Source organism: Protopterus annectens, chromosome 3.part0 (assembly GCF_019279795.1).
Source record: "Protopterus annectens isolate FY-2018-M chromosome 3.part0, PAN1.0, whole genome shotgun sequence".
Classification (NCBI taxonomy): domain Eukaryota; kingdom Metazoa; phylum Chordata; order Ceratodontiformes; family Protopteridae; genus Protopterus; species Protopterus annectens.
This window is the reverse complement of record NC_056731.1, coordinates 1,736,017,371-1,736,161,549: the sequence shown is the minus strand read 5'-3', so window position 1 is coordinate 1,736,161,549 and position 144,179 is coordinate 1,736,017,371.

Below are 144,179 nucleotides of genomic sequence, written 5' to 3'. Positions count from 1 at the left end.
AAAAGACAGAGCAGGCTAAGAAGGAAAACTGGTCGGCTAATAAAGAGGCGAAGAGAGGAGTTGCAATAGCAATGAACAAGGCACCAGGGGCATTCTACCAGCGTCTGGAAAGTGACTCGGTAGATGGCACAAAGCAACTTTAACTGGTTGCAAGGCAAAGACAGAAAGATAAAGAAGATAGTCTGACACCCCTTGTAAGGGATGCCCACAGCAACCTACTCAGCAGTTCGCAGGATATCAAAGGCAGATGGAAGGAGTACTTCCAGCAGCTTCTGAAGGAAGAACACCTCGCAGAAGCTGTACTCCTTCAGACACAGCCTATGATGAAGAAAAAGGATCCCACCATAGAAAAATAGAGAACAGCCTTAAGGCAAATGAAGACAGGAAAAGCAGCAGGCTCAAATGATGCCACAGCAGATATGATCAAGTTGTTGGGTGATATAGAGAAGAAATGGCTCTCGAGGGCACTCATAACAGTATGGAGTGAAAGGCATATCCCAGATGACTGGAGAATAAACATACTAGTGCCAGTGTACAGTGTATAAGAGCAAAGGGGAAATCCACAACTGTAGAAAGTACAGAGGTGTCAAACACCTGTCACACTGCAAGAACGTTCTGGAGTGGATGACTGATAAATACACAAATAGTAGAAAGTAAGATGGGAGAAGAACAGTTTGGATTCGGATCAGGATGTGCCACAATGGACTAGATGAGAGCATAGTTGAGAAGAAGCTAGAGATGAGGAAAGAGTCCAACCGGGCATTCCTAGACTTGGAGAAACCATACGACAAGGTCCCAAAAAAGATGATTTGGGCAGTCCTGTGGCAGTCTGAAGTCTCAGAGACGTTGGTAGAATTAGTGCAGGCTTAGTACAAGGACCCAAAGACTCAATTAAGAAAAGTGTTCAGTGTCTCACAGAGGGGTTTCCAGTGGGAATGAGTGTGCATCAGGGTTCAGCTCTGACTGCACTGCTGTTCATACCGGTGATGGACTACATTACCAAACAGGTCGGAGGGAACAGATCAACAAAGCTGATGCATGTGGGCAACCTGACATCACAGGCAGACTCTGAACATGAACTTCAGTAAAGGATAGGGGAATGGAATGCAAAACAGAAGGCACGTGGGATGAAACAGAGTACAGATAAGACAGTTGTAATAACAGCAAATATGGAAAATAGAAGTTGAGAACTGAGAAAGAAGGGAAAATAGTGGAACAGGTTAACAGTTTCAAGTATCTACATGGAGTGGTTGGGGAGAATGGAAGTATGAATGAAGAGGTCAAAGCTAGAATCAGAGGCACTGCAGACAACTGGCATAGTGTCAGAGGTAGTGCATGACAGAAGAATGCCAAAGAAGCTGAAAGTGGTATGACCAGTGCTACTGTATGGTACAGAAACCTGGGCTGGGATGTCAGAGTAATTGATGAAGATACAGGTGATGGAGATGAAGTGCCCTAGTAGGATGGATGAAGACTGAAGACATTAGAGCAGAAGCTAAAATAGCTCCCATTACAGAAAAGGTCAAAACAAATCGATTATGGTCATTTAGTCACATGCAGAAAAGCATAAGACAGTTTGGTGAAGAAGATTTGGGACAGACATGAAGAAGGCAAGAGGAAATAAAGATATCCAGCAAAGAGGTGGATGGAATGTGAGAGTGAAGAGCTGTGACAGTTAGGAATGATAGCTAAAGAAAGTAAGAGTGTGTTACTGAATTGAGAAAAATGGTGACAGTTGACCCAATACCCCAGTCCCTTGTTGTAAATGGAAAAAGAGGTTGATGATGATGATGATGATGATTCTGTGGTACATGAATGGTCATTTAATCCCAAGCCACCAGTCCTGCACTTGGAAGATATGAACTTAAGTGTCAGAGTAAAAAGCAGTTGACTTTAAATGTCTGGCAGAAGGTTGTGACTATGAGCTGTTAACAAACTGCTTCCTTTAGTGCAAGGTTTGATTCTCTCAGCCTACAGTATGACTCTGAGCAAGTCACTTAACCAGACAGTATTCTAGGGTAAATTGGAAACGGGACTAGGCCATGCCTAGCAACTACCTATGAGCCTAATAGAAAAATAACCACCTTCACATTCATGAGGGACTCTGAAATTATGTCAATAGTGCAAGTATGAAACTCAGAATATTGAGAAACATGAAACTATGAAACTAACATTAACAATAAATGCCAACCAAAGGCAAAACTTCCAGCAGCACAGAGAACTCAGTCACAGGATCACAGAGAACTCAGTCTCAGGATGTGAAAACAGTCACCAATCCGAAGTAGAAAATGAAAAGATTTAATAAAATAAATTCACGAAAACCAACTTGCAGAATAAAACAGAAAATCCACAATACCAGGGTTAAGCGTTTTCATCTGGAGACCCAGACTTCATCATCTGATTTTATTAAATCTTTTCATTTTCTACTTCGGATTGGTGACTGTTTTCACATCCTGAGACTGAGTTGTCTGTGATCCTGTGACTGAGTTCTCTGTGCTGCTGGAAGTTTTGCCTTTGGTTGGCATTTATTGTTATTTTTAGTCACTGTTTGGCTGCCATTTACGGAGATGAAACTAACATTTGCAGAATGAAACACTTGCTCATAGCTGTAATTATTTTCTATGTTCTGAGGGTAAGGTTCAACATACATTCTTGAAAAGCAAATTCTAAGCAGCAGTACTAAAAATGTTCATTTGTCATTTATAGGTCAATATTACTCAATAGATGCAAATTGCATTTTAGGTCTAAACATTGTATTTTGTGAAAAAATTAATTACACGCAACATATTTTGAATAAATTATTACACAAGGAGATTACGGATAACAGTCCGAAATGTGTGACAGTTGTGAAATTTTTTTTATTTAAAATGAATTCAAGCAATTAACTGTAGAAGCTGTAAATGTGTAGGATCTATTATGCAACATACTGATATTTCCTTTGTCAGGGCTCATGGTTTTATTAGTATTTTATACATTAAATCAGCATTCAATGTCGATCATGAACTCGGCTAGTTTTTCTGTCTATGAAAATTTGCTACTCGGCCACCTAGCTAACCTTACTCAGTGCAATTGCTAGCCATCAAATAAGTAATCCCCAATGTATCAGTGTCCGAAATATCCTTATTAATCCGTTATACATCAATTTTATTTTTTTTCACACTGCTTAATCAAGCTTTCTTTAGTGAAATTATTTGTAATTCCTTGTTTTCATTTTTTCAAGGTTTTACTATGCAAATGCCATTTATGAAAATAAAGAAGAAAAGTGCTTTTGTGTATTTATTTACAAGTATCTAATATATTTTGTAAATCCTCTATTGATTGCCTTTAATACTTACAAACATTTGTTAAAAGAACCAGTGGGTAAATATGTCTCACTGTAACTGTTAGATTATTGTAATTTTGTTTGTGTCTTTCGGCTTTTCCCGGTTAGGGGTCGCCACAGTGGAACTCCGGTCTGCTAATGATTGGCAGTAGATTTTTTACGTGCTGAGTTTGCCAGCCCTGACGCACAACCTTCAACAAAGGTACGCCCATTCACGCATGTCTCCACACAGAAGACGATCTAGCTGAGAATCGAACGGCACAACGTCTTGCTGTGAGGCGACAACGCTACCGCAGCAGCACCACCGCAGTAACTGTAAAGCATTATTTGTGAAATACAATGTAATCTAAGAAACTTTTCTCTATAGGTCTCTGCCAAAAAGTAATTACACCTATATGACTATAATGGTAAATAAATGCAAGAAAGCAAATTAATTTTTTTTCAGATATTACTTGCAGTGAGACATTTTTTTTGTCTGCACAAGTCTGATATATCAGTGCTCTTGCATTGCTATTTTACATGATGTATTATTTGTGGCCATGACTAGCTAGGACTTGAGACATGGCTCAAAAAGATACTTGAAGGAATGTATTCAACTGGTTATCAGCCAGACAAACTAACACAAACACAAACAAAAGTCAGTTTCAGAACTTACATAATTCACAAGACAGGGTTATACAGATGGCAATCTAAAAATTTATGGGCAGAATTTTATGAAATGGTCACTTTCTAAAACCCCCACAGGATGCACTGAATCTGCAAGAAAACATCCCAGTGCTCTTATCACTTCAAAAGTAATTCCCAAAAAGTGCATTGTCATCCTCGGTCCATACAAGATTCTAGACCTACAAAACATGAAAAAAGATAAAGTTATTTTTTTCTTGCAAATAGTTTTTAATGATAATTTCCATTTGTCTAAATCTTTGATTTTGTTTAATGATCCCATACCCCAATGTGTTGCTAGAACAAAGTTTTCACTTTTGTGGACATTACTGGTTATAGCATACAAAACCATTACTACAAATTGGAAAAGTGAGACCTCAATCACATTTAAAGAATACAGAAACACCGTATTGAATCTATCATGAATGCAAATGAGAACCATTAGAATAAGAAAATAAATAACCACATCTTATTACAACTCACAGAAGGAAGTGAACAAAATAAAAGAGAAAGGTGACTGTAATACCTCATGAAGTGAAGTTTTACATGTACAAATGTGTAATATATTTTAAACTTAGACACTTTGTAAATAGTTTGTTTAGATTTTAGAGTTGTTGACTATATATAGTTGATAAACTGTGTAAATTATGTTTTGTATTGCAAAGTTATGAAATTGTTCATTTTGTAAAGCCAATAAAAACATATAAGTAAAACATAAAAAAAATGTAAAGGGTGGACTTGCAGTTATGGATTTGGGTGAGGATAGTAGATACTGTCAGAAGATTTCCATAATTTCAGGTTAGAGAAATTTAAACAAAAATGATAGTTTTATTTTTGTGCACAAGCACCATTGAAACAGGAAGACGCCATGGAAGAGAAATTCTAACACGTTGTACTTATCATTGCCAGGGATGGGGCATAGTCGAGATGTGGGACTTATTTAGAATGTTATAGGTGCCAGAAAAGCTTCAGAAATTAGTTTTTTTTTTTTCATTTGTCAGGAGGAAAGTACAGATATGTAAGTAAACTTACCATAACAGTAGATGTTCAAATGATCACTGCTGCAGTAGCCTTAGCTATACGGGCTTATAACCTGCCAAGGATATAACAGTAAGACAGTTTTCAAAGTTTCAAGGCACCTTCTATTTGCCCAAACTGTCAGGAAGCTGGAGCTCAGTAGACTAAAAGACAAGTTCGGCTGACAAGCCCTTCAGAGTTAGCTGAGGTAGCTGAGCCTTGAAAGGACAATGCTAGAAACAACAAAAAAATAAAAGTTGACACCCTATTATAAACACAAAAAAGCAAAAGGGATGGAGGGAGGGACAGAATAGCTACCATAGCAGTGATCATTCAAACATCTACTGTTATGGTAAGTTTGCTCGCACAACTGTACTATGTTTATCATATTGATCATTACTGCAGTAGCCTTACCTTTATGGGTAGATTACCCTAGCTTACTACATTTGAGAGGTGGAAGGAGAACAGTCCAGGAACTCAAGGAGAATGGTCCTAGCAAAACTTTATTTGGACCTCGAGAAGGACTCAAGCTTATAGTGCTTTGTAAAAGATATGTGTAAAGGACCAAGTAGCAACTTTTAGAATACTTCTAGAATCCAACCATTTCCAAAAAGTCATGGCTGAAGCCAAGAACCTAGTAGAGTGGGACTTGACCATAACTTGTTATGGTGAGTGCAACAAAAAGTAATAGCCTTAGATAACCATTTGGAAAATGCCTGTTTTGACCCAGGTTGTCTCTTCTTCCTACCCCTTACCTTCACAAGAAATGAGCAACTGATCTAAAGATCTGAAAGTTTTAGTTCCGTCATGGTAGTGTCCTTTCTCTCTCATTTTAGGTCCGGAAAAGAAAATAGGGAGATGTACAGTTTGGTTTAAAGTAAATTCAGATACCACTTTAGGCATAAAAGAAGGATTATTTCTCAAAGAAATCCTGTCCTTGAGGAAAACAAGATGGGGTTGACTCAGCATAAGAGTTTGCAATTCATTTACTCTCCTTGCAGAGGTCAGAGCAAACAGTAAAACTGTTTTACGGTTTAAGAACTTCAAGTCAGCCAGGCTAGCTGGCTCAAATGGAGCCAGTCTTATCGTTTCTAACAAAAATGAAGATCCCATGAAAGAGCCACCAGTTCACTTAGAGGTAGTTTTTGCAAATCCCCTTTCAGAATTATTTTGTCTTGAGAATGTATTGAAAGAGGAGGATCCATGGGTAGACATGTTGAAATGGCCAATTAATGAACCTTGACAGAAGAATAAGAAAGCCCATATGACAGTAACTCACATATTATAAAACCAGAGAACAACTAGCCCTGAATGGGTGCTGGTTATGTTGTTGACACCAATTATAAACCCTTTTCACTTGCTAATGTATGATTTTTTATTAGCAGACCTTCTTGCCTCCATTGTTATCTGATACACTTCCTCAATAAACAGGTACCTAAAAGGAAATATAACTCTATCATCTACACAGTCAATTGAAGTTGATTTTTGGAGTATAACAAACTTGTTCTTGTATGAATAGTTTGATTCCCTGAGGAAGCTTGTGGTAATTGCCCTTGATCATTTCCAAAAGAAGGGAGATCCATGATTGCCTGGACCAGAAGGAAGTTACAACAACAGTCTTGGGGGATTCATTTTGAATCTTCATAAGTACCCTGAATATTATTGGAAGGGGTGGAAAAGCAAACAGGAACAATCTTGTCCAAGGAAAAAAAAAGTCAGCTATTTTCAGGTCTTTTTGCATGGAGTCCTGGAACAGAATCTTGCCAGTTGATTGTTCAGGGAGGAGACAAACAGGTTTACTTGAACTCCCCACAGATGGATTAAATCTTAGGAGACCTCCTAATCTACTTTTCATTCATGAGGGTCTACCCTAGTCCTACTTAGCTTGCCAGTCACAGAATTTTTCTCAGACAGAATCTATGATACCTGTTGTGTGAGACTGTGCTGTGAAGCCATATGCCAACCTAACATGTCTAGTCCTGCCCCCTCATTTGTTAATGTACCGCGTGACTGTAGTATTGTCTGTAACAACTTTAAGAGATCCTGAGGACCACAGAGAACTCAGAGAGTTGAGTGTCTTTATCAAGACAAGCATCTCTTTGATATTTATGTGCTCGCATCTCTTCTTGGTGTCTCACACACATATCCTTCCTGAAACTGCTTCTCAAGCAAAGTCTGATGGCTCTGTTGTGACTGGCTGCTTTTGGAACAGGAAGGAAGAAAGGGAGATTTGTTGTCTCCACCAAACGATTTCTCTTCTGACAAACCCCGACAATGAGATCTGAAAAGACAAAAGGTGTTGTTGGGACCAAAAAGACCAGATATAATTGTATGCCAGGGGTATCATAATAATCTTAGAAGCCATGAGACCTCAAATCCTGAGCTATTCCTTAGCAGTGAATGAAATTTGAGTTGAAAAGCTTAGAAACAGAGCTATATATAGATCTATTTTTTTTTCCTGTGGAAAACAGGCTCTTTGAAGTGAAGTGTATTCTTAACATCCCAGCAACACAATCTTGTGTGAAGGAGTCAAGAATGTTCTTTTGAAATTCCAGCTTGCATAAGAGATTTCTCACACAAGATAGAAAGATTTCTGGCACTATAAAAAAGACTCTGCAAAGAAACAAGTTGTCTAAATATGGAAAACATGGATATCCTGTGGCCTGCAATAAGCTATACTTTCGGTGCAGCTCCAGACACCCAAACAAATTAAGAAACAACTGAAGTCTGGATGAATAGCTATGTGATGATAAGTATCGTTTATATCTAGTATTACAAGGAAACTTGAAAGAGGAAGAAGAGTGATCAGTTGTGAAATGATATAATTTTGAATTTGGATACTATCACAAACATGTTTTAGGAAAGAAAGATCTAGATCTGGTCTTCAGACATTGTCTTTCTCTGGCACAAAGAACATCCAAAAATAAAAACCCTTCCCCACTTGTAAGGAGGAGATGGTTGTTTCACTCCTTGGGAACAGCATGTGATGAAGAACTGGTGGAAACAAAAGAGCCTGATCTAGACGATGGGGAATGACCCCCTGGAAAGGATGAATTTCCTCCCACTGCCATTTGTAACCTTGATTAATGATTTTCAGACCCCATTTGTCTAAAGATACATGTTGTCAAGGGAAAAAAAGTAGAGATTCAAACTTTATGGAAGAAAAAGGCACTAGGGTAGGAGGGGGTCAAAGGTCTCTTGAATAGCCATTAAGACTTGTTGAACTGTCGTTGGTTTAGGGAGGTTTGAGGCTTCCTTTGGAACCTTCTTGCCATTTGTTCCTAAGCATTCATTTTCCTGTATTTTGTTAAGGCTGTTTATTCTGCTTTTTGTTTGTTCTTAAATATTCATTTTCCTGTATTTTTCTAAGGCTGTTTATTCTGCTTTTTGCCGCAATTAGATGAGGAGTCAGAGAATCCCTTAGAAGATTTGAAAAAGAGAGCTGAACATTTTTAGAGATTCCCTGGATCAGCTTCCCTTTCATTACACTTTTTGATCATCTCTGCAGAAGAGTAAATCGCTATCTAAAGGGGGATTTATATTCTCATTTTTAACATCATCTGGGAGATTCTGAAAATGCAAACCTTATCAAAAGAGTATCAGTGGTTATTGCCCTGGAAGAAGCATGAACAGTCATGCACACCCTGTAAACAATGAGTAGGAACCTGTGCAACAGAAGAAACTAAATTATTTAAAGCAGGTCTTTTTCATCACAAGAAGAAAGTGTAGAAAACACATTCCTTATACTTTCACAATTATGAAAATCAAACCTGCAAAAGTATCCACTTTTTCCCCATACTTCTCAATAATGTTCCCATCCATATCAGAAAGAGTAGGGTTTGAATTAACTAAGTGTTTAGCAGCAGTAGGATCAACCAAAGCTAAAGCTGCTGGGTCAGGTTTGGGTGGATAAAAACATAAAAGACTAAGGAACTTTATACATCCTCCTATATGCCTTTTTAGGGACAGCTGGCTATCAGGAAATTTGCAGGCAGTAAGACACACACCTTCTACAACAGACAGAACAGGAGAATTGGTGTAGGTTCTGAAAATTCCTTCTATAACAACTCATAATATTTTGAGGGACTGAGAAACCTCAGTTTTCTTCCACTGAAAACACTGGCACATTCTAGCAATAGTCCCAGAGAAAGAGAAACCACCCACAGGAAGGATCAGAAACTAAGCTCTCCTCTGAGTCTGAATCAAAAACCTGAGGAGAAAAACCTGTATTTGTCACTTCTCCTTCCTGTTCAGATTCAGAATCTTGAATCGCTTCAAGAAGAGAGGTATTACTCTTTCATTGACCAGGAACTACTTTACAAAATGCTCAATAGCCTGAATTAAACCCTGAGTAAGACTCAATATACTACTACTGTCTAAGAAAATTTGAGGAGTACACACATGCTTAGTTTTCTGTTTCTTTTTGACAAGAAAAATGGGGCTAAACATGTTACTAATGACAGCAGTAGCTTCCCAAGGGATGGACACATCATTCTGAAAGAACAGGAAAGCCTTCCCTGTTCCCTCTCCCAGAACCAGCATGAGTGGATCTCCCTTGCCCACTGCCCCAAGAATTGCATCCCTGGTCCATAATGACTGTAGGTGCTACACCAGAGAGATCCATGGTAAAAGACAAGTGATCTGAGGTACAACAAATGACCATAGCAGAGTCACCCACCTCTGGCTGAGATAAATTACTAGCCTGCTGGGATGGCAAAGGGTATTTGCTTAACTTTTTCTTTTCGTGGCTAGAAGGGCTGGCCATGGGACTGTTATTTTGTTTCATGGTCAAGCTGAAAACGGTTCCTCTTTCCTATAGAAGACTTAGCAGCAAAAGTCAACAAAACCTGCAAGACTTTAAAAATCACTTTTTCACAGAAAAAACATGCAAAAATCACATGAAAACAGTTTGCCAGCATCCAGAAAGTAAAATAAACTAATGTTCTCCATAAAAAATGTTTTTCAGTTAATTTATACAACTTTTAAACTGGTAGAAAGAGTCTTGTGACAGTCTTGTGACATTCCGTTAAACAAAAAACTCTTAGCTTTAAAATAACTTTCCTGAAGATGAAGCTGATGGAAATATTTAGAAAATGAAAGATGTTTTCCCCAAAGAGAACTTATCTGCCAAACCAAAGAACAGCATCAAGCAGACAATCCTCAAAAGCCTTAGAGCAGGGTAGTCTTTATCAGAAGTAAAGCCCTGAATGGCTTGGCACCCAACTTGTCTTTTAATCAGCTCAGCTCAATCTGGCTAACACTTTGGACATGTGGAAGGTGCCCTGAAAGTTTGGAAGCTGGCCTGCTGTTATATCCTTGGTAGGATATAATGCTGCACAGATAAAGCTACTCCCCCCCCTCCCCCCCAAAAGGAGAGATATCTATACCAAGCGATTGCAGCCCCCCAAACATCTCCAACGCCCAAGTGAGAACTGCTCTCTCCAAAGCAAAAAACACAGCATCCATGGGACCTGATGGTGTCCCCGGCTGTGTGCTCCACGAACTCAACGAGGAATTAAACCCACAGCTAGGACAGCTGTTTAATCATAGTCTTACCTCTGGATGCACTCCAGGAGTGGTGCACTGCAACTGTGGTCCCACTTCACAAAGGCGGTGCCTCCACCGACCCTGGAAATTACCGCCCATTAGCTTGACAAGTCTTATCTGCAAAGCCATGGAGAGGATCATAATGGACCTCATAAATAAAGACATAGGGAATTTGCAGACTTTGGATCCATCCCAGTTTGGCTTTGTCAAAGGCAGATCATGCCTTCTAAACTTGGTTGACTTTTTCGAAACAGTCACCAAAGCCATTGATGAGGGAAAGGCAGTCCATACAGCCTACTTCGATCTGGCAAAGGCCTTTGATACAATACCCCACTCGGGTATCATTGAAAAACTCATCAGCTTAAATGTTAACCCATACATCACAAGATGGGTTGCAAACTGGCTGAGTGACAGAACCCACAGGGTCAGAGTTGCTGGCGCCATGTCAGACTCAAAGCCTGTCACAAGTGGTGTACCACAGGGCTCAGTCCTGGGCCCACTCTTGTTTGGCATCTACTTTTCCGAAGTACAAGCAAACACAGGAGGGTTATGGCTGACAAAGTTTGCAGATGACTGCAAACTGGGCCATAGTAGAAAACACATCTGACACAGATATCCTTCAGAAGGGTCTCACAGAAACGGATAACTGGTGCCAGAGCCATGGCCTAAAGTTAAATGCCAAAAATGCATAGTCATACCCTTCGGGAAAAACAAGGTTACCCTAGCTACCAAATAGGTGGCAATCCACTGAGTACAGAAGAAGTTATCAGGGACCTGGGGACCCAGGTTGATAGTAGTCTGTCATTCGACACCCATGTAGCTAAAGTAGTTAGGAAGACCTTCTACATTGCCCACCTTATCATGAAGGGATTCTCATCTAGATCAAGGGAGGTCATAGTCTCCCTATACTCATCACTCATCAGACCAATGATTGAGTACAATGCCCCATTCGGAATGTATCTGACCCGACACTTGCAGCAGCTGGAGAGGCCACAAAGTTCCTCACCAAAAGGATAAAGGGCCTCAAACATCTGTCCTATGCTGCCCGACTGAAAGAACTCCAGCTCTATTCAGTCGCACGCTTGCTCAGAGGTGACCTTTGCCTAACATACAAGGCCATGTCAAACCCAGATTTGATGAATATGCTTCACCTCAAAAATCTAGATCCGTCAGAGCCACAAGGGCGGAGACTTAAACCTCGACACGGCTATTAATAGGACGTGCTGGAGGATAGATTCATCACCCAAAGACTCCCTATGCTGTGGAATAAAATCCCGGTATATGTGAGGCAGAGCACCTCGCTGGCCTTGTTCAAGAGAAATCTTGACCAATGGATGGGAGATCGCAGATATACCCCAGGGATTACCTTAGTGTCACTGCTCAACAGAGGCACAGCAAAATAATGGGTATAGTTCCCCATACTAAAGGGGTGGCGTAAGCCACAAAACTATGGGCTAGGCTTGTAAATGCCCTCGGGCAGATAGCCTAGTATGAACCTATGAACCTATGAACCTATATGATTAACATCCACTGATAGATCTGCGACCTGCCAAAATCCTGTCCTATCTAGTCTTACATGAAAATGTTGACTTTGGCGAAGGATAGCAGGAACAGTCAGGGAAGATATGAGAGGACAATAAATGCCAGCCTCATTTTTTGGATTAGAATGGCAAATATTCTAACTGTGGTATCAGGCACTGGTAAATGGGACAACTACTAGTGCTCCTAGCTTTACATGTTGAAAGTGGGTGATTGATACTTGTCGAAAGAAGACTTGAAAGGCACACACACAAAAAGGAAACTTTCTTGCAGTATTAAAGAAGCAACAATGGTTTTCATTATTTCATGCATCTGATGTAAACAGACTAGATGCAGACAACTGCTTAAAGTTGAGAACATTGGAATGAGGCAATTGGAAACCATCAGTTTTATTACAAATATGCATGAATATCTGTATGGGGAAACAGAGCTAGAAATGTGACTGGTGCTTTAAATGGATAGATTTCCAGCATTATTCAATAAAACTAGGCCTTACATTGCCAGGTCTAAGACATACAAATACCCAGTGGAATTGTTAATCAATTCATGTCAAGGCATACAACCAGAAAAACCACATTAGCAGCATAAACCAACACATTAGGCTTTTAACATATAGGAGTATCAAGATAGCTGATTAGTGTACAGAACCCTGTACTAAGTATGTCCTCATGTAGCTTTAAAATTGCAGTCTTCAAATGGCATGTTTTGTTATCAAGGTGATTAACATAATGTTCTTTTGCATGTGTATATGGGAGTATTGCAATCAGTTTGTAGGTAATAAGGTAATAGGTAGATATTTTAATGCTACGGTCAGATATTTTTCTTGTCCTTTTCAAAGAGTAGGGGTGCAGTTAACAAGAAGTCTTTATAATACTATCTAGTACTGACTAATTAAAGCTGAAAACCAAACATGTGAGTTCACAGAAGAGCAAGTATGTGCATTTCCAAATTATAATCATCTGGCTACTTACAGTCTGAACACATACAGGGAATCTGAAAACAATGAAAAAGTATAAACGCAAATATTTCTTTCAGCTTCATATCAGTGTCACATGTATCTTCATGGTTGACTTGATAATTACAAATTAGTCAAAGACTTACAGCATGTGATGCTTTTTCAAATGTTGTGGACTTGGAAATACAGTTTTGTGATTTTCTTCTTTTTCACCAATATTTTATTTTGCCATTTTAAAGGTCCTCACTGTTCCTTTTCAATTTAGTAAATCATAGCAATGCTAAAAGCAAGAAAGATAAATATCAGGCTGCTGATTTTTTTTTAATTTATATCCATTCTAGTTCCTAATACCATATTAACAGCTGCCTTTGTGGAATATGTCAGAACCATAGCAATTTAATGGACTTTTCTTGGATTGGTTTCCTCATGTTTCCACATGATGTTTCCACATATCAAAATGCATCAGGTGCATGCAAGGATATGGAGACTTCATTGATGTAAAATTGATTGAATCACAGGGTATTGCAAAATTCTGACTAAAAACCCAAAGTCCATAGCTACAATTATTCTACCCATTTGCAGTAAAGCAAAATCTACCATTAGACTTTGTGACCTGTACCTCCCACACAAACTGATACTTGTTTATTCTAGTTCATGTCTCGAAATACCATTAGTGTAAGTGAAATAGGCTCACTACTGGAATGTCAGGACACAGAATGCTGAGTCCTGACATACTGTAAAAATAGTTTGAAAGTACAGGAGAAGAGTGAATAGCAAGTATCACTTTTCTTCTTTAAAATATAAGATTGGAATTTTAGTTATTCAGTCTTTACATTCCGAGACTTGACATTATGAGTCTCAGCAATTCAAAAGGTGACCAGTGATGTTCATTTAATCCTGACATGATTAAGCTGCCAGTACTTACTCTTCTACATATCTTAGCACCCCAGAAATGCTAGTCATTGGCTAGCAGAAAGACCCTCTCCTCAACTCCAAGGTAACCAGATGACTACAAAAAGTTTAACTATCAAAACTATGGGCGGTGCAGTGGTGCAGTGATTAGCATTGTCACCTCACAGCAAAAAGTTGTCTTGTACGATTCTTGGCTGGTGTGCCTTCTGTGTGGAGTCTGCATGTATGCCATGTCCTCTTTGTGTTTATGTGGGTTTCCTCTGGTTTTCTCCCACATTCCAAAGGCATGCAGTAGGTAGATTGGACACTCTAAATTGGCTCTAAGTGTGAGTGTATGTGCGAGTGTGTGGTGTGCCCTCCGAGGAGGGTTGGGTGCCAGCTTAGCAACCTGACCCAGTAAAAAACATAAATACTACTGAAACAATGAGTGCCTGGAAAATGCTCATTGCCTGATGTGCCGATTGGCACAATGGAACTGAGAGGGAGAGAGAGAGAGAGAGAGAGAGTGAGAGAGAGAGACACATTGAGATCAAAATCATATCAATTCTTCTGTGAGATTAGTGCTATACAATATAGATATGGATTGTTTCTTAGCTACATCGTTAAATTGTACAGTGGCTGCATAACCACACAGCAGGTTTCCAACTTATCTATGTCATAAGGAGTATGTGCTCTACGGCATCACACGTGCTATTCTGCATGCTCTGCCGAGCATTTAGCATTTCATAGGTATATTTATGCATGTGAATTGCAGAGCTATAGAATTTCACCATAGTATGCAAAATTTCTGTTAATTCTCCAATAGTTTTTCTCATTATAATGTTTTTCCAGTATGTCTATTCATGATGCTTGATATCTTGGATTTGACCCAGAAATGAAAAATGCGATACTGATATGTTAGTGGAACAATTCAGATTCCAGTTTCACTATCTTTCTTTATCTGTCCTCTAAGCAATAATGACAGTCACTTGAGTCGAGCTCTTACATTAAATTTATAATTTCAGGTCTGTAGTATCCAGATTATGCATTTTGCACTTTCTTATACAGTGACAATTTTTTTAAATCTTTACAGAACTAAGGAAAAATCTTGAAACCATCCATAATTTTACATAAAATTAATGCAATGTATCTATAGATATATGCATTCAAGAGAAAGTATGTGTAGTTATTTTGTCTGTCACCTTATATGTTTTCAGATTGCACTTTTCTGTCTGTTCAAGCCTCTTATTTTTAACTGCTAATTGAAATATGTTGCCTGTTGTCATACTGGCTTGAGTAAATGTTTTAAATATCTTTAATGCCACATTTTGTGCACATCATTCTTTGGTGTACTTGGGATCTTTCCATCCTAAGCGTCATAATGCTGTCCTTCAGTAATATGTAATCAACTCATTGACCATGTTAATATCCTTAATGTATCATAGCACTTAATTGTTAATTTACAGCCTATATTATCTCTGATGTTCAGTACTACAAATCCTATATATATACTTTTGGTACATTGTATTCCTTCCATCACCACTGTTATACACTATTAATACTCCTAACTGGCCTTAATATGACAATGTTTTCCAATTATAAAACATGCATTGACATAAAACTGGACAAACAAATGATAGTGTCTGTAGCATCCTGCATGATAGATGGACAGACTGTGGGAGTGGGGGCATATTATCCTCCAGCCTTGGATTATATAATGCTTTCCATTAGTAGTATCGAACCCACGCCAGTATCAAACCTGTAAACCATATTACCATGCTGAATATTTGTACCTAACAGCTGAGACAGTATTGTATCTCCACTGGATTAAATTGTGTATGCGCTGTTTTAGTGTTAAAAACCCTTGCATCACCATATGTAATAAAACGTGATATCTTCTGCATGTCTATTGTAGTAAAAACTAAAGAAAAGCCATTTGTAAGTTGAGCAAAGCCATTACTGCAGATAGCTGTAGGACTGAATTAGTCTGGCTGTTTTAACAGGAATCTTAAATGAGAACAAGACCAAAGAAAGCAAAAGATTTTAATATTAGATTTGTATCTATTTAGCTAGGTAATATGATACTAAAGCTAAAATAGAAATGTACTTCTTCCATAATCCCCCTTACCTTTAAAGAGAAATTATCAATACACTTAATGTCATTATAACCAGTTTATTGATTAAGAACATACAATATTTATATCATGATTTAAATAATGAACATCAATCCCAAAATTTGATCAAAAGCGCATAAACCAGTATAAAACATTTACTCTCCACCAGCTGGTCTGTCCTATCCCTACTGAGTGACGTACACTCAATACCCTGTCAGCATGCCTGAGCACTGATTATATGTAACACTCTTGACAGATCACTCCTACATTCCTGAACATTAGACTGTCCTAGGAAAGGAAGGGGAATAAAAAGGAAGTGGGGGGGGGGTGTAGCAACAGCCTAAAAGGATGAATACTGGGTGGGAGGATTCTTAAGCTGCTACACTGATACTGAGAGTGAATGATCCTGAACCGGTCATTGAGACTGGTGTCATTATTAATGGCAGCACTGGGAAAAATGCATATGTGAACAAACTCCGCTCACTCCTAAAGAGAAAACATTAGGATACCTAAAGCCATTGTGACCAGTTTACTGAATAAGTACGTACAAAATTTGTATCATGAATGAAATAATCAACCTCTGCCCAACCATTTGATTACTGACTCATACACTAGCATAAAACAGTGATTCAAAAGCTTCAGAAGTCCAAAAAGACCTAAATATGAACAGCATTGCAGACAGTTCACACTGGTCAGCATGTCCCAACTAAGGTGTGTATCCTTAATGTCTCTGCAAACCTGATCACTGACCAAATACAGCATTCTTGACAGGCTCACACTGGTTAGCATGTCCCAACTAAGGTGTGTATCCTTAATGTCTCTGCAAACCTGATCACTGACCAAATGCATCATTCTTGACAGGCTCACATTGGTCAGCATGTCCCAACTAAGGTGTGTATCCTTAATGTCTCTGCAAACCTGATCATTGACCAAATGCAGCATTCCTGACAGTTTGCTCCCCAATTTCTGAACCTTAGATTGGACCATGAAAGGAAAAGAACTATAAAAATGGAGAAAGACTGCAGTGACCACACACCAGGCTACTGACCAGAGCAGGCTGGCAACCTTTTTCTTGGCCTTACAAAAACTGCCTTAAAGAATGTCTCTTACAAACTTTATTATTCAAAATATCCATCAACCTAAGGGATACTTGTACCACAGTAGGCTACCATGTGGTGCACCAAATATGCCCATACTATGAATGTCCTTAAGCCATAATACCATGAGCTATGCAAATCATATATTGTCTAGTCAGTGGCTAACAACTCTTGAAGAAAAGAAAACAGATTGAAATTGAACAGATCACAGTTCACACTGTGGAGGTGAATATTTTCCTCCAAATACTATACGGGATATTTATCTGTGTAACTGAAAAGTTCACATCACAGCAAGTCTTAACAATCCTGTGATTTATGAATTTATTAGTAACATATAATTTCATATCATATCTTCAAAACCTTTTCAAATAACATCCTATCTTCTGTGATAAAGTCCAAAATGGGAGCCTTCTTATCATTATTATTTGCCTGTTAGCTGACCAGTAAATGAATGGCCCCAAATCAAAACCTATCTTGAACTTAGAACAAAGTAGCAAATATCAATGGTGAGGAAAAATCACATAAAAAAACATAAAATGATAGCTCTTACCAAATATAATGGGCTACTTTCTTATGAAGACAATCTGCCCATTTGTTTGAATACATCCACTGATTGCCCAGTTCTAGCTAAATCTGAAGCTAGGCCTATACAGAAGGAATGGGACAAGTAACCAATGTTTGGAAGGCCTTAGGAGGCAAAGGCTTTATGAAGCAAGAAATCTGAATCCTTGGGTCTAATTAGTGCCCCACGAGGAAGGGAAAGATTAATGTATCTAAAATGCTAGATGACTCACTAACACATGCTTGGTGGAAAAGCTGCCAGAGTGTGGAGTGTGGTGTTCCAACAGAGCTAACAGACTGATGGGAAAAAGACTCTATCCAGTACCATCTGATGGTATGAACATGAATTGTTAGTTTTGGATCTAGCAACCCAAACTAAAACTGCATCATCAACATACAGACATTTTTCCACTTTAAAGACCCCAGGGGTTCCCCTATGAGGAAACCTCCATACAGACAGGTGAATACAGTGACTCAGAAGGGATTTATGTCAGATGACTGAGTTTTCAGAACTCGAAATTCATACGGATGAGAGCATATGATCGAGCATAAAAAAAAAAAGAAAACACAAAAATCTACTTTTTTTACATTTATGCAGGAGTCAAGCCCCCCTGCACACCTCCACACCCCCTGAAAATTAAATATACCAACTCTGAGGTTGCACTACAGTGAAGAAAAGGGTATATTTCCCTATCCTTGGTGTATAATGATCTACATTCAAAAGCTTCAAATTTTCAAAAACTCAATCATATGGTCTCAACCATATGAATTTCAAGTTTCTGAAAATCTGATTAACTCATAGGGATCCCTCAGAAAGCATATAAATGGTAGTGACTTGTCAAAGAATGGACTCCTTTTATGATAGCCTGGGAATGATTTTTTTTCCAGTTGGGCACCACAAATCTGAGGCTGTGGCCCAGCCTTTTAGGAAACTACCAATAAACCTGCTAAGTAGGTCAGAGTTACTACGTGTATTATGACTGTGTTGAGAGCATCTTCTTTGGACCAAAGGGAAACTAAATAGCACACTACAAGATCAGGTAACCATCTTTTCTTGTTGCAGGATCATCTAGAAAGACCAAAAAGCTCAAAGACATGCTGAATAGGCATTTTTTAGAGTTAGTGGTCTGGAAATTCAACTAAGGTAATTGGGATACTCCTTGCCAATCATCCATAAATTGTCCAGGATTCATACGGGTGAGTCATCAACATCTGGAACTAGCTGATGAATTGTGATCTGCAAATGGAAGGACTATCAGAGAGGACATTACAAGAAGCATTAACAGAAAATTACAAGTTGATGTGTAAACTATGCAGAACTAATAAGCTTAAAAGGAATTGGACCCATTTAGATCTGGAGGATTTTTTAATTAACATTCTCATCAAAGCCTCATTGTCTGGAAGGAAAATCATGTTTTTATTGCTCAGTTTGTGCTACTAAATCACTTCTGTTACTGAAATGGACATGAATTCCAAAAAGGTGATATATTTTGTCTTCTTTTGGGACCAGATTAATAGCCAAGGTGTACAAAACTACGACCCATCGAAGTACACTTCCATGCCATAGCGCCCAGATCATTAGGCTGTCAGACGAAGCAAACCAATCATCCTGCCAGGGAAATACACCATTAAAATTTGTTAAGAAAAAGGCCCAGAAATGGAGATATTCCTTTGGTCATCTTGTTTTTTTAAACAATATACATCTTTATTAAATGTACATGTATGACATAGGCAATCATAATTTATATAAATGAAAACAAACTATATTGAATTTTAGTTGCAAACATTATATATCACAAACCATGTTGACATAATTGTGGTTGCAAACATTATACATTCTTTCCAAACTATCAAGTTGTCATCAGTCAAACTTTACATAGCTCATTCAAAACCTGCCTTCTGTTAAACCTCATTCCTTCTCTGCATGTATTGTTCCCACAATTACCATTTTTACCTATGCAATTTTCTTCTACCCTTTTCTAAAGATCCCAATGGCAGTAGTTTTATCTCTGTTACTATATTCACTACTTCTAGTAAAGTTGGTTTAGACTTTGATTTCCAATTTCTAGTAATTGCTTATTTGGCAGCCATCATAATTAGACAAGGTCTTACTGTGTCTAGGCAATTCCAATTCTGTATCATAGCTCAAAAATATAATTTGTTTAGTTACACCAGTTTGCTCACCCAGTACCTCTGACAGAGCAGTCTGCGGGGAATCTTTAAGGTCTGCCAACTCATTACACTCCCAAAAAATATGTTCCGAGTTATCTCTTTCTTCCCTATCACACCTCCAACATTTGCTGTCTACCTGAGCTGAGGAAAAATTATTCGGAGTCTACTCAGGGTATCAAAATACTTACATAAACAGTTCCAAGCAAAGGTCCTGAATCTTCTAGACTTTGTTTCATATTAGGGAGACATACATATATGCCACCATTGTTCTTTGTGAATTGCTTATCTAATCTCTCTTTCCAATCCTTTCTAACCTCTTCTGATTGATTCTTACAGTTATCATGCAATATTTTGTATCTTCTACTAGTTATTCCTTTTTCTAATAGTAACTTCTGTTCTAGATTCTAATAAAAACTCAGCCAGTGTTGGTCTTTCACTTAGGATCCCCCTGTTTCTTTCTTTTTGCCTATACTCGATAGCAATCCTTGATAGGGAAGACAATCTCTATACTGCAGTCCAAATCAATTCTTGGCCTCTTCCCATTCTATTATCTTTCCGTCTCTAGTTATTTGCAATACCTTAGTTCTTTTACTAGTTTTCACCAATAAATTCCAGCCCACTCTTGCCTGTCATGTGTGTCCATAATTGCAGGCATCCAAAATGGCAGAATCTTTTTTCTCCATTCCTTTGTTGGCATAGTTCTTAGAATGCTTTCTGCTACTTTATGACTATAATATTCGGCATGGTTATTGTTATTTTCCTATGGTCATCTTTTGTTTCTAACCCTGTTCCTTTTTTGGTATCCTCCCTTTATCAAGTTAGCTAGAGATCTTATAAAAGTTGTCCAAGCAAAACTGAGATAAAGAAGCTCCCTCAGCTCCATTGACTTTTTTGTTGACAGAAACTTTATCGTTCCCCTAAGGCAGTTCAATATCCCTTGAAGTAACTTACATAAGCAGGATACCACATTCAGTTTGATGTCATTTTATTCTGGTAAGTGATACTCTTAACTCTTGTTAAGGATCTAAAAGCCTGAATAAGCCTTCATGTGAATCTCATTCACCTTTTTCACTGCTGTAAACACCAGTGTAATGCTGTACTGATATTTTCCAAAGTGACACATACCACAGCACAGCCCATGGGCAAAGCCATGTTGAAATAAAAGTAACCCTCAAATAAATGTTAACAAAGGACAATCATGTTCATGAAATGGGAATAAAACAAAAGCCAACTCAATGTCCAGCTTTAAGAGCTGTGAGTCATTTAACTGCCTAATAATTTATATAACATATTTTAGGGAAGAATATTGAACATTTTCCTCATTCTTTTTGATACAATCCTTCACAAAAGACCCTGGAGGAAATAACAGATAATGAACTAATTGCAGTTCCCCCTCCCTCTTTTAGAGACCAGGCCCAGGGAAGGAATTCAACTGATTCAAAATGGAGGAATTGAAAGGTACTCTTCTGTCACACTAACTCACACACATCCTTATCCAGCAACTGCTTCCCATTGCATGCCTTGCCCTCAACTGATCAGAGGTTCTTACAGCTTACTGCTTTTGTGCATGCATCAGATTTAATAGAAAATCCAGAGGCAAACCCCCATTAAAATTTCTGAGATAACTTCCTGTCAGGGTAGTCTTTCAAAAAAATGAGATAAAACATCCATCCATAGGTTCACAGGTTCATAGGTTCATAGGTATTTACTAGGTTAATCACCACAACAGCCTTTGTAAGACAATCCATGCATCCCAACTCTCTGACAAGTTCTAGTACCCTTGATAAGTGTAAGCAGGGGCTTGGGAGATGAAACATTTACAAGCAGGAGCCTGGGAGATGAACCATTTACAGGCTGTCTGTGTTCATTAGAAACATAGTTACCAAACCAGGGATGAATTTCCTGTTCCCTATACAATTCTCCAAATTACACTTGAATTGGGTTATGGACGGGCTGTGTATCACATGGATGAGGAGGCCGTTACAAAGAAAAGTTAGTCTTTGGGATGCATGCCTGTCTCTCCAGCAGGTCCTATTTATATCACAGGCAAGGTTTACGTTTTTAGAATGGGTAATTCTGATGCTGTTCTTTTGTAAATGCAGAAGGTCTATTCGAGTGGGATCCAACAATGCCTTGGATGCCAGGCATAGATCTCCCCTCAACAGCCTGTAGGAGACACAACACAGGCATAGGGCCATGAGGTGGTCTGCATAAGACATGTTACTTATGCCCTGCATTCTTTTAGTGAAGAACCTCTGTGGATGTTCTAGTTGTTGGGTATGACTGGTTAGGTACATACCAAAGGAGGCATTGTATTCCGTGATAGGTCTGATGAATTCTAAATACAGTGGAATAATGACTTCATTGGACCTAGATGCCACACATTTGTTTATAAGTTGTGCAACATAGAATGATTTACTCACTACTGTAGACACATGATGGTCAAAGGCTAGGTTACTGTCTATGTGTGTCCCCAAGTCCCTGACTACTGGATCAACTCTTAGGGGCGTGTTGTCAATATGATAGTTACTAGGGCTGGATGACTTTCCAAAGGATACTATTATGTACTTCTTGGCATTTAGTTTTATTCCATGGCACTGAGAATAGTTATTTGTTTGTGTCAGCCCCTCCTCGAGAACATTTATGACTGCGCAGGATTCAATGACAGCTCCTAATTGCAATCGACTACAAAGTTATTCAGTCAGATGCCACTGACATTGGCCTTGACTTCAGAAAAGTAAATGCCAAACAGAAGTGGTCCCAGCACCGATCCCTGAGGTACTGCACTTGCGAATGGCCTATTTGTACAGGTTGACTCCCCAATTCTAACTTTCTGGGTCCTGTCTGTGAGCTAGCTGACAATCTACTGGGTGACATTAGGGTTTATACCTATCCTCTTGAGTTTGTCAACAATGCCCAAATGGGCAAATGTGTCAAATGTCTTGGCCAAGCAAAGGTAGGGGGTATGAACCATTTTGTCCTCATCCATTGCTTTGGTGACCTCAAAGAATTCTGCCAGACTGAGAAGACATGACCAGCCCTTGATGAAACCAAATTGGGTTGGGTCCAGTGTCTGGAGATTTCCTATGTCATTGTTAATCATTTCCATGATACATTTTTCCATGGCTTTGCATATGAGACTAGTGAGACTTACAAGTCTGTAGTTTCCAGGGTCTGTAGATGGCCCACCTTTGTGCAGAGGGATGACTGTTGCTGTTTTCCATTCATGAGGTATGAAGCATGTTTGAAAACTACAGCTAAACAGGAATTCCAGAAGCTCTGATAGGTCATACTTCATGCTATTTAGAAGGCATCCTGGGATACTGTCAAGGCCCATTGTCGGAGTGTTCCTGTCCATAGAGACATCATTAAGGACCTGTACCCTAGTGATAGCAGATGGAGTTATATTTGATGGTATTTCCTGAAGGAAGGTTGAAGGGGAATTTGTCAGCTAGTAGGTTTAGCTCTGCACACAATTGTGTATTGCCTTTGAGGTTGTGGACATAGCTAAAGAATGCCTTGTGGTTGTCCTTGGCCTCGGAGGCCAAACATGCCTCAAATTTGGCTTTGGTAGACTTTATTTTTCATGTGAGTTGTTTGTTTAGTTTGATGATAGTGTTTATCCTGCTGGCTGCTGCACCTCCTAGTTGTTGCCATGATTTTCTTCCTTCTGTTACACAGCCTATTGATGTGATTCCACCAGGGCGACATGTTTTTTGAGTTAGTTCTGTATTTCTTCCTGGTGGATACAGCTGCCTCTCTGCAGCTATGAGCATGCTTGTGTAGGGTTTCCGTGAATAGCTCTATATAGGCAGCAGTGTTCCCAGGGGGAAAAGTAGGCTTGAAATATTACCAGGTTATCACTTAATAGTAGGAAGCTAGCCCTAGAGTAGTTCCTGAATATTCCAGGGTTAGCTGGGGTTCCAAGTTTTATTTTTACTTTAAAGGATACCATTTTGTGGTCTGACCTCAACAGAAAAGACATTACACTAGCACTCTCTCATATTAGTGAAGACCAGATCCTCACTAATAGGTCCCGGGAGTTTGTGTTTACAAAATCCAGGAATCTCTGTACCTCTACATTTGGTGTTGTATATGATTCCCAGTTAATAGTGGTAATTAAAGTCACCCATGAATATGGTATTGGGTTTGATGGAAAGTGTTTCAAATAACTTCAAATACATGGTATGCATTTCCTGGGTCATAGAGGGGGACCTATAACTTGCAGGGAAGTGGTGTTGGATTTTGCCTATGGTGATTTCAACTTAGAGAAGCTCAAGCGCATCATCCTGCTTGACCAACCTTGAGGTATATTTATATTTTTATGTAAATCGAGACACCTCCACCTTTAGACCCTGTCTGTGTAGTAGCTGGTCTAAACGTGAGGAAGGCAATATAACCTGGCACTGTCAATGTGCTATCTGAGGCTTTAAACCATGTTTCAGTGACCACACAGATGTCAGCATTATCTAAGTTGAAGATAACTTTTAGGCAGTGGAGTTTTCTCTTTAGACTCCTAGCACTGGACAGTAACACCTTCAGATTTTCTTGGTTTTGATTTGCTATGTCAGAAGTACTTTCAGTTTGGCATTGCCTAAAAAGGGTGCTATGTGGGAGGAGAATGTTTTAGCTCATATTCAAAAGCCTAGAGGAGAGAGGTGCAGACCATCTCTGTCAAAGCAGCATGGTCTGCTGACAATCTTCTTTCATGCTGACAAATATTGCATCTCCTTAGAATGACATCAGAAACTAAGGCAATTACTGAAGTCAGTCATCTTTTGTTCTTATTGTGGCATCATCCTAGGAGAAGGTAAAATGCTGCTCAGAGCTAGGCTCATACCAGCCTTGGACATATATCCTGAGAGCTTCATGATGTCTCTCTTCTTATAGTCTAGGGAGGTATGTCTCAGGTCATTTACACCCACATGGACTATGACTGAGTCATACTGGTACTTGTCCAATGACCTGAGTGCATGCATAATGTGGCAGATCATGGGCCCTGATAAGCAACCGACTGTGTTTTTCTCCTTACTCAGCCTGGTAAGAGGGACATCAGTGTGTGTCACAATGGAGTGTCCAATGACCAGAATGTTGGATTGTGTGCTGGCTTGCCTTGTGGGCTTAGAGGTAGAGGCACCATTAGATGTGTCTGTATGTGCTGATAGTGCTGTTTTGAAAGAGTGCATTAGGGATTGCAGAGGGTATTTGTTATGTTTACATCATCTAAGAGGTCTTTGGGTAAGTGAGTAAATCTCTTGCAAGTGGTGACCACGAAAGGAATTTGACCCTAAGAAACCTCGAATAGAAGCCTTATCTCTCCTTGCTTGGTTTGTCAAAGTGCCCAACTCCTTGACATGCAGACATTTATCAAGCCTACATTCTTCTCAAACAAAGTACACAGTCACGACAGGATAGCTTACATTTGGGGTAATCTAACACAGAGACAGCACTAAAAGAGAAATACTCAGGATTGAAACTGAACTCCTGCCTATAACACTAATGTATTGCAGACCACTGCATTAACTGTGCATGCCACAGAAACTGTTGTACCAAATGTGATTGGAAAAACATATTTTAGGGGAACACAACAGTTGACAGCAGTATAAACAAATAAGCAGAACTGGGTGTGATCCCCTGATTTTCATCAAGTATATATTCACCAGATCAGTGTACTAACATGGGATGCTACAGGAGTAGTCATTAAATAGGTGATTAAAACACATTTCAGGGGATTGAATAGTTGTTATCAGGACAAACATGCCTGAGTTAGATCTCCTGACTTTCTTCAAGTACATTTGCAGCCAAAAAATGTATTAGGTTCATAGGTGAGTACTAGGCTAATGGCCCTGGAGCCTTTACAAGCCTAGCCCATAGAAGTGCCCTGGCATCATGCCACCCCACATTAGTTTCCAGTGCCTCTATCAAGTATAGCCACTGGAGTGATCCCCAGTGTGAACTTCCTATTTCCCATCCATTCATCAAGATTTCCTTGAACAGGGCCAGTGAGGTGCTCTGCTTGACATCTATGCAAAGTCTATTCCAGAGCATGGGCAGTCTCTGGGTTATGAACCTGTCCCTCCAGCATGTTCTGTTGATTGTGGTAATGAGGTTGAGGTCTCTGGAGTTTGTGGTGCAGAGGGATTGGGATTTCTTTAGATGTATTATTTTTGACAGAGCTGGGACAGACATGGCTTTGTAAGTCAAGCAGAGATTGCCTCTTAGTAGACGGGTCTATATTATAACAACGAACGATCAAATGATTGAACATTGTTATATCAAACTCAAATGTTTGAATTCACAACACTTCGAACTACCAGAACAGCAATTTCTTTCCCTGTGTTCCCCCAAAAAAAAAAACACATTCAAACATTACATTTGCCCCCCACACCCATCCTACTTAAAAATACCAACTTCGAGATCGCACTACAGTGCCAAAAATGGCAAAGTGGCAGAAGCAACCAAGCGACTTCGTTCCTAGGGAAAGAATTTGCTTATATGCCACTTCGTCATTTTGCGTTTTTGACATTTGAAGTTCGACCAAGGCACAGTCAACAAAATGTGTCTTCGGTCTTCTGATAGGAACCCTTAGTAGACAATATGAGACAGAGAATAGCTAGAGTTTTTGAAGTATGTCCATGTAGGACATGTGTTAAGGCCTAGGGTCTGCTTTGTGAGGTACTTTTGTGGCCTTTCCAACTGTTGCATGCATCTAGTGAGTTACATCCCAAATGGGGTATTATACTCGATGATTAGCCTAATGAGGAAAGAGTAGAGAGAGAGATGATGACCTCCTTCTTCCTGGATGCAAATCCTGGGTTCCTATCAGATAGTCAAACTTCTGCAAGTTCGAACCTCATATGGTTGAGACCATAAGTTTGAATTTGCAGACGTTCGAGCGTTTCAATGGAAATCTCCATAAGGGGAGATTTCTGTTTTGTTCAATGTGGTGTGATCTCAGAGTTGGTATATTTAAGTAGTGGGGGTGTGGGGGGTGCAGGGGGGCTTGCTTACAACAGTTTATTTTGCTTTGTTTTTTTTTTTTTATTCATAGTCAAAGTTTTTAACTTCGAACAGGATGGTTCGAACATTCTGTGTTTGAAGTTATTAAACTCTGACTATGTAATACAGACCCGCAAAACCCTTGGTAATGAGATTTGCCACACAGAAGGACTTTCTGACCACAGTGGCAATGTGGTGGTCAAACGAGAGGTTACTGTCAACCTGTGTCCCAGATTTCTTATAACGCCTTCAGTGTTCAGTGGGCTCCCATTGATGTGGTAATTAGTGGGAACTGAGTTTTTCCCAAAGGGGATGATGGCACATTTTTTGACATCAAGCTTAAGGCCATGGTTTCAACACCAGTCATTGGTCTCAGTGAGGCCTTTCTGTATGATGTCTACACCACTTGGGGAGTTAATAATGGCTCCTAGCTTGCAGTCGTCTGTGAACTTGGTCAGCCAGAGTTCCTCCATGTTGGCCTGGACTTCTGAGAAGTAGATGCCAAACAGAAGAGGACCCACAACCAATCCCTGTGGGACTCCACTAGTGACTGATCAGCAGTCTGACTTGGAGTCTGCTACTTTCACACTGTGGGTTCTATCTGTGAGCCAATTTGCATCCCACATAGTGATATAGGAGTTGATGCCTAGTTTGGTGACTTTATAAATAGTTCCTGAGTGGGGAATGGTATCAAAGGCCTTGAACAGATCAAGGTAGGCTGTATGAACTGCCTTTTCCTCATCCACAGCTCTGGTGATCGACTCAAAGAAGTCACCCAGTTTGAGCAGGCATGATCTACCTTTCACAAAACCAAATTGTGTGGGATCTAAAGTTTGGATATTCCCTATATTCTTGTTAATTAGGTCCATGATGATGCTCTCCATAGCCTTACATATCAGACTCGTCAGGCTAATGGGGCGATAATTTCCAGGGTCTGTAGTCACTCCCCCTGTATGGAGAGGGATGACTGTTGCAGTGCACCATTTGGTAGGGACAAAGCCTGAGGTGAGGCTGTGACTGAACAGGCACACAGATGTGGTGCCAGTTCACTTTGTAGTTCATGTAGAACACATCCAGGGATATTGCCAGTTCCCATGAAAGCTGTATTCTTGGCCTTGGACAATGCAGCTTTAACCTGTGCTGCAGTAATGCTGGGTGCCTGGCGAAGTTTTTCATGCTGGTTACCTTTGTGGGGGGGGTGTGAGTGAGATGTGGAGTTCCATGGTGATTAGTTTGTAGTCAGATCTAACCAGGGAAGAATTAACTATTGGTGTAGAGCAATAGTTGCCAATGTTAGCAATAACCAGGTCAAGGATGTTGGTTCCTCTAGTGGGGGTAAGAATGAGCTGGTCCAGTGTACTGGAATTGATGAATTCCAGGAAGTGTTGGACCAGTGTATTGGTGCATGAATAGTTTTCCCAGTTGATGGAGGGGTAGTTGAAGTCACCTAGTATAAGAGTGTTGGGTTGGACCCTAATAGTTTCCAGGGTGCTTAGAAAATGTTGAGTGAGAGTCTTGGGACATGTTTCAGAACCCATAGCAGGCTATGACCTGAATTGCTGTCTTACCCAGTGTTAGTTTTACCTGAAGCATCTCAGATGCGTTATGGTGTGCTACTAGTCTGGAGGTGCGCATATCCTTTATGAATATGGAGACACCACTGCCTTTGGAGCTTCGGTCCATGTTCTGGGGCTGAAAGATGTGGAATGAGTTATAGCCTGGTAGTGCAGGGGTGCTGTCTGCTGCTTTAAACTAGGTCTCCATTACAGCACAAATGTCAGTGTTCTCCTTTTTGAGGAGTGCTTCGAGCAAGTGCATCTTAAGATTTAGACTTCTAGCATTGAGCAGCATGAGCCACATATTGCATTTATTTATAGCTGTTACAGTGGTAATTTGGTCTTTGGAACATTGCCTAAAAAAGGCACTATAGGGGTGGCAAGAGCCTTAGCCAGTATCCGGACACCCAGGGGTGACAGATGCAGGCCATCTTTTGCATAGCTTCGAGGTCTGTCAGTCGTGTCATCCCAAGAATACAGATACTGGATCCCCTTAAAATGACACCAGAAACTTAGCCAATTGTTGAAGTCAATCATTTTCTTCTTGTAATGCGGTATGATTCTGGGCAACTGTAGGATGCTGCTCAGGGCTAGGGTCATACCTGCCTGGGCCACATAATCCAAGAGCTCCTCCATGTCTCTTTTCATGTAGTCCAGGGAGGTGCATCTCAGGTCATTCATACCCATATGGACAGTGACAGAGTCATACTTGTACTTGTCGTGGTGTTATGTGTCAGATTCTGTCACCTGGTAGACAGCTGACTGTTACCTTCTCCTTATTCAACCTAGTGAGTGGAACATCAGTGTGCCTCATTATTGAGTCACTTATGATTAGTGTATTGGGCAAGCTGTTTTGCCTTAGGGGCTTAGGATGAGGAGCACACTGGTTAGGTAAGCTATGTGTCTTGTGGTTTGTGCTGTGTTGTTGTGGTCAAGTGTGTTTCTGCCTTGGAGGTCTCTGCTGTTTGAGTAGATTTCTACTGAGAGGCTCTATGAAGGTGGGGGTGTGGTTTGTGTTTTTATGTGAGACCTGTGATGGTGGGTGTTCTGGAGGGCTATGTGTTGCATATGATGTGATGCAGGTGTTGACCTTCTCCTCTTGACCAGCTATTCCCATCTTGGCTTGAGAGTGCATGGCTTCCAATTTGGGTATATAGGTGCATCTCTCATAAGTCTGAGTGTTGGGAGGTAAGAGGAGAGGGTTGTCTGTGTACATGAGGCAGGGTATTGTAAGTATTGGTTGCTGTTTCTGAAGAGGTTGGGGCAGGAGCCCTGACGAAAAGTGTATGATTACTTGCACACTTAAAGTGTAAAAGTGAAATAAATCGTGTTTGTGTTTGTGAATAACGTTTTCCAGCATTGATTTGAACAAGTTCGAATTACAAGAACATTATCGGTGTTTGTTTCTGGCTTTGCTGCTCGGGTGAGGTGAAGCGTTGTGTGAGTCCAGTCGTTTCCAGTTTTTAAAAAGTTGCTACACTGCCTCAGAATGCCCAAGTTCACCAGATTAATAGGAGAAAGCACAGGGAACTGACCTTTAGACATGCCAGAAGGGGTGGTCATTATTACTAAGTACTGGAGCTGTTTCCTTATATATTCCTTTTATAGGAAAAATGTCACTCAAGGTGCCTGAGTCTGTACACAGCACTGCCAAACACTTTAGGGGAAACTAATACATAGACCATGAAAATTTAAGGATGAAGTATTTAGGCAGATATTCTGAAGTTAGAAGGAAATCAAGCAGTACTTACTGAAAATAAAGAATTAGCTTGTCAAGAATGATGAAAAGAGGGGAGTCACATGAAAGGCTACTGCCTGGCTACTACTAATGCTGGTCTCAGCACAGCTTCACTCTGTTGGGATACAATGCTCCTTTGTTTCTTCTCTCGCCAGAAGCAAAATGTTAGCACCAATCCCAAGAAGAGAAGCAGGCCATGGCCTGCTTGGTGATCCACAGTCTTGTCCCTGATGATGCAAGGGTCTGCAGGCTTGTAGCCTTTTTCTGGTGAATGCCTTGAATAGCAATCAGACAAATCAGGTACATTAAGCACAGACACTCATTCTCCAGCCAGAAAGAATCAGGAGTCAATGCACTCTGCTCCTACTCTCACCAGGATCAGAATATAAGCACAGATTCCATGCTGTCACCTATAAAGCAGTTATTAAGCTTTCTGGTGATCAGCAGTCTCCAGGACATAATGTAACTGCACTCCTTCTCTCACCAGGAGAAAACAGAAGCACTAATCCCAAGATGACTACTGAGAGGCAGAATGTGGGCTCTACAATATCAGCAAACATGAAACTGGAACTCTGCAAAAGGGTGATTGATAAATACATTTCAGAGGAATGAAGTAGTTATCAAACAAGATGCACTTTGGTAAAAAACCCTGATTTTCACAATGATATTTTGGATTCATGGCCATTGATAAGTTATCCCACAGTAGACAGTGCATTGAAGAGGTATGAATGCACACATGGTATGGAAATTTTAGAATAGTTGTTGAAGACTGTAAAATGGATAGTGCAAAATGACATGACACATAGTGTTAGGGACTGAATCTCATCACCCACTGCATCCATCACTGCATTACTTGACAAAGGTGTGAATCTCTCTCTCATAGGTACGCATCAGGTTACTACATTTTAGACTTGTATCACATGCTATTAGTACATGATAATAACATGTTTTCAGTATTCTACAAAGTAGACCATTGTGAATTTGTGCCACTGCTTGCCTATCCTATATTCTACACATCAGCATACTAGCAAGTGGCAGCACAGAGAAAGTGACTATAAGGTTATATTTGCAAATGCATTTCTAGGGAATTGTCACAATACTGTGGAACACTATCTGCTATAAACCTTGTTCACAATATGCAACAATCATGGAGACACAGTTTGCCTCCTAATGTATTGGCAGTGCACATAACAAGTTATGACTACCCAGACACTTGGAAATTGTGAAAATGCATCTATTATAGGTTCATAGGTTCATAAGAGTTTACAAGGCTAGTGGCCCTAGACCCTTTAAAAGCCTAGCTATGTTAATTTCAGGTATCCCCCATTTGCTCTTTTTGGGTAGTTTGCAGAAAAAAATAACAAAAAAGGACACCAATCTGGTGGTTCCCTGCCATAAACAAACTGTACAACAGAAGGAAGAAACTGTTGCAAAAGAGAGTAAAATCCCATGAGTGGAGGAGCTCCCTGGTCAGCCTCAGTAAGAAGCTGCGATCCCTGATAAAATCCTCAAAAGCTAGTTACGAAAACAAAATCGCCACTGATTCTAAAGACAATCACAAAGCATTCTATAGCTATGTCAAGAATCTCAGTGGCAACACTCAGATCTGCTCTGAGTTACAGCACAATGGCACTAAATATACAGACACAACTGATATTGCCAACATCTTGGCAGATAGGTTCAGTGCTAACTTTACCCCCCCTCTCACCCCCTAAAGAGCCCATCTCTATACCGTAAGAATGCAAAGTTCCTGTAATCACAGCTGCACAGGTAAAACCCACACTCTCCAAAGCCAAGAACACAGCATCCATGGAACCAGACAACATCCCAGACTGCGTTCTACATGAACTACAGAACGAACTGGCACCCCACCTAAGTATCATGTTCAGTCATAGCCTCACCTCAGGCTTTGTGCCTGCTGAATGGTGCACAGCGATGGTTATCCCACTCCAAGGGGGGAGCCACCACGGACCCCAGGAACTATTGCCACATTAGCGTGATGAGCCTGGTCTGTAAGGCCATGGAATGTATCATCATGGAACTTTATAAACAAAGACATTGGTAATCTCCAAACTCTGGACCCCACCGAGTTTGGGATTGTAAAAGGCAGATCATGTATCCTAAATCTGATAGACTTCTTTTAAGCAGTCATCAAAGCCATAGACAAAGGGTAAGGTGGTTCACACAGCTGATCTAGATCTTGCCAAGGCTTTTGACACCATCCCCCACTCTGGAATTATAGATAAACTCACTAAACTAGGTATAAATCCCTATGTCACAAGATGGGTTGCCAACTGGCTCACTGACAGAACCCACAGAGTGAAAGTATCAGACTCCAAATCCGACTTCAGACCAGTGACAAGTGGACTACCACAGGGTTCAGTCCTGGGTCCTCTCCTGTTTGGTATCTAATTCTCTGAAGTACAGGCTAACACAGAAGGTCTTTGTCTAGTGAAGTTGACAGATGACTGCAAACTAGGAGCCATAATCGAAACTCCTAACGATGTGGACATCCTACAAAAGGGCCTCACTGAGACAGATGCCTGGTGTTAAAGCCATGGCCTCAAGCTCAATGCCAAAATGTGCATTGTCACCCCCTTTGGTAAAAACTCTGTATCCATGAACTACAACATAGGTGGTAGTATACTTAACACCGAAAGTGTGATAAAAGACCATGGGACACAGGTAGACAGTAGTCTCTCCTTTGATAATCACATCGCTACAGTAGTCAGGAAATCCTTCTACGTGGCACACCTCATCACAAAAGGTTTCTCATCCAGAAAAAAAGAGGTTATTGTTCACCTCTACTCATCACTCATTAGACCCATTATAGAGTACAACACCTCTTTTGGTATGCACCTCACAAGACATCTACAACAATGGGAAAGGCCGCAGAAATATCTCACAAAGAGGATTACTGGCTTCAAACAGATGTCCTATGCAGACCGTCTCAAAAAACTCCAGCTTTACTCCGTCGCATATTGCCTACTCAGAGATGATCTCTGTCTAACGTACAAAGCTATGTCAAACCCAGAGCTGTTGGACATGCTCCACTTAAAGAAATCCCAATCCCTCCGAGCTATACACTCTAGGGACCTAAACCTTGTCACCACAATAAATAGAACATGCCGGAGGGATAGATTCCTGTCCCAGAGACTTCCCATACTCTGGAATAAACTACCTATCTATATTAAACAAAGCTCCTCATTAGCACTCTTCAAGAAAAATCTTGATGATTGGATGGGAAATAGAAAATTCACCCCGGGGATCACCTCTGTGTCTCTGCTCGACAGTGGCACAGGAAAATAATTTTCTTGGGTGGCAAAAACCAGGGTACCTTTTTGGCTGGGCTTGTATAGGCCCCGGGGCTGATAGCCTAGTACCTACCTATGAACAGAGCAGGTCTGTGATCAACACCAGCTAGCTTTGTTTATAACAGACATAGATGCCGCCCCAGGGGTGAATTTGTGGTCTGCCATCCAGTTATCTAGGTTGCATTTGAATAGGGTCATTGAGGAGCTCTATTTTATGTGAATAGAAGTCTATTTCAAAGAAGTGTCAGTATCTTGGACACTTAACTGTCTCTTCAGCATGTTCTGTTAATGTCACAAGCTAGGTTGAGATCCCTAGAGCAAGTGATTCTTGTGCCATTTGACTTGCAGATGTGCAGCATTTCCATTAGGGAAAGGTTGGAGATTAGCCTATAGGCCAGACATATGTCACCTCTCAGCAGCCTAAAAGATACAGTGTAAATTGACAGAGCTTTCAGCCTGTCCACATAAGTCATGGTTTAGAGTCCCTGTATTTTCTTAGTGAGAAACCTCTGAGGTCTCTCCAGCTGCTGCCGGTTTCTGGTGAGGTACATACAAAGGGTGTATTATACTCTATTAATGGTCTGATGAGGGTTGAGTACAGTAGAGTTATGACATCCCTTGACCTGGATGCTCTGCTCTTGCTTATAAGGTGCGTTACGTAGAAGACTTTCCTTACCACTATGAAAACATGGTGGTTAATGTTTGGATTCCTGTCAACCTGTGTTCCCAGGTCTTGCACCACTGAGATGGAATTCAGGGGGGTGCTGTCAATATTGTAAATTGTAGGGAATAATAATGCATTTTTTTGCATTTAGTTTTAGACCATGGCTTTGGTACCAATCATTTGTTTGTGATAGCCCTTCTTGTAATATGTTGACATCATTGGGGGATTTGATGATTGCTCCCAGTTTGCAATCATCATTGAACTTGGTGAACCAAAGACCATCTATTTTATCCTGGACTTCTGTGAAATAGATGCTAAACAGTAAGGGGACCAGCACAGACCCCTGTGATACTCCACTAGTGATGGGTGTACTGGTAGAGGTGGAGTCACCAATTTTGACAAAGTGTGTTCTGTCGGTGAGCTTATTGGCTACCCATCTAGTAATGTAAGGATTAATCCCTATCTGAAAGAGTTTCTCAATGATCCCAGAGTGGGGAATTGTGTCAAAAGCTTTGGCAAGGTTGAGATAGGCTGTGTGTACTGTCTTACCTTCGACCATGGCTTTGGTGACATTCTCAAAGAAGTCTACCAGGTTTAATAAGCATGATCTACCTTTACAAATCCAAACTGGGTTGGATTCAGTGTTTGTAGATCACCTATGTCCTTGTTGATAAGGTCCATGATAATTCTTCCCATGGCCTTGCTGATGAGGCTGATTAGACTTATGGGTCTGAAGTTCCCAGGCTCAGTTGATGGTCCCCTCTGTGCAGGGGGATTACTGTTGCTGCTCTCTGTTCTGCAGGAAAATATCCAGTGATCAAACTATGATTAAAGAGAATGACAAGTGGGTCTGCTAGATCTTGTTTTAGATTGTTTAGTAAATACCCTGGAATATTATCTGGTCCCATTGCATGTTTTTGATTTCAGCAAGCACTGAGATGACCTTTTCTCTAGAGATACTAAGCAGAGGGCTGGTGTCGGGTATGTTTTGGGATATGGTAGGTAGGGATTGGGTGTTGAAGTTTGTGCTGAATCTGTCAGGTAGCAGGTTATCAATATCTTCCAGTGTAGTATGAGTGATCCCATCTACAACCGGTTTTCATATAGCTGGACATTCCATTTTAGACTTCAGACATAGTTAAAGAATGCGTATGATTATCCTTGCCTAGGGATGAGATTTTAGTTTCATAATTTGCTTTAGAAGACTTTACAAGATTTCTGATTTTCTTGTTTAGGCTTCGGAGGGACCTCTTCCTCAGCGGAGAACTCTTCCTCAGCGGAGTCATATCCCTCTTACCTTTGGGCAACAGTTTCTTCATCTTATTATATAATCTGTTTATACTTCAAGTTCACCATGGTGGCTTGTTTTTATGAGAACACCTGGTTTTGATCTGGTCAGGTATACCAGAGTTTATGCAGTCACTTGTGTTTATACAAGACATTTGCATAAGCTTCTGCATAGTGATCATTGATGTCTGTGATTGTGGGTGGTATTAAGCTTTTTATACAATTGCTTAGTAGGTTGTGGTTAGTTTTGGTAATATTTTTTATAATTTTTGTTCCTGTGAGGGTGTCAGCTCCAGTAGTTACTTCAAACAAGACTAATTTGTGGTCTGCCCTAACCATGGAGGGCATCATGCATGGGAGAGTACAGTGACCCCCCCATGTTAGTGAGTACTATGTCTAGAACATTGAAGCCTCCAGTGGGGGTGCAGATTATCTGTTACAGAGCATTTGTGCTAACAAAGTCCATGAACCTCTGGGTGAGCATGCTTTTGCTCATGTATGTCCCTTAGTCTATGGAAGGATAGTTGAAATCTCCCACTACTAAGGTGTCGGAATGTATGGCAAGGGATTCTAGTAAATTGAGGTAGATGGTGTGCTTATAGCTGGTTCATGGTGGGGGATCTATAGCTAGTAATTATGCGGTATGGTACTTTCCCAGTAGTTAATAGGACATGGAGTAGTTTGACAGAGTCATGCTGCTTGACCAGTCTTGAAGTGAACTTGTTTTTAATGAAGATGGATACGCCTCCACCTTTGGTTTTTTCACATTCATTTTGAGGTCTGAACATGTAGTGGGCATTGTAGCCTTGCAATGCTGGGGTGCTCCCAGCCACCTTGAGCAATGTCTTGGTAACTGCACAGACCTTAGTATCCTCTAAGGTGAGGAATGCTTCCAAGGAGTGCAGTTTTGTGTTTAAACTCCTAGCATTAATCAGCACAACCCTGCATTAAGTAGCACCATATGTCACTATTGCCAGTAACACTCTTCAGTGGTCACCACATTTGCATGGGACATTAGAAGGATTTCCTTGTTTTTTGGTATATGCCTGGAAGTGCTATTCCTCTATGTATACTTAAGGACACCTATGGTACCCCTGCCAAATGTGACGCAAATTATACCACAGTTAAATGATTTGGGAATGTGTGGCATCTCTTTTTCCACATGTAAGTCACTAGGCAGTGTTTTTTTTTTTTGACTGTATATTACTGAAAATTGATTATTACTGGAAAATATACAACGATAAGGGGATTAAAACCCACAACTGTAATAACAGATTGCACAGTAATGACAAAGTGTAACTTTCCTATTCTGTGCTAATCTTGTTACCCAGTATGCACTGTGCTTACATAGTGCAAGGTATGGATTGAATGTTAGACTGCTACAGTTTACATTTCATTGGATCTGAATGCCTGTCTGCCTAATGTAGACTCTTTTGACTTATGCAATAGCAACTGACACCACAGAAGAAGTAATACAACAGTTGTTAGAAAGTACACATTTGAAACACTATTATTAACAGTATTTGTGAATGAATTTAGCAATTGTTATAATTGATAACAACTTGTATGGGAACAAAACCATCCACCTGTGAATGTGTCACTTTCAAAGAAAGTAAGTCGCATCTGTTCAATAAGTCATGCTTGAATGCCAGCAATTGCATTACACAACTATATAGTATATAGCTCACTGGATTTGAACTCCTGTCTGCCTAATGCATATTCTGTTGACATGTGCACTAACTACTGATGTCAAAGAAGCTGTATAATAGCTGTTAGGAAGCATACATTTGAAAGGAGTCTGACAACATTGTGCAAGTACCAAATAAGCATTGTTAAACTGCTACCAGTAATCAATGGATCACAGCCCTCCTCACAATCTGAAAATAACATCAGGAGTTTATTAAGCCACTGAGGTTGTTACATCAGAACTAATACATATCTAATCATACTTATATCACTATTGCATTCTTTCATGCAACAAGGCTAAGCTCATTCATGCAATGGTCAGCATATCAATGCAGCCCAGGTCATCTTCTTCAGTTTTTGCCATAGGATGTCAGTTACCATTTGTCAACACTAACTAGAGAAGCTTCTGTCTGCTAACCATTGTGCAGCATTATACAAACAAGAAGTAAACTGGTTTGGCTTTAAAATCAATTAGGCATGAATGTGATGTTCTACATGTGTTACTTAAGATGGAATTTTGAGCTAGGGAACAATATGTATAAATAGATAGCTATACATATCTATCTGTCTATATAGATATATATCAGTACTGGAATGGAAACCAAGTTTGAGTAAGTGATATCCTCCAGATCAATGCAATATTATGTGAAGCCACACAAGGACATATACTACGTGTGTAATTAGTCATAGTTGAACAAAATGCTTAGAAGAGAAACTAAATACACTGAAATAAGGATTGAGTAGGACAGCAGAGGATGACGATGAATATAATCCAAGGGAGTGTAACCTATGCCTCTCACAGTTATATTGTAAATATCAGTGCATTATCTAGGGCTACAATTATGTCTACCTGTATTGGGTTATTAGTAAGACATATCAGGTAAATATAGAACATTTGTAGAACAACATGAAGCAAAATTTACCATGAATTTCAATAGTTCATGTCTTGATATAAGTCTATAATTGTTATCACTGTACCTCATGAATGGGAGACAGTTGCAGACTGAGGAGAAAAAATGGGTCAGTGCATCCCACTCTCATTGGATTAGATCACTGCACCAAGTGCACTGGAATGGACTTGTCACATCACTCATATGTTGAGCCATGATAGCTGTTACATGGAGCAGAATCACCTCACATTACTTTTCATTATGTCAGATTTGTTGAATGACGTGCACCAGTGTTAAGCTCAGGTGTGCAACCAATGGTAAAGTCTTAACATGTGCACAGGAGTTTTCTTTGTTTTTGCTATAGGACAACAGCTAGCATTTCCGCGTGTTCACTAATGACTAGCAATGCTGCTTGATGCCAATCATCTCACAATAGTTAATTAAAAAAGGCAGTTATAAATCAGTTCTTGCCTGACGCTATATTTTTTTGACCAAATTAAAGACTGAAAATTGGAGGATATGGCAGCGATGATAAAGGGAAGTAAAGAGATGTTTGAACAAAAGGTGAAATGACATACTAATAACATTGCTCTCATATAGCATAATGCTGCCTATGCCAATTTAAGGTGTGAAACTTGAGGAACTTCACTCCCTGTGTTTCTTACTGTGAATATATTCTCATTAAGGACTACAACTTCATATGGTTAGAGCTAGCATGACCACTGATGTGAACCTATGATTTATAGAATGTGAAACACCTGGCTTACATAATTATTTTTTAAAATTATTACACAAATGATCAATATGTTGACCACTGTACTAATACCTTACTAACATCTACAAGTTGGACTCTCACAGGCTACTTCCAAGGTGACACTGTACCTTTCTACACTGCTATTTAGCTGTATTAATAGCATTTAGCAGTATTTACCATGGATGTGACTTAAAACATATTTGTAGCAGTGCAATGTGTAACAGGGCATTTCACTGTGTAAGTTTTAGGAGCATGGCTCTTTAAAATCCAGTTTGTGCAACAGTAGTCCTAATGAGGTACACCAGAAAGGTATGAGCCTGACTATTTCACAATGACTTGTATCTGCTCTTTTCCACAGGTGCTCAGGCATGTGCATAGCCTCAGTGTTTATCTGGTTTTGCTCATTGCCAATGAATTGAGAACAAATTAGCATACACATAGGTTCATATGTGTGTATATAAGCTTAATGACCACTATGGCCCTTATAATCCTAGCTGTGCAACCCAAATATGACCCACAAATTTTATTTATATATGGTATAAAAGGTAGTTTGCCTTGGAATAGTTCCTAACTGTTCCTGGTTTTACTGGCATCATGAATTGATTTTGACTTTGAAGGAGACAGCTTTATGGTCAGACATTAGCAGGCTGGACAAGACATTGAGGGGGTGCAACATTCTCCCATATTTCTGTGTACCAGGTCCAGTATGTTGGAGCTTTTAGTGGGTATATTCACTATTTGGTCAAGGATGTTTGTATTTATGAAGTCCAGAAATCTTTGTATCTGTAGGTTTGAGGCCATGTGGTATTCCCAGTCTATAGCGGGGTAATTTAAGTCTCCTATGAGTAGGGTATTTGGTTGGATGGCAAATGTCTCCAGTAGGTCCCGGTATGCATTGTGAGCTTTTTGGGACATGGATAGTGACCTATAGCTGACTAGAATATTGTATGTGATTTTGCCTGTGGTGATCTGGACATGAAGAAACTTCAGTGTGTCATCCTGTTTGACTAACCTAGAGGTATGCTTGTTATTGATGTATATTGAGATACCTCCACCTTTAGCACTTGTCTTGGCAGCTACTGGTCTAAAAGTATGGAAACCATTGAAACCTTGCACTGCTGCAGAACTCTCAGCTGATTTAAATCATGTCTGGGTATCCAGCATAGAAGTCTGTATTATCAAGTGTGAGGAGAGCTTTGAGGAAGTGTGCATTTTATTTAGGTTACTGGCATTGAGCCATAACACCTTTAGGTTCAGTTGAGTTGATTTTGCTTTGTTGGTAGGTTTGTCAATTTGACATTGCCTAAAAAAGGCACGATGGAGGTGGATAACGTTTTAGCCATTAAATAAAGTTTTGGCCAATAAAAATGCTACACTCAGGCTTCTGTAGTGTGTTCTCAACTAAGATATTCCATGCTGCCACCTACTATCACTAGACTGAAAAATAATCAGCCTTCTTGATGTAGAAACATTAAAAGAGCTTGCTGGAGTATAGAACTCACTAATGTATCCAACAACTAGCTAGATAGTGTATCCAGAGCAAGTAAATCAGCACAGTGGAAAATGAGAGGCAAAATGCATTTTTCAAAATAAGCTTAAGGAAAAGCAATAAATAATTAAGGATATTAAATGACGTGTATGATGCAGCTTGTAAAAGTGTGATTATTCAATATAAGTACCGAGCTTTGGCTAGATGTTATCAGATGCAAGACAAACACTTCTGAGGCACAGGTGAAGATGTCGAGCATTGCTGAGCTCTGTGCAAAAGACTCAAAAGCTTTGCAAGCTTGCCAAATGTATACAGCCATTGAAAACAAGGTAAGCTGAATAGTAAGTCTACTGACCAATAAAATGACTACATCCAGGGCTTTCAAGTGTTTTCCCCAACTTGGATAGATCAGGCTACCACCTACTATCACGGGTCTATATTAGATGAACGAAAGTTCATCTTAGCGAATGCTCACATGAGCGAATATTGCGGAACTCAAAACCGCAATTGCGGGATCGTGGTACAGTGAAGATGGGAATATTTGCCCTTTCCTCACTGTAGTGCGATCTCAGAGTTGGAATATATATTTAGGGGGTGTGGGGGCTGCGCCCCCCACAATTGCAGTTTCATGTACCTGGATATTCGCTCATGTGAGCATTCGCTAAGATGAACTTTCGTTCATCTAATATAGACCCTACTATCACTAGATGGAAAAACATCAGTCCTCTTCATTTAGAAATATAAAAAGAGCTTGTCAGAGTATAAAAATACACTAATTTATTTCAATAACTACCTTGATAATCAATTCAGGGCAAGTAAATCAGCAGTATGGACAATGAGTGAGCCATCTATCATGAACACAGTGGACCTTTAGTACCATTTCATTCTCAGCCTCAGTGAACTGAGACTTTCAGCTTAATCTGCCCTTAGTTGATTGTTTCTTAGTCACATTTCTGTTGACATTAGCACCCATTGTCCAACACGGTGTTACTAATAATGAAAGTATGGAAATGCTACTAATATGCAAAAAAGTCTCCGCTATGTCCTATAGCATGACATTTACTTAGATGTGCACAAAAAGTAACTCAAACATTTTATCCATTTCTGTTTGTCCTAGTCCCTGCACCACCAATAAAAGAATAAAAGGTGTGTGACCAAAAGTTATCATGTATACAAACTCTCAAACAATATCCTTACAATATATGCACACACAGCATAAACAAACAGTCCCACAGTTTACAAGTATACACACTCTGCAAAGTATCCAATACCATTCTGGCGCATAACAACCTACACTCACAACAAACAAATGACTGAAGACTTAAAACAGTCCTTTGTATCTTCTACAAGTACACAGCACATACAGATGGTAACATTGACACAAGAAGCAGATTTAACATGTAACAAACACCTTAAAGTTGCGAGAATACTGTGTTGCAGGAACAAACTTAAGATCTCACTGCTCTTGTCATACATAAAAATGAGCATATTGTCTTCCATAGTGTGATGATGATCCTTACTCCACACTGCACTTATACTGTGTACATTCCTCCTCTGGCCATTGAACTCATTACACCACAGGTACCAGTACGATTCCATCATAGTGCACATAGGTGTAAATGACCTGAGATGTACATCCATGGACTATATGAGCAGAGACATTGTGAAGCACTTAGACGATGGTCTCAAATTCGTATGATCCTAGCACTGAGGAGACACGTTATCATCAGTAAGGTTGATGTCACAATATGAGCAAAAGGCAATTTTAACAATTGTCTGTCTTTCTGGTGTCATTCTAAGGAGATGTAATATTTGTCGTCTTGGGAGAACATGGTTAACAGATCATGTTGCTTTGCCAAGGATGCCTTGCACCTGCCCCATCTAGGCTTTTGAATATTGGCAAAGACATTGTCCTCCACTATTGAGCCTTGTTTAGGCAATGCTAGAGTGACCAACCTTCCAGCATAGCAAAATCAATTCAAAGCAGTGTAAATGTATTACTGCTCAATGCCAGGGGTCTAAATAAGAAGCTACACTCCCACCAAGCTCTCCTCACCTTGGAGAATGCAGACATCTGTACAGTTACTGAGGCATGGTTAAAAGCATTGGAGAGTACCCCAGTGGTGAAAGGCTACAGTGACTTCCACACATTTATACCAGCAACTGTATAGCCAGGGACCAAAGGTGGAAATATCTCAATGTACAAAAATAACAAGCATACCTCGAGGTTGGTATAACAGGATGATGCACTGGAGTTTCTCCAAGTGCAAATTTCCACTGACAAACTCCTATACCGTATCCTAAAAAGTCATAGGTCACCCTCCATGAAACAAGGAAGATGATAGCTCATACTTAGACCTGCTGGACTCACTAGCCATTCATCTGAATACCACACTCTTTTTCCTACACACTGTTGGGAGGTCATCTATGCCTGGCATACAAAACATCCTTGCACCCCACACTGATGGACCTTCTGCATATCTGCCAAATGAGCAGCATCAGAACTGCAAGATCCAAAGACTTAAAATTTGCTTACAATATAAATAGGACATGCTGGAAGGTGAGGTATGTGTCTCAAAAAAATCCTTTTTCTGTAACAGCCTACTAATCCATGTGAATCAAAGTCTTCCCTAACACTATTCAGTGATAACCTGAACAAGTGGATGGAAACTGAAAAGTTACCACTGATCTAGCACCTATGTCTGATGGACAGAGGCAGTAGAAAAAATCATGCCCGAGCTGACATAGGAGACATTTGGATTGAATGGCTAGGCTTGTGAAGGAACTAGTGTCATTAGACTGGTATACAGCTATGCCAGTGAATCTGTGGGCACAGTGAGTAAAGAATTCAAACTATATCAGTACTTTGCAAAATAACCTCAGCAAACTGAGAGCAACAGGCAAAGGCATCAATGGTCTGACTTGTGAAAACAACAGATGTAAAATAAATCCATACATAAATCCCCTTAAGCTTCTTACTGCATGAAATCTAGACAAAGCCAAAATAATGGGGTGACAAAGGTCCAAAATCAAATACAGATATGAATTATTGCTCTTATCAATTGCAATGCTGCTAGAAAAATAGTTTTGCATTAGGATACATTTTCTGAAGGATATGAAGTCTGAAATACAAATGGTCATTAATGACTTTACATTTCAAACATTTGCCAAGCACACACACACACACACACACACACACACACACACACACACACACACACACACACACAGTCACACGCACACACATGCACACACACACACACACACACACACACACACACACACACACACACACACACACACACACACACACACACACCCACGCACACCCACACACACACACACACACACACACACACACACACACACACACGCACACACGCACACACACACTTACACACATACACACGCACACACACACACACACACACACACACACACACACACACACACACACACACACACACACACACACACACACACACACACACACACACACACACACACACACGCGCACACACACACACACACACACACACACACACCCACACACACACACACACACACACACCCACGCACACACACACACACACACACACGCACACAGTTTTTATAAGGAAAAGACTAAATATGAGACAGAAATCTGGATGTTCTGTGAAAATCTGGACAGTTGAGAGGTATGCATTTACACATACATGTATCTTCATAAGGCACAGCATGGGAGATTTGAGCTCAGTCTTCTGTTTTTAACTTACCAGTGACAAATAACTCCCAACTGATGCATATTGTCTTAAAAACAAAGAAAACAGATTCCAACCCATTTAAAGTTCTCTCTTTTTTCCTTATATCATTGGCCATAATGAATATAATACTGCAAAATGATGAGAAGACGAAAGAAAAACAATTTCCTGCCCGCTGTCATGAAACATTACCCACACAATAATAGTCATAAAGGGAAACCTTTAATGGACAGTTAATCTCTTATGTTGAGAAAAAATACTTTAGCTCTAATACTAAATGAACAAGACCACCTCCAAACTTGAAAAGTATAATTAGTATTTAATCCCCTTTGCTGAATTTCTTAAAAAATGAAAACATCAGTTTATCTGTTGCATGTAGTAAGCTGGTGTACTGTTAGAAACCCAATGGGGGTTTTGGCAGGGATATTACATTGACACAGCCATCATGAAACTGAGACACACAGTTGATAGTTTGATGGAATATGATAACTATGCTACAGCCTTGAAACTTGAATATTGCAAGGCCATCAGTACAGTCCGTCATACATTTCTTATTGTTTGAATGAACAAGCGAGCATTTAACTCCAGATCTATAGCTGTTACAGTGGCTATATTTTAAATCACACAGACAAAATAGACTGGAAAAAATTGTTGCTCAGAACAATATCTAGAAAGTAGGTGCCTTTACTTGGGCATACTGATGCTATGTTTATTCAAATTATGTTAAGGGTACAATACCATTAGTCAAGTTAATTTAAGCAAAGAATCATTTAACTGAAAAATGGAAAGCAAAAAATATATGAGACCAGTATTAGAAGTTGAAATTGCATAGTACGTGATTCATCGTTTGATTTGTCTAGAATAGTAGGCAAGAACATGGGGCTTATTTTCTTATTATTTTTAGCTAGTTACCAAAAACTGAATTTATGGAAACATTCTAAAATTATCTTCCAAGAGACCTGTGTATTTATTCAAGAAGATGTTTTGATGTTTATTTGCAGGCTTTGTTCTTTTCAGCAGCAGCAACAGCAGCTGCACTGAAGCTTCATTTGTTAGAATGCATGAAAGTGGATATGACCTGCAGTTAAATCAATGATTTATGGTGACCTTGCTATAATTCATTGGAATTCATTCATTTGCATTTCTATAATCATAATGTCTTTGCCTACAAGAAACAAATGTTTATTTTAACATTTGTTTTTCCCACTAGGGATGAAATCATACAGATTCAAGCCTGTGCAAATTATGACCCATTAAATACTTATTACAGAAAACTGCGTATGTTGGCAGGATAGCTTTCTTCTTTCTTTATAAGCCTTTTAGGCATATACTTTGCTGTGCAGCTGACTTCTGTGCTGTTTTTTTTATCAATCATTATTATTTCTAGCTGCACAAAGTTACAAATTACAAAGTATAGCTCATATAAAACTTTTTTCTGGATTTAATTAGAAATAAATATTTTCTAATTAGTTACAGTTGGCATTACCATGTAGTATGTTTCTGTGGCCTGGAAAAAAGCCCCATGATAACTTCCTCCTGGGTGGCCAAGAAGCTGAAGACTTCAAGGAAACCTATAAGCTTCCATTTGTTTTCAGTTTGGCTTCAAACATGACTAGAGTTCTTTGAGTTAAATAGGATAAAAGGAAATAATGAATTGTAGGCCAGTATTTATACTTCTCTTAGCAGGAATCATAGAATCCTCCTTGATGTTTTCAATGGTAAAAGTCATAATGGCTGTAAGAGGATGGAGGGATGTTTTCACATATAACTTGGGACACTCAGTTTTAAATGCTAGGGTTTTAAAATGTATCTGTGTTTAAAGATACATGTAAGAAATCTAAAACACAGTAATGCTTCCACATGGGTATTTTAAACATCAATCTTTTATTGCTAAATATTTGAGTTCTACTAATATGCCATATACTGGGACATGGTCAGGGGAACATATTGCAAGTATTCTTCTGGACACAGTTGTCTCTTTTTTGTGCAGAAAGATATTGTGTAGATGAAACATTCTTTAACATAAATATAGAGTTACAATGTAAAGTCTTGTTAGCACAGTCATGCGAGTAGGCACTTTGATCTCCAGTTATTTAAGATATTTCTTCTCTGGCTTCTTGCAAGAACAGCAGTTCTCTGTTTAGCAAGTTATTGGCCTCTTTGCCCACTTATTTTTAAACAGAATGTCATGCAGTACAGCAGCCATTTTCTTAAATCTTCATGTGTGGGACAATAATTTTACCAATACACTGCAAAAAGCATAGTATTTTTGCAGTTTCAGCTCAAGAAAGTAAATCTGAAAAGGATAAACAATTCTCTGCATGTATTTATGTGTGGATATATCTGAGTATATGTGTGTGTGTGTGTGTGTGTGTGTGTGTGTGTGTGTGTGTGTGTGTGTGTGTGTGTGTGCACATGTGCATTCTTTATTTATAAGTATCTGTGTGTATTTCACCTTATTTAAGTATCAAAAGAGAAAAACACTGATGCAAAGAAATGCGTATGTGTGGCTAAACCAAATACTTTCTTAAACTGCAGATAAATGAGATTTATTTTCTCACTGGTTATGCAGTACTGAATGTGTAAGACATGTAGATTAAGGTACACAACATGTTTATTACATACAGTCTGCTTATCTGTTACTAGATTAAGACTTTAAAGAGTTGAAACAAAAACAAGATCCAAACAGTGAAAATAGATGCATTTTGTAAAAACGTTATAAAAATGTACATATACATGCATACACACACTCATGCACACACACACACACACACACACACACACACACACACACACACACACACACACACACACACACACACACACACACACATGCAAAAACACATGCACACACATACTATACACACACATGCATGCACACACAGAAACAGACACACTTGCACACTAAAAATATGGCCACATATCCTTCCCAAGGATAATGTTTCCTCAGAAATCCCAGATAATTGCATGTTCATTTTTTGTTCCTTTATTCTCTCCTTCAGTCATGATCATAGAGCCTCCCTATCTGGTCACTCTGTAAGCATGTTTGTTTCCTGAAAGCTGCAATTCCTATGGCCAATCATTCGTTTCTTAACAGCTGAACTGCAGGGGTAGTGCTGTCATCCAGGATAGTAGTTTTGTTTCTATTTCAAACTCTAACTCCACTGCACAAGTCCAATAGACCCTCCACAGTTAATCATGAAATGACCATCAGTGCATGTGTATCACTCACTTCTGAAACGATGGAAGCCTTCAAGATTATTCCCCCAGCCCTCACTGAAAGTTAACACCCCAGTGTGAAGTCGGGACTCCAGCAGGGACTTTACTATCATCCCAAACATATGCCCTACATTCTTCCCATGAGGAGGGAGAGACAACCAAACTGTATATCTTCTTCCTTCTCCATGTTTGTCCCAAACATGCTAATTATCTTAGTCATACTCAGGGCTTTATCCATCTATTCCATCAGAGCTGGCTTATAGTTATTTTTTTTTCTGCACAAAGTTTCCTCAAATAAAATTCATCAATGGAATCAAACAAACCGAACTATGCGTGTGGCACAGCAGTGCAGTGGTTAATGTTGTTGCCTCAGAACAAGATGTTCTCCTGTTCGATTTTCAGCTGGGGTGCCTTCTGTGTGGAATTTGCATATCCTCCCTGCATTTGTGTAGATTTCTACCCACATTCCAAGGACATGTGTCTTCAGTGCTTCTCCCCGGGCCTTCACTGAAAATAGACTTTGTCCTAGTCAGACTTTCCTGGTCAAAAAATGTTAAATAAATAAATATTTCACATGCACATTTAATTCTCCCTCTAAAATAATAAATTCATACATACGTGTCATCTTGTACAATTCAGTTCAAGCAACTGAATTCTGATGATGATAATAATAATAACAGTAAAGAACTTCAGCTGGAAACAAGAATACCATTCCTGAAAATTATTTGTTGAATGATGTTAATAGCTTACTCGTTAAGTAAAAAAAAACACAGTTTCTGGAGTAATTCAAAACTAATAACATAAATCTGGCAGCTGATGCACATGCTAAAACTAAGATCTGTGGTATAGGGTTTGATTCCCTCAACCCTCAGTTGTCTTCTGTGTGAATTTCTGTGCCTTGAACAAGGAACTTAACCAGACATTACTCCCAGGTCAGTCATGAAAACGGACTATATGTGTGTCCAGTGGGCTTACTTGATTAATGTGTGTGTTATTATCCTTAAAAAGTGCACATAGCACTAAGCAAAATAAATCAAGCAGATATGATAGCTGTACTTGGTGCAAATAAAAATGCATAAATAAGCTACTTTGGATTCTCAAGTATTACAAGGAAGAGTCATAAAATCCATAACATGTCATTCACAGCACTGGAATAAACTTAAAAACTGTCAACAAGCAGTCAAGTGGCAAAACAAGCTCTCTACCCTGCTACACGTCTCAGTGGGGGTGCCACAAGGGTCCATACTTGACCCACTGCTATTCACTGCACTGCAATAAATCTAGATGCCATAGTACAATACACTGATGACACCAGACTGATCTGCTCAGCCCCATCCCTCCACACATGCCTAGAGATTACCCCAAAATCTTTCACTGATATACAGAATTATTTCACAGAATACCAACTCATACTTAATCCAAACAAAACAAAACTTATGCTTTTCTCAAATCACAAATCAAATGGCCACCTCCCCTCTTTTGCTATCTTATCCTCCAATAAAACCAAAATTTAACCTGTTGAACATACCAAACTCCTTAGGGTAACAATAGATCTATGTCTAACATTTGACAGACATCTAGCTCTCACCATCAAACAGGTCCATGTGAAACTTGGCTCCTTATACAGATCCCCACCCAGCAAGCCATGGCTAGACAACACTTACTCTCGATCCTCCTTTATGCCTTTCCATGTTCATAAACCTAAGAAAAACTGACAAATTAAAACATGCTATAATAAAATAGCAAACTTCCCTGCACACCTTCCATCCAAAACTCATCACTGCTCTGCCCTACACATACTAAACTGGATTGATTTGCCCAATCTACTTTCCTTGAACCAATTGTCCATTGTCTACTGACTACTCTACCAAATGACATCTGCCCTGCACTCAAAAACTTAATTCTACCATACTCTTATTCTAGATCTCTGAGATCCTCCAACAAGTGTCTACTAAAAGTCACAAAGTCTAACAACAGTGTTGGAGACACCCTCCTCTCCAATCAGATATCTAAAAATGGAACTCACTACTACAAAACATATGAAATACCACTAATACACTAATAAGAACAAATTTAAGACACTTCTCAGACATCACCTGGCCCAAAAACAGCTATGCTCCAGTTATACTGCAGGCTGACATCACACTACTTCCTCTATCTCCAAACTCCCTGTTTCCTGCCTTTCTTCTCCTTATACTAAAGTCTGCTTACCAAGCACTGACTCTGCTTCTCTCATTTCTCTCACTTCTCTTCCTTGTCTTTTATCCAAATCTCACCTCACTTCTTCCTTCTCCACGTTTGACCTCACTTTCACTCCTCTTCTTCCCCCTTATTCTGCTATCTATTATTACCTCTCCTGGAATGGCATAATTATATACAGTAGTAGAGCTTTGTCTGTACAAGAATTTTATTCACCTGTCGACTATTTTTCTATTCATAATACCATCCTGTCTGCCATTTTTGTATTCACAGTACCATCCTGCAGCCAGTTCTGTTTCTTACAGGAATTGTTATAACTATCTATTATCTAGTATCATCAGTGTCTACCTTGTCCATAGTATTGGATGAAATTGTATTTGGAATACATAATGGGTATAGTTTATGTTCAGTCTGAACTGGTATGTATATTGCACATTAGTGAATAGTATTCTTCCCCTAGTTAACTTTGTTTTTAGTATTTTTTGTGTAAGCCAACATTCATCTCTGTTATATTTTTATACTGCACTGCAGCTTTTCTCCCCGGGCTTCCACTGAAAATGGGTATCTGCCAGTCGGACAATCCCAGTAAACAAATGTAAAATAAATATAAGGTTATTGACCAGAACCTTTATTCGCATTAAGTTTTGTTAAGGATTTTTCATTTTCACATTTCTCTGAAACTGCAAGTGATTAGATGTTAAGATTTAGTTAAATACTGTATGAAAGGATGATGGAAGAATTTGTATTTAACATTTTTATCATTTTACTAACTCCTGCAAGATAGAACAAAATCCCAAGATAAGAAGGCATCTCTGATTAACATCAGTAAAAAACTGCGCTCCCTCATTAAATCATCCAAGGCCAACTTCGAAAGAAAAATAGCCAGTGACTCTAAGGATAACCAGAAGGCATTCTTTAACTATGTCAAGAGTCTAGGGGCAAACTCTCAGATATGCTCCGAGCTAGTGCATAATGGCCATAAATACACTGAACCAACCAACATTGCCAACATCCTGGCTGACAAGTTCAGTGTAAACTAAACCTTCCCCCTCCACCAAAGGGGCTAGCAACCATCCCAGTAGAATGTGTCGCTCCAGATATCTCAGACACACAAGTAAAGACAGCCCTTGCAAAGGCCAAAACAGCATCAATGGGACCAGATGGTATCCCAGGTTGTGTCTTACACCAGCTTCAAAATGAACTAACCCCCCATCTCAAAACATTATTCAAACTCAGCCTCTCTATAGGCTATGTACCCAAAGAATGGCCTACAGCAACAGTCGTACCACTCCACAAAGGTGGTGCCACAACTGACCCTGGGAACTATCACCCTATAAGCTTGACTAGCTTGGTCTGCAAAGCCGTGGAATGCATTGTCATGGAGCTCATTAACAGGGACATTGGGAATCTCCAGACACTGGACCCCACCCAGTTCGGCTTTGTTGAACTTGGTCGACTTCTTCGAAACAGTCACCAAGGCCATAGATAAAGGGAAGGTGTTCCACACAGCATATCTGGACATTGCTAAGGCATTCAACACCATCCCACACTCAGGAATCATAGACAAACTCACCAGCTTAAATATCAACCCCCATGTCATGAGATGGGTTGCCAATTGGCTCTCAGACAGAACCCACACGGTAAGAGTGGCAGGTGCCATGTCTGACTCTAAACCAGTCACAAGCGGAGTCCCACAGGGGTCAGTCCTGGGACCCCTCCTGTTCAGTATATATTTCTCCGAAGTACAGGCAAATACGGAGGGACTGTGGCTAACCAAGTTCGCAGATGACTGTAAATTGGGTGCAATAATTGACTCTCCGGCTGACACAAACATCCTGCAAAAGGGTCTCTCAGAGACAAACACCTGGTATCAAAGTCACGGCCTCAAGCTAAATGTCAAAAAATGCATAGTAATCCCATTTGGGAAAAACAAAGTACCTACAAACTACCACATAAATGGGAATCCACTAAGTACAGAAGAAGTAATTAGGGACCTGGGTACCCAAGTAGATAGCATGCTCTCCTTTGAGAACCACATAGCCAAAATGGTCAGGAAATCCTTCTATGTGGCACACCTGATCACAAAGGGTTTCTCCAGATCCAAGGAGGTGATTGTGCCCCTTTACTCCTCACTCATTAGGCCCATAATAGAGTACAATGCCCCATTTGGGATGTACCTCACTAAACACCTGCAACAACTAGAAAGACCACCGAAGTACCTCACTAAGAGGATTAAGGGCCTTAAACAATTACCCTATGAAGCACGACTAAAAAAGCTCCAGCTCTTCTCAATCGCTTACCGTCTGCTCAGAGGTGACCTATGCCTGACCTATAGGGCCAGGTCAAACCCTGAACTAATGGACATGCTTCACCTCAGAAAAACGAGATCCCACAGAACCACTCATTCTAGCGACTTGAACCTATACACAACAATAAACAGGACATACTAGAGGGATAGATTCCTGTCCCAGCGACTCCCCTCACTCTGGAATAGAATCCCAATCCATATTCGACAGAGCTCCTCTCTGACCCTCTTCAAGAGAAATCTTGATGAGTGGATGGGTAATCATAAGTTCTACCCTGGGATCACTTCAGGAGCCCTTTTAGACAGAGGCCCAGGTTACTAATCTAATGGGGAGGCGAAAGCCATCACTCTGTGGCTAGGCTTATAAATGCCCCTGGGCAGATAGCCTAGTACTTACCTATGAACCTATAAGGAACCCTCTAAATGTTTTAAAGTTTAATGCTAAGTTTTATAGACTTTCAAGTCTGTCAAGAAAGACAGTAAATATTCTAAGTATTTTTCAAATGGTTATCAAAAGTAATTATTTACATTTATTGTGCTTTATATGTTGGGTTCTTCTCCTTCCATTCCTTTATATACTTATCATTTTCTTTCGGTTACTAGGCTAGCAGCCCTAGATAGAAGCCCTAGAGCCTTTACAAGCCTAGACATGTTAATCTCAAGTATCCTAATTTGTTCCTTCTGGGTAGTTTACAGAATGAATTTATGAACAGAGTGGGTCTCTTATCAACAACAGCTACCCCTGTCCATGAGGGACATGGGTGCCACCCTAGGGACAAATTTATGGTCTACCTTCCAACTATATAGGTTGCATTTGAATAGGGTTAGTGAGGAGCTCTGTTTTACATGAATAGAAAGTTTATTCTGGAGAAGCTACAGTCTCTGGAAGACATATCTGTCCCTCCAGCATATTCTGTTAATGCCACAAGCTAGGTTGAAATCCCTAGAGCAAGTGACTCTTGTACCATTTGACTTGCAGATGTTCAGCATTTCCATTAGGGTAGGGTTGGAGATTGCCCTATAGGACAGGCATAAGTCACCTCTCAGTAGCCTATAAGATACAGAGTAAAGTGACAGGGCTTTCAGCCTGTCCATGTAGGTCATGATTTAAAATCAATGCATTTTCTTAGTGAGAAATCTCTGAGGTCTCTCCACCTGCTGCAGGTATCTGGTGAGGTACACGCAAAAGGGTGCATTATACTCTATTAATGGTCTGATGACGGTTGAGTACATTGGCGTTATAACATCCCATGACCTGGATGCTATGCCCTTGTTTATGAGGTACACTACATAGAAGGCTTTCCTTACTACTATGGAAACTTGGTGGTTAAAGTTCAGTTTGCTATCAACCTGTGTTCCCAAGTCTATCACCACTGGGTTGGAACTCAGAGGGGTGCTGTCAATATTCAAATTTGTAGGGAATTCCATTTTGCCAAAGGGAATAATAATGTATTTTTTTGCATTTAGTTTTAGAGCATGGCTTTGGCACCAATCATTTGTTTGTGTTAGCCCTTCATACAATATCTTGACATCATTGGGGGACTTAATGACTGCTCCAAGTTTGCAATCATCAGCAAACCTGGTGAGCCAAAGGTCATCTGCTTTGGCATGGACTTCTGAGAAATAGTTGCCAAACAGTAAGGGGCCCAACACATACCCCTATGGTATTCCTTTGGTGAAGGGTCTCCTGCTGGAGGTGGAGTCACCAATTTTGACAGTGTGTTCTGTCTGTGAGCCAATTGACTATCCATCTAGTAACGTAAGGGTTAATACCTATTTGGGAGACTTTCTCAATGTCGCCAGATTGAAGAATTGTGTTGAAAGCCTTGTCGAGGTTGAGATAGGCTGTGTGCACTGTCTTACTTTCATTAGTGACTTTGGTGACATTCTCAAAGAAGTCCACCAGGTTTAATAAGAATGATATACCATTTGATAAAGACAGATTGGGTTGGGTCCAGCATTTAGAGGTCACCTATGTCCTTGTTGATAAGGCCCATGATAATTCTTTCCATGACCTTGCAGATGAGGCTGGCTAGACTTATGGCTCTGTAGTTTCCAGGGTTAGTTGATGGGCCTGCTTTGTGCTGGGGGATTACTGTCGCTGTTATCCATTCTGCAGGAACATAGCCAGTCCTCAAGCTATGATTAAGGAGCATGCCAAGTGGGTCCGCTAGGTCTCATTTTTGATTGCTTAGTAAACAACCTGGGATGTTATCTGGTCCCACTGAGGCCACGTCTTTTGTCTTTGTGAGCTCTGAGATTACCTGTTCTCTACAGCTACTAGACCGAGGGCTGGTGAAAGGTATGCTTTCAGATATGGTAGATGGGGATAAGGGAGTGAAGTTTGCACTGAATCTGTCAGCTAGTAAGTTAGCAATATCTTCTGGTGTAGTATGACTGATCTCTTCTACAACCAGTCCTGCACATAGCTGGGCATTCCCTTTTAGTCTGCAGATGTAGTTAAAGAAAGTCTTATGATTATCCTCGGCTAGAGATGCGATTTTAGTTTTGTAATTTGCTTTAGAAGACTTTACTAGATTTCTGATTTTCTTGTATAGAGGGGAACTCTTAATTTGCAGAGTGATAACCCTCTTGCTTTTGGACAACAGTTTCTTCCTCTTGTTATATAATCTGCTTACACTTGAAGTCCACAATGCTGACTTGTTTTTATGGGAAGACCTGGTTTTGATCCGTTAGGTACAGCAGAGTTTATGTAATTGCTTAAGTGTTTGTACATAGCATTTGAATAAACTTCTGTGTAGTGATCATTGATGTCTGCGATTGTGGGTGGTATGAAGCTTTTGATACCATCACTAAGAAGGCTGTAGATGTCTTTGGTAAAGGTTTTTATAATTTTTGTTCCTGTGAGGGTGTCAGTTCCAGTACCTACTTCAAATGAGACTGATTTGTGGTCTGACCTAATCAGGGAGGGCATCATGCATGGGGAAGTACAGTGACCCCCCCACCCCATGTTGGTGAGTACTATGTCCAGAACATTAGAGCCCCTAGTGGGGGTGCAGTATATCTGCAACAGGCATTTGTGTTAACAAAGTCCAGGAACCTCTGTGTGAGAATGTTTTTGCTCAAGTGTGTCCCCAGTTTATAGAAGGATAGCCAAAATCTCCCATGACTAAGGTGCTGGGTTGTATGTTGAAGAATTACAGTAAATCAAGGTAGGCGGTGTGCTTATCCTGATTCATTGTGGGGATTTATAGCTAGCAATGAGGTGGTATGGTACTTTTATCCACACTTAATTGGACATGGAGTAGCTTGAGAGAGTCATGCTGTTTGACCAGTCTCAAAGTGTATTTTGTCTTAATGAAGTTGGATACAACTCCACCTTTGGTTGCTTCATGCTCATTTTGAGGTCAGAATGTGTGGAAAGCATTGTGGCCTTGTATGGCCTGGGTGCTGTCAGTGGCCTTGAGCCATGTCTCGGTAACTGCACAAATGTCAGCATCCTCCAAGGTAAGGAGTGCTTTCAGGGAGTGCAGTTTCATGTTTAAACTCCTGGCATTAAGCAGCATGACCCTGAGTTTGTCTTGCTTAAATTTTGTTACATTGAAAAATTTCATGTTTTGATGTTGCCTAAAAAGACACTATGGGGAAGGCAAGGACCTTTGCCAGTATCCAAAAGCCAAGGTGGGGACAGGTGGAGACCATCTTTAGCAAAGCAACAAGGTCTGTCTACCATATCCTCCAAGGCTGACAGATACTGGATCCCCCTGGACTGACACCAGAAGCTGAGTCAATTGTTGAAGTCAATCCTTTTTTGTTTATATTGTGGCATCATCCTGGGTGAGGGTAGGCTCCTGCTTTGGGCTAGGGAAATACCTGTCTGGGACACATAATCAGAGTGTTCCATCATGTCTCTCTTCATATAGTCCAGAGAGGCACGTCTAAATTCATTCACTCCAAACATGGACTATGGCAGAGTCATAACAGTACTTGTTGTTGAGTGACGAGTGCATGTGTGATTTGTCAGGTTGGATCGATTGGCAAGTGCCCCAACATCCAGTAGAGCAACATTATAAAATCAAAATCACTAAAATTTATATATTCTGCACATGCTATGTGGATTACCCCAGAGTGGACTAAATTAATGGCAAGTATTTTTGTAGAGGACCAATGCAGCCCCATGTTCAATTCTGCAATCTCCACAACCCCTGATGATTATAAATACTGTTTCCAAGATCACATGGTATCCAGGGAAAGGAAATATTCCACTACTTGGGGATTGTCAATCTCACAAACTTGTTGACCACCTGCCTGTGTCAACCAAATGGTGTCTGTCTCTCTACTGGGTGTTGGGACACTTGCTGATCATATATATATATATATATATATATATATATATATATATATATATATATATATATATATATATATATATAGATATGATGCTAGCCCTACCACCAACTACACACCCCCCTAACTAAATATACCAACTCTGAGATCGCACTACAGTGGGGAAAAAGGCAAACTCACAAGGATGGCCAAGCAGTTTCTTTCCCAGGGAAAGAATTTGCTCATTCGCATTTTTGCTATTTTCAGCTTTCGACTTTTACAGTTCGATGAAAAGCCGTTCGATATCATGGCTTTTCGATAAAGTAATATGACCCTGTATATTATATATAGAATGTAGTCTGCATATTTTGATAACATCTGTGAGGCAAGTGAACTGTGGCAGCAAGTTACACAGCACAGAATAGCTTTCTTTATTTCATACTTTCCTCTTTGTAGGTTTTAAAATACTGGAATATATTGGAAAACGTTTTCCATCTAGTAAGATTAGGACAGATATCTTACTGCTTCAGATTATTATCACATGCAAAGTGGTGCAACAGACACTACACTTTTCCAGTATTGTTGTGGGCCCTTTTGGGGGGGAGAGGAGGGTGAAGTTTGCACTGAATCTATCTGCCAGGATGTTGGCAATATCAGTAGGTTCAGTATATTATGTGCTATTTTGCACTAGTTCAGTGCATATCTGCGAGTTACCACTTATATTCTTAACATAGCTAAAGAAGGCTTTGTGGTTATTTTTTGAATCCTTGGCTATTTTTCTTTCAAAGTTAGCCTTGGATGATTTTATGAGGGACCTTAGTTTCTTACTGATACTGATCAGGGATGTCTTTCCTTCTTGGGATTGTTTTTTTTTTCTGAACTAGTTTCCTCCTTCTATTGTATAGCCTGTTTATGGCAGGGGTCCACCAGATTGGTTTCCTTCTCTTAGAGGAGTGAGTATTGGTTTTGCTAGGGATGGCATGATCCATGCATCCTTGTAAGTGCTCATAGAGTGCATTTGTAAAGGTTTCTGCATCTTGGACAGCTTTATCCTTTATTGTGGGGGCTGTAAAACTTACCGCCTCTGTCTTAAGTAAGGTGAAGTTTGCTTTAGAAAAGTTTTTTTACTGTGGTTTCCTTAGTTGGGGGTGGTGGTGGGGTGTGGACATCCAGAGTAATTAGTTTATGGTCTGATCTAACCAGTGACGAGTTGACCTCCGGTGTGGAACACCTGTCGCCCATGTTGGTGATGACCAGGTCCAATATGTTTTCACCTCTAGTAGGGGAGTTTACCAGATGATCCAGGACATTTGAGTTGATGAATTCCAAGAAGCTCTGGGCCTGGGAGTTTGTACTCAAGTAGTTTTCCCAGTTAATGGTAGGGTAATTAAAATCGTCCAGTATCAGAATGTTCGGTAGGACCTTCATGTTTTCCAAAGCCACCAGAAAGGTGGAGTGGTGGTCCTGGGTCATGGAGGGTGATCTGTAGCAGGCCACAATTTGCATTGCAGATTTTCCCAATTTTAGTTGCACATGGATGATCTCAGAGGTATCATGCTATGCCACTAAGCTGGAGGTGTAGGTATCCTTGATGAATATGGATATACCCCCTCTTTTTGTTTTTCGGTCCGGGTTCTGTGGCCAAAAGCACTCAACTTATATCTTTAATAAATTTAATTGTGTGTGGAATTTACATCAGCCTAGAGTCCTGGATATCATGCAACTAGCTGTTGGTGCTATCAGTTTTACAAAACCTACACTTGCCTGTTTCTCCCACATCTTCAAAGGACTTTATAAACCAACATGTATATAGCCCACTATCTTGGACCACCAATACTAACCTTTCATCTCTTGGTTTGAATTTGCCTCTCCTTAACCATTCCTGCATTCGTTCCTGATCAACATGAGGTTCTTCCAGAAGTTTTCTATACATGCAACTATATTTATGTATTTTCCACATTTCTTGCCTTCTCATCTGGTCCTTCACCTTATATTTTTTCTTTTATTTTTGTTTTTTTTTCTGCACATTCAGTTGCTGTATGATTTTTATCTACTTCTGGTTTGATTTCCATTCCTGCTTGATGCAGATATGCTTCTGCTAGATTAAGCAGAGAAGTCATCTTAGATTTATTCTAATCTCCTCATGTTTCAAAACTTTCACCATGTTTGAGTCTTGTGAGGTCAGCAGATATGCGTCGAGTCTCATGATTGTAGATCTATACATGCAATCAATTTCAAGGAGGCACATCCCTCCTTTGGAAAGGGGAATATATAATCTTGGTATGCACTGATTTTTATAAATCATTTGGTGAGCATGAAGCATCCTTCTTGTTTTCCTATCTAATTGATCCAACACATTTTGGGGCCAGTCAATCACTCCAGAACTGTTCATGTTTTATTGTTGAACCTTCATCAGTTCCAAAATATGTATACATGCCCTCTTGCTCAAGTTCTTTTATATCACATCCTTGTCCCAAACTGATATTTTCCTGATGCTGCAGTTTTCCTGCTTTAAAAGTTGCTTGTGCACATTTATGAAGATCAAATGACATTCTTATATCATCTGAAAATGTTTTGACAACTTGCAGTTGTACTTTCAGTTCCTCATCTGATGAGCTATACAGTTTTAAATCATTGGCAAAGAGAAGATGGGAAGTCTTTACACTTTGTTGTTTTCTAAGAGCCAAATTATAGTCATAGCCTAAGCTGTTTAGACAGCTTAATGGGTTAAGGGCAAGGCAGAATAGCAGTGTTGACAGAGAGTCACCCTAGAATATCCCCCTTTGAAATTTTATCCCTGGGATAATACTTTGTCCTTTATCATGGCTTAATTGCAAAGTGGTCTTCCACTGTTTCATGGTCACTGTAATGTAGTCGATCAGTGTAGGGTGTATCTTATACATTTTTAAGCACTCTTTTATCCATGAAAGTGGGATACTATCAAATGCTTTTTTGTAGTCAGTCCATGCCATACTTAGATTCTTCCCCATTTTACAGTTCTCCACTATGACTTTAACAGCAAACAATTCTTTGTTCCATATGACTTTCTTTTATTGCCGTTTTGTTCTACTGCCATAATTGAATTTTCTTCTAAATGACTATAAACTCTGTCAGCATCAATTCCTGTGTATAATTTATTGTCATCAGAAGACAAGTTATTGGTCTATAATTTTTAGGGTAACTTGCAAGTTCACTCTTAAGCAGGAGCATTGTTTTTTCTGTTTCTAGCCAGGTTGGTGTCTGTTCTGAGTATGCATATAAATAGTTCTTACTCATGGCTAAATCTTCATCAAAGATGTTAATACTTTTAACCAAAAGTTAGGTACAGCATCTGGGCCTGGGGTTTTCCAGTTAGAGGCTTTTCTTAACTTTGTTTCAATCTCTCTGGCTGTTGCTTCATCCCATTTCATATCCTGTACATTTAAACTTCTTATTCTTTCTTTTACTTCTTATATCCATTTAGCATCTTTGTTATGTTCCACATGATCTTCATCGATACTTCTCCAAAATGTAATTATTTCTTCTTTTTTTTTTTTTTTTTTTTTAAGGGTTGCTGTAAGTGTAGTCTGGTGATAATTTAAGTGCAAGCTAAAGAACACATTGCTTTTGCTGCTATAACACATTTTTTACAATATAAGGAGCTGAAACATTTAATGTCATAAAAAGAAGACTAAATACAGGCTTACAATAAAACTGAAAAACAACACACATTCACATGACTATAAGTAAGCAGAATGTCTTTATGTTATCATAATACATTTAAATGTGTAACTGTTACTCATATACCAGTTTGTCAGTTAATTTCTCTTCTAAATTAATTATAATAATGAACTCTTACATTTCTAAACTCACTACAACATCCCACACAGAGCTGCATTATTTGATTAACAAATTAATCTTACCTGCATGTTGACTGCTGATGTAGTAAATATTTCCATCTTACCCCACTCCATATGTGCATAAAAGATCCAATTGTCTTAGTCATACTAATGATAGGCCAAAGCAATGTGTTTGTACAGCTGTTACACTTCATATGGAAATTACATATTTCATACAGCTCTAAAAGCAAATCTGCAAAGTAAATTTAATTAAAAATAGATCCTACAAAAATTCTGCATTAAAACTGCATGTTTGCTTGTGTATACCATTTCTGTAAAGCATTATGAAAGGAGCAGTGTATTATCTCCCAAAAGTTGGCATTCATAAACCTTGCCTGTGCTATACATAGTTCCTGCTGGAGAAACAGGGATGTATCCCTTCTCTGGAAAAGCTCCCCATCCATGTGATGCAGAGTTCCTCTCTAACACATTTCAAGTGTGACTTGGACAATTGGATTGAGAACAGGAAACTCATCCCTGGTTTGGCACATATGTCTCTAATGGATGCAGGCAGTCTGTAAATGGTTCATCTCCAAGCCCTCTGTTTGTTAATGTTTCATCTCCCAAACTCCTTCCTACACTTATCAAGGGTACCAGAACTTGTCAGAAATTTGGAATGTGTATCTAGGCTTAAAAAGGCCCTTGTGGTCATTAGCCTTGGAAACTCATGTGAACCTATGTAATTAGGCACAAATAAGCTCCCACATTTTTGTAATATACTCTGATCCTAGCAGCCTAACTAATCTAATCACAGATCCAAACAAAGTTTTGTTGCAGGATATGTTTAAATACTTTTTGTCTGAGTCTGAGTCTTTCAATATCTGCTGTCTCTCTTTCCATGTAACTTTTAGATTACACATCACTGCCAGAACCCTAATTACATCCACACTCACTTATATCCTATGTCTCCCACATACGTTTTGTTTCTACCACTACCCATTACATAAGAATTCAGCACACTGGAATCACTTCATGTGCTTCATGAACCCAAAATTCAGATGAGTAAACTTCATAACATGTACCACAGGACTGACCACATTTACATAACACTAACACCTTGGGAAATGCAATAGATTCACACTGAGTGTTGCCTGGAGCCCAGAATGACTTATAAAAGGGATAACAGCCTTGAGGCCAGTACATGGAACTACAGCCAATTGTCTGAATGATTTCCATCTAATGTGCATCTGTGACATGATTGATGAAAACTGACATTTTGAATGGACAATCTGAAAATGCATAGTCCTCTTCTGTATGGCACAGCAATGAAGAAACAGGGAGACTCATTTAATTGGCAGAATTAGTATTCTGTTTTCTGTGAGTCTATGTTTCCTCAATTTTTTTGTGTTGGAAAGTGATCTGGTTCTGTGTGTGTGTGTGTGTGTGTGTGTGTGTGTGTGTGTGTGTGTGTGTGTGTGTGTGTGTGTCTGTGTGTTGTGCTGTCTTTTAATTCAAAGAATAAAAAACTTACTTTATATCAATATGACCAATGCCATCTCAGAGGAAATTGGGCACACAAGACTTACATATGCAAACTGTGATAATAACTTTTACTAAGTGGCACACTTTTCAGTTGAAATGAGATATTCACTCCTATAAACATTAAATATGCATTCTAAAGAACTACTTGCTATGTTTTTCCAACTGCCTATTCATCAGGTATCACTCTGAGCATATCTATAACATCTTTAAAAAAGGGGCTAAATAGTAATTACTTCCCATACTGAATCGTGAAAAGTCCCATAGTTTTTGTGGCAATACTAAGTCATTCCAGTCTTCCTATTTCCTGGAAAAACTAGTACATTGCCATTCATAGGCTAAGCCTCCTAAAAGTCATATGTTACAAAAGGAAGTGTGCTGAAGAAACCCCACACCTGATGTTAAAAACAGCACTTGAAATCCCAGTCCGTTAATAGAAAAGAGTAAAGTCACATTCAGGTGCAAAAATAACGAAACTGACCTGGTGGTATATACCTACAGCCAGCATTTTAGAAAATACTCATCTCTTTGTATCACCCTGTCATTAGCATAACTATAATGTGCCATTAATGACCATTTAACTATGGTCAACTATCCAGCACAGCCTCATATTTCTCCTAGCAACTAATGCTTACTAAGTTAAATGGCTAATTATTTAATCAAGAGGTACCAACCATCTCAAAAATTGTGTAGGTAAAAGTCCATACGAAAGTCATGTAATATATCAAAGTTGTAAAAATGGGAGCCATCTTTTCACTCTGCTCATTTGAAAGTCTAATATTTAAGAGGAGAAGCACAGCTGCATATTGGAAAACTAATTTTATGCGCTATCATTTAATTTGGATCCAACAGAAGTAATGTTCTCATATTAGTAGAGCTCCGCCCATTTGCACTTTGTAAGTAATAAACATATGCCTTCTTCATCCCATTGTCATCCAATGACTGAAACATTGAAAATGTTATATCTTCACAGAAATAGTACAATTTTTAACTTCATTTTTTTTTTGTAGAATTTGATTTGTAGAACAACCCAGTCATGTATAATGCAGTATGACAGATCACATTTTTTTCATGGTCAAAGTACCACTGTTATTGGTGGGTCCTGATCCAAAGAAAACACAGTTTTTTTCATAGTCATAGTTCCTCTTTCTTGAACAGCTTTCCCCTTTGTTTAAGGCATTCGACCAAGATCTGTGAGGTATAATGGTACAGGATAAAACTCCATTCCTTTAAGTATTCTATCACTATACACGTCTTTTTTCAAGTGAAGACCCTGCTGAGCCATGAAGCAAGCTAGTTACCTAGAGTTACTTCTCTGCTTAGGTCAGCACTGGTTTGGGAGAGAAAAGCTTTACAGTAGGTATAATAAGCAAAGAAATATGAAAAACAATTCATAAAGGAGTCAGGATTGTCCTTAGAGTGAACGTGGGAGTAAAACGTGATCATAATAGAGGGTAAGAATGGCAAAATCTTGAAGCATCTTCAGGGCCTAATAGTCAGTATGGGAGCCTTGCATCAGAGATGGGAGAGGTATAAAACAAGACAGATTTTTCATTGGAGACATCAACAGTAGTGGCAGTAACAGTTTGCAATGCAACTTGAAAATGAGATTAAAGCACAGTACAAAGGCAATAGTGGCAGAGTATGAAGATTTGGAAAGCCGAAGTGAAACTATCCCAGTCATTGAGCTGGCAGAAGGACAAAGACACCATTGTCTTCAAAAACATTGGATGAATAAAATAACAGTAGAGGTTATGTAACGAGTGGTGAAGCAAGTAGTGGGCGGTAAGTCAAGGTGCCTAATAGTGAAATGGCAAAGCTACAAATGTAAATGGAGGCTAGTGTGGTCAGAAGCAGTAAGAAAAGGTTTCACAATGACCAATATAAATGTCAAGATTTTGGAAGATTTTACTCTGAATGCATACTCAAAGCAAAGGCAAATAATGTCACAATATGATAAAAGAAAAAGTGGGTGTTAGAATAACTTATCCTGTCTATATGACAGTTACATGGAAGGGGCAGTGGTTTTGGACTGCCACATCTCTGGATTTGATTCATGTCTGCATAAAACTTGAAGGAGAAAGCACAAATGATGGCTGCTCCCTGGGGCACTGAGTTTCACACCACTAAAGGAAATAACTAATCAAAAGATGGGAGCAGGAATTGTCATGAGGAGACAAATGTTTAACTGAAAAGGAAAGGCAGATGGTGATGGAGCAGCCCCTTTGCAGGGAAATGATGGTTTAACAAGTAATGAGAAAGCATGAGACTGAGGTGGTGTGAGTTGCAATAGTAAACCTCAGTAGTGAATGAGTCCTATAAGGTTAACTAAATAAGAATGAAATATGAGTAGTTTGGTGGCAGCCATTTAGAGTAGTTGTCTAGCAGGAAAATTGTTGATAAAAGGGAAGACTGCAACTGTGGAGGACAGAGACAAATGTGGCAGTAAGCCAAGAAAAGTAAATTGTATTAAACTGGTTAAGATAATTATAATGTGAGTTAACTGATGCATTTGTAAGAATAGGAGGGCATATGGATAGTGAGGAAAATTGTGTTGACAGTGCAGAGGGGTATACTGCTTATACAAAGTTTGTGTTTAGTTTAATGAGTGGCTTTTAGGCAAATTGACTAGGTTCCTTCATCTTTGGATACAGCAAGCAGCAGCTGGCAGGATCTTGGTAAATGTCTTCTTCACTCTCAATTTGACTAGGCTTTATGTCAGTGCTAAAAAGATGGAGGAGAAGAATTATTATGTCTTGCCCCTGAAATTTGGATTGTGAGGAATCTAATACAGATAAAAGCAAAATGAAGCCTGACAGGAATTGCATATAAGGAAAAGAAGGGGTATAAATGGATACATGAGTGCATATGCAAGGGGATCGGAAGATGGGGAAGGAATGCTGGTAAGTGCAGATGACAAATGGGAGAAGATGAAGTTGAGGCAGGATGAGATAGATAAATTTCTAGCAGGTCCTGATGAGAATAAGACTGAAGCGATTGAGTAGAGGATAGATTATTGTCAAAGAAGAAGGTGGCTAGATGAAAATATTGGGGAGGATTTAAATATAATTCATGATCCACAAACAGAGAGATTTTATGGTAATCAAAATTTATTGTAGGGTATCAGACATCTCTAGGTGATGAGATTTGAATTAGTGGATATTTGGAAGCTTCTGAAGAAGAAAGGATAGTCTGCATTTGCTAGAGGTATAGGAGGCAAGTGAGCAGGTTAGACAGAATATTAGTTGAGATAGTGATGTCTTCAATAAAGAAGCATGTAAATGAATGAGATTGAAAGAGAACTTTCTGACATAGTCTAGTAATATTAGAATGGGAGGCAGAGACAGAGAAATAACAAGATGAAGGAGGTTTCTAGGACACTGGTGCAAAGTAAGGAAGGTATAGTGGCTGCAGGAAATAGTAGAGCAGGGCTGAAGTGATGAGAATAAGGGAGAAAAAGAAACTGGGTTAAAGAATATGAAGAAATTAAACTCATCTAGGGAGGAAGGATTATGGCAGAAAGAGTTATAACAAAACAAGAGGAGGTAAGTAAGGTGAAAACTTTGGAGAAGAGGTTAAGGAAGTATCAGAAAAAGTTAAAATCAATTGGGGAGAGTTTAGAGGAAATACTAAAAGGTTTACGACTGATCTAGGGAAAAGGACCAATGAATAATGAAAACAGAGGTAGAAGATGAACAAAGTGGTAGATAAGGAGAGAGGTTTATATGCCATATCTATGCTAGACGTTGAATGACTAAAAGATAAAAGCATTGGTTGGAAATTAGATTAAATAATATAGAATTAGATCATAAGAAGAAAAATGTCAGAAAAAAAGTTTGGAGAATATTACTAAAAGCTGGAGGAGGAAAGGCTGAAAAATAGGTTTTGGTTATTGGAAAGGGGTGATAGTCCAAAAGATCTAGTAAAAAGTGTTAGAAAGGGCTGCTGATAAAGGCAAGGTGGTAGAGGCAATTAGCTATTTAACAAACTAAAACAGATGACCCCATTGGTTTTCCAATATATTGTTACAACAAAATGAGATTTCAATTAAATGAATAAATGAATGGAATGTTTAATCAAATTTTAATAGAGGGAATATTATCAAAGCCACTGTATGGAACTACAGTGATGGCATTATATACATAGAATGGGAAGGCAAGGAATTCTAGCTCCTACAGGCTAAGTTCATTGTATATTGTAGATGCAAGAAATTTTGCTAGGATCTTTACAAAATGGCTGGTGCAGTTCCTATCATTTAGAATTGGGAAATAACAGGTCATTTTTGCAAGGTATGGCATTAGTTGATTACTGGAAGGCAATAACTAATTAAATGAGCAAAAGCAGTGGGGGGGATTTGTAGGGGTATTAATGAAAATACAGAAAGGTTTTGACCACAACATTTGAGCATTTCATGTGTTAAGGTAAGGATGATTGTTCCATGGAGGATATGCAATAAATAATGACCCCAGTATACAATTTTGGTTAATGACAGAATGCAAGACAAGTTGGTGCTGCCAAGAGGAATCAGGCAATAGTGCTTGCTTCCCCATGTTTATTTTTAATAAGAATAGGGACTCTTCAACAAAGGATGAAGATGCTTTTGAAGGATAGGACCATTTTTGTAGGTATAGGTTGCATGCACTGTTTTGCACATAATTATATGATACTGTCACAGAAAAACGACAGTTACTGAGAGTAGAGAAAATATTAAGGATGTGTGGTGATGAATCACGGTAATAATTTGAGCCAAGAATGTAAGTGGTCATTAAAGGTGAAAAGTGTGCCTCAGAAAGCATAAGACTAGCATAATAAGATGGGGGACACATATATCTAAGAGTAAATATGTATGACACAGCTGAAGCAATTTACCAGGAAAACTGGGAAGAAGTAAAGAAGATGCATACGTTGCTGGGATATATGGTCAGGCAAAGTTCATACGTTAAAGTGGAGGGTAGAGATGGTTATATTTTTGGGTTTACCATATGCATTTTCTGTGAAGCGACATTTAGGAATTAATCATAAAATTAAGAAAACACAGATACAGAAAATAGCTGGTAAGTTTGTGTGAAAAGGAAAGACAGGAAGAATGTATGGGGTCATAATGCAGGTAGGTAGAAAAGAAGTAAGGTGCAAATTCCCAGACTTTAAAAGCTATTTGGTAGCCATCAGTTTAATATAAAGATACAGAGGTCATGAGCATAAATATGGGTTAAGTGGGAAATGGATGAAATGGGGAACTGTGGGTAGTTTTTAACAAAATAGTAAACGCGAATGATGAGGTAGATTGTAAATAATTGGGAAGAAAAATTTAAAGGAGGAAATGAGGAAAATGCAAGTTCACATCCTAGGATTAGGAGGAAGAAATGAGGTTGGAGGAGAAGCTTAGGCATTGTGGTCATTTTGGGGTGATACGGATGTGAGCTGTTCTGACAGAAAAAAAAGTAGCGTAAGCATCTGAACAAATTTTGGCTGAGTTTGGAATTAGAAATCATAATTAGATTTTCCATGGGGCCAAATTAAAAAAACATTAAATGGATTCTAATAGCAGAAGGAAATTATGATGAAGGATGGAAGGATAAGCAGGAGTGAAGATGAGGTAGGCATGGCTGCAGAATGGATCTGTAGAACTTGGGAGAGGGCAGAAGTGGAAGAAATGATGGACCAGTTAAGGAGGGGATGGATTAAAGAAATTGAGAACTGCAAGAGGATGATTTTTGGGAAGAGATGTTGAAATTAGCTATGAAGAGTTCTGTCTGTGGGCTAGCAGTAGGATTGCATTAGAGATTTCTGCACACACACTCACACACACACACACACACACACACACACACACACACACACACACACACACACACACACACACTCACGCACACACGCACACACGCACACACGCACACACACACACACACACACACACACACACACACACACACACACACACACACATGTCATAGAATACTGGTGAGAGTAAAAAACAATGCTAGATTGAAGACAACTGTTAATAATGATAGAGGGAAACAGGTCAGACTCATATGTGATGGAACTTAATGAAGGTACAAACATTGTGGGAGAAAAGTTGGAAAACATCTGATATGAAGGCAGGGGAGAAGTTTCAGGCCCTTTGATTACATGTTGTAGAGACTGAGGCAAAAGATGATTGCAGTAGGAAATTTTGATGATTGCAGCAGGATTAAAAAACATATTGCTCAAGAGCAGAATAAGCTTGTTTCAGAAGTATGAGGGCTTAAAGAAGTAATGAATTGTGTGGCAGATAGGCAAATTAAACATTTTAAATGTTATGTGAAACTATAGTGATGGTGTTATAAACATAGCACTTTGATCAGTCATCAGTAAAAATCGGACCGATGTAATAATCCAGCTCCTGATCTCATATATATATATATATATATATATATATATATATATACTGGGGTATAAGTGGCTGTTAGTTGGGTAGGGTATGGAATAAACATTTGAAGGAATTGGCAAGCAGAAGGAATGTTGATGCAAACATCAAGGGAGAGATGAACATGTAGGCCAAAATATAGCAATCATGCGGGATTTATATAAGGAAAAGATTACAATTATAGCACAGGAAGGGTAGCATGTGCTTACATATAATGAGAAAGAGTATTATCCAAAATGAAGATAGGACTAAATCTTATAGTGCCAGGTCATATAAAATGTTGTGACACTAAAAAATAAAGGTTCACAATATGAGTAAAGGAAATGATTTAAATGGAGTGTGCAAAATATAATGTAAAAGCATTATCAAAGTTATTTATTGGAAAAAAAAATTAAGTCTTACTGTCACTCTTATAAATGCAACCAATCTCATCCCAAATGTTATCTAAAGATTTAGACTAAATTGTTGGTTTAAATGCAATCCTAACAAAATGTTAAACCTTTTTGCTGGCATGCTTCATCTTTTGTCTTTGTTTGAATTTCTTCTTTTATTCAGAACTTCAAAAATTGTATATGCTAATTGTTTATTTTCCCCATAACAGCTTTTGAATTCTATCTTCTTTCAAAATCTTCATTTTATGTACTCTTCTATTTGGTGCACAAAATTAACTTACCTACATCTAACATTCTAATCGCAGTTTAACTTTAAATCTCATTAAACATCACATTCTTGCCTTTTTTAGACTCTTACAGCATTTGACCCATAAAAGTTTGAGTTCTCTAGCTTACTTTTCATGGTCCTGTCCCAAAGCTTATTTCTGCTCAATAGTCTAAGGCCAATATCACTGAATGGTGACTTGGTAAAGCAAAATGACATGCATGTCTTAATGACACAGTAGTAAAAACAAAAATCCTTCATGAACCTGTAAGGTCATACCATTCGCACACCTCCATCAAAACATACACAAAGGGTAGTATTCATAGTCATTATGAGGAGGCATTAAGGCTAGCTGCATTGTCCATGAATAAATGCAGCTAAGCCATAATTCTTAGAGGCTACTTCTGCTAACACAAAATGGCTACGAATAAGCCTAAGCAAATGAATGGATAATGAAATGGAAGCGAAGAGTGATGTAATTCAGTGTATGCCTATGAAGCATTCTCTCAACTATTTGCAATTTATAGTGAAGTCTTCATGCTTTTCTGTGCCATTCACAGATATGCTATATAACGGGGAGTCTCGTCAATCCTATCTACTTTACAATCCGATGTCATGACTTTCTTGACGCAGGTGGTCCTACAGACAATGATTTGACAGTGCTGTAGGACCATGACTAGAACCTTGAATGAGAGTTCTGCTAGGTGTAGATGAATATTGGCATTACCTGCATGCAATCTGTTAGGCTACTAGCCTTGCTATTTTCCAGTGTGAGCTGCTCGTCTTCACCAAGCCAAAACTGCTTTAGGAAGTGCTACCATTCTATCAAGTGCCAAATTGTGTGTGATGCATAGGGCTGCATCACCAACATCTCTGACCATCATCCTGGCAGTGCACATGATTCCCATAATGTTAGCATGTGCTTGACTTTGTAATGCACTGTCACTTCATGCAGAGTTATTAATATGTTGTGGGGTATGAGATCCTACCATTAAACTTGGGGACTGCATGTCACTTTCCTCAGTCTTCCAAATAGGTATACGTGTGTTATCATAATCATCTTCATCAGCCCTTCTGCTGCTAATATCCTCTAAATTTGTTGGTATAGTGGAACTCTTTGTTTCTTCTGTTAACTCTGTAAAAAATTATTTGAAAACATTATAATAAAAACATAGCATACACTACTGTATGCTTATTAAGTGAGGATTCACATACAATGCACACTGCCTTCGTTGTCATTCTATGTAGATCTGGAAAGTTCACCTATTAATAGCAATTGTCATGTATTTAATGTAATCATTTCTTGCCAGCATTCAATTCTCTGTATAAATATATGCCACTATTTTTAAACCAGCCTTCCTGAGAAGACAATTGTTGCTGCTGCTGATGTCGGTAGTACCAGTGTCCACACCATCTCTGATTATTATATTGGCCTCATAATCTCTGTCATAGTTATCCCCATGGATGGAGAGTAAGTATTTCTCCTCTAGTGTTAAATGGAGAATTGTGGGAGGGGCAACTGCATTCTGCCTTGTATTGCTTCTAGCATGTCCTACCTTATTATTTGTCCTCTTCTAACACTGTGTTTATATGGAGTTGCTGACACACACTGCAATAATGTCCAGGATAACTTGATTGTAGGCTTTTGTGCTCACAGCTTGTTTGGGCCTCCTTTTACCAAACAGATATTTCCTATCTATCATAAGGGCTGCCATGAGGATATGATTTTCCTCATGGCTGAAGTGTCCTTTTTCTGGGTTGATCTCTTGATTTGCATAATTACTGCAAATAAAAGAGGGCCACAATCATAATAAAAATCTTTTGATGTAATCATCTTTCAAACTACACAACACTGACCATAAGTGCCTGTCTTCCTCATATAAAACAGTTAGGTAACACAAACCTTAAAATTACAAGTGCAAATTCTCAGTTGACAGAGTAAAGTTGTGTTGTGCTGTACTAATGTCTGCAGTATCATAAATACATTTAGTAAAGCAATCTCTTGTTTAGCATAGTCATCCTTCTCCTAACCCCTACCACTTTCATGTAGTCATAATACTGTCACTTTTTATTCTTTAGTGACGCTCAAAAATATTCAAATAAGGACATCTGTAGGTTCAGCTAACACCACCTCCTTACCCCTTCCATATTTCACAATTAAAACACATATGTATGCACAATCACTAAATGACACCAAAGTCATAATTTTTCTCAGTGATCATTAATAATTTTCACTGCTACTGTGATGATTTTCCACTTACAAATGACAACTTTACACTATCCAAAGCCATGATGTTATGCCCATCAGAGAAATGAACATTTCATTAAGGTAACTCACTAATTTTAAATCATTTTGAAGTGTTTCATACAAATTGTAATATTTTTTTCTTACTTTAAGATAAAAAATATGCAGTTTCATAAATTGCTTGACACCTAACTCGAGTATTATTAACTAAATATGACAGTGTTAAACTATTTCATGTAATTCAGATCCATTTATGCATTTTGCAAATTATGCCTTTTTATGTTTACCTCTATGAATCACAGTAATACTCAAATGTGTATGGGCACTTATGCATGTAAATCACTCTTGTTTGCTCATGAACACAGCCTTAGGTTCAAGTGTGTGAGCTTCTGACAGTAATGGAGTCTGCAGCACTCCTCAGTAGTCCCAACATGCCACAGGAACATAAGGCTAGCTCTATCATGCCCAGAGCTGAATACATTTGAAAAAGAAAACAAAATGGAGTCATATGAATGACAGTCTGTATTTATTATTTATTTATTTTACATTTGCTTACCGGGATAGTCTGACTGGATACATGAGGCCCGAGGAGAAAAGCTCCACATAATCAAACATACAAAAGGTTACACAAGAAGTTAGAAAACAATTAGAATATATAAAAAAGTGGTAATATACCTTATATTCATTGGTTTAGAAGTGTTCTCTAGTAGGGACTCACAGTTCTCATGGACAGACATACAAAGGTTACACACGAAGTTAGAAAACAATTAGAATATATAAAAACAAAGTGGTAATATATCTTATGTACATTGGTTTAGTAATGTTCCCTAGTTGGGACTCACAGTTCTCATGGACAGACGCAATTACAAGTTAAATTGGATACACAGCATGGTGATGTAGTTAGATGTTATGATAATTACTGATTATGCTATAATAATTACTGATTATGCTATTGTTTTATAACTTAATCCGGGTTGGTACATGGGGATAGCCAGTTCAATTTGAGATACTGTTTGAGTTTTTTTTTTTTAAGAGACTTTTGGAGGATTGTAGGGTTATATAGTTTGGCAAGGCATTCCAGGTTTTGCCAACAAAGTTGGTGAACAGGGATTCACCAGCTGAGTTATTAGCTTTGTGGGTTTGGACCAGTAATTTGTCAGCTGACCATAGGGATCTCAGGTTGCTATATGGCTTAATAATATTTATAAGAGAGGGGGTATCGTTAGGGTGGTACAGAACTTTGTGCGCTATTAAGAGTTGATTGAATTGAACTAAGCTGGGCAGTTCTAGCCATTCTAGTTGTTTCAGGTTCTGGCAGTGATAGGTTCTATAGGTGGAGCCAGTGGTGAATCTGGCAATATGGTTGTAGCTATGGGACAGTTTACTTAGTTTGGTTTTATTGAGGTTTGAAAGTACAGGTGAGGCATATAAAATAGTAGACAGTAGGTGTGATCGGGCGATTTCAGTCCTTGCCAGTGGGGTTGAGTGTCTTGTTTCTATACAGTGATCCAAGCTTCTTATTGATGGTCTGTATGGTTTTGTTGACCTGTAGGTCAAATTTGAGATCATTGTCTATGATAACTCCTAGAAGTTTAGTGTGTTGATCTGGGGAGATAGTGGTGCCATTGTTAGACATGACAGAGAATGAAAGTGTGGCAGATCTACTAGTGGCGGTGAAGAGTAGAAGTTTAGTTTTATTGAGGTTCAATAGTAGGCGTTGGTTGGCGAGTCAGTTCTCAATACTGTTAAATGTATTTTGGGTTAAGATTTGTAGTTCGGATGGGGAAGTGGCTGAACAGATGAGAGTGGAATCATCTGCATACTGAATACAGGTAACTTTAGGGATAGCAGTGTGAAGATTATTGATAAAAATAGAGAAGAGTAGTGGGCCTAGTATGGAGCCTTGAGGGACACCAAGTGTGAGAGGTAGCTGACTGGAGAGTTTGCCCTGCCATAGTACCGTCTGTTGTCTACCAGTTAAGTAGGACTGGAACCACTGGATAGTCTGCGCATTGAGGGAAATGGATTTTAGAGAAAGAATGAGAAGTTCATGGTTGACCATGTCAAAGGCTTTTGATAGGTCAAGGAAGAGGGCAGAGGTTAGCTTATTGTCATTTCTGTTATTGTTTATGACATTAGTAAAGGAAAGGAGGGCTGAGGTGGTGCTGTGGTATGGCCTGAAGCCATGCTGGGAGTAGGATAGTAAGTTATTCTGTGTAAGGTATTGCATTAGTTGCTTGTGTACACATTTCTCCATTATTTTGGCTAGTGGGGAAAGAATGGCAATGGGTTTATAGTTGGACAAGTCTATTGAGCTACCACCTTTATGGAGTGGGATGACATGGGATATTTTCCAGAGGGAGGGGATAGCATTTTCAGATAAGGATTTGTTGATAAGGATAGATATGAGATATGCAATGGCATCTGCAGCTATTTGTAGATACTCTGAAGTGAGGAGGTCAGCAGCGAGTGTGGCAGGTTTTAGTTTTTTTAGGAGAATTTTGATACAACTAGTGGATATTAGTTGGAGGCTAAATTTGGGGTGATTTGTGGATAAATTAGGTATGTGGTTTAAATTTGTGGAGGTTAGGTGATTTGCTAGGGATTGGATTGCTTCAGTGAAAAAGTTATTATAAGTGCTAGCTATAATCTCTGGGGAACTATAGGTATGGTTAGCCGGGGTTGGGGTGGTAGAATGTCCTGGATGAAGTAGTTGATTTAAGCCTGCCCAGAACTTTTGGGGGTTGTTTTGATGTTTTTATAGGACATTATGGTAGAATATTTTTTTATCCAGTAAAATAGATTTTTTTGTGTCATTCCTGAATTGACGATATTTTAGATGGTCAAGTGGGTCTTTGTTTGTTCTCCAGCTAGCCCAGGCTCTGTTTCTAGCTTTGATTTTAGATTTGGTCTCTTTTGTGAGCCATGGTGCTGTGTTTGATCTAGATTTTATTGTACGTGCTGGAGCATGGGAATCAAGGATACTTAGGAATTTAGTGTTAAAGTGAGCTACAGCATCTTCTAATGGTAGATTTTCTTTTTGTTTTGACCAGTCAACTGTTTGTAGTTCATTTAGGAATATTGCAGTGTCAAGGTTTTTTCTGTTTCTCACTGTTTTATATTTGGTCTGGTGAGGGTTTTCTATCTCATGTTTTATGATATAGGTTAGAAAATGGTCGCTAAGGTTGTCAGGGAGAGTGCCAACAGTAAACAGTTGGGATTGATTGTTAACTAGGATCCAGTCCAGGATACTTTCTCTGTTGCTTGGTTTGTTTATCCTAGTGGGAGAGGTTATGGTCTGTTTAAACCCAGATAAGTTTATAGGCATGAGGGGGGGTTCAGTGGAGCAGGGGTGCCAGTCGGTGTTAAAGTAACCAACTATGGTTTCTTGGGGATAAGTAGTGGATAACGAGTACAGGATATCCTCTATGGTATTTAAGTTGTTGCCTGGTGGAATGTATCCACATATGATGTTTAAACATTTGTACTGGTTAATCTGTAATTTGGTTATGACTAGTTCAGCATTGTTGAATTGGGGTGGTTGAATGGTGTCTCTATTAACAGAGTGTTTTTGTAAAGGACTTCTAACATAGGTTCATAGGTTAGTACTAGGTTAGCTGCCCTTATGAGCCATTGTAAGCCTAACCAATTATCCCTTGTGAGACTCAAACCCTGTACCTTGTGTTTGTAAGGCAAACACCTTAACCATTAGACCACCCTCCCAACCAAAATCCCACCTCCTTTCTTAGTAGCACAGTCTAACAGGTGTATATTATATCATGGGGGTAGTATCTCATTGTCGGTAGTACTAGGTTTTAGCCAGGTTTCCATAAGACACATAATGTCTGGGGAGTGGGTTGCTAGGAGGGCGTGTAGGTTGGGAATCTTATTGTTAATACTTTGAATATTTAGGTGAAATGCTAGGAGGGAACTAGTTGGAGTAAAAAGGGGTAGCTTGACTGTGAGGGTTGTGGTAGGGGAGTAGAGGTTACTGGGTGTGGGTGGGCCAGGGTTAGGATGAAAATCCCAATGTGTTATAAGCTTATAGTGACAGGATATTCTAAGCTTTAGGAGTTTATTAGTCTTATTTAGTTTTTGTCTTTAGGATTGTGTTTTGTGGTTTTACAGGGGTGATATATTATTGAGGGTCATATATTCAGTTTGCTGGGGATGGCACAGTGTTTGGTGTTATGTGTGTAGTCGTGGGTGTCTGTTTGACCTTGTGGATAGTGAATACCATGGTCAAGTATTTGTTCACAGGCAGTAAGATGGTAAAATAGAAACAGTATAGACATTAGGGTAATTTGTATTTTTTTACTTGTTTGCATTTTGTTGGGGGGCAGGCCAAATTTGATGGTAGATTGTGCTAACAGGGTGTGAAAGAATGGAAAAGAAGAAAAATGGGTGTGGGGGAGGGCTGTTCAATGATTGAATAGGTGTGGGAGGAGGGCGGTTCAATGATTGGATCTTAGTATGAGAAAAGTGGCTGAGCATAGTTTAAATGTAGGAGTAGTGTGGGCGGGTGGGAATTGGGGGCAGGGAGGGGAGCAGAGTGAGCCCGAGTGCAGCGAGGGTGAGAGGAGTAGGGCTAACACTGACTCCAAGTATATCCCTGGGCTTATGGTATATTAAGGTAACGTTTTGGCTGTGTTTAGATTTGTTTCTTTTTACACCAAATTTTTAGGCTATTTTTAATCTATAGGTTATACACTTGCAGGATAAATTTGCAGGGTATAATTTTCTGGGCTATGTGAGGGAGTTCAGGGTGAAATTACTGTTGTAGCAGTTTAACCTGTTTGAGGAAAAATGGTGGTGGGGAAGACAGAAGGCAGTAGGAGTGGCTAGAGGGGGACCTTGATTGACTCAATACACCACAACAGAGGTAAGTTTAATGTAAGGGCCTAAAACCTGCACTCAGCACTCAATGTTATTTATATTTAGCAGGAAAGACAGACCAACAGTATACACTTTTGAGGACTTTTACAAGGGTTACTTGTTCAATGTCAGACAAGTAAAACTTTGATACAGGAAATCTATGTTTGTGTAGAAAGCCAGAAAGGTACAAGGTATACCTGTAAAAATTAGGGTCAGAGACACTAATGTAAGAGTCAGTGTACTTTAGTTACAGGGGAAGGAGGTAAACACTCAAGTAGAAAAGAGTCCTGTACAACCAACAGTTTAATGTCTGCCCATCTAACATCACCTAGCACACCTTTTCAACTCAAAACACTCACCAGTTAATAAAAGTCTAAAATCACACACACACACACACACACACACACACACACACACACACACACACACACACACACATGCACACATACACAGGAATATGCATTTCTGCACCCCCTCAAAAAAATAAATGAATAACTGCTACTCTACTCCATGAATAAATTACATTTGGGTACAATACTTCAAAAAGGTAGCTAAGGCAATGTCCAACATTTCTAAGTAATAAGTAATAGAAGGAAAATGATAATTGCATACTGTTTTTTATCCACCATATAAATTAAATGCAAATGTATTACTTAAAAAATGTGATAAAACATTTTTGGTTAGAGCAGACTTGTTAATAATAACAGTATCTGGTATAATATCCCTGCTGGTTAACTGGGTTTGGTTAAGATGATGTCAGTCCCAAGAGGAGAGTGGTTCAAAACATGTGAACCACATTCCTGCTCATACTTTCTTCAGTCTGTTTCTGGCACTTCCTTCAAACAATGGAGCATAAAGATGCACACATGATTGGTTGAAAAAGAAGACCCTGACAACAATCCAACTTTTTAGAGAGACATATCTGGATAAGATCCAGGCATGTAGAAGAGGAAGTAAGTGGAAAATGTTGACATTTAGCACACATTTTTTCAGTTAAGGAAATGAAAACTTCCATTACTTGCTACATTTTTCTGGTGTGTGTGTGTGTGTGTGTGTGTGTGTGTGTGTGTGTGTGTGTGTGTGTGTGTGTGTGTGTGTGTGTGTGTGTGTCTGTGTGTGTGTGTGTGTGTGTGTGTGTGTGTGTGTGTGTGTGTGTGTGTGTGTGTGTGTGTGTGTGTGTGTGTGTGTGTTTGTGCACTTTCTGGCTGAATGCAATTCACTGATTGTTAACATGCAAAGCATAACATTTTAAAACAGCATTCCACCAAAAGTATATCAATTAGTTTATCAATTACAGCAAAGGGAAGATTGGCATATTACTTTAACAATTGGCTTAAACTCTGGTGTCATTCAAAGGGGATCCAATGTCTGTCTGCCTGGGATGACATGCTGGACAAGCCACGCTGCTTCACAAGGGACGGCTTGCACTTGTCACCCCTGGGATTCCGGATTTTGGCAAAGGCTCTTACCACCCCCATAGTGCCCTTTTTAGGCAAGGCTCAAATTCTAAACCTACCACCCTGGAACACAACAAAGAAAAAAAACTAAGGGTAATGCTGCTCAATGCCAGAAGTCTCAACCTCAAGATGCACGCACTCGAGGCCCTTCTCAATATGGAGAACATCGATGTCTGTGCTGTGACAGAAACCTGGTTCAAGGCTCCTGAGAGCACCCCAGCACTATCAGGTTTTACCTCATATCATGCGTTCCGGCCCCAAAACACAGACAATACCAAGAAAGGAGGAGGGGTATCCATGTTCATCAAGGACACCCATACCTCTAGATTGGTGGCAACGCATGATGCATCGGAAACCATCCAGGTGCAATTAACCATAGGCAAGACTGCTCTACAATTTGTAGCATGTTACAGGCCACCCTCGCAAACTCAGGAACCTCATATGGCCTTCCTGAAAACACTGGAGGGGATAAATGTATCTCCGAACACCATCATACTAGGTGAATTCAACTACCCTAATATAGACTGGGAACACTACTCAAGCCCAAACACTCTAGCCCAAACGTTCCTGGAATTCATAAACTCAAATGCCATGGAACAACTAGTCACCATCCCCACAAGGGGAGAAAACATACTTGATCTCATCATCACGAACATGGGAGCACGCCGGAAGTATAGCCCTCACTGGTGACATCAGATCACAAACTAATCTCACTGGAGGTCCTCATCCCGCCCCCACCCGAAATAAAAAAGACCACAGTAAAGAACTTCTCGAAAGCCGACTTCACACTTCTAAAGACTAGTGTGGTCTCCTTTAAGGCCCCTGAGCCGGCGGTAAACATTACTCAAACTGCTGAATCACTTACAAATGCCTTCTACCAGCACCTGCAGGGCTGCATGGATCAGGCAATCCCAAGCAAAACAAAGACTCTTTGTACCAAAGGCAAGCGTCCAGTCTGGTGGACCCCAGCCATAAACAAACTCTACAACAAAAGGAGAAAGCTACTACAAGATAGAGCTAAATCCTTAAAAGGTAAGACACCGCTGATCACTATAAGTAAAAAGCTAAGAGCTCTCATAAAATCATCCAAAGCTAATTTTGAGAAAAAAATAGCTAAGGACTCCAAAGACAACCATAAGGCATTCTTCAGCTATGTCAAAAACCTAGGAGGAAACTCCCAGATATGCTCAGAGTTAGTTCAAAATGATGTAAAGATTACTGATCCTACAGACATTGCCAACATACTGGCTGACAGGTTCAGTGCAAACTTCTTCCCCCCCTCCCCCCCTAAAGGAGAGATATCTATACCAAATGATTGTAGCCCCCCAAACATCTCTAACGCCCAGGTGAGAACTGCTCTCTCCAAGGCAAAGAACACAGCATCCATGGGACCTGATGGTGTCCCCGGCTGTGTGCTCCATGAACTCAACGAGGAATTAAACCCACAGTTAGGACAGCTGTTTAATCTTAGTCTCACCTCCAGATACGTACCCAGGGAGTGGCGCACAGCGACTGTGGTCCCACTCCACAAAGGCGGTGCCTCCACCGACCCTGGAAATTACTGTCCCATTAGCTTGACAAGCCTTATCTGTAAAGCCATGGAGAGGATCATAATGGATCTCATAGGGAATTTGCAGACTTTGGATCCAACCCAGTTTGGCTTTGTCAAAGGCAGATCATGTCTCTTAAACTTGGTGGACTTTTTCGAAACAGTCACCAAGGCCATTGACGAAGGAAAGGCAGTCCATACAGCCTACCTAGACCTGGTGAAGGCTTTCGATACAATACCCCACTCGGGCATCATTGATAAACTCATCAACTTAAATGTAAACCCATACATTACAAGATGGGTTGCAAACTGGCTGAGTGACAGAACCCACAGGGTCAGAGTTGCTGGCGCCATCTCAGACTCAAAGCCTGTCACAAGTGGTGTCCCACAGGGCTCAGTCCTGGGCCCACTCTTGTTTGGCATCTACTTCTCTGAAGTACAAGCAAACACAGGAGGGTTATGGCTGACAAGGTTTGCAGATGACTGCAAACTGGGCGCCGTAGTTGAAAACACATCCGACACAGATATCCTTCAGAAGGGTCTCACAGAAAAGGATAACTGGTGCCAGAGCCATGGCCTAAAATTAAATGCCAAGAAATGCATTGTCATACCCTTCGGGAAAAATAAAGTTACCCCTAGCTACCATATAGGAGGCAATCCCCTGATCACAGAAGAAGTTATCAGGGACCTGGGAACCCAGGTGGACAGTAGCCTCTCATTCGACACCCATATTGCTAAAGTAGTTAGGAAGACCTTCTACATTGCCCACCTTATCATGAAGGGATTCACATCTAGATCAAGGGAATTCATAGTCTTCCTATACTCATCACTCATCAGACCAATGATCGAGTACAATGCCCCATTCGGAATGTATCTGACCCGACACTTGCAGCAGCTGGAGAGGCCACAAAAGTTCCTCACCAAAAGGATAAAGGGTCTCAAAAATCTGTCTTATGCTGCCCGACTGAAAGAACTCCAGTTATATTCAGTTGCTTACCGCTTGCTCAGAGGTGACCTATGCCTGACATACAAGGCCATGTCAAACCCAGATTTGATGAACATGCTTCATCTCAAAAATCTAGATCCCTCAGAGCCACAAGGGCGGGAGACTTAAACCTCGACACGGTTATTAATAGGACGTGCTGGAGGGATAGATTCATCACCCAAAGACTCCCTATGCTGTGGAACAAAATCCCGGTTTATGTGAGGCAGAGCACCTCGCTGGCCTTGTTCAAGAGGAATCTTGACCAATGGATGGGGGATCGCAGATACACCCCAGGGGTTACCTCAGTGTCACTGCTCGACAGAGGCACAGCAAAATAATGGGCATAGTCTCCAAACTAAAGGGGTGGCGTAAGCCACAAAACTATGGGCTAGGCTTATAAATGCCCTCGGGCAGATAGCCTAGTATGAACCTATGAACCTATGAACCTATGAGAATTTCGACATTGATACATATTTTGTTTTTTTCCAAACAAGTTTTGTATTTTATTAAAATCTTTCTGGTGTGTTACATATACATTCATAAAATTTGAAACATACTGAAAATTAAACACATTTTATAATTATATCTAATATGTACGCAACTGACTGTATTCTTATTTAATACACATCTTACTATGAAAGTTAATAAATACATTAACTACTTACATAGTTATCAAATTATGGAGGTAGCAATGTTCTGACAAAAGTCAATAAGCGATAGAACTTTAATTCATGGATACGTCTGAAAAGTCCTAGGATATAGTCTACTTTCCTTTATTCGAGCCTCTTTAAAGACTGTTTCTTTCAGCAATGACAAAAAATCTTCAAACTGAGGTAGTGATGCATTTTTCTACTTCTTAGTAAGTTTTTTTCTTGCCACAACCATAATAGTTCAACGAAGATATTGAGTTTCATTGTGCATTTTAGATGTTACTGTTACATTAAATAATACTAACATGTTTGTCAAATAGGATGGTTCAATCCATAATGTTCTTAAAATGTTTTTTACTTTCTCCTATAAAGGCTTTATTTGTGAACATTTAAAAACATGTGTTACCAATCTGTATTACAAAGTTTCACATCCAACATTGTGTGCCCTTATTACTATTAAGCTTGGCTATTCTGTTCAGTAAGGAAAGACCTATATAAACATTTTCAAGTGAAAATATTCCAATACTGTGATCATGAGGTATATTTTACAGAGTTTGATAAATGTTTTGTATTCAATATTTAAATTTGTATTAAGTACTAGGGTAATGTGTTTCTCAAAGTTATCATTATTATTAACATTACAAGGCATAAGAATTTGCATAATTTAGAAATTATATTGTCTGTTTTTGGTTTAATATATGTAGTTTCATGTATATGTTAAATTAAAATTTGCTTATTTTTGTATTGGGATTGCAATACAATGAGACATTTATGCTCAGCATATGTTTTGATATTATGTAAATAAATCCAGACATGAGACTCTAAATTATATTCATTTATAAGATAATCATTCAGGTTCAATAAAGCCTACAAAGTCCATTTATGCCATGGCATGCATACGGTAGAGCACTGTTTTGGATTCAATAATTGGCTCTACACACCGTATAGAGCCACACACAGCTGCACAAACAAGGTAAACACAGTGGCATGCAAATTACAGCATAAGCAGCTGTATTGCATGCAAATCAACAAATCCTAGATGGAAGAGCTATTCAATAAGCTTTAAAGCAACCATGTAGACTCAGTGCTGGTTTTCTCTGCAAATTCCAATAACTACTGGAATACAGCCACAGAAAGGAATCTACACAGAAACAATGTTAAGGGTTGCTGTTACTTTAATTCATGTGCATGTGGAACAGGCTGAAGTCAACACTGCTGCTGCTGCTTATAGACCAAGGCCCAGAAGGAGAGGAGTTTTCAGACCCCAAGGTAACTTATCACAATCTACATGATGTGGAAATTGCAGAGCACTACAGGGTGTACACAGCCACACTACAGGAACTCTGCAACTCAAAGCCAGGACAGACAAAGAGGAACCCATCCCAGTGGAGACGAAGGTATGTGTAGGACTTAGAATTTTAGCAACAGGTACCTTTCAGAGATCAGCAGTGGACATGTTGGGGGTGTCACAGGTATCATCATTCAGGATCCTTCATCAATTCCTGAATGCTATACTCCAACATGCTAGTGACCATATATATTTTTCCCATACTCCTGAGGATAGGGCCAGAGATATGCAGGAGTTCTACCCTGTAGCACACTTCCCTGAAGTACTGGGGTCCATGTAGAAATTAAGGCACCACCTGGGGAAAAGGGAAGGCTCTACATTAATAGAAAGGGCTTCCACTCTATGTACTGCCAAGTCATGTGTAATGCCAAGGGAATCATCGTGAATGTCTGTGTTGCTAATCCAAGAAGATACCATGACTCACATATCTGGCACACCTCCTGCTGTATCAGATGCTCACTAGAGGGATATCCCACAAGGTCATTTACTGGGGGATGCAGGTTATGCACTGGTGCTATGGCTGATAACACCAATCAGAAAAGTGCACACACATGCTGAAGAGCACCATAATGAGGCGCATGGTTAAAAGAGAAATATCATAGATTGTGTGTTTGGGCTGCTGACGTTGTGGTTCTGGTACCTAGATACAAGTGGGGGGATCCCTGTAGTACAATCCACATACATGTACTGGAATCTTCACTGTCTGTGCCATACTGCACAACATCATCCTGAGAAAACAGCTTCAGCAGGATCAACAAGGGGAAGGGGCACACATCCCATGACCAATGGCATGGTCAACACAGCCACATGTAGGTGAGGAGTCAGAGGGGGAACCAGCAGCTACTGTGGGGTAGGCAGATGTACACATGTTCAATATGCCCTCTCATTGTAATGGCACACTCACTCATTACCTACGGGCCTAAAAACGTTCTCCTACACACATACATATAGTAATATTGATGCCAGTCTCACGACCTTTACCTACCCATGTAATGGCTGTATACTCCTTGCATCAGACAGAGTCAGCCCTGAACTAAAACTGTTGCTACTGCTGGATTTACAAGGCAAGTGTTGAACCTGGAGTGTATTATGTGATAATATGGATGACTGGCATATCATTGCATGTTGTTAAAGGGTAATGTATGCAAGTAAAAGGTGAGAGATTTGTACAAAAATGACCATAACATGTGAAAGCAGAGACTTATTTAACGTATATGTGTCCATTATGAAGCTGTAGGCTTCAGACATCAAAGATTCAAAGAGTCATACCTCTCAAAAGTAGTGATGGCCAATACATTCCCTCAGTATAGCAGCACATGTTTGTACTGGAAAATCATTAAAGAGAGAATTTAGAAAGTAATCATACACATTTCAGTTTCAGACCTCACAACCCTCACAAGATCATTAACAATAAAGATGGAACATTTTTTGATGCTATCAGCTGCCTAACTTTCTAAGACCAATATAAGTGAAAGATAAAATTACCAATTCAACATCACACATGCAGATATACTAAGCACAATGTGAGCTATGCATAAGATGCAAAGCACATGTATCCCTGAATCCAAAAAATAGAAAAAACAGGGATATTGCACAGTTATCATCACTTGCACAGGGTGTTGTATGCAGGGGGGGGGGGGGCAGGAAGTCTATGCTGACACAAAAGGTCAGTGAGTGTGTGTATAAGTAAGAAAGAGAAGCAGGCAGAAATTTGGATAAAGTAACAGATTGCCAGTGAGACAAAATGAGTTTTAAGCTTCACAGTTGATTGATGTAACTGTTGTGTATGTGTCCGTATGTGTACTCTAGGTGAAATTGATATGTGAGTGGCTGCATGAACACAGCCAAGCTGTGTGGTAACTCTATGTCTTGGTATATTGGACAGGTGTAAACTGTGTATGGTAGAGGCAGCAGTTCATCATTGTTGTACCCGTCTATGAGAACTGGCTCTGCCAGAATTTGCACTGGCATGTCCATGCCCACTGTCAGATGCACTTCTGCTACCTGAACATGACTGGTGTCTGCTGGAAGAGCTTGTCTCATGAGGACAAGCAGGACCATGACCCCATTGTCTGACAGAGCAGTGGAAGTATTGCCACTATGGGAGCATGATCGGGCATGGCCATGTTGGCTAACAGCCGATGATGAGGCTGACATACACCAAAGAGAATGCCATCATCATCCCAGCAGACATTTCATCACAGACACCTCACGTTCTAATGTGTCATTCATCTGATTCATTGAATAAGCAACATGGTGGAGACAGTCATGCATGTCAGTCTGCATCGCATCTACAACCCTAAATGCTTCTCTGGAAGACCTACAGAAACATGCCTATGCCTCCATGATGGCCCTAAACATATGTTGAATGGCACAGAAAGAAACACCTGGATCAAGTGTAGGATGGACAGCAGACCTCCTCCAAGCACTCCAATATCTAGGGACTCACTGGAATGGGTAGGTGTAAGTCTACTGGCTGGGTTCAATGGAATTTCAGGGGATGACTATATGTCAACCTCAGTGTTAGATTCAATATCTGCACCACGCAACTGTGCCTCTGTTTAGTCACCATCATCATCTGAGTCTGATGATACTCTGACATCAGGTGATAGAAGTCCTACACTTCCACTGTCAGGATCACCTGTGATAATAAGCATCAAACATAGGAAAAAATTAATACCTACAGCACTATAGTACAATATATGCTAACAAAATAACAGTGGTGCTACAATTAGACAGTACAGCAACACACACAACAGTCCTGGCAACAACATCACACACTAAAATATGTCTTTGAACTGCTCATCAGTACTGACAGAAAAATGTTTGGCTTACCATGTGAAGGTGATTGTATGCTCCTATGCCAGGAGTTCCTGGAAAAAAGTTAAGCAAAAGGTAAGAACAACATTATCACAATTAACAGTAACACGGGGGGGGGGTACAACATTTTGCCATTTATATGTTCAGTAACTACACTTTCAACAAGAACATGGATGACAGGCCCAACCAAAGCCCCATGTGTAATCAATCAGAATGTGTTGGTAACTGTTGCAATCATCAATCCCCAACCAATTTTTTGTTAAACAGAACTAACATATTGATGTAAATATTTTACTATACAATAGTATTTAACAATTGAGATACAGACGCTTACCTGGAAACTCCTCCTTGGACATACCTTGAAACAGTAGCACCAATATCAAGGACATGCTGTTCTGTACTTTCCTGTGAGTTGTCTGGATCCCTGACAGTCGACAGGAAATCTGCATTTGCTGTTAGTAGTTGCTCTGTAGCAGGCCTCACAAATAAAATCATGGGCCACTGCAGCTGCTATCCTCCTTCTAGATAAGATCATGTCAGTGGCTCTATGGTGCTCCTGATCATATATTCTGTTTAGTCCACCTACTGCATTGATGTCTGCAACTATCTGCTGCCAAATTTGCATTCTTCCTGACATATTTCCATATCCCCTCTTAAACAGAAAAGCACCATGTCACTTAAAAGCTTCCACAATGACCTGATTTTCAGAGTCACTGAAGGGTGGTTTTCAGGGATTGAGATGCCTGGGTGCCATAGTCCTAGGTGTCCTAAAACACAACAGAAGGATAATAATTATAAATATCCCATAACTACAAAATAACTGTTCCCAAATAAAATAGAAAAAGTAACATTTCAGTATTACCCAATGGAGAACATAAAACAGTCTAGAATTTGAAATATGAACAACAGGCTAGATGGCAAAAAAGGGAGAGTAACAATCACAACATATCCTTGTATGTACCACAGCATAAATGCAGCTTTGCTCCCCATCCTCAAATGATCAGGAAAATGACACATTTTGCTAACAAACCATAAGTGAAATGCTAAAAGTGCTATCAAATGAAATGTGCCTGAGACGTCTACAGATTTTACACAGAAAATTATATGTTAAGGTTTTGTCAATCATATATACCTGTGAAATACCCTGACATACATGCCCATGCCATCAGTACACCTCTAAGTAATGTATACAGATAAAATGTAGCATTTTACAATAAAAAATATATATATGATATTAAACAGATTTTTCTGAATGACATTTCAATATATGCAATATGTAGCTGAAAAATGCAAGTATATCTTTTCAAGTTCAGTAGTCGTCTGTGCAGATATATCCCAAAGTAATAGCCTCTTCTGTGTTCTCCACATAAGCAATTCTCCTCACCTCAGGTTCTCTAGCTACACAGTTGTCCTTTTATGGTGTAGATTCAGGGATGTTAGCATGGTGGAGATGCAAATGATGTGTGAACTCATTAGAATTGCTGAATCCCAAATGCTTGGCTCCGTTTATCAGATGTAAACATAGTGCAGGCACTCCCTTAGTGTTTGTTGCTAATGGATTGCAACTGTGAATGATGACTGGTAGGAAGATGGAAAACACAACAGCAATGCAGAATGCCCTACCTCCAATAGGTGTGTCAGGTTAGACTTGCAAAGTCCATAGAAGTCCTTTTATCAAGGTTGGAAATGTAAGAAAGTAGCGCACAATTCACGGGTTCTGTTCATTAACATCCAACCTCCCTTTTATTTGTTGACAACTGTATAGTATTGCCATGTAATATTCTTTCAAATTTTAAGGACAAGGATATAGAATGACTTACAGACTGCATGTCTCACATTACTGGGCAGATAAGACAAGAATGTGCAACAAACACAGAAAAGTAAGACAGAGCTGCATTTTTGCAAACAATAGGTTCATAGGTTCATACTAGGCTATCTGCCCGAGGGCAATTACAAGCCTAGCCCATAGTTTTGTGGCTTACGCCACCCCTTTAGTATGGGGAACTATACCCATTATTTTGCTGTGCCTCTATCGAGCAGTGACACTGAGGTAATCCCTGGGGTATATCTGCGCTCTCCCATCCATTGGTCAAGATTTCTCTTGAACAAGGCCAGCGAGGTGCTCTGCCTCACATATACCGGGATTTTGTTCCACAGCATAGGGAGTCTTTGGGTGATGAATCTATCCCTCCAGCATGTCCTATTAATAGCCGTGTCAAGGTTTAAGTCTCCGCCTTGTGGCTCAGACGGAGCTAGATTGTTTGAGGTGAAGCATATTCATCAAATCTGGGTTTGACATGGCCTTGTATGTCAGGCAAAGGTCACCTCTGAGCAAGCGGTAAGCGACTGAATAGAGCTGGAGTTCTTGCAGTCGGGCAGCATAGGACAGATTTTTGAGACCCTTTATCCTTTTGGTGAGGAACTTTTGTGGCCTCTCCAGCTGCTGCAAGTGTCGGGTCAGATACATTCGAATGGGGCATTGTACTCAATCATTGGTCTGATGAGTGATGAGTACAGGCAGACTATGACCTCCCTTGATCTAGATGTGAATCCCTTCATGATAAGGTGGGCAATGTAGAAGGTCTTCCTAACTACTTTAGCTACATGGGTGTCGAATGACAGGCTACTGTCAACCTGGGTCCCCAGGTCCCTGATAACTTCTTCTGTGCTCAGTGGATTGCCACCTATATGGTAGCTAGGGGTAACCTTGTTTTTCCCGAAGGGTATGACTATGCATTTTTTGGCATTTAACTTTAGGCCATGGCTCTGGCACCAGTTATCCGTTTCTGTGAGACCCTTCTGAAGGATATCTGTGTCAGATGTGTTTTCGACTACGGTGCCCAGTTTGCAGTCATCTGCAAACTTTGTCAGCCATAACCCTCCTGTGTTTGCTTGTACTTCGGAAAAGTAGATTCCAAACAAGAGTGGGCCCAGGACTGAGCCCTGTGGGACACCACTTGTGACAGGCTTTTGTCTGACATGGCGCCAGCAACTCTGACCCTGTGGGTTCTGTCACTCAGCCAGTTTGCAACCCATCTTGTGATGTATGGGTTGACATTTAAGCTGATGAGTTTTTCAATGATACCTGAGTGGGGTATTGTATCGAAGGCCTTCGCCAGATCGAGGTAGGCTGTATGGACTGCCTTTCCCTCATCAATGGCTTTGGTGACTGTTTTGAAAAAGTCAACCAAGTTTAAAAGGCATGATCTGCCTTTGACAAAGCCAAACTGGGTTGGATCCAAAGTTTGCAAATTCCCTATGTCTTTATTTATGAGGTCCATGATGATCCTCTCCATGGCTTTGCAGATAAGGCTTGTCAAGCTAATGGGCCGGTAATTTCCAGGGTCGGTGGAGGCACCGCCTTTGTGAAGTGGGACCACAGTCGCAGTGCGCCACTCCCTGGGTACGTATCCAGAGGTGAGACTATGATTAAACAGCTGTCCTAGCTGTGGGTTTAATTCCTCATTGAGTTCGTGGAGCACACAGCCGGGGACACCATCAGGTCCCATGGATGCTGTGTTTTTTGCTTTGGAGAGAGCAGTTCTCACTTGGGCGTTAGAGATGTTTGGGGGGCTGCAATCGTTTGGTATAGATATCTCTCCTTTTGGGGGGGGGGAGAAGTTTGCACTGAACCTGTCAGCCAGTATGTTGGCAATGTCTGTAGGATCAGTAATCTTCACATCATTTTGAACTAGTTCTGAGCATATCTGGGAGTTTCCTCCCAGGTTTCTAACATAGCTAAAGAAGGCCTTATGATTGTCTTTTGAGTCTTTAGCTATTTTTCTCTCAAAATTTGCTTTGGATGATTTTATGAGAGCTCTTAGTTTTTTACTTATAGTGATCAAAGGTGTCTTACCTTTTAAGGATTTTGCTCGATCTTGTAGTAGCTTCCTCCTTTTGTTGTAGAGTTTGTTTATGGCTGGGGTCCACCAGACTGGACGCTTGCCTTTGGTACAAAGAGTCTTTGTTTTGCTTGGGATTGCCTTATCCATGCAGTCCTGCAGGTGCTGGTAGAAGGCATTTGTAAGTGATTCAGCGGCTTGAGTACTGTTTTCCGCCGGCTCGGGGGCCTTAAAGGAGACCACACTATTCTTTAGAAGTGTGACATCTGCTTTCGAGAAGTTCTTTACTGTGGTCTTTTTTATTTCAGGTGGGGGTGGGATGAGGACCTCCAGTGAGATTAGTTTGTGATCTGATCTCACCAGTGAGGGGTATACATCTGGTGTTGAACATTGTGCTCCCATGTTCGTGATGATGAGATCAAGTATGTTTTCTCCTCTTGTGGGGATGGTGACTAGTTGTTCCATGGCATTTGAGTTTATGAATTCCAGGAACTTTTGGGCTAGGGTGTTTGGGCTTGAGTAGTGTTCCCAGTCTATATTAGGGTAATTGAAGTCACCTAGTATGATGGTGTTTGGAGACACATTTATCCCCTCCAGTGTTTTCAGGAAAGCCATGTGAGGTTCCTGAGTTTGTGAGGGTGGCCTGTAACATGCTACAATTTGCAGAGCAGTCTTGCCTATGGTTAATTGCACCTGGATGGTCTCCAATGCATCGTGCGTTGCCACCAGTCTTGAGGTGTGGGTGTCCTTGATGAATATGGAGACCCCCCCTCCTTTTTTGGTATTGTCCGGATTTTGGGGCCGGAACGCATGATATGAGGTAAAACCTGATAGTGCTGGGGTGCTCTCAGGAGCCTTGAACCAGGTTTCTGTCACAGCACAGACATCGATGTTCTCCATACTGAGAAGGGCCTCGAGTGTGTGCATTTTGAGATTTAGACTTCTGGCATTGAGCAGCATTACCCTTAGTTTTTTTCCTTTTTTGTGTTCTAGGGTGGTAGGTTTAGAATTTGAGCCTTGCCTAAAAAGGCACTATGGGGGTGGCAAGAGCCTTTGCCAATATCCGGAATCCTAGGGTGACAGGTGCAAGCCATCCCTTGCGAAGCAGCGTGGCTTGTCCAGCATGTCATCCCAGGCAGACAGACATTGGATCCCCTTTGAATGACACCAGAGTTTAAGCCAATTGTTAAAGCTGATCATCTTGTCTCTGTATTGTGGCATCATTCTTGGTGAAGGTAGGATACTGCTCAAGGTCAGGGTCATACCTGCCTGGGCTACATAATCAGAGAGCTCCTCAATGTCTCTTTTCATGTAGTCCAAGGAGGTACGTCTCAGGTCGTTTACACCAGCATGGACAATGACCGAGTCGTATTTGTACCTGCTGTTGAGAGACCTGAGTGCTTGCGTTATGTGGCGGATTCTAGCACCCAACAGGCAGCTTACTGTAACTCTCTCCTTAGTCAGTCTGGTGAGCGGGACATCAGTGTGTCTGACTATGGAGTCACCAATGGCAATAGTCATATATGGCTGTGTGATCACTCAGTGCACTACATCTGAAGTTAATACATATACAAATAACTGTTATATGGCTTGTTAGTACTGTGGATGATGTTGCAGTTGGTTGTATGCAGAAAAATGTCAGTTCTCTGCCTGCAAAGCTGTGTGGCAAAAATGAATAAGGCACCCTTACAGTGTGTTGAAGGTTTGTTGAAGTGAGAGTTCAAATCCAGACCTATGTAGAAATATTTCATGTCTACTAACAGACATTTTGTACTGTTTATTTCATAGCCTGCTTCTCGTCATATGAACTACTTTTCCCTTTTAAGTTTCAGTTCCCTGCTGCAAAGCTGTTTGTGTAGCAAAGAGGGATAAGGCACCCTTACTGTGTTCTGAAGGTTCATTAGAGTGAGAGTTCAAATCCAGACCTATGTAGAAATATGCCGTGTGTACTAAAAAACATTTCGTAATGTTAATTTCATAGATTTTTTTATTTTTATTTTAACTACTTCACCCTTTTATCTATTTATTTATTTTTTTTTGCAAAGCAAGTGTTTGCACATTGCACTTTTAGTGCAAAAAAGCAAAACAGAGAAAAATTAATGTCAGGTTTCGCTGTGCTTATCTCTTTTGTGCAATGCTTACCAATGTGCAAATTATACTAGTGGGCCACAAAAAAAAGCAGGCAGAACACCTGCAGACAGGGTATCTGTAAAAATGTAACACAGAGAACTTAAGAATGAGTAGGAAATCATTGAAATGTCATGTAACTAGTCCTGTGGCAACAAGTATAAGTGTGGGACTGTAGTACAGATGGATCTGGGTTCGAGTACAGGGTGTTCAACCTATTTGTACTGTTACAACAGTGTAGTTTGTAGCACTGCACTGAAAAACAAGCAAGTGTTATTTCAGCATTCTTGTGCCAGCAGGCCTAAGTGTAGGACTGCCATGCACATGGTCCTGGGTTCTAATACAGGATATTCCATACATCTTTATTGTTGTTTCACTTCCCATTTTATTCACTCTCTCTTATAATGCTTTAGATAGTGGAGCTGATATGAATTATATGTATGAGGCATAAGACATCCTTATTGTGTTCTCAGGCGTATGACTGAGGTTCATAGGATCATAGGAGGTTACTAGGCTAATGGCCCTGGAGTCCATACAAGCCTAGCCAAGAGTTTATTTCCAAAAAAGGAATTTCAATCAGCACCTGTCACCCCTGTCAATGAGGGACATAGGTGGAATCCCTGGGACAAATTTGTGGTTTCCTATCCATTTATCAAGGTTGTGCTTGAAGAGAATCAGCAATGTACTATGTTTGATGTGTATGGGAAGTGCATTCCAGAGATAGACAGCCTCTTGGAGACAAACCTATATCTCCAGCAGGTTTTGTTAATGTTGCATATTAGATTTTGGTCTTTCGAGCAGGAAATGTGCAAGGAGTTAGACTTCCATTTATGGAGGATCTCTAGTAGGATAGGGTCTGAGATTGCCTTGTAGGCGAGACACAGATTCTGAGCAATCTATCCTTAATTATTGGCCTAATGAGGGAGAAGTACAGAGAGGTAATAACCTCCTTTTTTCTGGATGTAGTCCCTTTACTTATGAGATGAACCAAGTGAAAAGCTTTTCTGACCACTGCCGCTATGTGATGGTCGAATGTGAGATTGTTTTCAGCCTGTGTGCCCAGGTCTCTCATGACAGGTTGTGTGCTTAGGAGGTTGCCGTTGATGTGGTAATCAGTAGGGTCTGTGTTTTTGCCAAATGGTATGATTATACATTTTTTTTTGTTTAACTTAAGGCCATGACTTTGGCACCAGTAATTTGTTGCTGTAAGATCCTCTTATAGTATGTTAACATAATTTGGGGAGTCAATGCCAGCATCCAACTTACAGTCCGCAAACTTGGTCAGCCACAGGCCTTTTGTCTTTGCCTGGACCTCTGAAAAGTAGATGCTAAACAGTAGGAATCCAAGGACAAATCCCTAGGGAGCAATACAAGTGACAGGTCTGCTGTCAGAGGTGGAAGCACCTATTTCAACCTTGTGCATCCTTTTGATGAGCCAGTTGTCTAACCACCTGATGAGATAGGGATTTACGCCAAGTTGTGTTAGCTTTTCTATGATGCCTGAGGGGGGGATTATGTCAAAGGCTTTGGCCAAGTCAAGGTAAGCTGTATGTGCTGCTGTTCCCTTATCCAGGGCCTTGGTGACAGTCTCAAAAAAGTCAACCAGGTTCAACAGACAAGATCTGCCTTTGACAAATCCGAACTGGGTGAGGTCAAATGCTTGGAGATTGCTTATGTCTTTATTTATGAGGTCCATAATAATATGCTCCATAGCTTTACAAATCAGACTTGTCAAGCTAATGGGGGTGATAGTTTCTAGGGTCAGTAGTGGCACCACCTTTATGTAAAGGGACGACAATGGCAGTGCTCCACTCTGCTGGAATGAAGTCTGTATTTAGGATGTTGTTGAATAGAGTGCTCAGTGGCAAAGCTAGTTCTTGTTGGAGATGTTGCAGAATACAGCCTGAGGTACTGTCAGGTCCCATGGAAGCTGTGCTCTTTGCTGAGATGTGAGGTGCTGGACAAGTATCGGGGATGTTGAATGGGCCTTTGGGGAGGGACAGCAGGTTGGCTAAGTCAAGAAAATCAGTGTAAGTGGTACCATTAATAACTAATTCGGAACAAACCTAGGCTTTGCCATGGAGGTTCCTGATGTAACTAATAAAGGCTTTGTGGTTTCCCTTTCAGAGGCTAGTTTCGATTCATAATTGGCTTTGGAGGCTTTCAATAATGATCTAATATGCTTGTTGAGGCTAAGCAGGGAGATTTTTTCAACTGGAAATTTGTGACTTCTTACCCTTGGGCAACAGTTTATTCCTTTTGTTTTAAAGCCTGTTGATAGAGGGTGCCCACCAGATAGGTTTGTGTTTCTTTGAGGATCAGGTTTTAGTTATATTGGGTATGACTGAGTTGATGCAGTTATACAGGTGCTTGTATACTGCATTGGTGTACTGTTCAGCATAGTTGTCAGCATCCTCTGAGGGGAGCAGTGATGTAAAGCTACTGATACCCTCCCTTAAGAGGTTGTAGTCAGCTTTTGAGAAGTTTTGTAGCCTGGTTATTGCTGGGAGGGTTGGGTGAGATAAAACTTAAAATGAGATAGAACTATGGTCTGATCTCACCAGGGAAGAACTTACTATGGGGGGTGGTGCAGCCGGCCACCCATGTTGGTGACAAGCAAGTCTAGAATGTTATCTCCTTTTGGGGATGAGACAAGCTGGTCTAGTGTTGTGTTAGAACTGATGAAGTCAAGGAATCATTGGGTGATTTCATTAGTGCAGGAACAGCTCACCTAGTCTATGGTGAGTTAATTGAAGTCACCAAGGAGCAGGGTATTAGGGGGTACCTTGATGGAGTCAAGTAGGTCCAGGTATGAGAAGTGGGTGTCCTGAGTCATGGAGAGGGGTCTATAGCTGGCTATAACTTGGATGGGTGTCTTGCCAACTGTCAGTTGCACCTGGAATAGTTCCAGTGCGTCATGCTGTCAAACCAGTCTGGAGGTGTGCCTTGTTGAGGCTAAGCAGGGAGTTTTTTCAACTGGAAATTTGTGACTTCTTACCCTTGGGCAACAGTTTCTTCCTTTTGTTTTAAAGCCTGTTGATAGAGGGTGCCCACCAGATAGGTTTGTGTTTCTTTGAGGATCAGGTTTTAGTTATATTGGGTATGACTGAGTTGATGCAGTTATACAGGTGCTTGTATACTGCATTGGTGTACTGTTCAGCATAGTTGTCAGCATCCTCTGAGGGGAGCAGTGATGTAAAGCTACTGATACCCTCCCTTAAGAGGTTGTAGTCAGCTTTTGAGAAGTTTTGTAGCCTGGTTATTGCTGGGAGGGTTGGGTGAGATAAAAACTTAAAATGAGATAGAACTATGGTCTGATCTCACCAGGGAAGAACTTACTATGGGGGGTGGTGCAGCCGGCCACCCATGTTGGTGACAAGCAAGTCCAGAATGTTATCTCCTTTTGGGGATGAGACAAGCTGGTCTAGTGTTGTGTTAGAACTGATGAAGTCAAGGAATCATTGGGTGATTTCATTAGTGCAGGAACAGCTCACCTAGTCTATGGTGAGTTAATTGAAGTCACCAAGGAGCAGGGTATTAGGGGGTACCTTGATGGAGTCAAGTAGGTCCAGGTATGAGAAGTGGGTGTCCTGAGTCATGGAGAGGGGTCTATAGCTGGCTATAACTTGGATGGGTGTCTTGCCAACTGTCAGTTGCACCTGGAATAGTTCAGTGCGTCATGCTGTCAAACCAGTCTGGAGGTGTGCCTTGTTGAGGCTAAGCAGGGAGTTTTTTCAACTGGAAATTTGTGACTTCTTACCCTAGGGCAACAGTTTCTTCCTTTTGTTTTAAAGCCTGTTGATAGAGGGTGCCCACCAGATAGGTTTGTGTTTCTTTGAGGATCAGGTTTTAGTTATATTGGGTATGACTGAGTTGATGCAGTTATACAGGTGCTTGTATACTGCATTGGTGTACTGTTCAGCATAGTTGTCAGCATCCTCTGAGGGGAGCAGTGATGTAAAGCTACTGATACCCTCCCTTAAGAGGTTGTAGTCAGCTTTTGAGAAGTTTTGTAGCCTGGTTATTGCTGGGAGGGTTGGGTGAGATAAAAACTTCAAATGAGATAGAACTATGGTCTGATCTCACCAGGGAAGAACGTACTATGGGGGGTGGTACAGCGGTCACCCATGTTGGTGACAAGCAAGTCCAGAATGTTATCTCCCTTTGGGGATGAGACAAGCTGGTCTAGTGTTGTGTTAGAACTGATGAAGTCAAGGAATCATTGGGTGATTTCATTAGTGCAGGAACAGTTCACCTAGTCTATCATGAGTTAATTGAAGTCACCAAGGAGCAGGGTATTAGGGGGTACCTTGATGGAGTCAAGTAGGTCCAGGTAGGAGAAGTGGGTGTCCTGAGTCATGGAGAGGGGTCTATAGCTGGCTATAATTTGGATGGGTGTCTTGCCAACTGTCAGTTGCACCTGGAATAGTTCCAGTGCATCATGCTGGCAAACCAGTCTGGAGGTGTGCCTGTCCTTAATGAAGATAGAGACTCCACTACCCTTAGTCTTCCCAACCTCATTTTGGGGTCAGAATGTGTGGAATGAGGTACAGCTTGGTAAGGCAGAGGTACTCTCTGCATCCTCAAAGAAAGTTTCTGTGACTGCACAGATGTTGGCATCTTCCAGTGTGAGGAGAGCCTCCAGTGAGTTCATTTTCAGGTTAAGTCTCCTAGCATTAAGCATCATGACCTTCAATTTGCCTTTTGACAGATCTTTTACGTTGGAAGATTTGTCTTTGGGGCATAGTCTGAAAAAGGCACAATGGGGCAGGCAAGAGCCTTGACCAAAATCTGGAATCCCAGGAAAAAAAAAAAAAGGTTATACTGTCTACTATATTTCTGTAAGTATAATTCTGCTATCTTAACTTGCTTGGCCTTCACAATTACATAGCACATGTACACAAATGGATCTATATAGAAGAATATTTTTAGGTCAAACACATACATGCGTAACACCTTAAACTGTCACTTGTATTTAGGAATGATTCCTGACTATGTCTGAGAAGCACTTCTTCTGTGGCAAACATGGAAAATCAAAGGTGAGGAAAAAAATGCTTTGACTCTTATGCCTAAGTTGGAACCCCACACTGAAAAAATCAATTGCATCAATGTATAAAGGCAAACACAAATGTGTCAGGTCATAACATTAATGCCCTCAATGCATCCCTGCAAACATAATTCACCTAACAGTTACCTCCCAATTTCTGATATATATTTCTTTGCTACATCACCAGACACCCCTCAAACTAAGGCCAAGTGTAAGACTAACCTTCCAATTTCAAGTACTTATGTCCTCCCTGCTTGACACTACTACACTCTGCTTAACATCATGCAATCATGGTTGGCATCATTGCTTGGTTTGCACACTACGAGTAAACGCCATAACTGGAATTGATGGGAAAGCATAATTTTCCATTGCTCTAGGTTGGGTGTTAGACATGGCTGAAGTTAGTGAGGAAGCTGCCAAGTTTGGTGCACAGAAGTGGGTTCCCAGGAGTCCAGGATATTTACTGTACTCCTGGTAAAGTACCACAGTGAAAGGCTTCTACAGGGGAATATTCTGACTCCCAGTACAAGTCTGAGGCATGGAGTAGTTTAGCTCAGGTTCTATCCAGTGTTACCCGCATCCCGTTGACTGGAGAACAATGTAGGTATCATTTTAATGACCTAATGTAGGTGCAAAAGGGATACCCCCAACAGTTGGTTAAACAAATTTAATACTGTGGACATCAAACAGCTGTGGAAGTATGACAATAAGAGAGAATTTGCAATACTTAGAAAACTAAATGTAGGTAAGACTGGCATGCATAATGCTGTTATGTTCTTTTCTGTTCTTTCCACAGCTAACAATGAAATAGAGTTCAACAGATGGGCTCATGCTGCTCAACTGGAAAGACTGAGGGAAGCAAGTGGTCTGTATGTAGTACAAGAGAAGTATTTTAACTTTAAAAGTTAAAGATATATACTTTTTATACATTTGACAAATTGGACATGCATATCTTAAATGTAATTGCAAGTATGCATGCATTCGTTTGTAGCACATATCAAATTTAGGAGTCAAATATATGACTTTAGTCACAGGTTCTGAGTTTACATACCATGAGTAACAAGTATACAGTACTGAATTTCTTTAATAAAATATTTACATTAAATTAAACTTTATAAAAGTGGCATAAATGCCCTATTAACTGTAGCCTGCATAACTGGAATACTCATATGTGCAATATATGCACATTTCAAAGATTATTTTCAAGAATCTGTAGTTATAGTGTGTATTAGTTAGGATGTATACTTAAATGTCATACTTCAGATAAAATAGTTGTACATTACTGTTAATACATTATAAGTTACATATGATGGTACAAATTTTATCTCTTTTTTTTTCTCTCACCCAAACTCTTATCTCTCTTTTTTATTTTATATTATGTGTCATCAAAATGTCTACACGTTATCCATCTGTATCAGGTCAGTAAATGCTACACAGAGCAACAAGGAAGGCCAGCCTCAGTGGATCAGCCTGCTGCTACTCCACCGGTTAAAGCACCAATGCCCAGCACATCTGGGAATTAACTTGGCAGCACTGCCACTGCTGCCCCTGCACTACCTGTGCCTTAGGTGGTACTGCCTCGAAAGCTGGTACAATGGTACCCTCTGAGAGCAGTGACAGAGCTAGTGATTTCATCACCTGCCAGGACAAGCCAGGGTTGGTGAGTAGATCATGCACTGTACCATTGGTGCATGCCTACACTGGATGGAGAGGCTGCTTTCCCTCATGGTCCATAGGAGGAGAAGACATGAAGCACTCTAGCCAACAGTGGAGTAAGGAAAAAGGGATGACATTCCAGTGGGTGATGACTTAATTTTCACTATCTCAATGTTTGACAGGCATGAGCCTGTGATGTCCCCTCCCTCACTCCAATCATGGTGTCCTCCAACCTTTTGTATCCCTCACTGTCCCTGTCTCTTGTCATGTTTGTTTGCATTTGCTTCCTTATCTACCCAACTTACATGACCCAGAAATACCTACGTCCCTTACTCAGCAATTTTCTTTTACTGAATTAAAAAAAGAAAAAGGGGCACCTTTCCCACAAAAAAAAAATTCCCATACATAGCTCTCCATTTCTCATACTTGTCTTCTTGACACACTTGATTTGGTCCAATAGGCTATACAACATGATTACATTGTTGTCACCCCACTCTCTGGAGGTGACAATCAAAATTCAGGTAACATTCTGCACATATTATCAGTTTTTACTGTTGAAGAAATAGCTATGGTTCTTATCTACCTCCCTACTGCACATTCCTGTATTACTTTCTCATTCTTCTTTCCCCTGCTTGCTCACCATTTTATCACTTTCCTATCTACCCCATTTTAACACCTATAATCTTCTCAAAAAATAGAATCCATACAACACACATAAATAGCAGAAAAAGCAATGGATCTCTTCACTTTTTGGTCTCTGTGTTTGTGCAGACCTTGACATCACTCAACAATGCCAATTGACAGTGAGAGGCTCTGTAATGCTGCAGTTACCTCCATGCAATGCCATTTAACCACACAGTGCTATGCCAACACACAGTAATACATGCTAAATATACTATACAGAATAATGTCATTGCATTATCACTATTTATTTGAAAATATTAGATACACCTAGATTCGAACCCAGTATCATCTGGGCTCAAAAAGAAACATGTCAATGCACTTGCACCTGCTGCCACAGAGCCAGCTAAGCAGCAAGTGTGTTACAGACTTCACATCTACTCAATGCTAACTCTCAGAATTTTAGCAATGCAGATTGTGTTTGTGCACTGCTTAACTACATGCAAACAAAAATGTAATGGAAATGTGTATCGCACATGTGCATACACTTTGACAACCATTGCACAAACCCGCAGCTCAACACTACACTATGCAAAGGCAAATTTAACATGTATTTGTGCTGTTTACTGCCTATTTTACTATTTATGCCATGAAACTACATGTGTAAACTTAACAAACTGAACAATATGTCACAGATTTACAACGCATACATGTGTTGCCTCCCACCATGCACTGCCACCCAGGTGTCTCCAGTTCTTTTCCACAAATATATCAACTACTCAATCTACATTAATATCAAATGTGTGATATGCAATGCACATCAATATGGTAACATGCAGAACTAGAACTATCTTCACAGTTGGACATGCCTACACATCCATCAACTGACTCTGGGGACTATTGACCCATAAGCCTAACCAGCCTTATCTGCAAGGCTATGGAAATATTCATCATGGACCTTATCCATAGGGACATAGGTGACATTCAGCACTCTTGATCTGACCCATACTGGTTTTGTCAAGGATACAGTAGATCTTGCTTAATAAACCTAGTGGACTTCTTTGATAATGTTACCAAAGTTCTGGATGAGGGAAAACAGGCCATACCACCTATCTTGATTTAGCCAAGCCCTTTCACATAATCCACCATTCAGGTATCATAGCAAATCTCTTCTATCTAGGGATTAACTCATACGTTACTAGTTGGGTAGCCAACTGGCTCACCAACAGAGCACACACTGGCAAAGTTGCGGAGTCCACTCCTCTAGTAGACCAGTTACCAGTGGCATACCACAAGGATCTTTGCTGGGCCCTCTACTGTTTGAAAACTATTTTTATGACATCCAGGCAAAGTTAGAAGGCCTGTGGCTTGCCAAGTTTGATACAAACAAGGACTATCTCTATGGTAAACCTTCACTGCAGCCACAAACAAGTCCAAGTAGAAAATATATTCCAGTCAAAGGAAACCATTGACGCAAAAGAATAACTCTAAAAAAAAACTTTAATAGAGCAAAAAGCTTTCAGACCTTCGTCCCTCATCAGTGTATAAAATAAAAAACATATCCCTTCCTTAAAAACAATCAATAAAATCACATAACACAGCTAAAAAGACTCATAAGTTCTACTTAAAGGTGTACAGCATTTTATATACTCAAGAAAACATCAGTATAGAATTAAAAACATATAAAAATATTTATAAAAAACTTTCTCGTTATATAAAAAAAAATCAAATTTAAAACATTCTTCTGTAAATAAAATGCAGAGTATATTCTAATTATTTCCTTACAGCCCTCTGCTTCTTTCCCAGTACAGGCTTAAGACTCACACTTGTATTAATTCCACGTTTAACATCTGCCTGTAGTATTACAGTCTATTCATATTCACTCCTCTGTAGGATATTATTAATATCACCCCCCAAGCATTTGGATAAATAACATTTAAAACCTGAAATCTAAACAAATGTCCAGAGCCTACATCCTGTTTAGTGAGGGCATTTGCAGGTACCTTACTTGTAATAGCAGATTTATGTTCAATAATCCTATCTTTAAACCTACAAACTGATTTACCTACATAAAAAGCTGTACATTTTACACAAGTGACAGGATAGAGTATATTATTAGTATTACAAGTGGCAGATGCTGCAAAACTATATTTCTTTTTTGTTAACAGGTGTATAAATGCATTGTCTGTCAATATATCAAGGCAACATGTGCAGTTATGGCATGGAAAGGTCCCTATTTATTTATTGGTCTATTTTCATCCATCTTCAAATCCTTGTAACATAAACTTTTCTTCAGATTACTACCATTTTTATGAGATAAACTAGGTTTATCACCTTACCAAGTTTGTAGATGACTGGCAACTGGGTGCAGTCAATTAGAGTCCCTCAGCCATGTTAACATATTACAGAATGGCCTGACACAAACATATTATTGGTGCCAAACTCATGGACAGAAACTTAATGCAAGAAAATTCATCATTGTCCTCTTTGGTAAAAAGTAGCCCTACTAATTATGTTATACATAGCACTCCTCTAAGCTCTAAGTCACTGGTGCAAGACTTGAGAACACAGATTGATAGCAAACTACACTTCGATCGCTATGTGTCCATAGTGTTAAGACACACATTCAACATTGCCCACCTCATAACTAAGGGCATCACATCCTAAACCTTACCAGTGACATTAATAGAACCTCCTCGTGGGACAGATATGTGTCCCAGAGACTCCCCATCTGTGGAATAGACTCCCTCTCCATGTAAAGCCGAGTACTTCTCTGTCTTTGTTCAAGTGAAACCTGTATGACTGGATGGGTAATAGAAAATATACCCCTGGGATCCCACCTGTGTCACTTATTAACAGGAAGGATAGGTGCTGACCTTGGAAACATGGGTGCAAAACTTTGGCTAAGCTTGGAAGGACCTCATGGCTAGTAGCCTTGTAACTTCCTATTATCCTATGGTCCTAAGACCAGGAAGGTCATAGCTCTGCTTTCCTAACCCTTGTCAGACCACTCATTGAGTACAATTTTCCCTTCTCTATGTACCTCAGCAGACATGTGCAGCAACTAGAGAGATCACAGAGGATTCTGACCAAGAGAATCCAGGGTCTCCATAACATGATGTATATGGAATGACTGAAAGCCCTGCCACTGTACATACATCAAACAGGCTGCTAAGAGGTGACCTGTGCCTGGCCTACAGACCAGCCAGAGACCCTGCCCCAATCTAAATTCTGGACCTCCACAAATCAACTGGGACAAGAATAACTTGCTTCAGGGATCTCAACCTTGCCTGTGACATAAACAGAACATGCTGGAGAGACAGCTATATCTCCCAGCAATTGATCTTCCTCTGTATTAGGATCCTACTGCATGTGAATCAGTGCACCTCAATAACCCTATTAATTTGCAAATTTGACAACTGGATGGGTGATTATTAATTCACCCCAGGGTTGGCACCTATGTCCCACATGAACAAGGTCAGTCAGTGCTGATCACAAAATGACTCTGCTAACAATAAACATCTAATGATGCTCAATAAGAGTACTTGACACAGCAAGGCTTGTAAAGGCCTTAGGGCCATTAATCTAGTATCCTCCTAGGAAGTTATGTAGCTATGAACCCCTGCAAGCCTCCCATCATCATCTCTCCTATATCCAATGCTGATGTCATGCACTATAAGTTGTTCTGCAGCCTTGTAAAATCAGATTTGTGCTGTGGCACTAGCATAAAATACTGAGTTCTGTAGTCTGTGTACTTGGATGGGTAGGGGTTCTGATCTCACTGCAGACAACTGTGTGTGTGTGTGTGTGTGTGTGTGTGTGTGTGTGTGTGTGTGTGTGTGTGTGTGTGTGTGTGTGTCTAGCCAGAAGAGCAGAAGTGTGTTTCTTACACTTACCACTCCAATGCCATTGATTAACAGTATTTTGATACTTGCACAGGCCTACACCTCCATTTCATGCAGGCCTCCCAACATCTTCTCTCCAACATGTCCTGCTTATGTCATACACTATAAGTTGACTTGCATTCTTGTAAAAATGAGACTCGTGTCATGGCACTTGCGTAAATTACTGAGTTCTGCAGCCTGTGTACTTAGGTAGGGGTTCTTTTCTCACTGCAGTCAACTGGTGTGAGTGTATGTGTGTGTGTGTGTGTGTGTGTGTGTGTGTGTGTGTGTGTGTGTGTGTGTGTATGCTTGACATTACAGAGAACCTTTTAAACCATCATGTGGGACACTGTCATTGCCACATTCTCCTCATCAGACACTGCTGATGTCATCAACTATATCTGATTAGTGGATGTGCATTATTCCCACTAGGGCAGGGTCAAAGACTGTCTTGGAGGCCAAGCAGAAGTCACCTCATCATATACAATACAGATTACAGTGACATTGATTTCAGTCTATCCACATACATCATGGCATGATTTTAAGACACTGTGTCTTTTGGTGAGTAACCCCTGTAGTCTCTCCAGCTCCTGCATGTGTCTGGTGAGGTACATGCAAAAGAGTGCATTACAGTTTACCCAGTAGTCATGGACTTAGGGACACACATATATAGTAATCTAGCCTTTAACCATCATATGTCACAGTGATGAGGAAATCATTCGATATTGCACAACTTATAAACAAAGTTATGGCATCTAAGTCCAAGGAACTCATTGTTCTACTGTATTTGGCATTCATCAGACCTATCATTCAGTACAATGCCCCTTTTAGCATGTACATAACCAGGCATATCCAACAATTGGAACTTCCACAGAGGTTCCTCACTAAAAGAATACAGGGTGTAAGTAAAATGTCCTATGCAGACCGCTTCAAGGCCCTATCCTTGTATTCTGTTTCCTAAAGGCTTTTGAAGGGAGATCTATGCCTGGCATACAGGGCATTGTCAGACCCCACTCTGATAGACCTCCTGCATAGCCACAAAACAAACAGCACCATAATTACTCATTCTAAAGACTTAAACCTTTGCTGTGATATAAATAGGTCCTGCTGGAGGGATAGGTATGTATACCAAAGATTACCCCATCTATGAAATAGGCTCCCCATTCATGTGAAGCAGAGTTCCTCCCTAACCCAATTCAAATACAACCTGGACAATTGGATGACAAACCAGAAATTCATCCCTGGTTGGGCACTTATGCCTCTAATGGACACAGGTAACCTGTAAATGGTTCATCTCCCAAACCCATGCTTAAACCTATCAAGGGTATCAGAACTTGTCAGAGATTTGTGATGTATAGCTAGGCTTAAAATGGCCCTTGTGGTCATTAGCTTAGTAAACACCTATGAACCTATGAACCTATTATGATGTTTTTAATTTCTCAAATTTTTGGGGTTTTTTAATACGACAGGAATGGATCCCATTCCTAAGTCAAAGTATGATTAAAGTCCAAAAAATTTGTATTGTTTCAGTTTTTGATGTGAGCCAAAAGTGCTCTTCGCAGCATCCGCAATGTGCCTAATAATGACCCCTTCTGCAATTCGTATGTGGTTACTTGTATTGGTAATATATCTAAATATGATTGTAGAATCTTTTTTGTAAGACCCATTGCTCCTACTACTATTGGAACTGTTTGGGTATCTTTTTCCACATTGCTCTCATTTCTGCCTGCAGATCTTGATGTTTTATGACTTTGTGTCTCTCCATATGCAATACACTGTAGTCACTGGGTGTGGTGATTTTAATGATCAATGCTACTTTTGTCTTCTTTTGATGGAACACTATATCCAGTTTTCTAGTATCTATCTTTTGAACTCTTGGTAACAGGTTATCCCATGCAATGTAAACTGCTTCATTTTCTATGATGCTTTGTGGCTCAAGTTTCCAGTGTTTTTCAGCCATTTCATTACCATAATGTTTGCACAATCCCCAGTGCAACAGTCTTGTCACATTATTATGCCTTTCAGTATACAGTCCATCTGCCATTAGTATGTCACAACCAGCAACGGGGTGTGCGACTGTTTCCAATTTGGTTTTACAAAACCTACATGTGTTTGTTTCTCCAATATGTTCAATGGACTTTGTAAACCAGCATGTACATTGCCCACTATCGTGGCCTGCCAATATTAACCTTTCATATCTTGGTTTGAATTCACCTCTCCTTAACTATTCCTGATCAACATGAGGTTCTTCCAGATGTTTTCTATACTTGCAACTATATTTATGCATTTTCCACATTTTTTGCCTTATCATCTGGTCCTTCATCTTATGTTCTTTCTTTTGTTTTTTGGCACATTCAGATGCTGCCTGATTTTTATCTACTTCTGGTTTGATTTCCATTCATGCTTGACACCAATATGCTTCTGCTAGATTAAGCAGAGAAGTCATCTTAGATTTATACTCTATATTAGTGTTCTGAGGAGGTTCAAGTACAGCACTGTAACAGAATCCTGAGATCAGATTCTGAAGGCATGACTTATGATGTGCACAACATAGGCTTTTAATACCAGTGTGGACAATTGGTGGTCAAAGTTTAGATTGCTATATACATGTGTTCCCTTGCATCACAGGGTTTCAGCATAGTGGGACAGTTGCCAATGCTGTAATTAGCAGGTAATTCCACTTTGCAGGACAAAATAAAAACACATATTTTTTGCATTTATTTGTACACCATGTGACTTTGTCCCCAATCATTTGTCTGTGTTAGCCCCACCTGTAGGATGCTATCATCATAGGTGGACTCAAGGATTGCACCCAATATGCAAGAATCAGCAAATGTGGTAAGCCAAAGGCTGTATACCTTAGCCTGAATTGTCAAGAAATATATTCTAAACAGTAAAGGGCCAAGCACAGATCCCTGGCATATGCCAGTGGTGACAGCTCTAATGGTACAGGTTGATTCACCAACTTTCACAGTATGTGCTCTGTCAGTAAGCCAACTGGTTATCCATCTAGTGATGCAAGGTTTAATCCCCAGCTGAGAGAGTTTCTCAATGATACCTACATGGTGGGTTGTGTTTAAACCCTAGGCCAGTTAAGGTTAGCTAGTATGCACTGCCAGTTAAGGTTAGCTAGAATGCACTGCCAGTTGAGGTTAGCTAGTATGCACTGTCTTACCATCATCCAGGCCTATCACACAGAATCATTGGGTTGTGACAATATCACAGATTGCCTATCACTTGACTCATCACATACATCTTCCTGACATGGTTGAATATACACTTCAACACACCCTCCACACAGACTATGTTCCTGTAGAAGGGTGTACATCAACATGCATCCATCTGAGTTGGGGGGGCAGCACCCAATGCATGCATGCATGTATAGACACAGCCTGACTCTCCTCATCTTTGAAGTAGACCAATATGTCATCATGGTCCTTTTCTAAATGGACATTAGTGATATCCCAGCGGTGTCAAACAGACCAGTGTGAGTTGTTAATGCAACATCATGCCTGTTACATCTGTTAGAGGTCCTCAAAGAGGTCATTGAGGGCATGCATTATGACAACACTATCATCCTTTTGAACATTACAAATCCAAGGCATTTGACACAAATCCACACTCAGGTATTAAATCAACACTGTCAGATGTGGCCATATACACCTATATCAGCATGTGAGTAGACCACTGTATCTCATACGTGTCATCTAAATATGTTGAAATGTGTGAAGTGACCTACATCTCAGGTCCAATGATCAGGTCCGTACATCAGGGCTGCCTGCTAGGTCCTTTCCTGCCCATTATTTAAGTGACAGACATCACATATGACATACACATCCTGTGTTCAAACAGCTGTGTGAAGGACTACAGACTGTGGGCAATCATTGACCCCAACGGTGATATTAGTATAATACAGACAATACGAACACATACCAAAGATTGTTGCCACAGCCATAACACCACCTGTAATGAAGCAAAAACATGGGGAGAAGTTTTACATCAGGGAAAGCAATATAATGTAGACATCCCATCATATAATCAGGCCAATAGGTATGTGACCTGTGTCGTGGAGTAGATGGCAAGTGGAACGTCCACCAGCATGTGGTCACAGTGCTATCTACTTCTTTGCATGTAAAACAACTACTGAGTATGTGAAGGATGTACATATCAGAGGCCATAATACCTCCATGGTTCACAGCCTTCATCACACCAATAACTGAGTACAATGCACCCTTCTTCATGTACCTCTCTACACATCTTCTAATGATGTGTAACTGAAGTGTACCACTTTTATCACAATGAGCTGTCACATATCTTATTGGCCATACCTAGGTATTCTTTTTGTGGCATAAACATTACTGTCTGATGGTGCAGAACCCTCATCAATTGGTACACCAGATGTATCCGTGCTACCTGTTCCAGTGATGCACACAGTACATACATAGCTGATTGACAACATTAATGGCACGGGCAACAGGGTCTATATTGAATCAGCGGATGCTTAAAAAAATGAACGCTGATTTATTGGCCCTATTTCAGTGAATGCTGAAAATCCCTAACACCAGCAACAGCAATTTTTTTTCTCAGGGAAAAAAATCACTGGTCCGGTTTTGGGAGTTTGCTGTTTCCTCCACTGTGGTGTGATCTCGGAGTTGGTATATTTAAGTAGGGAGGGTGTGGGGGGCAAAGCCCCCCACATTAAATACAGTTTTTTTTTGGTTTTTTTTTTTTTTGTGAAACAGCGATTGTTTTCCCTGGGAAAAAAATCGTTGTTCCGAGTGTTCGGCATTTTCAGCATTCGCTGAACTAGGGTCGATGAATAAGCATTCACTTTTTTAAGCATTTGCTTATTTAATATAGACCCGGGTAACATTCATGACAGTGGATTCTGCCATATATATCTATGCAATACACATCAATCAACTAGTCGTATTGATCATAATGTCACATACAGGTATTACAGTGTCCCTCCTAACACCTCCTCCAGCAGATGTTATGGTGCCAGTACAGTGTGCTTGATTACCTTCATAGAGTGTGGACATGTCATCATAGTTGTACGAGTGTGTTTATGCAGAATCTTCTCTAAATCACATATGTTATGTCAGAGACATGGGATTATGGTGGTATTATTCTGATATTATCCATGATCGTGCTATAAATTTTTTGGTGTGTTCCTTATCAAATTTGTATTATTCTGCCATATCACTGAGATGCTTGTTATTCTAGCACATTTCTAAAGAGCAAATATGTCAAATCTGTCCTTATTTCTTGGTCATTATAGTCCCATTATGTTGGACTTTGTCCAGATGTCTTGCACTAAGAGATTGACAGCTATGACAGCTATTATCTTTTAAGCCCTGGTGATCATTGTGGCATTCCACACAAAACTGCAGACCTTCCTTGCTCTGATTTAGACAGGATCGCTATGCATGTTGGCTTCCACGGTTTCCTGGCCAGCAACACTGTTGCCAGCCATGCGTGGTATAAATGTGCAGTGAGTGCTGCCACTCACCACGCATCACCCTGCACAGATGTAAAGTCCATGTAAGTTTTGCGTGAAGCATACACTGAGTTTATTGAATCACGGGGATTGTGTTTCTTTAATTCCTAAATCAATAAATCATTGTTCCCAGCAGATGCTTCTTACATTCCAGTTATTGATTCTAGTAGTACTAATTTGGCAAAGTTATTTTTACAGGGATAATCAGTTTAAACCAGTGTTCTGGATCTGTTACCTATAATCGTGTTTTTCAATGTTTTTAAAACTTGATTAATATAATTTGATTCAGAGGGATAAGAAATGTTATACTGATAATGCCAGAAAAGATTATCATTTTCAATAACATTTATTTTATCAACTTTCATTTTTTCATGAAAGAGGGGCATGTGCAAAGTGTTCCAACTTGGGTTATAGTTAGAATCTATCCAATTTAGAATAGTTTTAAAAAACTACTAAGTTTACATAGGTATTTAAATCTGGAAAATTAATACCTTCTGAGTGACATGTTTTAATATGACGCTGACAAGCTATCCTCTTTTTATTAGGAAATCAAAGAAATTCCAACATTATTTTGTTAGTTTTTTTATTTGCTTTTTGTCTGGAGGAAGAACTAAAGCTTGTATTATAAATAAACAATTTTGGAAAAAGAACTATTTTAATTAATTGTGATCTATTTTAAAATGGGCATTATCATTTTATTCCATTTGATAGTTAAATCTCTAATGGTTTCCAGAAATGTTACAGCTCATGTCTTTAGTTTCAATGTACTTGCTATATGTACACCTATCTATTTTAAAATGGCAGTCTTTTCACCTGTAATATTAGTTTTATACAGCTGTGATATGTATTCTATTTTTATTTAAAAGCAAGTATTGCTTCTTTGAGATATTAAATTTTAACCCCAAGTATACATGAAATATACTAATTTTGAGTTTTATTTCTTTTAATGTTGTTCATGACTTTCTGAAAGAGTTAAAATATAATCAGCAAATAACATGCTTTTTGAGTTGTAGTTATTTGTCCCTCTACACCTTTTATTCTAGAGTTGTTTTGAATAGAAACTGACAATAACTCTATAGCCAAGGCAAACAATACAGGAGATAAGAGAGAAGCATATGTAGTGCCCCTAGTCAATGAGATACACTCAGAAGTAAAAGGAACTAATCTGACATAAGCAGTAGTTTTATATAGGATTTTTTTGAGAAATAAATTGTGTAGGAAAACTTAATATCTCTACCGTTTTAAATAAAAAAAAAACAATTTAAGGCATCAAAAGCCTCCTCAGTATCTAAACTCAAGAATATATCTTCTTCTTTTCTATTATTAAGGATGTCTATAAGAGTTGAAATTCGTCTGATCTGTTCATGTGTTTGTCTCTTATGTATTCATCCAGTTTGATCTGGATTAATTATTTCAATAAGGGTTCTTTTAGTCTATCTTTAAAGGTTGACATAAACATTTTATAATCATTATTTAAGAACAAGTTAGGTCTATATGAGGAACACAATTGGAAATGTTTGTTTTCTTTTAATAGTGATGTAATCAGAGCATGTTTCCAAGACTGAGGAAAAATGTCTTTGTTTTGAATTTCTAAGAGAGTTCTATTTAAACAAAATTATAACAGATGGTGAAAATAGTTTATATTTTTGGATATTATTCCTCCAATACAAGATTTATTAGATTTGAGTTATTGGATTTTATTACTGAGATATTTCTAAGTAATCTGTTTAAGCAAATTATTTTTGTTTCAGGTGCAATCTTTTCTAAATATGAGACATCTACACTTGGATCTATACTTGATTCAATTTGTTCCAATTCCTGATTTAGAGAAGTATAATACTGTCTGAAATTTCAGTATACGTTTTATCTTTATTATTTTTATATCAATGGATTTATTAGTTTTAGTTTGAATATTAACTCTTCTAGATAAGTTGTGTATATGTTTCAGTGACATGGCAAATAAGGCCACTTTTAATTTTTCTACTGTTAATGTCATTTTATGTGAAAGAATTTCAAAATCTTTTTTTTTTAATTTTAATTGAAACTGTTGTAGATTTATCATTACTTTTATAGCTTGCTTTAGCATTATGTAATTCATTTTTTAGACTCAATTGTTCAGATTCCCATTCTATTTACTTCTATTTATGCCAATATAGTGATTTACCATGTATGTATGTATGTATGTATGTTTTAAGTGCATCCTAAACCATAATTATATTTGCTTCCTCTGTGTAGTTTGTTTTTATAAAAAAATCTACCTCAGAAATTACCTGAGGCTTATATTCTTTTAATTTAATCACATAGGCTGTTATCCTGGATACAGTTGGAAGTTTCTTATATATGGTTTCAAGATTTAAGATAAGAGCATTATGTTCAGAAACTGGACAAGGTATAATGTTAAACCCTAATATTTTTGTTGTTATATCTTGTGATATTAATGTCTTATTTAGTCCAGTTTGTATAACATTGTTAAATGAATACTGAGAAATGTTTAATTATTTGTTCTCTTATAAGGAGACTGTAAACTTTATCTTTAAAATCTCTTTATCTTTAACATTTCTTTTCAATTTTTGAGAGTTTTAGCTGTGGAAGTTAGCTATAATTTTAGTTTTAGTGTTGTTTAGTGTAACATTAAAGGCTCCTGCTATTATCAAATTACCTTTGCCATCATTGAGAATAATATCTGGATGTTTTTGGCTAAATTTAAACTCATTCCAGGAAACCAGTACAGATTGACTAGAGTCCATATTTTATCATATTTTATTGTTAAAAGAATTATTCTTATTTTTATAATATTTCAGGAGGTAATATTTTTCCATCTTATCATAAAACCTCTTCTTGTTTTAAAAGAAGGTTTTTAATATTTTTGTTTTTTAACATAATTTGTAGGATTCCAAATGTCTTTGTCTATATGTTTAATATGAGTTTCTTGAAGAAATATATGTAATTTGTGTCTTATTTATATTTAAAAACTGAATCAGAGGTGATTTTGTGGATTGTTTAATCCATTAATATTTAGTAATATTTAGTAAGAGTAGTGTTAAATCAATAGGAAAACTAATAAAAAAGTAAAAAAAAAAAAGAAATATATGTATGTATGTATATAAATATATACACACACACACACACACACACACACACACACACACACACACACACACACACACACACACACACACACACACACACACACGCACACACACACACACACACACACACACACACACACACACACACACACACACACACACACACACACACACACACACACAAACATAGACTCATACCCACAGATATGCAGCTATAAACCAACACATATGGATTTACCATTGCTTTATGTTTATCACCTTATTTACTTTTCATTTGTTCTTAATGTATTGTTCTTCTCTAAAAGTGTAAATGTATTATATTAAAGATGATTACATTATGACTACTTAGTATATTGGTGTGTTCACCATAAAATATCTTAAAGCAAAAAATAATAACATTTAAACTTAAATTACAGTAAACTATATATTTTTGTGTTTCTCTTCTTTCCTTCCCCAATCTTCCATTTTCATATCCTGAATATATTTTTCCTCTTTTCCTTTCTCTTCTTTTCTTGCAATATCTAAGGAGGTTTACAGTTTGTTCTGTACTAATATATACATTTCTAATTTGTGTGATAAACTGTGTATAGAGTAAAGTATGTATGTTCACCCTCAAATCAGCCAGATACACAGCAGTAATCTAATCTTAGGGATGAGTCAAAAGGGGGAATGAAGAGAACACAGAAAATTCAAGTATGAGAGGAGAGGAGAGATGACAGGAAAGAAAAGAAAAAAAAAACATAAATAATTTTGCACATATAAAATAAGGCTTCATAGTATTGATTCTCGTGTAAAAAATTGTTTCCATCCCAAACATATATCTTTCAAATCATTCAAAGTATAACTTTCATAATCAGAATCAAGCACAATATTATGTTAGTCAGGGTTGGCCTTAGGTCAAGTGGTGCCCTAGGAAAAAGGGCTCCAAAGCACCCCCACACCACCTGCTGTCCCCATCCTGGTCTATTTACATCATCCAGCTTACTCAAAAAGTGCCTCTGCTAGAGCAGCACCCCAGGCAGCTGCCAAGATGGCCTATGGCTAAGGCTGGCTATGATGTTAGTAAAAGAAAAAATTGTAAAAGGCAAAGTATTATTAATACTTGTATTTTGAAAATAGGAGTTCCATTTTACCTTTTTCTCTTAGAAATAATATCTTTAAGCACTAATCTTAGTAATAAACATTTGTATTATATGTTATACTTTTTATATTCATTCTAAATGGCAGACATATTAGAATTTAAATAATAAGTTAACAAGAACAAGTAATCTATATGTGCTTTAAAAGTAACTGTTTAGTAGAACACAATATATCTCCCTGAAGTTCAGTAAGTGAAGTTTATATTTTCATTTCATTTTATCTGTGAAGTCTTCAGAGATTTGTAGTTGGAATAAGTGTTTAATTCAGATTTTTGTTTCTTTTTTTCTTTTTCAGTCAGTCCATGAAGTTTTGTCTGAGGATCTCTTTAAGGTAAGAGAGGAGTAGTTCATCTCTTCTGTTGTGGCTATCACATTGTTATTCTTCACAAAGGAAGTCACTTCTTCAATAGAGTTGAATATTCTAGATCCAGTAGATAAGTGTATTATTATTACAGGAAGCATTATTCCAGGTGCAATTCCATTTTGCTTAAGGAGCTTCAATAATGGCCAGTATTACTGAATTTCATGTTTTTTGTTGAATAATCATTGTCAAATATTATGCTGTGCTGTCTAAACTTCAAATGAGATTTTTCTTACACTGCTTTATGAACAAGTTCCTTATGTATAAAAGAAAGAAATTTTACAAAACACCAAAGAAAAAATTGAACAAAAAAATCCAAACACGGAGATGGAGTACCACACAGCTTTAATCCTGATACCTTGGCTTTTCATCTTCAAGGGATATGTGAATACAAATCACAGCAACTTAAATATGCTTAACAATCATTCAATTATCCAATAAATATCAAAGCATCCTGCCATTTAAAGTGACTAGTGCTTATTCACCATGAATACATCCTTATTGTCATAGATTCCCTTAAACTTTACAGATAATATTAACAAAGTTTGGCAACAATAAATATAGAAAACATATTATCCAAATGGACAGACTTTCAAAAAGTTAGAACTACTTCCTGATTTAATCCACGTGGAGTCAAAGTACCATAATTAAAAATAAAGGTAGTTTCTAATGAATTCAACCTACTGGCAAACAGAGCCTCAATTCCCCAATTACCAGTTGGCTGAGCCAAGACATTAAAAAACAAAGATTCACAGTTTCCAGAATGAACCCTCACAAAGTGCTCTGCCATTGGACTAACACTGGTATTGCCTCTCCTGATATCGCCCAAGTGTTCCAAGAACCATATCTTAACTTTTCTTTTGATTTGCCCTATATACCATTTTATCCTATTATATCCACATCCCAAAATATATATAACACCACATGATTGCCAGTTAAATCTAGCTTGAGAAACAAATCTATGTCCATTAATCATAGTGTTGGATACATTTTTTGTCCTGCTGCATACACTACATCTGCCACAGGGAAAAGATCCCAAAGGACTATTATATTTCTGATTAGTACTAGGATGATTCAGTAATTATTTTAAATGTAAGAAGTGACCAAAAGAAAAAGTAGCATGTTGGAGAAATAAGGTATCCAACTTCTCATCAACCGTTATCATAGTCCATAGTCTTGTGACCACTTTCTTTAGTGTGTCTGAAAAGGGACTAAATTTGGTAACATAAAACATTTTATCTACTACCTCTTCCCCTGTAGATGTATATTGAGCTCTATGTTCCATAAACCTGTCCTCACATCTTTGTCCACTGTGTGTGATTCCACTCAACAATTTATTTTTTGCTTCATTTAAAATTGACCTGGAATAACCCCGGGCCAATAGTCTTTCTCCCATTTCAACCAGAGATTTATCTTTAGCAGCCATATCAGATGTATTCAACCACACCCTTCTAAATTCCCCATAAGGTAACAACCTAATGAGATGTATAGAGTGCATACTTGAGGCATGCAAAAAATTCTTCACTGCAGTTTTCTTTCTGAATGGAATATGTTGAATAGCTCCCATTTCATTGACAAAAACCTGGATATCCAAAAAACTAATAGCACGAGGGTCTGTGCGACAACAGAACTGTAAACCATGAGTATTCAGATTCAAATCAGTCACAAAATTCAATAAAATCAGATCTGGGTATCCTACATATAACAAACAGGCAATCTATGTATCGTCTATACATTAAAGCATGATCTTTACAATATGTATGACCATAGATGAAGTGCCTTTCAATTCCCCCCCTTATACAATATAGCATACGATGAAGACAAAGGGGCCCCCATGGCTGTACCCCTTGTTTGTAAGAAACATTCTTGGTCAAAAATAAAATATTTATGGGTTAGACAAAATTCAAGTAGTTCCAAAAATAGGAACTATGTGGTTCTTCACCCAGCACTGTTGCCATTGCCTCAAGACTCCTTCTATGCAAAATGTTCATGTATAAAGAAGAAATATCCATAGCCGCCCAAAAATAATCCTCTCTCCATGTGACGCTATGCATCAAAGCACAAAGCTCATGGGTGTTTTTTATGTAAGCAGGTATGGAACTCAAATACTTTTTCAATAATGAGTCCAATAATACCCCTACATTTTCCGAGTATGAACCAATGCCAGACACAATTGGTCTCCCAGGAGGTTTCCTAAGATCCTTATGAATCTTAGGTAAAGCATAGAAATATGGGTCTTTGGACCTAGCAACTTACAATTTTTTAACAGACTGTGAAGACAAAAAAAACAAGTCCTTGCTCTTTCTCAAGTAGCTCCAATAACTCATTATTAAAATGCAACTGAGGACTATAAAGAAGTTTAACATAATTTCTGCTGTCACCCAGAAGCTCAAATGCTATAAGATAATATCCAGTTCTGTCCATAATCACCCAATTCCCACCCTTGTCTGCAATCCTAAAGACAAAATCGCCCACATGGCCATGCAGTTTTAAAAGTTCCTGCCATTCATCCTTATTTAAATTAAAGTGTTTACACTTAAATTTTCTAAATTCTCTTTCAATATTATTCAATAGTGACTTTTCAAACAACGTAACAACAGCAGACAGTTTAGGAGGGTGAAATGAGCTCTCAACATGTGGTAAATCGAAATTTTCAACTACCCATACCCTGTGACAAATGCAGCAATCCCATCAATACTCTCCTCAACACTGTTTTCATCACATGCATCTGTAACATTTTCATAATCATACACAGATAAAACCAACAAAATGTCTTCAGATGTTATGAACTATCACTTTGTCTGCCAAATAAAACATCTCTGGAAAAAAATACTTTTAGATGAAGCTTATGGCAGAATCTACTAGCTTCTATGAGAACATTAGCAAAGGAAGGGCATTTAGTAGGAACAAATTTAGCCCCCCTTAACAGCACACCAGCAGCTGTATCAGACAATGTTACATTTGCCAAATTCACAATTTTTAAAGCATCAGTGTAACTACTTGTATTCTTATTAAGTCCATTAAGTCCATTTGATTAATTTAATCCATTAAATTCAAGAACAACACTTGAAAACGATGCTCAAACCTTGTTCCCAGCCGTTAGAATCTGACTTTCCATTTCTGCTATTTGCCTGAACTCCCGTTGCTGTTCTGAAAACCCTGAGAGCCCTGTGATGAACCCGATTGGTTCCCCTGCACAGTTGCTGGTTCGTTAGACAACATCTCAAAAGAGACACTCTTTTTTGAAGATGTTTTACCTGAGGAACATGATGAATCTCGACTAGATGAAAAAACATTATTTCTTCCTCTAAATTGTGACCTTCCCTTATGAGAGAAGTGTTGCATTTGATAGATTTTACCACAGGCAAAATCATTAGTGTCCCTTTCAAATTTTTTCTTCTTTCTGCTGATAGTTTCACCCTCAACCTTACTTAATTTGTTTAATGTCAGCAAATTTTAGATTGAAAGTGGGTTCTGTGGTTTGTTGTATGAGTGAATACTCCAAGCCAGTAATCTCTTGCTGTACTAGCTGCAGAGATCATAAATTCTTTTTGACCAGAATTTTTAATCAACCTAATGTACATTGCAAAGACAACCCATGCCATTCTTCCAATAAGTCCTGCTAAGTCTCTTTAAACCCACCAGCTGGTAATTGGTCTACATGTAATCCTCTTGGGGTAATATTCAAAGCAAGATAACAGTTTTATGTCATAAAACAAATTAATTTCTTTTACCATTAGTTTTTCCAGCTGTTGGAATTTAAGCAATTAGTCATTCTGGCCAGCAGAGCTTCAAGGATCCACGTCAACAAACCGAGATTCTCTTTCTTTTAACAGTTCCAAAAATAAACTTTTGGTTGAAAGCTCCATTATGGCACCAGACACGAATAAACTCTGGTAACACCACAACCATGACATGAAAAAAATATCACAAAACACCAAAGGAAAAATTAAACCAAAAAATCCAAACACGGAGATGGAGTACCACACAGCTTCAATTCTGGTACCTTGGCTTTTCATCTTCAAGGGGATATGTGAATACAAATCACAACTTAAATATGCTTAACAATCATTCAATTATCCAATAAATACCAAAGCATCCTGCCATTTAAAGTGACTATTGCTCATTCATCATAAATACATCCTTATCATCAAAGATTCCCTAAAGCTACAGATCATATTAATAACATCTGGCAACAATAAATTTATGGTTGAATGACTTTTAAGCATCTTTAAGTTGCTGTGATTTGTATTCACATATCCCTTGAAGGTGAAAAGCAGAGGTACCAGGATTAAAGCTGTGTGGTACTCCATCTCCATGTTTGGATTTTTTTGTTTAAAGAAATTTTACAATTATAGATCTTGGTGGAGATGAATCAGAGGGTATATGATTACCTATGACTCTATGAACTCTTTCTGCACCATACAACAGTCCTTCTTGTAAGTTTAACAATCCAATTATCCAAGTAATTAAAAAGTCAATATGTCTTCTTTCTTTTTCAGGTAAACCAAATATTCTTATGTTACATCTCTTTTCTGGGTTTTCATGGTAAATTATTTATTAACCATGTGTTTGTTTTAGAAGATATTCAGTCTGTGTTTCCTCCTCCTTTAGTCTTTCTTCAACATCTTTTAAAACATTTTCCATATCAGTAATTTTAGCATGATGTTGTTGTATAATTTTTTTAAAATGTTTTACACTATTTCTCTCATTGCTCCTAAGTTTTCCTGGACTCCATCTATCTTCAGTGATAATTCCTGAAGAGTAGAAGTTACTTGTATATCTTTCTTTAGTGAGGAGTCAGCATGTGAAAGTTTAGAAGAACTCATCTCATTACAGTCTGGTAAGTCATGGCAGTATTTTGATGGGAACATTTTGGAATAGCTTTACAAATTTTGACAGTAGCATAGTCTATGTGTTTATAATATTTTTTGTGAAGATTTTTTTTTCTTTTATGATTAATTTCTTCCTGAGGAAAATTTAAAGTTGCCATAGAGCTCTGACAATGTGCTGCTATCACTCAGCCATCCAGGCTCTGCCACTACTAATATGTATTTCAACTAGCACATAATAAGTGAGTACTGCAGTGAATAGAATGCCTTGCAAATAAGCACTAGTCATATAAGCATTAAGAAAAAAAAAAAAAGATGAAATACAGGTAAACAACAATTGTCTTATGCTGTTTCCTTATAGCTGAGGAACATATGTCTGTAAACAGTAAGGCTGACAAAAATACCGTGTAATTAATAAGGTAGAAAGTAACATTCTGTCTTTAACAGATTTCATTAATAAATATAGGGAACTAATTTATAATGCATGGCATGTGACCCACTAGAGTGCAGTCAGTATATTATAAGCAAAAGTGAGGGATATGACATTAAATACATGCAGTATTCTTTCTTTAACTCATTTCATTAATATATTTAAAGAAATAATTTATACAGTATAGTAACTGAAACACTAGACTTACTTCATATGTCAATATATGAAAAACAATATCCTGTCTTTAACTGATTTTAGAAGATGAACTTATTTATAAATGGTGTTTTCAGTACAATATTCCAAACAAATGCATATTAGGCACAAGTAAGATCATTACATTTGGTAATTGAGTGTAACATTTAAACCCAACAGAGTTTGATAGTAAGTATACAAAAGCACGTCCCATAAAATTTCATCCAAAGTCTAGATAAGCACTTCCTGTATATTCTGTTTTTCTTCAATACAAATTTATAAAAGTAAAAAGATTTTAAAGTAAGGTACTGAATGCTGTGTAATATGATGAATTGAATTATTGTGTGTACTTTCTCTTTTGTCTCCCTGCCCTTTTCTCTTATTTTCTTATTTGAATGATTTAATTACTCCTTTATTATATGACTTCTCTCCCATTTATGTTCATGTTTTACAGATCTAATATTATCTTGAGTGGCCCAGGCATGTGCCTCTCTAGTTAGGGAGAGCTTACTCGCTGCCATCTAAGGACATCCTTGCAGGATTGGGGGGGTTGGCATTGATCCTGCATGCACAGTAGCATGTGGTAGCCTGGTAAGCCTCACTTAATGGGGCTTTGGGACTTGGTTGAGGACGTGCTGAATGAAGAAGTGAACAAACATATTCACCCTGTCAAGGTCTCCTCTCTTCAGTGTGTTGAAAATGCATTACACCAACACAGGCCTTTACCCCATACATATTAGGGTCCTTCACTGCACCATCGACTGGCAGTGGAAATGCTTGAGGCTCTGTGAACTGGGAGTTCAGCTGGCACCTCCTCAGCCTTTCTTCACATATCCTTTCTCCTACATTCTCTTACCTACTTCCTACCAGCTCTAACCTCTTCTATAAAACATTTTGAAGAGCTATGGGGGTGTACTGGGTGTACTCCCACCTAAAATACCCTGTGAATCTCCTCTACCATCTCTTCATTTGATGTGCTCCTGCCCTGCCTCTGTCTTTGTTGTATCTCTCCTTTTTCAGTCTTTCCTGTATCTCCCTTTCTATTCTTTAAAGTGACTAACAGGATGTCCAGATAAGGTTACTCCTATAGAAAGTATTTTAAACCCCTTCATTTCTTTTAAATTTTAATAACAGAAGTCTGCTTTTTCAAGAGTTACTGCACATAGACGTGTCTGTCAGCAATTTTTAAATACATGCAAAGTAATACAGAGGCTATGGCCTTTTATGTAGTATTTTGTATGTACTTAACTTTAGACATGTTACACTTTTGTCTATGTAGATATGCTTTTTAAAATGCATTCACGTTTTCTTACTCTTTGCTAATATCCTGCATTAGCTTATTTGTATATATGTATAGCAGTGTAATCATATAGCTACTACATAGCTGCAAACTGCTAGGCTCTGAACACCACTCAATATTTAATGGAAGCAACAATATTTTTATTTATTTTTTTTATTTATTAAACATTTGTTTACCAGGAAAGTCCAACTTGGAAGAAAGCCAATTTTCAGCGGAGGCCCAGGGAGAAACAATCCAGATGCATGTCTTTGTAACATGGGAGGAAACTGGAGTACCCAGAGAAAACCCACACAAATACAGGGAGAACATGCAGACTCCACACAGAAGGCACTCCAGCTGAGAATTGAACCGGAAAACCTCTTGCTGTGAGGTGACAACGCTACTGCTGCACCACTGCACCATCCAAATAGCAATTTTGTGCTATGTCACAATCAATTTACTTCATAATCTTTGATAAAGAATTATTTCATAAACCCTGCTTTTTGTCACCAGATAACAAGCAGATAACATCAGATAACTGATCAATGCTCATACGGATGAACTTAAAAGATCACCCACAACCTCACATGGTGGCTATGCTCAGAGAAAAGCAGATGGTGGGTTTTGTGTTTTCCTCAATATCCCCCTCTTCTTTAACTTTGTGAATCTCAGAATTGAGATATGTATAGTATGGAGTTGACAGGGCTTGCCCCCATCTGCAATTTCTTTTGTGTGTGCACTTGTGCTCACGTGTATGTGTGTTGTGTGGCAATCAGTGTGTATCTTTTTTAACTAGTTACCTCTGAATGTTTGGGTATATATTAGAACGTCAAAATCTCATTATTTTGAACGTTCTAATATTGACCCCTATTCAGCGAACGCTGAAAATAGAGAAACGACAGATAACCAAATTTTTTCCTAGGGAAAGAATTTGGTTGTCCATTTCTGTCATTTCGCTATTTTCAGGGCTGTGGTGGAAAGTTATGGGTCAGGTTCAGATAAGTGTGTGATTGGGCGTGGGTTAGGTGAGATAGGGTTAGGGCGCGAGGGAGCTATGTGTGCGATTGTGTGGATGTGAGGGTTAGAGCGGGTTAGGTGAGTTAGGGTTAGGGTGCGGGTGAGGTGAGTGTGCGATAGTGACAGACCTTAGGTTAGGGTTTGGGTTAAGGTAAGTGGATAGTTAGTGGTGCTTGTACAGTTTAGTGTAGGGTTAGCTGCAAGATTTGGGGTGTATGGGTGTATGTGTGTGGATTGCTGTTTGTTTGGTGTGCTTGTGTTGTGTGTATGTGTTTTGGAACAGCAAAGTTTTTCACTAGGAAAAAATTCACTGTTCTGAATGTTCAATGTTGTCAACGTTCGCTGAATAGTGGTCGATGTTAGAACATTCAAAATAATATTTTGATGTTCTAATATATACCCCAAATGTTTTATATGTTTGTGTTTGAATAACTGAGTGTCAGTAAAAAGATGTGACTATTCATTTCTTTCAGTTGTAGTTTGAAATGTTGATAGGAAAGATGTACTTTAAAATATATGTCTGCCATAGAATCTATTGTACTACTTAGCAAGGAAACAAGAGAGCAAAACAGATTATCATCAGATAAAATTCCTTCATTCACACTCTCACACATATATATGTTCCTACAGAAATACACACTCAAACATGAAAAACATGCAAAAGTTCTGTTAAGCTAAATAGGAATATCAGCTAAATAAAACATTCAGAAAGATGACCCTCAAAGGGTAATAATTATGTATGCATCCACATACATAATTAAGGTGCATGTATACTCTAACTATAATAACAAAATAAATAAAAACACTTTGGAGGCCGTCAATAAAAGACTGATGTTTAATAAACTGGTTATTATTAACCAGACTTTTACTGGTGGCCTTCAAAGTGTCTTTTTTTTCTTTAGTGGTATAACCTTGGTTGTTCTATGCTATTTTTGTTTTACAATTGGTAGGTCTTTAATATTACATCTGACAATGAATGACTGACTAAATAAATACATAAGCAAACAGATCAGTAAACAAATAAATAAATAAAACTGTGCATAAAACTCAATGATATTGTTGCACTGGGCAAGCATCATGTGCATGACAGTATGCAAGCACAGTACATCACTAACGCATCAGTATAGAGCTGAATGCACACAAAGGAATGCACAAAACTCATATTTTGTAATATAATAGCATTAGCTTTACAAAACAAAGAGATGTTGCCTGGAGGTCATGGAAGCAAAAGTAAAATGATATCAGTGTAAACCAAAATAAACTTAACATCAGAAAACAAACTGCAATAGCCACTAATATTGCTAAATCCACCTTCCTGCATGAAAAATGACTATGGGTTTTCTTTAATCTCAAGCAATTCTGGAAAGAAGTTATTCAAATTATTGTCAATATTTGCAGCAGCAACCACTCCCATTCTTTAACAAAACAAGTAACAGTAGTAAAAATGCAGAAGACTTTAAATATTTTCTTCTCTCTTCATCCAAGATATCACCAACGCATTCAGACCCACTAGTAATGCCTACCAAACTTCCCTAAGCAACCTTACTCAATATCCTCTCTGCCCTCTTGGAGAATTTGCAACTATTTCTACTTTATGGAAATCACTGAAAAAAAAAACAAGAGCTCACTTAATAACTATAAACAATCCTCCCCTAAAGAGTTTAAGATTCATCCCACTTTTCTTAGAAAAGCTACAAACTATATTGCTAAGAGTTAAAAACTGACAAGACAGAACAAATTTAAAAACAACACAAAATAGCAGCAAACTAGTATTTGTTGCATACTCTCATTTCTAGCATCTCAACAGAAAGCCGTCAATAGAAGTGAGATCTGAATCCACACAGCAAGATCATATAGAAGCGATAGAAATATTAATTAACAAGTAAAACAATTAAAATAAGTATTTCCAATTCATTTCCTTATTTAAACCATAAGGTTCCCAAATGTTATATTTCAAAATGTACAAACTCTCTTTATAAAGAATGTATTATAATTGACTATGCTCAACATCACATGTATGCACTTGCAATAATATAGATGCTTATAACCCATAAGCATAATTGTTGATATTCTGCAAAGTATTCAGCAAACAGACTTCCCATTTTTGTTATTGTATCATTAACATACTCCGTAAGCCTTTCTTTAAACTTTCTTTTAGTCTTTGCAGTATAATAAAGATTACAAGGTCATTACAAAATGTAAGCAACACCCCACGAATCACAAGAGAATGCATCCTTAACAACAAACAGAACCCCATTATTCTTATTAAAAATGGAAACTATGTACCTACAACATGAACGCTACCATAATGAACAGTACTCAAGGATGGTATCAGGCTTGTAATGACAGAAAATTGATTACATTGAAAATTAATATGGAGCAAGAAATCAGCCAAATTATGACCTCTTCTAAAAAATATTAAAGGTTTAACACCTAAACATGTAGAAAAGATGTATTTTGCAACAATACTGACAAATTCATTTTAACAATATTTACTGCCACATCTGGCAGTATGTTATAGATGCCAACAAAAACACACATGTAGTTTATTTTCAAAACTGTAAGAATTGTTGCTATCACAAAACATGGCAAAATAATATTGCTAACCTTCTTAAATGTATCTAAAACATATCCCTTATTTCTGGTATATTACCTCCTGCATTAGAATGTCCCATCATTATCTCAAAAGTATGCTCCCAAAAATTCATTAACAAATGACGGCCTGTCTCTACTCTACTCTATGTTCTTTAAATGAAATCCTTGAAAAGCTTCTTTACAAAGCAAAGGATAAGAATGGCTATGGTCTCCTATCAGACAAACAATATAGTTTCAGAAATGCATTCAGCATCACAGCTGCTTTACTCAGTGTCAATAACTCTGTCTACTATAACATGTGCAAAGGCGTCATTCATGCTGGTGTTTTTATACACGACTGGAACTCCAGAAACAGTTAACCACAACTTTCTTTTTACTAAGTTCACCAAACCCATTTGTGGTCAGAATATTATTGAATGGTTCCAAAGCTATTTGAAGAATAGAACTTTTCCGGTTTATTTATACAATCAAATGTCAGCAGTTGGGACATTCAATACAAGAATCCTGCAAGGTTTACCACTAAGCCTCATTCTCTACTACTTATTCGTCAATGACCTCCCAGATGACATTCTGTCATAGTACTCTACACATGTGACTTTCTCCTACTCCAAGCTTCCCAATTGCAGGAATCCTTCAACATACTCTACCAATGAGTCTCATCCAATAAACTGTAAAAAAACAGCTTTTCACTTCCCCTCACAAGCTCTCTCAAATACAAACAATTACAATAACCAATTCCCCAAAAAAATGTTTTACCACAGTTGGAGAATATAAATACTTAGGTCTAGTGTTTGACCATTCTCTTACCCTCTCTCCCCACACAAATAACATTGTGCATAAAGTCTTCTCCCAACTGAAGGGATGATTTTATAGGATTTTGCACCTCTTTACATCAGTCACTAGCTTGGCCATTGCTAAAAATGTTCTCCTTCCCAAACTGGAATACAGTCTAACCTTATTAACCTTTCATTCCCCCCTACAATCCAAAACACGTTCAGACCACTGCAAGAAAAATCTGCAAATTTGCACTTTTGGCAATCACCTACACTCATCGCTACCTGCTTCTTCAGGAGATAAATTACATCCCTGTAACTGAATATCCACCTGCTTAATCAGGTTGCTAATATCCAACCATCCATCCATCCATCCATCCATCCATCCACAATCCCCTTTTCCCATTTCTGCACAAGGTCAGGCTCTCACCTTGTTTTGTTCTGTCTGGGCAATCCTTGGAAGCAAATCTTTTCTTCTTTGTGTAGTAATTATCTAATAGATGGGTACAAGTAAGAGAAAAGGGTGAATTGATAGCACAAGAACACCTCTCCACTAGTTATCTGGCACTAGAGTAGCCATGTGCTGCCCATTGGTAGCCCTGGCTGTGTTACTCTCAATCTTCTGGTTTCCATACAGTTAAAATGATGCTGTATGTTACCTACTATACATAAAAACTAGTAAACAAACAGCAGAGCCAGTCCAGTACAAAAAACAGTAAACCAAACACTGGACTAGGAAGAGCACAATCCGAATATACAGTCCTTTATTCACATAAAATTAATGCTGTAGCAATATCAATGGTGTTTTCATCCAAGTATCCCTCAGACTTCATCAGACAAAATGTTTAAACCACAAAGCAGCTATTTTTTTATACATTCAACTAAGCTGATAATGAACTAATTAAAAATGCTTAAAGCCATACAAGCACATAAAAAAACACAAAAAACAAATAAAATGTAATCTGTCATGTCTTGACCAGAAACATAAAATCCATACTAGTAATTCATAACCACACTGTCAAAACATTTTTAAAAACATTTAAAAATGTTAGTTTATAAATATATAAACATAAAATATATAACATATATATAAATATGTAAAAATAGTAACATATAAAAGAATAACCTGATCTTGCTGATGAATGATCAATTTGCTGCATTTATATGCACTCCGAAACTGGTGACTGTGAATGAATCAGCAGAACTAAAGATGTACAAGCTTTTGTCATCATTGAATCTTTCTCAGACATTTCCAAATGTCAAGATTGGGTTGTGCATCTATCTGTGCATGATGGTGCCCAATGCCTCTGGTGAGCAGAGCTTCTCAAAGTTGGGAATAGTCAAAGGAGAGCTGCAGTCCTCAATGCGGCAGAAAAGGTTAAGCATGCTGGCGCTTATGAGCACTGAGCATGAGCTGTTGCGCAGCCTTGACTCCACTGATCCGATCAAAGAATTTGCACTTGCTAAGGCTTGAAAAACAGCAATATAAGTAAGCAGCACTAGCGCAGTAGTAAGAGTGACATTATGCCTAGGTAGGCTAGGTTAAGTTGATCTGGTTTAGCCTTTTCTGCATTAAGTGCACTTTTCAGACAATTGCTATTGAATGTTGATGTTACATAGCTAGATGTTGATCTCGAGTTGTTATGATAATGCATCGACATGTTGTTATTATTATTTATGTTTAATAAAGGCTGGCTGGTTGTGTTGCAAGCAATTAAGGCTTCTTGGTCAGTCTGAGTGCACATGTACGGTGTGTGTCGAATGCACATGCACCAATGCAGAGAAAAAATAGGCCCTTTTTGAGCTGCAGCATCAGGCCCAATTTGGTCTTGGGCCTTAGAATATAAGTTCTTATATTGAGGCCTAGGTGAAGGGTATTGCATACACACTACCAATGCACAGGTTTTTACTCATAAAAGGAAAGGTACATACAGGTGTGGGGCATTTGCCCAATGTAAATATATACTACAGGGAGAAGAAGTTTGTATTACTGCTCAAAACAAGGTGTTATATAGTAACAATTATTCTAATTGTAGTACACAGTATATTTGGTTACCTGTGAAGCCTGCAATCCTTTCTATGGTGGTAAAATGGAAAGGCATCTTAAATACAAGATATATGAACATCTGAATGATGTAAAGAAAAGATGTAGTACAAATGCCCTGTATAGACATACATTGGTATGTTCTAAGGCTAAATTCCTTTTCTTCGTTTTGGAGATGGTTCCAAGGGAAACAAGAGGGGGTTCTTGGGAGACAAAATTAGAGTTCAGAGAAAATTTCCGGCAGGTTACATTAGAAGCTAACAAACCCCCTTGTATTGAATACCAAGTTCTAAGTGTATATACCACCAAATAACCAAAAATATATACTAAATATACACTAAGAAGGACCGTAGCCCACTGCAAATCTTTACTTTCAAAAATCAATTTTAGCAGGAAACAAATAAAAATGAACCCCTGAGGGTTAAAACCATTTTACACACAGGTTAAGCACTTTCATCTGCTAACTGCAGACTTCTTCAGAACAATGAAATGTGTATTTCTCCCCCCTATATAATACATTTTCAAAAAAAAATCAAGATCCAGTGGGAATGCTCACTCAATTGACCTTCTCATGAATAAAACATAACCTTACGAATATTCATTAATTTTGCTCATTTTGGTTACCTGTGAAGCCTGCAATGCCTTCTATGTTGGTAAAACAGAAAGGCATCTTAAACACAGGATATATGAACATCTGAATGATGTAAAGAAAATATGTAGTACAGACAGCCTGTATAGACATACATTGGTATGTTCTAAGGCTAAATTCCTTTTCTTTGTTTTGGAGATGGTTCCAAGGGAAACAAGAGGGGGTCCTTGGAAGACCAAATTAGAGTTCAGAGAAACTTTCTGGCAGGTTAAATTATAAAAAATGCACAGGTTTTTACTCATAAAAGGAAGATAACAACCCCCCTGGATTAAATGACTACATTTCTGTTTTGCCCCTTTTAAAGCTTAGATGAGCTAAGCTCTAATAACACAGTTTTAAATTTTACAGTTTATGAATATATTTTTAATACATCATTATATGGAGTCATAGTTCATCATATGCACATAACTGTTATCAGCAAGTTCAGGTTATTATTTTATATGTTACTTGTTGTGTCCTTTGGCTTTTCCTGGTTAGGGGTCGCAGCAGCGAATTGCCGGCCCTGACGTACAACCTTCAACAAAGGTACGCCCATTCACGCATGTCTCCACACAGAAGACTCTCTAGCTGAATATCGAACAGGACGTCTTACTGTGAGGTGACAGCGCTACTGCAGCACCACCTCCGCAGTTTTATAACTATTATGCATATATTTTATGTTTATATATTTATAAACTAACATTTTTAAATGTTTTGAAACATGTTTTGACAGTGTGGTTATGAAATACTAGTATGGATTTTATATATGTTGTCAAGACATGACAGATGACATTTTAATTGTGTTTTTGTGTTTTTTATGTGCTTGTATGGCTTTAAGCATTTTAATTAGTTCATTATCAGCTTGATTGAATGTATAAAAGGATAGCTGCTTTTTGCTTTAAACATTTTGTCTGATGAAGTCTGTGGGATACTTGGACAAAAACGCCATTGATATTGATACAACGTTAATTTTATGTGAATAAAGGACTGTATATTCAACTTGTGTTCTTCCTAGTCCAGTGTTTGGTTTACTTACCTACTATACATGTTGATACTCTGTATGACCATCCTAGCTTTATACTTACTTTTGCTTAACAATATAAATGTCTAAAGTTTACTTGTGTAATGGGTTGTAGTTGAAAATGGTACACCAGTATTCTGTTGTCCAAATGTAAAAGCCAAGCATAAAATAAAGAAATGTATAAACTAATACAAAAGTAAAACAAAATAAAGCATACATAAAGAAATGAATAAGTAAATAAATGCATAAACATATAAATAAATAAATGCAACAATACTTTACTGAATAACTCGGAGAAAATTAATGCTTATAAACTTATTTCATTATGACTCAAGAAAGGCTACTGGGGTTGGCTTATTGATAAAAAATTTATTACATTTGATTTCCCTTAAATCCTTTAGTAACATTAATGCCTTTCAAGCTACAGAAAGCAAAAACTGTAAGTTAATTACTCAGCCTGATTTATAAGAATATCATTGGTTGATGCTTATCCCACAGAAACATTAATTTTATTGCAGTATTTAATTAACTTTTCTGTACCTTCTTGGGGGGGGGGGGTTAATAAAACTTAAAGGCCATTTTTGACCACGTGTGCATCACTGCATGATGCGCACATGGCCACGAATATTTTTAGATTCACTAAGCTCCGCATAGCACACTCACACAAAAATATGGCAATTTCTGTGTCATACATATTACACCATAAGTAGCTGAATTATATTCTAATGAAGCAAACCAATGTGGAGCGATTCAACAATCTGTAAAGCAATCATGTAGACTTTGTGCGCGTGTTCACCATGTATTCAAAAGTTTTCTGAATGCAGTCACTGAAAGGAGTTTACAGGAAAAAAAGAGCAAGTAAAAGTCCCTAGATTTGTAAAGAACTGACTGTAGCATGTAACCCCACACACATCTTGACAATATTAGACATGGTGGATGCTAGAAAATTAGATTAACAACAGCAACAATTCCTTTTTAAGTGCCATGATATAAATGCAGCTTTGCTTCCCACCCCAAATGAAGAATATACTCATAACTAATGTAGACAGTTAAAAGTGTAAACCTCATGAAGCACACTATTCATACTGGCATGTAAGCATATGTTGTATGTATCTGATGGAATGCAGTCAAATATTATCAAAACCTGTATTCCTCTGTGCAGCTATATAACAAATTAATACCCTACCTTGTGTGTACAACATTAGGCTCCCCTTCAGTTTCCTAGCCTGCATGTTACTAATCATGTAGATTAAGGGCTGTCAGCATGGTGAAGATGCAAATGAAGGAAAACCTCATTAGAATTGCTAAATTCCAAAAAAATTTAACTGTGTATGGATGTTCACTTCATGTAGGCACTTCCACAGTGTTTGTTTTCAATGGCTGTCAACAGTGAATGATGATATCAGAGGAGTGTGTTAGGTTACACTTACAGAGGTGTATATGTATATCTGTGAAGTGTGAAAGTGCATGTAAGCAGTGCACAATTCACAAGCTCTGTTTCATCCTCTTTATTGTTTAAAATGTGTCATCTCCGTCCACTTTAAATTATTATTTTTTTTAATTTCTGTCATTGTGTGATGTGGCAGTTAATACAACCATGAGAAATGGAGGAATGAATGGCAGGTTTCTTGGCGCTTGTCACATAACTCTTCCTGCGGCACTATGTGTATGTATAGGACTAGAGAATTGATGGTGCTGGTTCCTAGTAAAGGGACTACAGCCTTTCCTTCACTTTTTGAGCTGTATGTTTGCATGATATCAGAGGAACGGAGAAAAGTTATAACAAGATTACCTCTGTTTACCTTATTTAAACATCAGTGCATGTAACAGCATGTAGGTGCACATCTCACACTAATGAGCACCAATGGAGTTGATATATTCAGTAAAGCAGCAGATGTTTTTCATATGTGCTAATTAAATAATCATGTGATTTTCAGTGCAGTGAAACTAATATATAAGTTATAAATTAGCCATGTAGCTCCATTCTGTTTTTTCTTTAATACTTCAATGCCATGTGAGTAGAGATGAGGGCATTTTAGCCCTGAAATAAAGTTGTGTCAATTGCCGTATTTTCAAGGTAAGTTCTGAACCTAAAATGCATTATTTACTAATATTATGGCATATCCTTGTATATCTTAACTTGGTGAATTATCAACTAAATAGAGGTGGATTTGTACAGAAAGTACCTTAACATGTGACAGAAGACACTTATTTTACTTATATGTGTACATTACAAAGTTGTTTTTGTCTTATTCTTCCCGTTTTTAATTGCACTTTTTTGCATGATCGCCACATAGGGCAAACAGTAGAAGTGGGGAACAAATACATTTCAGGTTTGGCTGTGTTTATCTGGTTTGCACAAACTGGGGCAGACCACCTGGGAAGCAGACAGCCCAAAAAAGAACATATATGCATTCAATGAATGCCCTTGGCCATTGTGAAAAACTGACCCGGAGTAGAGATGGTACTGGGTTCTAGTTCAGAGTGTGCAACCTTTTTTTTTTACTGCTGTGACATTGTAGTTTCCAGCAATGATGTGCAACACAGACAACTGTTTTCTCAACATTCTTGTGGCAACAGGTGTAAGTGTAGGACTGCCATACATATAGTCCTGGGTTCGAATACAACGTATCCCATACAGTATTACTTTTCCTGATGGAGTAATCTATGTATTATCACATTTACCATCAAATGTATGACTCTGGGTATACTGTGTACTATAGTCATGTAAATGTATTCCTGCTATCTGGATCAGCATGGGTTTAACTTTTTCAAAAAACACATACACAACTACCTACACATGCAATTGCTTGCCACTGTTGCAGTCTGCTTGTCAGATGTTAGCAATGCAGCTCACATTTGTGCACGATGCACAAACAAGTATAACTCGCATGCATGTACACTTTGTTAACCGTTGCCCAAATTCGTTGCTCACTGGGCTATGGAACTGTATAGATGATGCTGTCGTATTGGTTTTTACTGTTCATTTCCTTTGTATCACATAACGTTTAATAAAAGTTGGATTATCTTTGCATTATTTGGTGTTTGGATTATACATAAACTGCCTGCTTGCCTTGCTTTACTCTTATGGACTTTTTCAATATCCTTGTTTGTGCCATAACAGTAGCTCAGCTTGGGTCTCCTGTCTCAAAAGAACCGTGTATCCTTGCATGTTCCAAAACCAGAATTCAGCTTTACCCCCCCAAAAAATAACAGTCTGTGCTTGTTTGTGCCATACAAACTTCCCCCATTTGATTGTAACTGCATATCATAGCATTCGCAGTTAATATCCTCACACATTGCAAGGTAAATAAAATAGACTGACTTATACACTACATGTCTGAGTACTGGTCAGATAACTGATGAATTACCAAGAAACACAGAAATGTAATACAGAGCTGTATATTTGCAAGGCATAATCCTAACAGGTTGTGGGATCACTAAGTGCACTACATCTAAATATTTAAATATAATAAATGTACAAATAGCAGTTTATGCCTTGATATCACTATACATTCAGTTGCACTTGGTTGTATGAATAATTACTTCATTTCTTTGTTGCAAAGCTGTTAGTGTGGCAAGGATGTGTAAGGTACCCATCCTATTTTCTGAAGGTGCATTGGTGTGAGATTTGAGATCCAGACCTATGTAGACATATCTCATGTGTGCTAACATTTTCTATGTATGTCATAGATTTCCTTTCCTTATTTCAACTATTTCTTAGCTATGTGTTTATTTATTTATTTTTGGAGGGCACTGTTTGTGTGATGTGTCACTTAGCAGAAATGTGTTTGGCTATGCTCATCTGGTTTGCATGTAGAGCAGCAGTGCACAAACTGGTCAAATGGACCACCAGGTAGCAGACAAGACCCAGACAGCCATAAACATAAGTTGGATATATTCAGTTAATATTACTGGCCATCATACAAACATGTTGTCCAGCAGTGTGCACCATTGAGCACCATGTTTGTGATGATAAAGGATGTGCAACTTTTTCAAATGCTACAAAACGAAAAAGTGCACAGTTTCAGTAAGTGCAATACCTGCAATTGGAGGGAAAACATCATTCTACATTGGCCTTCATCTGTGGTTGGCATGGCAGTAGTTCATGGAGAGATTTTGAGATTCTGTGCTCAAAGATGGGGTGTCCAAGAGTCCAAAGTGATTGTTGGACTCTTAGTGAATATATATGGGCCCAGGCTATTGCAGAGGGACTATTATGGCTCAGATTAGAAGTCAGAGGCATGGAATAATCTTTCCAGGCTTTGACCAGTGCTATGATTACCCCCCACACTGGTGAACAATTACTACAAAGACCACTGGATGAGGAAGAGGGATAACCTTGAATGTTGGGTCTAGGAATGTAGAACTGGGGCACCCCACAGATGTGTAAGTATCACTTACAGAGTCTACTTGTAAGAGCTAAATGCTGGAAATAGTCAGGATTGGTATTCATAACTGTATTCTGTTATGTTTTTTCTATAGCAGCCACAAACCGAGAACTGAATGTGTGAACCCATGCTGCTAGATTGGCACGGATGCAAGAAACATTTAGTATGTGTGCATCTAAACAGTACTGTTATTTTAACATTAAAAGTAAAGACACCTTTGTCGGTTTATTATACAGTTCAGTATTAGACAGTAGTCAGAGATTGTGGGTTCAAAAACCACACTTCGCAAATATACAATACTGTTAAGTTTTCATCGATATTGCAATGCAGCATCAGAGCTCTAAAGCAGTGGCACCAATGGCCTGCTGTAAACTGTAATCAGTATAATTGCTAATTGGGACACACACGTGCAATATATGCACACATCAAGGACTGCTTGCTGCAATCTGTAGTATAGTGTGCATCTGTTATGAGCTGGGTAGTGCTAACAATAAAAAAGTTATTTGTTAGGAGTTGGTAGTCTTGAAAGTAAAGGTAAGAGAATAGAGTCAAATAATTGTGTCAATGCATTGTATGTCACATATGAAGTTGCTAATGTTCTCCCTTGTTTTTCTCTCAACTCAGCCCTTATCTTTTTTTTTTTTATTTATTTTTTCATTTTTTGTTCTTTCCCACAGCACAGAAAGGTAGGCCTGCCCCAGAGGATCCACCTACCCCCACTCCACTGCCTATGGCACCAAGGCCCAGGACATCTGGGATGCAACCTGGTCACACCTCCTCTGCTGCCCCTGCACTACTTGGCCCTCAGGTAGTTCTACCCAGCAGGATAGACCAATGGTTCCCTCTGGGAGCAGTGGCAGAGGTAGTGATTTTATCATTCACAATGAACTGCCAGGGTTGGTGCACAGGATTGTGTGCCACACAGTTGGTGCACTCAAACTCTGGATGGAGTCACTGGTCTCCATCATTGTACTGAGTAACATTAGGAGATGCAGACATCAGACACTGCAGCCATTGGCGCAGTGAGGAGACAGTAATGACAGTCTAGTGGGTGATGACTCAAATCTCCCTGTCACCCAGCTTGATGTCCATGGGTTTGCAATGTCCCCACCCTCACCCCAACCATGGTGTTCACCTACCTCTTGTGTCCTTCACCTCCCTGTGTCTTGTCTTGTATGTCTTGTCTGTCTGTGATTGTTTTCTCACCTACCCAACTTACTGACTCAGACATACTTATGGCCCTTCCTCAACATTCCTCTCTCACTCAGAAAAAAGAGCACATGTCCCAAAAAATGTCTCATCCATAGCTCTCCATTTCACAGACATATAATCTTAACACACTTGATTTGGTCTAATTGGCTACACAACATAATTGTGTTGTGGTAACCTCTTTCTCTGAGGTTGACACTGCAAATTTAGCTAATATTCTGCACATCTGTACGTGTTTTACTGCTGAAGAAATGGATAGCTAGGGTTCCTTTCTACATCCCTCCTCCACATTCCTGGCCTCATTTCACTTTGTTCTTCCCCCTGCATGTTCCCCATTTCACCATTTTTACATTTTCCAATTCCTTTTCTTTAAAGCATTATTGCACAATAGTGTGTGTGAAGGCAGCCAGCCCAGCTAGCTGGAATTTTGTAACTAATTATATTATTTGTGAATAGTAATATGGTTTGTATGCTTTTCGTACAAATGTAAGAAAACTATATGTTATGTTAAACTGTATGTTATGTGCTGAGCTTCAAGAATATAACCACAGTGCGCCCTGCTGGAAACGAGCAGAAATGTGTATAAACTACATGCCCATGCAAATGTATGTGTTGATGGTAAAGGCTGGAACTTACAGAGTTAACTTGCAAAACCTCAAGAAAATAAGCTGAACTTGTTTATGATTGTGTTATCTCTCAGTTTCAGCAAAAAGACAGAATGTATACAGCTAGAGTTTCTTTCTATTGTCTTGAGACAGAGATAATTACTACGTTTCAAATGTAAAGTGTTTTTGTATTGCTCTGTAACTTCCTAGCTGAAAGATAAGTATTTTTGACAGAGATATGTTAAATTCTGTTGGTTTCTGTTAGCCTGGGAACTAAAGGCAGAAGTGAGAAGAATGATGCAATCTGAGATGACCCAGCAAAAATGTTTGATAGTAATTTAAGAATTATTTCAGAGAGAAAGTCTGTGCATTTTGTATTTGTCTCTGGACCTGTAAACATCTTCAGCACTTCTCATCTGTATTTGCTTTGCTCTGTAAGTAAGACTTACATCATAGTATCTCTCTTAGAGATAGATAGGAAAATAGTAAGATCAGTCTAAATTGTCTTGTTCTGTTATTATTTATTATTAAATATATGTAAACCTTTAAATTGTGGCTGGTTTTGTTTAGAGATATTTAAGCTCTTAGCATACTTGCATACTTTTGGCAATATTGTACAGGTCACACTTAAATAGCTTTAAAGTCTTGGATACACTTACCATTTGGATAATAGCAAGATTACACAGTAGAATTGGTCACACTTTGTAAGGACCTTAGAGTAGTTGATAAGGGTGGTTGGTAGCAGATGGTACTACCATATAGTCTGGGCAGAAGGGATCATAGCTAGAGAACCTGTGCCAGCCTTGCCCAGGAATGTCTGTGTGTTTGTATATAAATCAAATCTCAAAGTGTGTGTGTGTGTGTGTGTGTGTGTGTGTGTGTGTGTGTGTGTGTGTGTGTGTGTGTGTGTGTGTGTGTGTGTGTGCGTGTGTGCGTGTGTGCGTGTGTGTGTGTGTGTGTGTGTGTGTGTGTGTGTGTGTGTGTGTGTGTGTATGAGCTATGTGAGCAGGGACACAAAGCACTGGTTGAACAGAGAGTGTGCTGGAGGGTTAGGCTTGACCACTCGGCTGAGATCTGAGCCATATAGCTGTGCCAGTGAGGAGTCTTACTGGGGAACTGAAGAGAAAGAGAAAACCCAGCCCCAGACTGACTGTGATCTCTGTGTACTCTTAAGGGAAATTGCACTTTACTGTGTGTGTACTTTTCATCCTCCCAATGTGCACATCCCTCACTGGTGTTATTGGTGAGAATTGAGGCTCCTTAATTACAGGGCCAGTGCAGGGGTGTCACAGTGCGCATCTCATACTAAAGTGTGGCTATGGCAAAAAGCAGTTATAACTGTTATATGCAGCTGTATTGAAAACCAGTAATTTCTCCACTGAGTTCATGAACATCTGCTGCCACAGAGTCAGTTAATTATCAGGTATATTATTGAGTCTCTATACCAACTATCACACTTTAGAATGTGGATATACATGTAAACATATTTGAAACTGTTTCATACACCTGGATTCAAACCCAGTACCATCTGGCCCCCAAAATGAATAGATCCGTACATTTGCAGATGGTGCTGCAGACTAAGTTGTATACCAGGTTTATTTTAGAAACTGATTAGCAAATGTCAGACTGAACTACTGTTGCATGCACCTACTACTTAACTGACTCTCTGGCTACAGGTATTAATTCACTAGATGCAGTGATACATTCCTTTTTGGGGTCAGATGGTACTGGTTCTGAATAAAACTGTACCTATACATTAAATTACATTGGGATTAGTGTTACTTAATGATGCCATTGCACACTAATGCTATATAAAACTAAATAGGTATCATGCAGTAATACTTCATAAAACATTATGGGGTTCATGCAATGATGCTTCTTACAAAATTAATGGGGAACATACAACATTGGTGATATGGGGAGTAAGCATGGGGGAGTACAAAGGGAAATCCTTGCTGAACTGTGACAGTTACTATTGATTGTATAAAATACATTTGCTACCTAACTGACTCTGTGGCAGCACATGTTAATGCATTGTTGTTGGAGGCAGATGTTACTGGGTTTGAATATGGGTGTAAGTAGTCATTTTGCAAGTGTGCATGATACTTTTTAATACATTTACTTATATTGCTGCCATTTACTACTGCTTCACATTGGTGCAATGCATATCTTTGCTCAATTATGCTTTAAAGAAAAGAAATGGGGAAGACAGGAAAATGGTGAAATGGGGAGCAAGCAGGGGGGAAAACAAAGTGAAAGGTGGCCAGGAATGTGTAGGAGAGATGTAGGAAAGAACCATAGCTATCCATTTCTTCAGCAGTAAAACATGATCATATGTGCAGAATATTAGCTGAAATTGGACTGTCACCTCCAGAGTATGGGGGTGACCACAACACAATCATGTTGTATAGCCAATTAGACTGAATCAAGGGTGTCAGGAAGACACATGTGTGAAATGCAGGGATATGTATTTAACATTTTTTTTGGGGGGGACCAGTGCCCTTTTTTTTTTTTTATGTAGAGAGAGATGAATGTTGGGGAAGGGATGTAGGTATGTCTGTGTCAGGTAAGTTGGGTAGGTGAGAAAAAAATCACAGACAGACAGAACATGCAAGACAAGATACAGGGACACAAGAGGTAGATGAACACCATGGTTGGAGAGAGGGTGGGGAAATTGAGGTCCCATGCATATCAAGCTGGGTGACAGTGAGAATCAATTCTTCACCCAGGGGGTTATCATCATTGGCACCTCACTGCTCCACGTGGGAGCCACAGGCTTATCCTCCAAGGCAGAACTACCTGAGATGCAGGTAGTGCAGAGGTGGCAGAGGGGGTGCTCTCAGGTTGCACACCAGACATGCTAGGCAGTGGTGCTGTAGCAAGTGGAGTGGGGGCAGGAGTATCCTGTGCTGTGGGAAAAAAAAAAGAGAAGATAAGGGTTAGGGTAAGAAACAAAAGGGAGAACATTAACATGTACTTCATATATGACATACAAATCATTAATACAATTATTTGACTGTATTCTGTTACCTTTACTTTTAACACCAGAAACTCATAACAAATTCCTTTATTATGATTCACTAGTTAGCCCCAAGTTACTGTGCAGTTATTTTTGTTTCTACTGTTAACAGGGCACACATACCTCTCAACTGTCCAGATTTTCCCAGAATGTTCCTACTTTTGCCTCATATTTTTGTTTTTTTCCTCAAAAATGGGTAGTTTCCTTACAAATCATTGAGATTTGACATCACTAAACAATGACAGACATTTGAGTTTCAGACTTCATATTCTGCAGAAAATACATGCCAGCACATCTTTTATTATAACACATTTCTAAGTTTATAAGAGCAATATTTAAAATTTGCCCCTGTTTTTGGGCCTTTGCCCCACCCCATTATTTTTGGCTTTGTCTAACGTTCTTGTGCTAAGAGGTTGAAAGGTATGCATAGTACATGTGTGTTATTCATTTGCCAAAGGTTCCTTTCCAAACATCCAGTACTAGTTATGGAGTTCTCATCATGGTCACTCAGTATTAACTAACACTTATTGCTATTGCTTGATCCAAAACTATGACACTCTTGCTAGAGTTTTCTCATGTTTTCAATACCTTTGCTATGGAAAGGGCAAAAGGTTAGTAGATAAGATATCTGGCTTACAACCTCAGGGTCTGAGGTTCAGTCCTGATTTTTGACTGGAATTTGTATATTCTGCCTATGCTGGCATGAAATTTTCTCTAGGCACTTTACTTTTTTCTTCTCCCAGTCAAAAACATAACAGTTGATTGACTAGGCTAGATTAGTTGACTATGCACTTTAGATAACATGTGTGTGTATATGTATATATAGACAGATAAATGTGCAGACAGAAAAACAACATTTACTTGTGACTTGATTGCGGTTGAAAAGACTCCATGGAGAACAGTTAACTTACTTGGCTAGGACATACATAAATTACTGATAGTTGCATACAGCATTATCAGTGCAGAAACAACAGTCTCAGAATGTGGGACTCATTTCTCCAGTTAACATTCTAGACTTGAAGCTGTTATGTAATGCATCATCTCATATTCTCATTACTGAATAAGTGTCTGGTTTCAAGAAAAATTGCTTCCACCATTATGCACATTTTGAACCTGGAGTCCACAGCTTTATCCAAACAACAGGCCTCACTGATGTATAATAGTTTGCTGATATTGCCACTTCTGGGATGAATTTTAAGTACTTCATAATTTAACCTCTGTTGACAAAGCAAGGTTTTTTTTTCACCCATGGCAAGGACCTTTTTTTTTGTTAAATGTCATGCTTAGCATCACAGAACATTCAAAGAGCAATTGCAACACATACATTTTTAGTCTCTAACTAATTTAGTCTATTGTCTTAATCATTAAGATAAAATGCTACATGGTCATCTAGATTTCTGGCTCCAACAAATTTTCTTCTAATCCTCTACTGATCTGTGCAAGACCAATTCTCTCCTCTCTGCAAATCTGCACTTTTATGTTTACTTATTTGCTTATAACGTTGTACCTTCAATATACTCACATACAGTTCTATACTGTAAGGTAATAAAATTCATCCATGCTGCACCCTTTTTTCTGCTTGGGTCAGAAGGAGTTATAATCATTTCATTGCTGCTGCATTTTTTTTAATTTGTTGGACATTTACATGTAAAGGATGATTTCTAGAGAAAATAAAAGTTGTCAAACTTTTCTGAGGAAAATAATGACTCAATACCCATGAGTTATTATAGTGCTGGTATAAGAACTGCGTCTGTTTGTTTGGGCCTATGATATTCCATTCTTGTCTTAGCCATCTCAATTAAATAGTCCACTTGTATAAAAATGTAAGCATACCATTACCCACTTAGCAAGATCGTACAAATAAATGTTTTTGCACGGTTCCACAACTGACTTCCTTTAAAATGTTGTGAGCCAAAAACAAGCTGTATCATGCTGACTTTGATTTGAGTCTCATAATAATTATTCGAACAGTGAGTCATTAAGATTGATTTATGTAATTAGAGTAAAAAAATGCCTCTCATTCATGCAACAAGGACTATAAAAAGCATACATTTTTTTAACCTTTTGCAGAACTTCCCAGCTCAAGTGCACCTCAGCTCATGCACGCACCCCAAACACACACACACACGCACACACACACACACACACACACACACACACACACACACACACACACACACACGTTAAGACTTAACTTTCCCTGTTTGTCAATTATATCCTTGCTTTTCCCAGAATCACTTACTCTTCTCTAATTTTATTAGAGATGTGATGGCAAATTCAGGATTACTGAAATTCTTAATAAGAATAGTGATTACATCAAAGATATCTTATTCATCAGAATGAGTAGTATAGGAGGGGCGTGGCCAAGGATGAACACAGGATAGCAGCAGATTTTTTCAGCTCCACCAATTTCACAGCACTGACAGGAAATAATTACTTTAAAAATTAATTTTTGAAGTAATTTTCTTTCTAAATACATTTGGAATATCTGTTTCTTGAATAATATCTAAAAAGGAAAGAAAATTTCAATAATATTCCTGTCAGAAAATACTTTGGAAATTTCTCTGTCAGCTCCTCTGTTTGAAATGAGTTCCAGTAAGACAAATTCTCAAGATTCCAGCATCAAGAAAGAGCTTCAGTCTCTGATATCTACAATTCAGCAACTTACTACCAAAATGGACAAACTGGATACTAAAATTGATAACTTCATAGAAAAAACTACAAAACAAATAGATTTGTTACATCTAGACTTGCAACAACAGAAGACTCAGATTACAGGCATAGAAGAGACTGTAAATGACATGGAGAATAGAATCCAAGAAGAAGAAATCAACATTGAGTTTTGCTGAAACAGAACACACATCTACAAACTAAACTTGATGACCTGGAAAATAGATCTAGGCCCAATAATATTAGGATTTTTGGACTGCCAGAAAATATAGAAGGTAACAATATTACTTCTTTTTTAAATACATGGCTCCCCAAAACTTTAGACTTGCCAAAAGCATTTTCTTTTGGTATTGAAAGAGCCCATAGATCCATATCTAATTTTAACTCTAACAAAAAGTATCCTAGATCAGTTATAGTTAGATTTCTATCATCCTATGACAAAGAGATGGTACTTAAATCTGCATGGGCTAAAGCACCTGTTAAAATTAATGAGGCAACTGTGCGTTTTGACAATGACTATTCTTCCTTGGTAATAACTAAAAGAAAAGTTTTTCTGCCATTAATAAGAGAGCTTAAGAAAGCACAGTTTAAAACCTACCTTCTGTTTCCTGCCAAACTAAAAAATCTTTCTACCTGATGGCCCTAGAATTTTTGAAGACTTAGACTCTGCATTGCTGTATATCAAAAAAACTAAGATTTTGGATAAAATAGAGGAAATGGAATGGGCTAGTCCTTCATTAAAGAGGTTGGCAACAGAAGCTTCTTGGAAGACTTCAGAGAAGAAAATAAGACTAAAAAACAAATGACTTGTTCTATGTTTTTTCTTTTTTTCTCTCTCTCTCTTTTTTCTTCACTATTAATCTCTTTAAATACAGTTACTGCATCTCCAGAAAGCCACAAATATTCTGAAAAAGATTTAATCAAAGTTATTTTCTGTGTACAAAGAACTGTTTTTGTTTCATAAATAGTCAAAATATCTGAGGAACAAATAACAAGCTATCAATCAACTTGTTTCTCTTTGTGATAAAGAGACCCAAGGTTAGTAATTTGATACATTTATTTTTTTATTTTATTTTTTTTTTCTCTCTTCTTGTTTTAAATAGTGACATTCTTACTAGATTATGCATTCAGTAAGGGGTGGGGGAGGGCAGGGAGAGAAGTATGATGAAAATATGATAAGTGGAATAATAACTTATTAACTCTTTTTAAAAAAGTATATATGCTGTTTAAATACTGTTGCTAATTATTTTGCCATGATTCTATTGCTTATACTTGTTTACAAATAATCTGTCATGATTTAATTACTAATAATTAGAACTAAACAGTAGTAAATAATATGTTTCATATCTATCTTTATTAATATAAACAAGTAATATTCCACTGTAGATACTTTTTATAGCTTCCTTTTTTATCTTTTCTCTTTCTTCTCTTACTCTCTTTTTATTTTATTTTCTCTCTCTCTCTTTTTCTTTCATATAAGTACATTTACATGCTTTTGATAATACTGATACATGTATATAATAAGATTTGTATAAAAAATTGAATTGGGGCATAAAAAATTAGTTGTATTATATATTAATAACTGTGGGCTTAGTTTCGCTGTCATAGAGACTATAATAACTTGTAAAATTTTGCGAAGGTTTTACTCTGTTTAGTTTCATTTGTATTGCTAAATGAATGTCAGTCACTTACATTTATTAAAATTCCCGCCAGAATGTTAAGGGAGACAATTTGGGATGTGGGTTACCTCGTGAATAGTGTCCTCAAGTTGTTTTAAAAGCTTCAACACTCAGAATTCACGCAGAGAAGCTGAATGCAGTCAATTTGAACTTTGACCCCTGAATTCACACTGACACATCGCTGATTCAAGAAGAACACTCTACCAGGAAGTAGAACTGCTGCAAATGCGACTCTGCGATGGAAAATTAACTCTATAACATTTAAATGTGAGTTATTTTTTATAACTACTTACTTATTCATGTTATAATTTATAAAATATGAAAGTTATAATGATTTTAAATGATTCAGTATCCCATAGTAAACAAGTGTGATATTTTAGAAGGCATAGAAAGTAAAACATATAAACATATGTTTTTGAAAGTTTACATGACTGCAACATATTAATGTATGTAAATACTTATGATTTAAGCATATATAATACTACAATTCATTTGACTTATCTAACTGACAAGCATAAATATCATTATGATTTTATCTTAGAAGAAGCTGTCATGTGACATATTTTAAAGCAGCAGTTCAGATATATAAAATATGGATGGCTTTCTTCACAATGATTTAAGTATATCTGGGAATTTACATAGCTATGCAGTATGATGTGTAACCATATTTATGAAAATAAATATTTTATTTAACTGGCAATAATAAGTATGAGAAAAAAAACTTTGATGCAAGTAATTTAAAGTCTTTTAGAAGCTGTTAACTGCATTTCTATGACAGAAAATAGGAATATCCTAATATATGTAATGTCTTTATCATAATAGCCTAAGTTATTGACTTTAAATGAACATAAGAACTTATTTTTACAAACTTTGAATAAAGTAATATGTAGATATACCCCTTTTTTTTTTCTCTCTCTCTCTCCCTCTTACTTCTTTTCTTTCTCTCTCTCTTCTCGGTTCCCAATATCAAGTTTATTTGAATGCTATTTGATTATAGATGTATTATACTAAATAGATGTACATAGTAGTATGAATTGTTTCTAAAAGTTTCTATTTATTTATATCATGCTGGTTTATCAAATGTTTAGCTTTGTCTTACTAGATAATCTAATTGAAAGAGGTTAACTTTAGTTAATAATAACCAGTATTAAATTGATAAGGTGGCAGCTGAGGTACTGCTGCTTAGGGTAGGGGGTTAACTTGAGTGGTATGTGCTACTCAAAGTTGGAGTTTTTAACTCCAGGCTGGGTGCAAGGTTTAATCCTTATATTATTTTCTTCTGTTTACTGTTGTTTGTATATAGTTCTGACATCCACAATACATTTTATAAACTCATTGTCACTACAAACAAAAATGAAGCTTATACAAAATCCCATAAGAGTTTCAATAAATACAGCTATATTTAAAGGTACACCTAAAGGAGGAGGTATAACATTACTTATTTTGTTAATTGTTATTCTGTTTATAAGTTTTATATGTTTTAAAAATGCCAAATGACTTCTCTAAAAGGAATTGTTTTAAACATCAATGGACTGAATAATCCATGTAAAAGGGCAAGCTTAATGAGATACATTAATTTACATAAGGCCAACTTAGTATTCCTTCAAGAAACACATCTCCTGAAAAAAGATATTGATAAATTAGCCACTAATAAATATACAGTATTAGTTAGTTCAGAGCACACTCAGAAAAAAAGAGGAGTGGCTATTTTATGGAATAAAAGTATGCCCATACCTAAAACTATTAAGTCTTATGAAGATGATAAAGGAATGTTTTGTGTGGTTACAATACAAATTAATGGAAAGACATATACATTAATCAATGTATATTGGATACCAGGAATTGGTATTAATACAGTGAAATACCATCTGAATGAGATCATATCATTCTCTATAGGAGATATTATTTTAGCAGGTGACTTTAATTGTATCCTACATGAAAAAGATACTACTACTATAGGAAAAAGGAAAATTACATCTAATGCAAAACATTTAAAGGATTTTGTTAATTCTTATCATTTGAATGATATTAACAATCAGATAGATTCAAAATCATTACCATACACCTTTTTTTCTAACAGATATAAAACTTATCCAAAAATAGATAGAGTCTTTATTTCTAACCAGATGGTAACAGAATTAATTAATTCTAAAATCATTTCGTGTCCTATATCAGATCATAATTCAATTGTCTTTGAGTTCATGATAAAAAGTACTTACAATGTTCAGATCAAAAGGATACCAGCATACTTAACTCAACTAAAAGACTATAAAGATTATATACTTTCAGAAGTGCAACATTTTTAGACATAAATAATACTCCTGAAGTCTCCATTGTTTATGTTTGGGATGCTTTAAAATCATATCTATATGGACAAAGTATCAGATGGTATAATAATAAAAGGAAATCTTGGGATAAGGAATTATTAGATATTCAAAGTAAATTAGACTCTTATAAGTATAATAATAAAGAAAATATTATGTTCTTAAAAGTCATTGAAGAAATAAACAAACTAAATGAGAAATACAAAGAAATTTTAACTCATAAAGTTAAAATAACTTTAGAGAAATACAAGTTTTTGTCTTACTCAATAAGTCCCAAATACTTACATAGACTTAAAAATAAAACAAAAAGGTTGAATAAACAAAATCATATCAAAGAAATTTTCTCTCTAAGGAAAAAGAAGAATGTTTCTAGTCTACCAGAAATATTAGATGAATTTAGAAATCACTTTCACAAAATTAATCATAATAACATTAACATGGAACCTAAAGATAAAATAAAGAAATTTATAACTACAAACATGAATAAAAAACTTAATAAACAACAGACTAAACTATTGGATAAAAATATTTCATATACAGAGGTTGTTACACAAATAAACAAGCTTAAATCAAACAAAGCACCAGGTAATGATGGTATTATACCAGAGATATATAAAATTCTTTCTAAAAGTACATACTCATTAATACATAAGGTTTTTATTTTGGCCCAAAATGAGTTAATAACTCCCCCATCTTGGCAATACACATTTATTTCGCCAATTTTAAAACCCGATAAAGATCCAACTAGATGCACTTCATATTGACCCATTTCATTACTTAATGTTGATTATAAAATGTTTATGAGTATTTTTGCTGATAAATTGAAGACAATCATCCCAGACATTATAGATATAGATCAGACAGGCTTCATTGTAAATAGAAATACTTTTGATAATATAAGGAGAACTCTAACATTAATTGATTTTGCAAATAGGAGAAAGAATGACTTAACACTTATTAGTCTCAACATAAGTTCAGCATTTGATTCAGTAAGTTGGGACTACTTGTTTATCTTACTGAAGTGCACAAACTTTTCAGATGCATTTGTAAATCTAATTGAACATTTATATAAAGGAGCATTGGCTTACATTAAGATAGGAACATATGTCTCACAAAAAATACCCATTTTAAAAGGTACAAAACAAGGGTTTTTAAATCTAATTGAACATTTATATAAAGGAACATTGGCTTACATTAAGATAGGAACATATGTCTCACAAAAAATACCCATTTTAAAAGGTACAAAACAAGGGTGTCCACTCTCTCCATTATTATTTACTTTAATAATGGAGCCTTGGGCTAATCTGATCAGAAACACTACTGATATAGAAGGATTTGATATAGATGAAAATACAACATCTAAAATTCAACTTTTTGCAGATGATGTTCTAATTACATCAGCAGGATCTAATTCTTCTATGCAGTCCCTATTTGATAAAATGATGAATTTTAAAAATATTTCTGGTTTAATATTTAATGAAGAAAACACTAAAATACTACCTATATATACACGAAAAAATGTTCTCATTAGTGATTTTAGTAAATATATACCCAATTCAGGTCAGATAACTTACTTAGGTATAATATTAACTAAGGATATCAAATCTATTATACATAATAATTATAATACCTGCCTTCTTAATATACAAAATCTTTTCAATACCTGGAATAATATGTTTTTTACTATGGAAGAGAGACTTACAATTATTAAAATGATAATATTCCCTAAGATATTATACTTAATACAATCAATAATACTCCCACCTACAAAAATAATTATCAAGAAATTGAATACACTAATGTTAAATTTCTTATGGGCACCTAATAGACCTAGGATTGCATTAAAGAAAC